The 144,179-nt window shown below is 36.3% G+C and overlaps 10 protein-coding genes and 1 long non-coding RNA gene across 11 annotated transcripts; 1 reads left to right on the top strand and 10 right to left on the bottom strand.

Annotated features, from left to right (window-relative positions):
* Positions 1–49,073: 49,073 nt before the first annotated feature.
* On the bottom strand, positions 49,074–72,020 carry mtx2 (metaxin 2). Its single transcript, XM_015358819.2, has 10 exons — positions 71,826–72,020; positions 63,998–64,045; positions 63,074–63,120; positions 56,309–56,381; positions 54,021–54,097; positions 53,232–53,324; positions 52,290–52,328; positions 51,343–51,468; positions 50,787–50,863; positions 49,074–49,467 (listed from the first exon to the last, which is right to left on the bottom strand). The coding sequence occupies exons 1-10, from the start codon at positions 71,863–71,865 to the stop codon at positions 49,257–49,259; spliced, it is 831 nt and encodes a 276-aa protein (XP_015214305.1). The 5' UTR covers positions 71,866–72,020; the 3' UTR covers positions 49,074–49,256.
* A 5,829-nt stretch (positions 72,021–77,849) lies between these two features.
* LOC102685063 (homeobox protein Hox-D1) lies at positions 77,850–80,335 on the bottom strand. Its single transcript, XM_006636575.3, has 2 exons — positions 79,348–80,335; positions 77,850–79,154 (listed from the first exon to the last, which is right to left on the bottom strand). The coding sequence occupies exons 1-2, from the start codon at positions 79,898–79,900 to the stop codon at positions 78,823–78,825; spliced, it is 885 nt and encodes a 294-aa protein (XP_006636638.1). The 5' UTR covers positions 79,901–80,335; the 3' UTR covers positions 77,850–78,822.
* LOC138242096 (uncharacterized) lies at positions 80,067–84,172 on the top strand. The gene is made up of 2 exons (XR_011191353.1): positions 80,067–80,180; positions 82,300–84,172. It is a non-coding gene; the product is annotated as an uncharacterized lncRNA (long non-coding RNA).
* LOC102685261 (homeobox protein Hox-A2-like) lies at positions 84,049–87,270 on the bottom strand. Its single transcript, XM_069197225.1, has 2 exons — positions 85,054–87,270; positions 84,049–84,746 (listed from the first exon to the last, which is right to left on the bottom strand). The coding sequence occupies exons 1-2, from the start codon at positions 85,397–85,399 to the stop codon at positions 84,100–84,102; spliced, it is 993 nt and encodes a 330-aa protein (XP_069053326.1). The 5' UTR covers positions 85,400–87,270; the 3' UTR covers positions 84,049–84,099.
* Positions 87,271–87,282: 12 nt separating this feature from the next.
* hoxd3a (homeobox D3a) lies at positions 87,283–114,879 on the bottom strand. The gene is made up of 4 exons (XM_006636490.3): positions 114,577–114,879; positions 94,958–95,026; positions 89,561–90,097; positions 87,283–88,186 (listed from the first exon to the last, which is right to left on the bottom strand). Exons 3-4 carry the CDS (start codon positions 89,994–89,996, stop codon positions 87,438–87,440), a joined length of 1,185 nt encoding a protein of 394 aa, XP_006636553.2. The 5' UTR covers positions 89,997–90,097; positions 94,958–95,026; positions 114,577–114,879; the 3' UTR covers positions 87,283–87,437.
* Positions 102,617–107,001, bottom strand: hoxd4a (homeobox D4a). Its single transcript, XM_006636491.3, has 2 exons — positions 105,409–107,001; positions 102,617–104,994 (listed from the first exon to the last, which is right to left on the bottom strand). Exons 1-2 carry the CDS (start codon positions 105,815–105,817, stop codon positions 104,693–104,695), a joined length of 711 nt encoding a protein of 236 aa, XP_006636554.1. The 5' UTR covers positions 105,818–107,001; the 3' UTR covers positions 102,617–104,692.
* Positions 114,880–116,760: 1,881 nt separating the features above from the next.
* Positions 116,761–118,431, bottom strand: LOC102686566 (homeobox protein Hox-D8). The gene is made up of 2 exons (XM_006636492.3): positions 117,791–118,431; positions 116,761–117,559 (listed from the first exon to the last, which is right to left on the bottom strand). The coding sequence occupies exons 1-2, from the start codon at positions 118,206–118,208 to the stop codon at positions 117,279–117,281; spliced, it is 699 nt and encodes a 232-aa protein (XP_006636555.1). The 5' UTR covers positions 118,209–118,431; the 3' UTR covers positions 116,761–117,278.
* Positions 118,432–122,575: 4,144 nt separating this feature from the next.
* On the bottom strand, positions 122,576–124,040 carry hoxd9a (homeobox D9a). Its single transcript, XM_006636577.3, has 2 exons — positions 123,404–124,040; positions 122,576–123,065 (listed from the first exon to the last, which is right to left on the bottom strand). The coding sequence occupies exons 1-2, from the start codon at positions 123,951–123,953 to the stop codon at positions 122,821–122,823; spliced, it is 795 nt and encodes a 264-aa protein (XP_006636640.1). The 5' UTR covers positions 123,954–124,040; the 3' UTR covers positions 122,576–122,820.
* A 2,998-nt stretch (positions 124,041–127,038) lies between these two features.
* Positions 127,039–129,858, bottom strand: hoxd10a (homeobox D10a). The gene is made up of 2 exons (XM_006636493.2): positions 128,953–129,858; positions 127,039–127,878 (listed from the first exon to the last, which is right to left on the bottom strand). Exons 1-2 carry the CDS (start codon positions 129,689–129,691, stop codon positions 127,604–127,606), a joined length of 1,014 nt encoding a protein of 337 aa, XP_006636556.1. The 5' UTR covers positions 129,692–129,858; the 3' UTR covers positions 127,039–127,603.
* Positions 129,859–134,865: 5,007 nt separating this feature from the next.
* Positions 134,866–136,983, bottom strand: hoxd11a (homeobox D11a). Its single transcript, XM_006636494.3, has 2 exons — positions 136,188–136,983; positions 134,866–135,607 (listed from the first exon to the last, which is right to left on the bottom strand). Exons 1-2 carry the CDS (start codon positions 136,801–136,803, stop codon positions 135,375–135,377), a joined length of 849 nt encoding a protein of 282 aa, XP_006636557.2. The 5' UTR covers positions 136,804–136,983; the 3' UTR covers positions 134,866–135,374.
* Positions 136,984–141,676: 4,693 nt separating this feature from the next.
* On the bottom strand, positions 141,677–143,351 carry hoxd12a (homeobox D12a). Its single transcript, XM_006636495.3, has 2 exons — positions 142,775–143,351; positions 141,677–142,484 (listed from the first exon to the last, which is right to left on the bottom strand). The coding sequence occupies exons 1-2, from the start codon at positions 143,340–143,342 to the stop codon at positions 142,246–142,248; spliced, it is 807 nt and encodes a 268-aa protein (XP_006636558.2). The 5' UTR covers positions 143,343–143,351; the 3' UTR covers positions 141,677–142,245.
* Positions 143,352–144,179: the final 828 nt, after the last annotated feature.

The following is a 144,179-nucleotide window of genomic DNA, read 5'->3' as shown; positions in this document are numbered from 1 at the left end:
ATAACTACGTTCGGAGGAATGAAGAATATAAACAACTTAGGAATAAAATATCAAATAGGCCGCTTTTAAACCAAACTCAACAATCATGATCTTGAGAAAATAAATATGAAGATGTGATTTGGTTTACCAATATTGTGGTAATTAGTCTCTGACCCATCATTTGTTTCACTCCCGCAAATAATGAAAAGGTTTCTTTAAAAAATGTGGAGAACATATGAGAACAATTTATACTTTAACACACAATTACTTATTCACTGTTGCACTGTAATCGGAAAAACTACAGTTTTGCACCATAATTCCCCATTATCCACCAAAAATAAATGAAAAATACTGACTATTTGCTGCAGATTTGTGCTCATGGAATTATTCCAGCGTTAACATGATATAAGCAGTGGGTCACAATACTTTAGACTGTAAAAGAACTGTAACAATAACAAAAACAATAATTACACTTTCCCTGGGAACCCCACTCAAAACACTTTACAGGTAATGGGGTCCCTCCTCCAATGTGTAGCACCACCTGGAAGATGCTACAGCAAAGGAGGCCATGATTGATAAAGGCCAGGGGAAACTTTGGCCATAATATTGGGTAACAACCCAACTCTTTTAGAGAAATGCCTTGGAATTTTTCATGGCCACGGAGAGTCAGGACCTTGGTTTTACATCTTATCGGAAGGATGGCGCCTTTTTGACAGGATAGTGACCCCTGTAAATCATTTATACCATTGTTAAGCCTGGTGAAGACAACTTAAACTGTTTGTCATGTCACCAAGGAGATAGATTTCTAAACACATTGGTTGGCCAGAACATTGGCTGCTTACAGTACCATCAGTGCTGTAATCTCCATAAATGTAAGAAACGATGAATGCCTTGAGCAGAATGTTATACATATGGAACACATCACTGGAACTTAGAGTCCTTACAGCCACTGCTTTTTCATTACTCATCTTTCACTTTTTCATTTGGTTCAATTGCAACAGAGGGTATGTAATTTCAGATACCTCTGCGTGAATATCCTCTGCCTGCTGCAAGCTCTCCTTTTTCTTTCTGCATTTATTGGTACAGTATGTGTCAAAGTCTTCCTTTCCAACACAAACAAACATTGAAAAAGAACTATGCCGTTGAAGCGAGACTGGGCTGCTATCCAGCCATCGTCATCTGAGAAGGAGACAGTTATAAAAAGCAGTTGCATGATATCACATCTGTTCATAAAGATTTGTACAGTAAGAGAGTTATTTTCTCTTGCTAACCTTACTTTTCCTCCTCCAGTATGGATGGAGGGTTTCCAAATGGACGTCCTCCATTTTTCTATGATTCAGACAACATGCTTTGGAAAACATTAGCTTTTATTGTGTGTATAAAATAATTTATCAGCATCTTGGTATGTAAGGTAGAGGATAGAACTGAGGAAATAAAGCAGAACACTTTTATCATAAAGGTGCAGGGAAATGTATAACTCCTCCAATTATGATAACTACCTTTAAAATGGGAACTGTAACACTATTTTTATATTTTGGGGTTAGAAAGAATCAGCATTGATGGTGCATTTCAAACCACAATAAAAGTAATGTACACAGTAACTTGTAAAATCTCCAATTTACATCACGAAATAGAAGTAATTTCAAGGTATGCACAGCACCATATTTTGCAAGTCAGAATGAGGCAACAAAACGTATTACATTGTAAACAAGCAGGCTTTCTATTTGAATTCAATAGAAATGTTGGTTTTGATTTTGAGATGGTTTTGCTGTCAAATACTTCTTACTTCTTAACTGTGTGTGCAGATCTCATTGGAACATTTCTGTGGTGAAATATCTGCTGCACATTTATTTGTTCATACATCACATTACATTAATCATAATAGTGACTAGTGAGCAGGAAGGGCTGCAACATGTCACACTGACAACATGGTGGCTTACAGTACTTTCACAATTTTGTGCTTAATTCAAAGTCTGTACATTTTTTTCTATACTGTTCTATACTGTTAATGAATTTATTTTGTTACCTTGCTTTAATAACCAGAGAAATTGGGTCTGCATTTCTCCTTTAATTGAGAGTCAATGAAGGGAAATCATTTTACAGTAGGTTATTACTTAATGAAGGTTTGTTGTGAAAAGTGCAACAAAAAATATATTAAGTGCAAAGTTACTATATACTGTGAGTCTAAAAGTCTGCATTTTTCTTTTATTTGCTACTCTGCCCGAGCTTTTAATGGAAATAGAAGGCATAGGTTTCTAGCTTTTATCATCATATCATCTTTGGTTTATGATCTTTGAACTTTCTTCCTGACAATACATTTGAAAACTCTGACAATATGAATCCTAAAACCAAAGGCATGTGTCTCAGCACCCTTAATGCTGTGCTCAGTGCCGTGTTGGGGTATCCTAGATAGAACAGATCGTGGGTGATTGCTTTTACTTCTCAATTGCATGAAAAGAAATCCCAACCACAGATTAAAAAGATTTGAAAAGTAAAGTTAAACTGAGCAGTGCTGCAGACACAGGCCTGTTTTTCTTAATGTTGCGTGGAGAGGGTGATTACTGACTCTCGTATGTTTTCCTCTTGTTTTAGGGTGCACAGCCTGTAATTCAACCAATTCATTTTTATGTGTGGTGTGCTTTGTGTTTATAGAGTTCCCCTCCAACCGTTTCCTATTTATTGTTCAAATGAACCTTTAAAATAAGAAATATGTTTGGTTTGATTCACATAAATTATGATTTATGCTTCATTTTCTTCTCTGAAAATAAAATGCAATTAAAAAACTACTATTGGCAGACTATTTTTTTATAAAATAAAACAAACAGAGTTGTATCCTTGAATTTTTTAATGTTGCAAGGCTGGACTAATGTGGTTTCTGAATAATAAGGAAACAGCGATCATAAAACTTTATGGAATGAAACAGCAGTACATGGGCTTTTGAACGCTAGGAGTGTAGCTGCAATATCAAGAACTTCACAAAATAGTTTGAAGGAGTTGTTGGCAAAATAGAAAAAGTACCACAGTTTAATAAAAAAAAACTAACTATTGTATTAAATGTGTAAGCACATTAAACATCATATTAAACAGATTAGCGTGTGTATCAATTTTCTTTTTATTCATTCTATTTCTATTTATGCTATATTTCTATTTATTCTGTTTAATATTATTTAATATTTTGACCTCTTTTGCAAAGATGGATGTTATGGATTTTGAAAGATGTATCACCACACTCAACAAAGCCAGATGTCCTAGACCTCAAATAGTATTGGAAAAGTCCAATACTATAATACATTCAAACATTTTTAACCTTTTTTGTTTACTTTTGTCCATTATAATACCATACTAAATGCTATAGAAAGTGTTACCTCTTGTACAATAAAATGAATTTAAATGTCACTGAAATAATCTGGTTTTATATTCACATTGAGTCCATCCTTCTTCGTATTTGTTTGTAGAGTTTTTAAATGCAAAATATTTCCAGGGTAAAAGAAACAGTGAACTACAACAATGTAAGCATTATCTGAAACCTCCTGGCACTTGTATTTAAACTAAAGTCTGTATAATCTGTCATATCCCATAATAAATAAGTATCAATAATTTTCATACAACAGAGATTTTGTTTGAGTGATCATATAGTCCATGATAATTTTTTAGTCCATCTAGGACTGTTTTGAAAATAATACATTGTGCTCATTAATAATCAATAATGTGCAGATGTGAGATTAGGCCTAAGCAGGATGAATTTGGGCAGCTGGGGAAAAATTCAAAATGTGTCTGTCACTGTGGTGTGCCTTTTTTTCTGTGCAGATATAATTGAATCCTTTTTTGCCGCTTGTCCTGACACCGGACTAAAGAAATTAAAACATAAAAAAATATTTTAAGTACATCAGAGGTTGTGCAGAAGGATCTAGCCCCTCGCTTTGTCTCCTGCTGAGCAATCTTACCTGCCTTAATGGCCTGCCCTCGACTACATTCCAGTCACCAAAGCTTTTTGTTGTTTTGACCAGGCCTTGCGATGTAGTAAAATATGTCATGTTCTCTACTGCTGAAACGTTCATCAAATCTTACTGCCCAGGCATGGTGCCAGCATTTTCTAATGTCAAAGGCTGCTTCTGGTTGAAAGATGGATGGGATTTTTAAAGTGAAATTTACCTATAGCTGGTTGATGATACATATATTACATCTCATTTTCTTTGGTCTGTGGAATTTTAAAGGCGAGAGCATTAGCACAGGTGATTTATCTCTGTCTTTTCCATCTCAAACAGAGGCTGAAATCCCACTTTAAAGATGAATCGTTTTAAGAGGTGTGCACACTTCAGCTGCTTATATAAAACAAATCTAACTTTGAAAGCAAATGAATGTGTCTTAATGATTTTATCATCTGTAAATTAAAAGCAATTAAGATGATAAAATATAGAACACAGAGGACTTCAGCATACAACATATGCTTGTGGTGGTTTTAAAATATGCATTGTAGCCAACTGGCTCTGAATGCACAAATCCACTCTGTGGTTTATTATATACACTATAATATACATTTTTTAAGTAAGTCATGTATCGATATTGGGCTTAGAAGCTTAACAATATGACCTGTGTATAGGCAGAATTTAATCATTTTTTATTACAGTATATCTCATATTCCCTGACTTCAATCTAAGGCTAAATTCCTTGAGGCCAAATGCAGTTAGAGGTTGAAAATTTTGCGTGCAAATCACATTTGTGTGACACATATGATTTGGTGCTTTACCTTAAGGCCACCTTTTTAAAAAATAAATTGTACGCTGGTAGGTTGGAGAAACGGTGCATAAACTACAGGAAAGAAGACAACTACAAATTTATAATGGCTTGGCCACACACAGCCTCTATGATTAACAGGACACCCCTAACTACGCTTTTTGAAATTGATTAGCTTCGTTTTGGAATTTGACTAAACTTCTCTTTTCATCATAATTATGTTCGTCACTGGGCCTTCTGAATGATGTTTTGAAAAACAACAGTGAACTGTACATGCATTTTTTATAGTATTGTATGTCACTAAAAAGACGTTTTGAGTTACTGTGAGGCGAGACTGCTAGTACATCACCAGGGTGGTTACTACACTTCAGTGATAGATAATGTGGATCCCCTAGTGTATGTCAAGAATTTGGGGTTCTTTGTGTATAAGAGTTAAGCACCAAAAAAATGTTAATTACATGCAGAATATGTTAATATATATGCAGTGTAATAAGATATAAAAACGCTATAAGACAAGATCATTTTATTAGCCATATACAATTTCTTGCATTAGGAATTTGTCTTTTCAGAAACCCCAGCTTGCTCTCCATGAGACACACAGATGGGGAGAGAGAAGCTTGGGGTCAGAGCACAGGGTCAGCCATTTATACAACACCCCTGGAGCAGCTGGGGTTAAGGGCCTTGCTCAGGGGCCCAACAGAGTAGGATTTCTCTGCCAGCCACACGATTTGAACCAGCAACCTTCCAGCCACAGGCACAGATCTTTAGCCACAGTGCCAGCACTCCACACAAGAAAGACACACTGCTCAGGTTCCACTGAGATTCCAGTGTAAGTAATATTGAAGTCTAAGTATATTTAACTCGGAGAATAAAACGATGGGCCTCTGGTTGGATTTTTTCATATGTTCCTGCAAAGCCTGAGCAACATCTGTCTTACACATACGCACTGAATGATGAATATCTGAATGTAGCCCATTGAACACAGCCTGATGATAAGCTTTGAATTCTTACAGTAAAGGTATATATGCTAAATTAATAACAAAATATAGTAAAAGTAGTCAATTCTAGTAGTTTAATAAATGAAACAAAAGTGTGATAAAACCATCTTTACTAAATAATGGTTTACTTAATCTTTACTAAATAAAAAAAGCTCAAATAACCAGATGTAAAAAAGAGATAAGAGAAATAGTTTAACAAAGTGTGATTAAAAAAACTTCCTCTTTAAAGACTATATCTGAGGAAACGCTGGGAAAATATCATGCCAATCAACTTCAGAAAGATGTGCAACAGGCGCTAGCAATCGTTCAGAATGAAGAGAAGGAAACTGCTTTATGCATTACTGACCATTTCTAGAGACTGGAATTTGTTCTGTTGTGTTGAATAAATTTGACAAGACAAGGTTTTTAATGATTTTGTGTTCAGATGGGCTCCTCCTTGCTCCTGGTACATGTGCGTTAAACTACACTGCATTCTGGGGGGGGGGGGGAGACAAAATTTGACTACATAAAGGCTGCCCGAGTAAACCACAGCTATCTTCAACACCATGTCTGCAGTCAGCATGTGAACTCGTTTTCTGAGGGTTGTATGCATTTGTATGCATTGTTCCGGGTGGTAATTTATGTTATATTTCCATGTATTTTATATTCCAAGCATTTTCATGTAATTCCTATTTACTTTGACTTTACTACTGTAACTGCTGAACTACAAAACGGGCTCAATGTTCAAACAGCTGCCACTCATTTGTAACATTTCCTATATTTTTGTGAGATGACTTTTGAAAAGATGAACAAATCCGATTATTTCAATTTATAGACTATTTAAAAAACAAAGAATATTTACTTATTTTGTTAATTGCTGTCATCCACGATGACTGCATTTGATAATGAAAAATATCCACCATGATTATTGATGTGTGTCTACCACCTGGGGGCGCTCAGCATTACAGCCATGCTCAAAAGCTTATTGATGGCACATACATGTCTGACTAACAGGCATCTAAAAATATAGCTGCCTTGTCACACAGAGTATTTTTAATTTCACAGTATTGGTTAATGTGTTTTCGGTCAATAAGCACATTTTCAAATATACTAAATTCTGTAAAAGTTGAAATCAGAATTAAAATTGAAACTCTGTCCACTATATTGTATTGTTACCTGCCAGAATGTAAACAGTATGTTTCTGAAATATTCAGGGTGAAGAGTTATATAATAAAATATAGTATATAGTGTATGTATAGTAGTAAAACTATGTAATAAAACAATAGTTTTGAGGTTCAGGATTATCATTTGCAGCACCTAAAGTATGTCTTATGTCAGTCTTATTTTCCATGCTCTCTGCGGAGATATGTATAAGAAATAAAAGTATAAAAATAAAAACATGGAAAGCAGAAATTAAATTATTAGTATACATCAAGTTTCCTCTGTGTTAATATGCTAAAATAAAAAAAGTTATGAAATCAGTGCTTTTCTTGTATAGCTTTAATCATTAGATTTTAATCATTCACTTAAATCACTCATTTGATTTGAAAAAGCATTTTTTTTATTAATTAGTTGTTAAATTTTCCTTACTTTAAAACTTCAAAATTACCAAAGTAAATTAAATCTTATTTGTTAGTAAGGGAACTCTGTATGAATCCTTTTCTAAATGTAATACATAATTGGTTGTCAGGAAATACATTTTTTGCCTCTTAAAACATATTCAAACACCTCTTAATCTCAAAAATAAAAAACTAAAAAAATCTCCTAATCCACCCCAGTTGATGTGAAAAGAAGAATTGTACTATTATTATAGTACAGAAAAATAAACTATGTGAGAAAACACAAGTAAATCAGCTTTGCCTGGTAGGCCTGCACAATGAGCTTTACTAAGATGCAATGTATGGTTTCATCTATCTATTCTTAGTTCACTAAAAAGACACTAATTCCATTTGTTGGTCAGTGTTGAAAATCCTTTTTTACAGTAGTTAGGAGTTGCAGGCAGTAGAAAAAATGCCTAAGAAACCTAATATGACACATGAAAGTAATATTTTGAGAACTGTGTAAAATAACATTAGAGACATCATTTTTCAGCTGTTGCTTTATTACTTATTTTCTCAGTCTGTTAGCGCAGCTGCTAAAAGGCCACAGGAGCCTGGAGTCGATTGGTGCCATGCAAACAGCTCTGTTGATTGGGAAAGTTTCGATGTTTGCCACAAGGTGGAGCTACAAGAAGCTATTTTGAAAGTGAGTGGCCTGAGTGATGAACTATTTTAAGCCCCTACTCCATCACATTATAATCAAATCTGCAAGCTTTCCATGCTTAAGTCAGGAAAGAAAAGGCACCATTAAAAACAACATATTTGATTAGGCACCCTCTGATCCCCCTGGTTACACCTACTAAATATTTGTCTTCAAGTGGTGAGTTTCTATTCCAAAGATGGTTTGGAATTCACTGTGTAATCTTTTGCATATTGATGCACCTTTCCCAGTTCCTTTTTACATGTGTAACTAAATACATAAGACAATAACAATGAGTGCTGTCTCTCACTGCATGTGCAGGCCTGTGCTGGCAAGGAACCCACAGGATCTGTGAAGAATCCATCTGCTCTAAGTGTTAAAATTAACAATACACCAGCACTTAACAATACACTTACAAGAGAGTCCCTCTCACCCTACCCCTCCTTTTCCTTCCTGCTATGTACTGTATTTTACTGTGCAGTTAATAATGGCTCATCCCTGAAAGCGAATGACAAGCTATGCTCAGACATTGGTCTGGATAAAATGTCACCCAAAAAACACCTTCCTTCTTTATTGAGAGCTATTGGTGCTTCTTGACTTCTTTGTGTTTCCTTGTGGTGAAAAACAAGAGAAAAATATCACCAACAGAGTACAAGAGAAGATTGTCTCCTGAAGGTATAATGTTGTTTTAGTGCTGCGCTTAAGCAAAGGTAAAAAAAAACTAATTTTCTCGTAGGCTTACAATGTCAGCTCTACAGCAGAGCCCAACCTGGCAGCATGCTTCCAGAAGTCATGTGCCATTGCTTTGTTTGATCAATAGAGCTAAACATTACCCATGGCTGCTGTCATTATGATCCAGGGGAGGGAAATCTGGGATTGTGGGCTCTCTGAGACTATCTGATACAGTCATGTGACAGCTAATTGTATGTTTTGTGTCTTACACCACCCGAACAGCTGGATCTACTGTTGCCTGTTACAATTTCATTTGATATTTGAAGGTGGCCCCTGGTGTGCGATTGACATTTGGTACAAAACTACTTGACCTTTCTGACAAGACCTGCCAGTCTTAACACTTCTTTATCCACTTCAGTATGGCTCTAGGTTCAGTGAGGCATTTGTGTTTTCTGGAGTCAGTGGCAAGAATAAATGTTAATTCCAAAGAACACTGCACTAAAAGAGCCCTTTATCTTTTCTAATAAGAGGTAAGATGGAAATCTTTTAATTAGGCAAAATGATACTTAAGCTGAGAATTTTTTTTTTCTCAACCTTAGATTCATTGGTTGCATAATATGATATGTAAGTGTTTAGTACTTCAAACACAATGCTACATGCTCATAGTCATTTTTAAAGATGTTCTCCTTGACTGAAATTAGTGGTTCAGTGTGGTTAGTTAGCGTTTTTTTATGAACATTTTTCTAAAAAAAAAAAGAACACTGTTAGCTGATGACAGAACAAGAGCTAGGCATTTACAACACTGGTAATGTGTCAGTTGTAAAAAAGCGTGGAAAATGGGAGACATTTATAGAGATCTTGCAGCTTAGTTTTTGAGTGATGTGTGCAATAATGTTTAATAACACAGTTAAAATTAGGAGATTTCAGGTGCAGTAAAAAGCAAACTAACCACATGCAGTCCATATATTTCAATAAATTGAGGAAACACCCATTTAACAAAGAAGATGACATTTATCCTGCCTGAATCGCTCTTTTAGGAAATCGGTCAACATGTGGTATTCTTATTAGGAAAGAAATTATATACTTTGGTTCCAGAAATGTGTGCTGTAAGGTATCTCTTTTTTCTCATTTCCAGCTTTAGTAATCTTTATTGCACTTGGGTGTCTATAAATATTTTATAAATATTAAAAATACATTTTTAATACACTACAATGAATCTGTTTTTAGAGCATTTATCCAGCAATAGAGAATATATAGTCTTTCACCACCCATGCTGTGACAGTTGGTTCATGAAAGTTTTGTGTACAGTATTACCAGTGATTAAAAGAGACTTCCTCGATTAGGCGAGTTTCAAACTTACAACTTCCTTCTTGTGGTGACAATCCTACTGAAGTATGTGTCATGTTGTTGAACAAGAGTGATGAAAATCTGTGGTATAGTCTAAGAAGCTACTGCACTTCGGGAAGTGTATGTTTTCACCAATGATTGTAAACGAGACTCTGCTCTGTCTTTAGAGAAAATGTTAATGGCCTACATCCAATCCAAAATAGTGAGTTTCTATGCTGGCTGTCAGCTGTTCTTCTGGGTTGACATTATCTGAGTCTTTATCTAGAAAGCACTTTCCGATACGTTAAAATTCTCACATTGTTTTTGAAAAAGGAAACCAAACTATCCACCCTCTTTAATTAACATCCTGAAAGAAGCTAATGTTGTTTTTTTACATATCTTGAAGACAAAAACAGGTGTAAAATTGGCAAGGCATTAGATATTTTATTAATATATTTCTCTTAACTGAGGCGTGTCGTTTGTAAAACTGTTATTTGGAATGCAAATAGGAAAGCAAATCTCTTAAATTTCCAATTTATGAAGACACTACAACACTAACAAAATATATTAATCAGTGTACTGTATTGTATTATATCTTCAGATTGGGATTGGAATTAAAAGTCTCCAGTTTGCTTTAGCTGTAAATCATTAATGCTGCAAAACTTACCATAACTCATATTTTATTAACCTCCTGTTTTAGTCTATACCAATGGCATAGTGACAACAGGAAACAGTACACAGAGCAATAATGTTATATTAATTTTTGATGCCGTATTTCTGTCAGTGTTCAGAGAGGACATATTAAGGATTGAAAAGGAAACAGCTGCATCACTCTAATAAACGCTACTATGTAACCATGAGATAAAAAACATGTTTGGCCATCTCCCCAGTTCTTACATAAGACAACAATGTAATCTTTTGATTATCCAAATAAACTATCCTTCTCTTTTATTTATGAGTAAGTTACAAGCAAGCAGTGCGCATCTCAAGGTTGTTACTTAATTATGGGCAAAAGCCTTTTTCTAGGCCATTCATAACAAGACAAGATGAATTAAGTAAAGGTTAAGAGACAGTAGTCAAAGCACAATGGTCTGTCCTACTCCATTAAACTGATGAGCTACAAGATTGGATACAGATTAGGACCAAACTTTTGTTTGTTTCTACATTTTGTTTTCAGTTTGACAACTGTTATTCCCATATCTGCAAAACATTTTCTGCAAGTCTCTGAAGTTTGCATAAGCATGACATGTCAAAGAAAACCCATGACCATTACATAATATAAGTGCCACCTATAACATGTTCCACATTATTTAGTAAATAACACCAACAAGATCTTTACTTTACTTTAACAAGATTAAGTATCCAGAATGTAATAGTTAGCATCTAGAGGCTTCATATTGTTTTGAAGATATTTTCTGAAGACATGTTCTGCACAAGATACAGTATCATGAAAAACACATACACACATGAGGGCTCTTGTTTACATCAAAGGCACTGATAACACATTCAATGCAATAAGGAATGAATGGTATACAAGAAAAAAAAAAGAAGAACACTGTACTGATGATACCAAAACAGGACAAATAACAGAAACAGGAGCAAGGGAGTAACAAGAATACCCAGACGAAATCATGGATTGGGCTGACTTGAATGAAATTCAACACTGGCCAGTGCAAAGTGGAGCGGACACTATACTACATTGCATGGGTGTTTCTGAGCTGCAGGAAGTTACACATGAAAGGGGTCTTGGTGTTTTTAGGTAGATTCTTCTATGTCCTCCTCAAGACAATGAGAGGAAGCAATAAAAAAGCTAACAGAAAGCTTGGGGACAGAGCAAAAATTGTGGAATGCAAATCCAGGAAAGTTAAGCTTAAGCTGAAGCACTAGCGAGACTTTTTTCTAGAATCCTTTTAATCACCACACTACAAAAATGATATTACAGACTTAAAAATAGTCCAAGATCTTTTCCTATGTTGTTACTCTGTTTTCTTATAACCTGCATTTTCTCTACATCTAGAATTACACATATGTAATTACTGTCAAAACCTTCTTATAATTATAATTACAAGACGGTTTTGACAATAATTCAGTTCTGATATAGCCACACTGTTTAAAAAAAACAACATTTAAACATTTAATAACCTACATCCCAAGTGACAACTACAGTAAAGTGGTGCTTGTTGTGATGTTTGTGTGACTATGTGCCACCCCAAGGAGTTGTTTCTTGTAAGAGAGACAGAAGAGTGATTGTTAGCCTTACATTCCAGAGCTGGTCAGAGAGTTCCAGAGGGTGGAGCTGGAATTGACAGCCACACTCTGTCCAGTCTGGCCCATCAAAATGTTAGACCTAGCAAATGGTCCTGGATACATCTAAAGATGTCAGGCAGGGTTAGGGAAAAGCACATAAACAACAGCAACCATGACAAAACAAACAGTCTGCTCTGATAAGAAGTAGTTAGTGAGGAAGCAGAACCTTTTGATTGTCTGAAGCAGACCCAGTACAAGTGACAGGCTCGACTACCTCCATAAAAATGTCCTCCTAACTTTAAGAGAATCCTTTCCTCTGCCAGACCCAGAGCCACTGATCCGTCTATTGTCTGTTCATTGATAAGAATGTTTATTAACAATCTGCAAAAGTAGCTTTGCAAAGATTGTCCTTTCAAGATGTTCACTTTATCTTAATCAGTGTAGATACAATGCTAAAGGCATAACACAGATGAAAGGGAGAAAGGTCTGTTACAAAGACACAAACATGACATAAATTAGAAGACAAAATAAGACAAATAAGAATTAGAAGACAAATGGTAAGCACACTGGAAGAAAAAAATCAGAGAGTGTAAATTGGAATGATTGATAATCATACATTTAATTATAAATGTGAATCTTAATCTTGTCCCAGCTTTGTGTTTCAGTCTTCTTTACTGAAGTGCATGCAAAATGTGTGTGAGGATTTTGTGAGAAATCATATTTATTCATGATTTCGTACATTACTGGACATGAGTAATTTACTGGAAGTATATTTCACTTGTGTCATATTAAAAAAAGATAAAGATAAATTGCCAGGTGTTTTGCTGCCTTGTAAACATTAAAATCTGCCACTAAAAGTTTATTAAGTGTTAAAAAGTCACATGAAGTCAAACAATGCAAACTCGCAAATTTTAACTGTCCTTCTCAAATGCTGAAAATCCTGTCCTCGGTAAAATTTAATTAGCATGTAATAGCCAGTAAAGCAATACATTGACTTATAAAGGGGGAATAATAAATTTTTACTAAGTGCGTAACAGCTGGACTTATTATACAGAAAACTGCTGTATGCCTGCTTATTTTTGAGAGAAGTAAGCTACAGAAAGGAAGCGGTGGTGTAGCTGTTAAGCTGCTCATTTTATTGCCAAAAGTAGTGAACCATTTCCCCGGTACGGTGGTTAGTGTAATTCGCTTTGCTTCCACTGGGTCGCGTTGTAAGACTAAAAATCTGTCTAGCAAAAAACGCAAACTGCCAAATTACTAAATTATTAAAAAGCTATTTGAAATGTTTTGGAGTAAACGAATAAAAGCATGGCTTCGATAGTTAGATTAAAAGGCGACTCTTCAAAATTCTTTTCAACCCATTAATAAATTATTCTAACCTTGCTGATAAAAAAAACCAACATTCTATGTAAACCTGAAGTGTTTTAAGAGATCAAGTATTGTGGAAGGTTGCTGAAGCAATGATTTCAGTATGTTGATTGTGCTTTGTCAGGCAATGCATATTATCTTATAGCCTGCACGACTCTCCCGATGGTTTTTGCATTGCAGTGAAGTGATATAATCAAGTGGTTACGTTTTGCACTATGTGCGTATGCACATTGTATCTAACAAACACATACGAAATGTCATTATAGGTTATAGAATTCTATTAGTCAATTACTCGTACTTTATTGTTTTTTATTACTCCGGGGGGAAACCACTGAAAAACATATTTTACCATCTGTCCAGAGGTTCATATAGAGAGTTGAAACTGAATCTTAGCAGGTCTTACCGTTAGGTTACAGTGTGTTTCTTTATTCTGGAACACTAAGGAGAAACAGGGAAAAATTAATTATCACACAGATAATAGAGGAACTCATACTATTTTTTTTATCTCTTTAGAGATAAAGTGCAATTCATCTCTCACTCTATGCTATGTACTGTACTAGTAATATCTTTATGTTTCGGTTTATAGAAATAGTAGTGTATTTTAAATATAATTTTATATATAATTGAAAGAATATTTTTTAAGAAAATATTTTATTTTATGTTAAAATGCTGTGTTTAATCATCATTATCATCAAATGATTAGTCTTACTAATACCTTAAAATCTATTTTAATAAGGTATTTAGAAAATTTAATAGAACTGTAATTAGCAGAAAGATTAAGCTAATTTTGAATCAATTTCCTACCTAGCCAATCATATGATTTCACATTCTAATATGGTCTGTAGCTTATTCATCATCTTTCTCAGATTAAAAAAAGCACATATCGTTCGAAAACCGGATTTACAGACCTATAAATAAGGTAACACATATCCTTCATGAACAGCATTGCTGCTCTGCTTAATTGTATTATGGGCTTCCTGTAAGAGTCAGATGTTGGCATTTGTCAATTGAATATCCCTCTGTAACCCCGCCAGCAGCTGACTAGGCTGTACTGAGCCAAGCTGCCTTTCAGATTCCAGTTCCTGGGAATCAACACCTGAAGCCACTGAGCCAACTGGGGTCAGAGGCAACAGCAAGAATCAAGTGACTTAATGAACAGTTGTAAATCAGGGCTGTTGTAGCCATTGAAAGTCATGGAGGAGAGCTTTGGTGCAACTAAAATCACAGCATAGGGATACTCGAAAGTGCTAAACAGAATATACAACTCATCTCAGCCTTATGGTTGAGCTGTAACATTACAAAGTGCTTGGGGATGCCAGGCTGGTTTAGCAGTTGAGTGACAGGTGACTGCCATATTGAAATCACACAGTGCAAACACATTGATTTCCTGATTTGAAAACAGTCTGGGACAAAAATGTGAGTTTTTTCTTTACTCTGTTCAACTGAATGTCGACAATTCAGATAAGGTTTTATACTTATGGCAGTAACAGCCTATGGTCTTTATTTCCTTTTTATTACAGTGTTCTGAATGTTATAGTTTCACAGAATAGACAATATTGTAAAAGTCTTGCCATTGTTTATTCCTGGCAATGCGTAATACAAAAGGCCTGTTAACAGCTACTGTACTACAGATTTTGTCAGACTATTAAAATACATGCAGCTTAATTTTAACTTTCACTTTGTTTTAACCTCTGTGAGAGCAATTACAATAGGTTTGTCTACCCACCAATAAGCCAGTCACACCTTTCCATGGGATATATAACCTATGCTTTTTTTTTTCGTTTTTGTATAGCTGCCCAATGGATAATTGCTGTTTCGGATTTAGTTAAAGGCTGAATTAATTCCTGTATACAAATAAAAATGATACAGCTTTATAGTAGCTTGCTTTAATAATACATAGTATACCTATGAAGGAACAAGTAATAGGTATATGCCATGCTGAAAGGAGAAGAAAGAAAACACAATGTTTCGGTAAGAGAAGTCAGTGATGAAATCCATGGAGATATGGGACCAGGGGCGTTTGGGGCTTGATATCAATTTTGGTGACCCAAGAGATAAAACATTCAGAGAGGAGTAGTCAAGGGGTTAGAAGGTGGATGATGTGGACACCTTTAATTCCTTGGACAATCCCTGGCGGAACTGGCGAATGAGAGATTCCCGATCCCAGGAGGTTTGGGGAGCCAAGGAGTGGAATTCAGCAACGTACTCCTGCTGGGGACAGTTTCCCTGTGTGAGAACGAAAAGGCGGTGAGCGGCGAGGTGGTGAGGGTAGAGCTGACCGAAGGCAGCTTGTAATGCGGCCTGGAAGCTGATAACATCTGCTGTCTCTGGGGCATTCCAGATGAGGATAGCAGTGGCCCAGTCCAGGGCTCGACAGGAGAGGTAAGAAACCATAAACCCAATCAGTCAAGGAAGCAGTCAGGGCGGAATTGGAAGGCCATCCGAAACTGGGTCAGGAAGCCCTGACACTTGGTGGAGTCCCCGTCAAACTTATCCGGAGCAGGGAGGGGTAGAGGACTGACCTGTGCCGCAGTAGGTTGAGGTTGTTCGGCGGCCGCAGTCGCCCGGGGAGCCGGGCGTTGGGTAACACAGGTGACTAGCTGTTGGACAGCCTCCGTTAAGTCCCCCAGTGTTTGGGAGTGTTGATGGAGAATGGAGTAAGGATCATCTTGACCCACAGGGTTCATGTTGCAGGCTTGGTATTCTGTGAGAACTATGTAATCTCCAGGCGAGGTCCGGTAGCTGAAGTATTCAGGCAGCTGACGAGGTAGAGTGGTCGGTAATTCCAGGCAGGGTCAAGTCCAGGTAGTACACAAGAAGGGAGGCAAACAAGGTGAGGCAAAAGCGAGAAATCCAAGAACCAAAACCAAAGAGTCGACATTTAGGAAGTCCAGACGAGGAAGAACAGGTACTAAGGAGGAAAGGGCAAGGTGAGCTCAGGAGGCGGAAGAGATCCTAATACCGAGGGATGTTACCGAGCGAACTGAGGGTTTAAATAGTGAAGGAAGGGGTGTGTAAGGGAAATTGGACAATGAGGGGTTAATTAAGACCAGCTGCAGCTGTAACAGTTTCGGCCATGGACCCTTAGCCTACGCATACTGACGCAGTTACCCACCTGAACTACGTGTACCTATAAAGCTGTGCAGGTGAACAACATATCAATATCTGAATTAACTTTGAGTTGGGCCATTATTTGTCCAGAAGTTCTCCCTCGCCTCACCGTTTGCCCCTATTGATGGTATTTGAAAACCAGCTCCAAAAGCAGACCTGTTCATTAAACACATTTTCTAGACGTGGAATGAGAGACCAATGGTTGCATGGGACATGATGACCAGTCCATCTGTCTATGCTATCCAGAGCAGGACTGTGGTTCCCAGTACTGCCTGTGGGTTTCTAAGGCTTGTTTAGTTTTGTAACAGACATGTGGTGGCAATGTAAATGTCTGTCCTCACAGACTGTCAGTCAAGCTTTCTGAATTCCCAGACCTATGTTGTTTTTTCTCCTGTTGTCAGCCCTAGCATGCTGTGACAGAACCAAACTGTTACAGAGGTTGTTTTTCCTTGCTATATCAGACCTGCATTCCCTCAAATTCACAAAGAAGAACTATGCTGCATTCAGGAGTTGATTAAAAATGAAAAGAAGCTGTATTTTTGTATTTCCTATACCAAAAGAGTAGTGTCCACCAGCGTCTTAAAGGTGGTATTATTTTATGCCCTGACATACAGTCTCATAAAATGATCTTCAGGACTGGATCCGTGATTCTGTCATTGTTCTCACAACTGAGTATGCTACACAAGATTTCAAATATAATACCAAGAAAATAAATATCAATTTTGAATGCTACACAAGTTGACATGATCAATATATTACCATCACATAAAGATGTTTTAATATTCTATCACAGTTAGTTACAAGTTGAATTAGCATTGTAGGGCTGGTATGATACACAAGGGATTACTAAAATATTACCAAAATAATTTATATCAATATTGCTTGTTTGCAGATTGTGAAATAAGCCCCCGGGGGTGTAATTTTCAAATGTAGATTTGGCACCAGCACAAATGGTTCAATGCCGAATAGTATTTAGAACACAAACAAGAAAGGAAAACTGGGGGACATTCTTTGAGAATGAAAGAAAGAAATACACGAAAGAATCAATCACTCATGGTGAAGAAACATAATGTGGTCTATCAACACTAGACCCACAATGGCAGCAGTTACCACTCTGTTGCCTGATCTTGTCTGATCTTGCCTTGTCAGAGGTTAAGCAAGGTTGGGACTGATCAGTACTGGGAGGGGAGACCTCCAAGAAAAATGTGGTTGTTACTGCACATGGTCTGGTTGGACCAACAGGTGGCGCTCTGCCTTCTGGACATGAATTTCCAATGTACCAATAGGGTGACTGGGGACACTGTACTGTTGGAGGTCATCCTTAAGATGAGATGTTCAAATGAGATCCTAACTATCTGAAACTTGTGGCCCTTTTTTTTGAAGAGGAGTCAGTGTCCTCGCTAAAATACATTCTGGACTTGCACAATCTGGATTCTCCAAAGTTTGCTCTTAATTTAATTAGTGAAACAATTTCTCATACACCCTGGAAAGGGTGCCTATCCATTTTAGAACACACACAGACACACACATTCACACCAGGGCCAATTTTCCTGGAAGCCAGTTCGCCTACCACTATGTGTTTGGACTGTGGGAGAAAATCAGAGTACCACTGGGAAACCTGTGATAGAACGTACAGACTCCATGCAGATACTGTAGAACCTCAGGAATTGAACTTGTAGCCCAGCACCACAAGACAGCAATACTAAACACTGCGCTGGTTGTGTTGTCATAAAGAACCTTATATATAAACAATATTTCTTTAGATAAAAATCAAAATTGTACAAAGTACTAGTAAGACCTAATTTAAAGTATTGTGGACAATTCTGGTTACCTGGTTATAAGAAATATATTTTTGCTCTGTAATCGTGCAGCACTTCTGAACTTAAAAGAATGTCTTACTATGACAGGCTAAAATAAATTTTGGTCTTGAATGGAGAGGACTACAAGGGATCCTGATTCCAGTACTCACAGTTCTCAAAGATATTGACAAAGTCAACCCAATAGGTGTCTTCAGAACAAACAGTGAAAAGCAAACTAGAGGACACAAAGACAAACTAAGGAAAAAAAAAACATTTAACAACAGGAGGCCTGTAACTGATATACTGAAGGAAAAAAAACTTGTATACCCAATTATTTATTTCACCTGCAATAAAAAATGCTTTGTGTGACTTTTAATTAAAGAGACCCAACATTTCAATGTGACCTGGAATAGCTGTACTCTTAATATAGTAAGACACACATTGCTGTACATGCTCGCACACTATGTGTATGTGAGTACTGTATATATATTCTCATGAAGATTAGTGTGCCACATTACTCTACATATAACTCCTGCTACTTTAGCTTTCAATGGACACATTCATATTCCTACACTGAAGCAAACCTTTTCTTCGTTGGCAGAGTTTCTTTCATGTAAACAAGGAAAATAGCGACAGAGAACAAAACAGGGCAAGGACAGTTAAATTGATCTCATTTTGAAACCCAAGTGGGCAGTAATATTGGAGCACCAGAGTACTACACAAATACTGCGGGAAACCTTCAACTGAAGATGTAGCCTCCAGCTTTTTATTGCCAGTTTTTAGAGAAAGTACATTTTAATTTCAGTTATGAACCTGAATCGTGCATGACTGTAATTCACATAGATAAATATTTACCATAATCCGGTTGGTTTTGTGTTAAACTGAAACCTGAATATTTTGGAATTTTGAAATATTATGAATGTTTTTTTTTCTGTCAAGAGAAAACACCAGTGCCTAATAAGTTTAACTTTGCTAAAAATGCAAAACAAACATTGCATAATCATGTGTAAAGAGATTTTAATTTATTGTTCAGTATTTTCTCCTCTGTAAAATCAAAACAATATGCATTAGAATGCATGTAATTAAATTAATTAGGAAAACAGATCATTAAACTCATGAATTTAACTTCAAAATGTGATAAACTCCTGACTTACCTGAGAAAACTAACCCTTTTAAAAAGATATATGAAATGGCCCTGTTACAAAAACAATATATCATTAAGCCTCGGTTTGTACTTTTGTTCCATCTGCTCCAGATTTTTATTTTAATTTATATTTTATTTATTTTAGCTTTGGTAGTAGCATTTATCTCCCCTAGCTAAAATATGTATAATTAAATTACGAACAGAATCAAATTTTAGAATATCTGCCATTTTGCAGTGTTTGCAATCCTATGATTTTGTTTTGGATTCACTATCAAACAAGGATTTTCACATCATTACAAGCAGCACTAATGACAGCACTGTTAATGATATTGACACTCCTACAAATGACAGGCTACTGTAATAAGTGGAAGTAAATAGCAGGTAGCTGACAATTGCACAGTATCTTACATGTCAGAACTAATGATCCTTTTCAGACACAGTAAAGATACTTTGTAAAAATGACAACATCTGATTTACTACACAAGGCTTATAAATTACTTTTATTTCTGTCTCATGCACTGCAATGTATTGCTTAGCTATGGACACAATCCTAGTTCCCCAACTCTAACCCATCCAAAAACACATATTTACTGTGACCAAAAACATTATACAAATGTTTCAGATGCATTTTGTTTATCAAAAAATAAAAAAGTGTTCTTAGTTACTATTCATACTCTAAATTTGTTAATTCTGTTCTTTAATTGTGTTAATTGTATTGGGACAATCTGTATTTTAATCGTAATATTAAGAAAAAATATACATGTGTTTTTTTAATTTACATAACAGAAATAATTTAAGGGAAATTACATGTACTGTACACTGAGTGTGACAGATTATACAAAGTGGAGAAAATAAGATTTAATATTAATATACAATGGTGGACTGTCATTTTTAACACCATTGCATTTCTACAATTTTGTACACAATTGCTTTATTATGTTTATTTGCTGGGTAAAAGATGTCATCCAACCAATATACACTGGAGTTTTTAAAGTATGAAGTTGGAAAATGAGTTTTAGAAGATTTATTAACACAGATTTGTGCACATAATCCTTCCCATGTTAAGATTTAGTGGGTTAATTAAATTTTAAAATCCAAAACCAGATTAAAAAATTGTAAAAAAAACAGATGTCAAAAGTATGTACAGTAAGTGTCTTTAAGACTAATGTCATAAAAGGAAAAACAAACAAAAAAACAGCCACAGTCTAGTACACTTAAACGGATGATGTATTTTGCAATCCGATATGTTTTTTCAGGCTCGTGCATGTGTGGTGCCAACAAGACCTGCCCCTGATTTACCTATTTATACCTCATCAAAGGGCTAACTGTTGAAGGCTTGTGCTGACCACATGCCAGTTACCAGAAAAGCCCTCTGCTATCATTTATTAATCATTTATTAATGGCAGTGCTCTCCCTCTCAGCACAAGTAGAGTAGCAAAAAGCAGTAGGCTCTACAGTGATGTATGATGAATGTCAGTCCATGAATTCTCCCTCTATTTTTACAAGGGGAGTTACAAGCCTTTCAGAGGATTGCAAACCACAGACGTGTGAACCTCTTGAAGCTAGACTTTCCCCCAACAGTTCTGCATTATTTGTTGCGCTCTCTTTGTTGCTTTGCAGGTTCTTACTACACTTTCTAATATTTGCTCACCACCTGTCCTTGTGTTGTATGGAAGTATGGGAGTTCTGTGTAGTTCTGTATAAAGTGCTCTTTGTCTTGGATTATCTAGAGTTGCAGTGATTGGATCTGGTGTCTTTAAAAAAAAAAAGTTTTGTAACTCCTTTTGTTTACTTGCTCCGCTGTTCTCATATCTTTAGGATATGCAGCTCTGCTATGACCTCCGCCTGAACTCAAAAATGAAAAATTCATTCACCTCAGGATCATTTCTGTGCTATATGAAGATTGATGTGCACACTAGAATACATGAGTAATGATGTCAACACACCTCTCACCAGTAAAAGCCTTTATTATCAACTCCACTTTAAAATGACACCTTAGTAAAACCAGATAGAAAACAAACAATTAAGGCACACAGGAGCAGTCACCAGTACCTCTTTATACCTGCACAACACACAGAGGTTATTTAAATTACCTTGGAAAAATATAATTTAATCCTGCACTCATAATGAATTTACAGACATGAATAATATCCCTATTCCAGCCTGCTGACAGACACATCAGGCTGCATAGGCCCTAGAATTTTCTGTGTGATTAACATTTAGAGCTGTCATCCTTAATCTAAATCAATACTGGAACTCAACAATTGATCGGGATTCTTTATCATAGACAAATATATATATATTAGTTTTAAATACTTGGTAACACTGTAAGATGGAAACCCCTAGATCTGGTTACAATGTTTAGGGCATAATTCATCATTCACTGCAGACTTGATTTCTAAAGGGTCTTGTTGTAGGTGTGATTTTCTCTTTTTTCCCCCTGAAAGCTGTGCCTGTATATATGAAACCCATGTGATATGAAGTAATGAGAAAATGAATGCAACACTGAGGGCTGGCGTTGCACGCAGATCAATACACCAGAGGCGGTGCAGAAAGCAGAGGAAGTCAGCGCAACTCTTTGACCCTTTCATGAACTTTCTGAGAGACGAGGAGACCATTTGAAATGGCAAAGGTCAACGTTCCTGCTGGTCACAAACAATAATCAGATTTACCCACACTAAAAAAGAACGGCAACTGCAGACTGCTCATTTGGAACCAAATATAATTACAGTTTCCACGAGGTTCCATCAATTCTAGTTAAGCAGAATTTGAATGGAATATTATCACATTAACACAACCTCTCCACAACATGTGAAAAACTCAAACAAATATTTCACTTGTCTTCCGGAAGGAAATGTCTTGAAGAACATGCTCATTGCAGGTTTTATTAAGATTCTCGACTCTCTGTCACTCTCTGTCTGTAATAAACTATCATCAATCTGGTGAATGAAGGCTTCAGTGAAAAGCACACTGCACTTCAAACTGTGCACACCGCACTAACATTATTCTTCATAAAAAAGGTGTCCCCGTTTTAAATTAGACTGATTAAAATAAAAAAAAGTAAAGGTGAAAGATTTTCAATTAAAATGACAGTCATTTTTGGACATCAATAAATTTCTTCTGTTCTTTCTTCTCTGTTCCTTAGAGGGGCAGAATTTTGTATTCATCTTGATTCATCTATAGTACAAAGGTGAAGGATGAAAAAATGCATTTTAGCTTTGCATCTAACTTATTTAAGAATCAAATATGTCTGTAAATAAAATATTTATATAATGCCCTGTGTTGCTCTTTTCACAAAAACATAAATGTCCCCTTTTTCTACATTTCAAATGAAGCTGCCGATTGGCTGTACCAACTCAAAGCTGTCAGACTATGCTCCAGTCTATATTAGTCAGTACAATTTTCAAGGAATGACTTAGTGGAGCATTTTTGAAATACACTTGTAGAAGTACAAGCACCTGTTCTAAAGTCAACACACCACTGCTTACAAATTGTGACTAGAGGAGACTAACATTCTTAGCTGTCAATGCATTTATTGTAATGCTGTGGACTGTTAACGATTAATATGCAGCAGGATGCCAAAGGTCTGTCTCGTTACAAAATGTTTCAAGTAACTAATTCAACCAAGCACAGCTTTGCTACACATTCCTTTCATTCGTCCAAAGTGCTGAACAGGACGAACTTATTATACCATAACAGGCAAGCTCAACTGTTTATATATTTGCAACATATGGCTTATATCAAACATAAAGAAATGAAACGTACCAGTAAGAAGGCTAAGCGGTTTATGGAATTCAGTAAATAGTTTTGTATGTCAAGTCATATAAAAGCACAAGAAAGTAATTGAATTGTATATAGCATTGAAGGTCTTGCTTTAGCTGAAATGGCCAGGGTATAACTTACATTTTTTTTTATTTCAATGCAAAGGCATGCTTTCCACAAGTTAGATGATTTCTTGCTAGTCTACTGGATTCTTACAGCTGGGCAGTTCTTACTGCATTCCTTTACGCCCTTGATAATTATCTGAAATGAAGACGCTTATCTTTTGTCTTGTCTGCCCTTCTTTGTGAAACAAACCACTGGAAAAAAAAAAAGTTTCCAGTTTGACAGTTCAGAGCTGTAGGCTACATTTTTTAAAAAACGAAACATAACTTAGCACATCATTACTACAATAAACCACCAGGGGGAAAAGGATCTCATGGAAGACGTCTCACAGGCCGGAAAGGACTGTACAGCATACTTGCAACCACATTTGTGGTGTCATACGTTTTGTAAGTCATCGTTTTTTTATCTTAAAAGAGTGGAATCCATATTGAATACAAGGGCAAGCAATGCTGATTTACATTCAGTAAATGGTCAATTTACATTCATGCCGTATGAGAAGCTCTATATTTTAATGTTCTGAAATGTTCTGAAAGGGTACATTGAAAAAAATCAGTTGTCTTTCTTTGTTTCTTTTTCACCACAGTCTGGCGATGTAAGAAATGCCAAGCAAAATTACACCTGCACATTTTTCCAAAAAATGGGCAATGTTGGCCCTTCCATTCTCTTTTAAGGAACTTCAATTCAACAGTTTCAGAAATCATTGGCACCTTTACTCTTCGCCCTGTCACTTAGCCCTTGGTCTTTGTCCTTCCCTACACTTGTGAAAAGTATCACTCACCATAGGACTTCAAAGACAACCCACTTTGAAGTCATATGTACTGCCACCAAACAACTCACGAAAATGATATACAAAATTAATTAGCAGATGCCTTACTTGACATTGTCTGCTTCTACTTCTGAATAGACTTGTAAGTTACCAGTTAACAAGGTATACTGCACAAAACATTGCTGTTGCAGGTGACCAAATATGTCTTTGGCTGCATTAAATGGCAGTTTCAATGAACATAAACAAACACTTTCCTACACGTCCAATTGCTGTCTATACCGGGAAAAAAACTATAATTTTATATTGCAAGGTTTATTGAAATTCAATAACAGCAGCAGTTTTGGCCTACCTTAACCTAAAAGTGAACTCTGTAGTTAATATGATGCAGTTATGATTTTACCATCAATCAAGGGCGAACAGGCCACGCTCTAACCTTACAGCACTGCCTCACAATCTAATTGTGCCAAAGCTTCATCAGTTTCCAGAACAATCAATTTCTTTTCTCCTGTCACAGGCTTTGGCCTACTGCACATCCTTTTATTATCAGCTTTATCTTACAAGCACTTTTAACAAGAAAGCAAGAAAGGTTGCTTTGCTGACTGGTGGGCTGTGCTACACTGTGTTCCATCATTCGTTGCTTGTGGTATCTTACTTGACAGGCAGGGCTCTGCCTAGCTTTGGGGAAAAAAAATAAAAAAAACACAGGACAAAATATGATGAGACCCCGAAGGAAATATCTGAACTTTTGGCCTGTCATTACACCAGTCACATCTACAGAGAAAATATTAATTGGGCTTTCTGAAAACTGTTAATAATGAGATAACCATTAACTTACAAGGATTAAATAACCATTTGGACTCATCTGGAATATCTTTCATTAAAGGTAATAAATACAATGTCTTATGTAATCAATATTGTTTATAACGTATGGTTTAAAAATAATATATAGCAAATTCCAATAAATATGGTGAGACTCTTACACAGCTTTTTGATGCTTAAATTATCCACCTTACTGTATATCTGACCTTCAGCAGGTCTCTCACAGACTCATTGTCATTGTTCCATTTAAACTAAATATCCTTCAGTGTTTAAAAATTATATTACGATTTTCTATACTTAGTGCAGTCATTATGGTCTCTGTGTGTTTTCATCAGAAGAGAAATTCTGATGTTGTGTAAGCATGCTTAATTCAGATTTTCTTTACATTTAATTTTCATTTTTAGGAAAGGTGAAGAAGCTTCTTAACATATTACTGCCTTTAAATTATCTTGACACTTCTTCACTGTTTACTTCATTCCAAACTTATTTGTGTAACTTATGTCATGCCAGAAATGAAGATTTATGGCTCTTTTATTGCTGCTAACAATACCAATCAATAATCATGAATGTCTCAGTATTGTCGTATTTCATAAATCAAACTGAATTGGTTGGGACTGACAGTGATCATCTTCAAAAGACAAGCAATGCAAATATGAAACTTCTATGGCCATACAGTATGTTGCTATCTTCCAAGATATATACCAAAGTAAATACCAAAACTACATTTATGTTTATGTTAAAACTTATAACGAAGCTCTAACAAAGGCAAATCACTGTTTCCTTTTTTTACTTAAAAAGCTTCTATGAGATGGATGGGGTGAAACGATTAAGGATCTATATATGCTGAGATAAACAAGTTAAACAAGATCTACAGTATGTTTATATGCTGATATAAACTGGCCAAAAATAAACAAAATGTTTGAAAAATTACTTTTATATTCCCAAAATCCATCCGAACACAGGTTCATAATACAGGACCTAAACCCATAGTGAGAATATTGTGTTTCTGACAAGAATTCTTGTGCCATCATCTCGTCCTGCTGACCAATACTAAGCCAGTATTTGTACATTAACTGAGTACCAAAATAGGAGAAAATGTACAATTGTGATTTGAGTAACCATTTTTTAGGAATTGATTTCCACGCTGCTTATTTACCAACGAAATTGGCTAATTTTACCCATTTCCATGAAATCTATATTAAGTCTGGTACAAAATGTAACCCAGGCTTTTCAAAACAGCACAGTCTATCTTAGCTTAGATGCCAAGAGGAAAAAAGAAAAAAGGCTGAACAGAAAGATTGGCAAGCTGGAGGAATTTTGTTAATTATATTGTTATGCAATCCATTATTATCCAGAATGGAGGAAATGTTAGCTGAACTGCAAACTGCCCCATGAGACCGACAGAAGGGGCTTTTACTGAGGGCTGTGTTTTCTTTCAAGGTTACACAGTGTGTGGTGACAGAGATTATGAGTCAAATAAACCCGACAAGAAAGCTCTTTACCCATAGGTAAGGAGCTGAAAATTGAAATAGCAATACAAGGGAGGGAATAAGCGTGCTATCGTACAAAAACAAATAACAGCATTATTTCCAGGATTAGATACTGTTTCAGTATGAAGGAAACAAAGTAAACAGAGACTCATGGGCATGCACAGAAGACAATTACTCATGTCTGACTACACCAAAATACTTCAAGTATGTGACAGTCAAGCCAGACAAGACATCCTAATTGCTCTGATGACATTTTTTAAATACGTGATGACAACATGATCTTGTCACTCTTTGGCATTAGCTACTAGCATATGTTAAAAAAAAAAGTTGAACTACACTGGAATAGAATCCATGACTGCATTGTAAGTGTGTATGACAGTCAGCAGATGATTAGTCTTGAGTTATAAATCTTACACCGTCTTAGACGTCTGCTCACTTTCTTTCTGCCGTGAGAGAATGGGGCAACACGATGGCAACATGCCATTTGGGGAAGCTTCCCGTTGGTTGTGCCATTCTCAAAGTCTCTTGACGCCTGACATCACCAGCGCTCTCCACCCTAACTGGGCGTGCCCAAATCAGAGCCTTGTTTCCGCTGAGAGATCCTGTGTTTATGTTAGCGACGTTGTTTACATTGGCGTCGTTGGTAATGAGAAATACTGTATCGGTCAAGAACCAGGGAAAACCATGCGCTTGGCAGGAAATTAATGCTATTGTAGAGTACATTTAAGGAAATCAAGCAATTGTGATACGCGACAACGAACAGCTGGGTGGATTTTCACAAATAGGCTAACCCACACTGAGGTAATCTGAATCAATTGAAAAAAAAGTGAAAGTGTTATTGTTATTGCAGAGGGCTACACATTTTAACGGATTTGTCTGCCATCATCAACAACATGATGAAAATGTCATCAAGGTTGTGCCTTGATTTGGGAAACAGAAGTATACAAGCACTACATATGGTGTACCATAACGTGGCTATAGGAAATAATAATAATAATAATTACTAATAATAATAACAGCCCTTGTCCACACCTTAAAAAAGTTATATAAAATACTTTTTTAAACCATAAGCTCCATAGCCTGTAGCCTTCTAAGTCTTTAAATTCCTCAACTTATCTTCATTGCCAATAACATTGGCAGCTTCCAAGAATCACTGCTTTGCATCAATGTTGTGGCATTAGATACATTCCAGGACTTTCAGTTGTTGAGAAAATCTGAATTTTATGATATTCACCTTTGGAATGCACCGTTGTCAAGAAAAAAGCAAACGTTTAAATCAAGATACTTTGTGCATGTACAGGAAAGCTAAAATGAACCAGAATGCGTTTGGACAGTCCCTGAATTTTTTAAGAAGCGCATACATAAAAATGTGATGTTGATAACAACATGACTTTTGCTCCAGCAGTCTCCTGCCTTTCAGGTTCAGACAACAGTGTGGAGTATTGGCTGGGGCTGTGGGCGCCAGACTGTTCATGAACTCCAGGCCACTGAGTTGAAATCCCAAGAGGGATAATGTTGTAGTAACTTTACACAGGGTACCTCATTCAAATGACTCCAGGAATGACACAGAATTTGATATTGAATTTCATTGGTCAATGGCGATTGTGTTTCATGAACCCAGAGACGACTAATCAGACTGATATGAGATATGATACGAGAAGGTATTGCCTCTGCAGATTTCCGGTTCTTTGCTGGTCACGGTGAGCAACCTCGAAGCTCTCACTTTCCTTCCTCATTCTCACGCAAGTTGTTTTCAAGGCCCTCGGCTCCTTCCACTGTAAATTCACTTTACGGTCACAGGGGTCACGGGAGAACTAGAGCCTATCTCGGCGATTGAGGGGTGCGAGGGGAGGAATACACACACATTCACATCAGGGCCAATTTTCCCAGAAGCCAATTAACCTACCAGCATGTCTGTGGACTGTGGGAGGAAGCTGGAGCACCCAGAGGAAACCCACACGAACACGGGAAAAACAAACTCCACACAGACAACACCCCAGGTCTGGAATTGAACCCAGCTCTCCAGCACTGCAAGGCAGCAGAACTAACCACTGTGTCATCGTACCACCCCAATAATTTACTTAATTCTTAATATAAGTATTCTTTAATTACCTTGTACTTTTTTTAATGAAAGACACTTATCTGAATATAGATTTTTAATAGAGACACTGAGTTAATCATTATTTTCATTGACACTTTTCAAGGGAACTAAACATAATTCACAGCAAGGTTGGTTGGCTATCTTGAAGCTCCCAAGTCACATGTAATGTTTAGCCAAACTAACTTACTGTCATTACCTACCCAGTGATTACTGGGTACCTGGAATCCCAAATTTTAAATACACTTAAATCTTCATTGCTAGTTGTAAGAATTTAACCATTTTTTCAGGCTCTTATTTAGAACACCAAAATAACATAAGAATTACCATTAGACAAGCTCATGTACTGTACTTTTAGATTTCCCTCTACAGCATTGCTACTACTTTGAACCTACAACATTTTCAGCTTGCTATGGAAATATTAAATCGTTTTTTATTATAGTTAAAGTTCTCATTGAAAACCAACAGAAACATCCATTTGAAATACTACTTGATGTTGAAATCTAAAATGGTTTTCGTATAATTGTGAATGTTATATTTTTATATCTAATATAAAAATGTATTCATTGAAGTTTAAAATTAAAAACGAATAATTTAAAAATCTTAATCGGAGTGTCATCAAATACTATATGCTGCACATACCGAAAGTTCAAAGACGTGCTGGACCTTATTTAAGTAACTGAAGTATAACAACTCAGTCATCGATATATGTTTTGAGCTCCGCTACAGTGGTTAAAAAACAGAAATCAACTACATACTGTAAGTACTCTATTCTGAGTAAATGCTTTTATGTGCAACTATCAGAAGGTCCGGTAGGGGGAGCTCGTTCTTAGCGAAGAATGTCACGACGAGAAAGGACTGAAGAACTGTAAAATGAGCTCAGCAATTTGGCAATTGTATACGATTGTTTAAACTCTTACAAAAGTGCAACCTTTTATTCGATACAAAATTCTCAGCCTTATGTTGCTAAAGTGTCAGGACGACAGAAAGAAAAAACACTTTTGGAGGTCTCTCTCATTCACTGAAGGATTTATTATCAGATTCCCAGGTGCGTTTTTATCTCTTCCTGGAGGTGGAGGACAAACATGTGTAAAAGCTAACACTTTAATTTTAGGTAAAAATGATAAACAGTGCTCGTAATGTAAATAAAACACTTACATTAAGAAATTTCGTGAACAGCGTTCTTGGTAAACAAATATTATTGAAAACTAAAACAACATCTTGGCGGCGTTACGGATAATTGCCACTTTTGTGTGAATACTCCTTTTTCGCCGTAAATAATCTCTTAAGTGTGCTTGAACTTTCTGAGAAGTGTGATAATTGCTTTCTTGTGGAAATATGAGGACCATTTGCACAAAATTAAAAGGTACCGTCTTAAATGAACACCCTGCATGATATCCCTGAAGCTGCCTGAGCATACACAAGAGAAATTTTTCATCTGAGAATGAATGATTTCCAGAAGCTAGGGAGATCTGTTCACCGGGCCAAGCTCTGTTTAAAATAGGGATATATTTCTGCGGTAATTAACTTCCACTTTTTGTCTGAAAAATTGGCCACAGTTAAGTATCTCTCCAATAGGAGATGGCAAATCTCACTTTATTACGCTCTCGCTGCAAGTACAGCTATTTAATGACCTTTACAAATCCTCTTGTACATTTGGGTTAAGCACTTAAGAACAGCTAACTCCTGAAGTCTAATGCTAAAGTGAAAGAGAATTAATCTTCAGGACCACTTCAACGAAAACATCCTCGCTTTCTGGCTCATTAATGATTTCTTCGCACATATGTCTTAACAGTGCTCAAGGAACCAGTTTATACACCTAGTCCTATCAAGATAATCATGATTGAAAATAACAAAATTAATGGGCAAAATGTATTTTTTCCTCTCCTTCCCACATGTGAAATAATAATTGATTTTTTTCATGTTATTATCCCTTGATTTTTTATTGCTGGAAGCCAAATGCAGATAGGTATTATGTAAGTGTTGCCTTTTTATTTTGTTACAAAAGGTATTCCATTGATTATGTAGTTGGTAGATTAATATATTATATTATTATGAAAATGGTCAGGGTTGTATAAAACTAGCAGTGCCATTAAAAGACAGCAAACCCAGCTGGTCCTGTATCTTATACAGGATAGGTTATTCCTTGACTGAAAACTGTTGGAGGAGTTTTGCTGTTTAGTAAACAGATTGAGCTGTCATCAAGGTTATAGTTATTAACATTGCTCTTCAAATGCCATTCTGAAAGGGCCATAGTATAAAAAAGTGTGAGTTAAGTGTACAATATTTTTTACTGAAGACATACAAATGTTAAACTGTTTTAACTGCAGGTTTAGTGATGGTATTAAGTGATCTGTAGAGAACATCATTCTTTTTATGTCATTTAATCACCAAAATAAAATGTGACACAAGGCAAAGAATCAGAATGACCTTGTTGCACAAATTGTATATATGCACAAAACAAGTAATTGTGGTTTATGTTCCACAACACATGTGCTTTGAAGTTTAGCCTATGTAAAAGAAGAGACTGCCTCATTTTATGTTGATTGTTGTGAAGTTATATTCTATAACATGCTCACCAGCCTTCCAACTGCATTTGTACATGTGTACATTCACACTACAGACATAGAAGTACAATGATATTTAATATGAATTAAACCATCAAATTCCCTGTCACACTTTTTTCCTCCAGTAGGCAACAGGAAAGAAATGAATATATTTTGCTGAGAATCTCAAAGTGTGATGATGTTAAAATATTTACGGGTGGGAAGAGAACTCTGATTCATGTTTTATAACCTGTTTATTTTATTGGAGGACTAGTCATGAACAGAGGTGGTTTTTAGTTTAATCGCCACACAGCAGTCAGGTCCTTTGAACTGCCCCAGAGATTTTATTAGCCAAACATTTGTTTTGTCATAATATGGCAAAGCAAATGAAGTAGCTTCAGCTTGCCAGTGAAAACTGAAAACAGATGTGCTATAAACCTTTTTTCTAGAACTCATTTTGTTGCTTTCTATAGATGTTTTTATGTACTCATATTTTACACTATTATTTAATTCCAGTTCTGTAGCAAAAGTAGGGAAAGTACTATACTCTAAAATGTCATAAGGATTTATAGAACAGAGGAAAAATCATTGAGTAGTAGTGTAGAAAAATATCATGGTAAATATAGCTTTCCAAATCCTTTTGTTTTTGAGGGAATATTTTGACAGTAAATGATTAGTGTTCTGGTCTTTCCTGCGTGGTGTTGAGAAGCACTGCTTAGGCTAATTCTTTTAAAAAGATGTATGAAATGTCTTGACACTGGTTAATGTATTTGTGTGGACTGTAAGCAATTTGTATTAGGTTTTTGAGCTTATCAATGTGAAAATAATTAACATGATCACGATATGAGATAAATGCCTAAATGATGTGTATTTCCTAAATATTGTATATTTTGTAGTACAGAATAAGAACTGCACATGGCCATGGACAGCTTTAGATTTTCTAAATGCAGCCTGCAGTGAGCCAAATGTTGTTGTTGTTTTTTAGCAGTACAGTTTATCTCTGATACATAAAGACTTCTTTGCTTAAAAATGGAAACTTTTTTTGTGGAAGCAACATTATGTGCACTGAATGGTTAAGATCATAAACATGTTAAAAATGAAAGGAGGGCATTTAGTCCATCTTGTTTGTTTTGTTGCTAGTTGCCAATTGAGCCAAGGGTCTCCTCTAGATGTTTCTTTGGAAGAAAACAGAGAATCAGCTTCAACAATGCTGTTGCAATTCCATATCATTTTCCCTTCTGTCCCTTGGTTGGTGTTACACTGTTGATTCTGAAGATATCCATTGGAAGTCCGAGACATTTTGTTTTCCATTAAAATATGATTCGATTAAAAAGGTAACTGCCTCTTTTCTGGTAAATTATTTGGGTAGTGTTCCCCATAGTCTGGAGTCCTGTAAACGGTTTCCTTTTTATAGTTCTGAATCTGAAGTTAATGGAGCCCCAGGTGGCAAATAATCATTATCCACACAGTATCCAGCTACAATGTTGTGGATGAGGTATGGTTTTCAGAAGTGTGTCATGTGACAAAAGCAGTTCATAAGAAAATACAACTTTTGAGGCGCTGGTAAGTGCTCAGAGACTTAGAAAAAGGAGCTTATGATTAGATACATTAGTAACGGGCCCAGCAACAGTACTGAGAATGTGCAAAGAGGGTAGTTTCTTGGCAGATCCCTTTCAGGGACAGCTGAGTACACATCATTAAATATTGTGCAATGACACACTTTAGCAAACAGTTTGCGTATCTACTGAATTCTTTTTTTTGGTGAGGATTAACAATGCCGTGACTTAAAATTTAAAAAACAATTGAGGAAACCAATGTAAATCAAATAGAAAATCTCTGGGGAATTTGGACATGATTAAAGCGCTTTGGAAAATGCCCAAAGTGCCAGTATTCAGATTGGAAAATATCTCCTCCTTGAAAAGATTTGGTATTGACTTCGGGCCTTTGGAAGAGTTCAGACCACAAAAGCAGACCACCACAGCAATTTTAGTGAATAAGAGCAATATACATATACATAACCTCTTAAGTGCTTCTTGACTGGTTGAACTGGTTAAACACCTCACCAGTGACGTCAGGACGATCCCAAATTAGCCAATTCTAAAATAAAAGCTCTGTTGTGTTGTTGCCTTATCTTTTTGGGGGGAAAAAGTTACAAGGATAGGGATAGGAAACCAAGGATAGGGGATAAGGATAGGGAAACCAATATTTTCAATAGATGTGGATAGTAAAAATAATCTTTTCAATAAACTCCTTCAAAGGTATATACCTAAAACTCCTGGACTGTGTTCCTCGAAACCCTGTCACAGCCTGTATAATATGGATATAGCTTGAAAGGCATCACATTTTTTCTCCAGTTGTTCACTACAGATGAGTTGCTCTTGTACTCCACCTGCATTCCGGTGGTTTATGAGGCAAACTTAAAATTTTGCTGGCAAGTGTATTTTTCAGCACTAACACTGGGACCTGGCTTTCAAATAGCCATGAACATTATCTATCAATTAATACATCTGTCTCAAATGCAGGGGTCCACTGCTCTGCCAGCAATCTGACCATTCGGTGAACTCTTGCATTCCTAAAAAACATGGCTATCTTCAGTCTGTAATTTGTCATGTTGGAGGTTGACAGTAAAAGGTCATTTACTCTCATTGCTAGAAGGAAGAAAAAGCACCCAGATGAAAATGCATGTTCAGACTGTGGGTATTAGTAAGTTTTATTTATTTGTCTTAGAATAAAATCCATTCATCTGTTTGTCTAGCTAGCTATTTACATAGTTTCCTCTTTATGTAGGCTGGATGTTCTGTATACATGTGTATATTAAATGCATGACCATCACTTTTTTAGGGCAATTGTTCTGGAAATATTCAAATCCTATTACAGTCACTTAAATTATAGCAAACGTGGAGCTTTGGGTCACTTTAGTCATTTCCAAACACAAGAAAAACTTTAGAAAACAGCGCACTTTTACCAAATTCTCAATTTATTGGTCTCTCAAGGATTCTCATAACTCTAACTCTTAATTCTTCTGCCAAAATGTAGGAGGAATAGGAGGAGGGGTGTCTCCTGTGTAAGGTACTGACTGATGCTGCAGGTACTGGTTTTTATTTTTATTCCACCTATTAATTTGATTTCCAAGTTCAAGTAGAAAACAAAACCAAGAACTAAAGCTGACAGTATTGTGAACAGGCCCAGTGGTAGGGCTGTAGTAATAGCTCATTTCCTGGCCATTAATTCAGACATCGTGTAATCATTCACAGGAATCCATTTTTGTTCGCCTGCTATTTTGGAGACTGCTGCTCCATTGTCACCAGTGCAGGGGACCCATGACTCAGTCAAACGAGCCCTCCTCTAATTTAGAACACCTCTGACATCCCGCAGACGGGATCAGTTTGCCAGTAGCAATCTATCATGCAGCTTGAGCACACTGGCATCAATTGATTTCCGACTATAGACAGAGCATCTTTGATATAAGGACAGCTGGAATGGGTAGCCTGCTCAAGGAAACAGAAGCTTACGTATCGTGGGCAAATGGTCAAGTTCCTGTCTGCTGCCTCCTCTCACAGACTGGCATGATTTAACTGGGTCCCAAGCTTCCTGCCATTATTTTGCTTCCGAACCACAACACAAGCAGAGACTGGTGCCGTGACACCACAAGGTCATCACTAATGATTCTTGCAGCTCATCCCTGCTTTATGAACAATTAACCCTTTGCCTTCACCCATCAAATTGTGCCTCATTAAAATAACATTTTGATACAGACAAATAGCCTGCAAATCGTGGAAAAAGGTTAAAAGGGGCCGGTTTTAATTCACAATATGCTGTGCTAAAACAGAGTACTGTACTTTTGTGCTCGAAAATGTGTGTAGTTAAGCACAATATATTTTGGTTAAAGCTCCTTTTACCTAACAATTCAAAACCAGTGGAAATGAACAAGCTAACAAATAAAGGCAGGATAGCATCATTAGCAAGTAATAAAGTCCTAATCACTTTACATTTTGAGAAATACTTATGTAGAGATATCTTGAGGAGATGTTTTTTTTTAAATAAAGCAAGATTTTTTTTCAGTTTAATAAAAAAAAAACACAGCTTGCTCAAATTGCTGACCTTGTCTTCTGTCTTAATGCCCTTGTTCCCTGTTCGTATGTTGAAAACCGGTACCTTATCTTTGTGTTGTGAGTGCTAATTCATTTTGAAAGAGTGAGATGTGTGACCACAGGGCACACTATCTAATGCCTCATTAGGAACTCTCTGGGATTAACTCCATCCAAGCTGGTGATTTTAGGTCTGTAGCTCCTCTGGGATTCGTGGTGAGAAAAAGGATCCATTTTGCTTTCATACAATGCACACAAATATATATATATATGCAGTTTACATTTCTGAGTTTCTGGAAACTGAGAGGCCACATTGTAATGTTTTGGCTGTTAACAGGTTTTTATTACAATGCTTAAATTTATGTAAGCATGAGCAGCTCAGCAAATCTCCTGCCTTTGTGTTTAACAATAATTTGGGCGTTTGTAAGTCTGTATTTGAACAAGTAAAAGGTACAGTAAGTAACAAAAGATGTTTCTCATTTTCATGTGCAAGAATGTTTTGACTAATGTATCAGCAAATAAAAAAGAAACCATTCTGAACAATTTTCAGACAGGATTTTATATTTTGTGTGTAATTCATTTAATTACTGGAATTACAGAAATGTTCATGTAAGAATGTCCTCATCAGGTATTTCAAATATACTCTTTAAAAACTGTATGTTGAAAATAGCCATTTGTAGTAAATAAGCAGTATCTTGTTGTCATTCAGGTCTTGTCTCCTACAAAGATACAAGCACACACACCCACATGCTATAAAACCCATGGTTATATGTACATCATTAATCGAAGCCAGGAGAATTGGTGTTTATGCTGGAGAAAATGGATGTAATAAAAAGCTGTTACTAACTGCCTGAACATTACTGTGTGACCTTCCATTATTCAGGCCAGGATACACGAATTCTGATGGCTCTTTGAACAGATACCAATGCTACAGCAAACCAAAGGGTTTTCAAATTCAATTTATATGTGCATGAATTATTCTTAGTGCAATTTTTTTTTTTACCTAAGTGCTCTGCGTTCTGCTGATATCAGTGCTTTATAAATTTATAAGGTTAAGGGACCATGTTGCAGTTCACTTATGGAAGTGATAATACTGGCGCCATTACAATTCCCCTTTGAAATTATGCTCTCTAATTAAGGTTACTGTGCCTTGGATTTTGACAACAATACATCTGCATTATAGTAGACAAGTGTTCCCCGCGTTCATGACCAGAGTCTTTATGGTTAACTTCTGTTAGGCTGAGTCTACATGGACCTAGGAATATTATTTTTTTATATGTGTAGTCTTAAGTTGTTGTGGTTTTAAAATTAATATATTTATTGTTGGTGATTTTGTGGACTCTTTTAGTATGAATTGAATCCATCTATTGAGCTCTGTATTATTTTACAGTAATTTCGACTTCAAGCATTAAACTGTAGTCCTACCTTTATTTACTAAATGCAAAACTGCAGTTACTGTCACATCATGTTTTTGGTAAACCATACTCCTTATAGCACTCAACCACCACATAAAAAGATCAAACAGAATGAATGCTATGCACTACATTGCCAGACATATGAAACAAGTTAGTATTTTTTCTCAGGCCAAGCCGTGATGCTTTAAGAGGCTATATCCTCTCTGCCTTTCAGTCTGCAAAGACCTCCAGAATAAGCACATTTCTGGGTAAATAAATACAGTGCAGCTACCATTGCTGAATTGTGCATTCTAATTCCAGTGGCTCTGGAATTAGTCTTTACCATAGCCACAAAGAAACTCGCATCCACTGTGTGAGATTTTTGGCTAGGTTTCATTCAGTCTTGCGTTTTAATTTTAAAACCCTGAGGTAGCCTTTCAGTCTCCCTGTTGGAATGCAGTAAATTACATTCATTAAACTGTTCATTTACTTACTTTTCATCTTAGAACTAGGTTTTGCACATTAAAAAGATGTATCTTATTCACAGTTTTTTTTACTAAACTCCTGAGATAATTCTTGTAAACAGCAGAATTGAAACATTCCAAGGTAGATTCCTAGGCGGAGATCCCAAAACTCTTCACAGACTTGAGTGCTTTCCTGTTTTTAGAATCTTCAGATTTATTTTCCTGCTGTGCTGAAATCAAGACATAAAATGTTAAGCAGTAAAATAAGTGAAATATCTCTTGCAATTCTGGCAGCTGTTTGGAAAATTAGCGGAGACAAGGTCCTGTGACAGTGAGCGCTGCTGCCTCACAGCTCATTGGTCATGGGTTGTACCACGAGTTGAAACCCTCTCTGTGTGTAGTTTTGAATGTTCGTGTTGGGATTTTCCCGAGTGTTCCTATTTCCTCCCACCTTCCAAAGCAATGGTGTCTAAGTTAATTGGTGCATCTGAGTTGTCTCTGAGTTTAATCCTGCCTTGCACCCTGTGTCTGCTGGTTTAGACCTCCGATTGTCATGACCCTCTTTTGGATGATGTGGCTATATGTACTGGATGGGAGGATTTTAGTCATAATTAATTGTCCTTTATTAGACCTATAAAATTATTGTCACACAAAATGTCTTGCCTTTTAAAAAATATTCCTATAAGTACGAGAAAGTCCTCTTTGCATATGATTTTACCTCAGACTTTGTCCAAGCCCAGTAGTGAAGGAATTCTGTGGAATTTAGATTAAATTTGCTTTAATGAATATCTCATTCAGATTTTTCCTGGTATCCTTTGCACTGTTAACTTTTTTTCTAAAAAAAAAAACAGGCAGTCGTCTTATTTTTTAGCAGCTCCGAGAGATCCGAAACAAAAGAGCTATAAAGTGCAGTAACTCTCCATAACCCCCACCTCTTTTTTTCTCAGAATCCACAATATCTCTTTTTGTTGTTCTCAGTCTCATGTTTGTTTAAGCTTTATTCAGCTCTTTCAGCCTTGCACATAGAGTTGCTGCTTATAAGCTCAACAAAGCCTCCTGGGCTCTTAAATACAGAATTCTATCTCGTTTCACCACTGTAAAGCAAAACCTGCTGTGGATAAAGAGCAGATCTCCTGGCCATTGAGGGAACAGAGCATATGATTCATGATTAAAACATTTCCTACAGCAGTACAATCTCCAACTAGCACAAAAAGGGTACCATTATTAAAGAGCTGGTATACAAACCCAAGGCTGATCTCCACCAAAGAGTCTACTGGGATCCAGGTCTGCAATAATGGGGTATGCTATATGACATTCGGTTTGATGGAGGACATCATTTCACTTGAGACCTCACATTACAGTGAGATGAAGGAAGGAATGTGGTCACTTAGGCCTGTGCTGGATTTAAAAAAATGTCTCAGAGGATTTTTAGGAAGCAAAGAGTACAACGCTGATACAATGTTGTTGTTTTTTTTTAAATAGGACCAATAAAGAAACGCACAATTGTCTTTATTTGACGTAAGGTTGTAGGTGACTCCTGTTCATAATACAAGCATATGCTAACTGTTATGAAAATGAAACATGAAGGTATTAAGATTATTTATCTTCATTAAAGATACTTCCCTTTTACTTTCCTAAGTGGAAATCTGTTTCTGGAGGTAATTTACTATTTTGTCTGTTTTTTTTTCCTAATAAGGTGGTTTAAATATAGCTTACAATCCTTCACTGATCCACATAGATTGGCAAAAGTTTAGTCTCACGCCGATTGGCTGCTGTTCAAGGGCACTCTTGGAAAAGTTCCCATTGGGCTCCTACTGAGTGATACATTGAAAGCTGACAAATGCAAACTGAGACATTTAGGAAGGCAATGTGAGTAACTTGTGTAGCTTATTCAGATATCTTGCTGCCAACCAAATTGCATTACATGATTCGAAACAATCCCATATTGAACACCTAATTATATTGCAGTTAGGAAAATGTTAAACCCTAAGCTGTGCTTTGTTGTTTATTCAGTTGTATTTGTGTTTATGAGTGTGATTATGTGTATTCTTTTTCAAGCAGCATTGAGTAAATATCTGTATAGTCTATTATCATTACATTTAGTTAATACAGATCAAGTAATATATAACAGAAGCTGTTCCTTTTTATTATTCCACAGATTTACTTTACAATAACCACAGGCATCATACCATTGTGCTTTTAGCTGGATGGTTTCGATCAAGCATGATGAAGCATGTATCAGTAAAAGAGCAGTCATTAATGGAATTTCCACACACACATATACAAATAAATTATGTGTACATATATAAAGAGAGAACAATTTAATTGAGTGTTTAATAATACATCAGAACAGCTTTAATCAAGGTGTTTGTTAAGAAATGTATCATCATAGGCATGCCATGAATAAGTCCATTAAAGGATAAAAGCAGCAGTGTGGCAATGCAATAATTAGATAATTGATATGTTTTTTTAGAAACCTGAGACAAAGGTGGAACCTTTATCTTTTCCATTTACTATATTTGAGAATGAAAATACACAAATTACTTTCAAGTTACATCAGATGAATTCCTCCCATCCTGAAATGTTTGTCTAAATAAATGTTCTGTAATCAATCTTAAGTCCTTCAGTAAGTTTGTTTTTACAATAGCAGGCTCCTCTTTGTCTGAGCGATAGGTATTCTAGGGAGCTGATTATCTTTGTAACTCCAGGGCACTTTGGCTTCACCTAAGTGAGCAGGTATGATGAAAACATTCTGCAACATGGAAACAAGGACAAAATATTTGAAATGCTGATTGTGTGAACAGTCCATGCAAAGATCTTTATCTTTCATCATCTGAGCTTGAATAGCTCTCTGGTTTTTATTAATTGTAATTTTTATAGAGACAGTATTTGTATAATTGATTACAAAGAGGTTAGAATACTTCAGGCCAAGGAAATGGTCAATATTCTTTAAAGGACATTTTGTCAAGATCATTTTTTTTGCAGCTAAAGTGTTAATGCTGTTAGGATGATCAAGTTACGTAATGAAGAAATTCATTTATATGTCCTGGACTTTCTCTTTGTTGGAAGGTTTATGACATTAAACTACAAACAAAAGAAAACAGACTCGTGTCACATTTCATGTGTTATAATGCTCACCACATCAGTTAAGTGTGAAATTAACATGTTAAACTTGTAAATCTCAGCCTCTAGATGACTAAAGATATCCAGGTCTAGTGTGAGGGGCTAGCACTTTATTTTCAGACTTAGGTACATAGAACTGATTGATTTCAGTCTTTCTCCCTCTTAGATCAGAAATGAAATATAGTATATCTGTCTGTACAGATGATTGTGATAAAACAGGTCAAATTTAGATAGCACTGGGCATACTTCAACTTGAACCTTTTCCATTCATTTCCTTTTTTTTGTTACATTTGTTTCCAGATATCTTTTACAGTGTGAGAATAAGAATTGCGCCTAACACTCTATACCAAGTTTGTTAAACAGTTAATTTCCTGTCACCTCTTGTATCTCCAACCATATATTGCAGTGGAAATGAACCTGCATTTATAGCGTAGTTATGATGGAGGTAGAAATCAGGGTGTTTCTGAAATCCAATAAGGAGGTCTTGGAGTCTAGTCGGGAGGCACACATTAATTATATTGCTCCAAGGAAGTACAGTTCTGAAGCTTCTGAATTACTGCCCTTCACTGGAGCTTTACTGTAGATTTGATGCAATAGAGCCTATTTTTTTAGATTATTCATGTTTGCAAAATCCAGTCACAGAGAAAGATGTGAGTTCAGTGGAAATTCTCTTCCAATTCCTGCAGTCACCTCTTGATTCAAATGTATGCTTACTGAAAAAATGCATGTCATTGGATTTTAATGGTTAGTGCACAACAAAGCTATACATGTTTCCAGTTTTGTGTTTACTTTCTTGTTTCTGTTGTTTCTGTAGTCAATAAGGGTTTTGTTCATGCATCAGTGAGTTGCTAGGGCACCATAACTGATCTTCCTACAGTATATAGGCATGCGGAGAGCATGAAAGGTTGTATAGCTTAGGAAGCTTAGGAAGTTCAGTTCCCAGAGGGAGAAATTAAAAAATATTGATGATATTTTTTTTACTAAATATCATTATTAAGAAGGGTGAGGCCACATGCTGAGTGATGCAGTGATTTATTACTAAAGGATAACAGGTAAATTGTAGCCGATGGAAATTGATAGCAGGGCAAACACATTAGCAAACAGCTCACATTGAAAAATCATGTTTTCCTTTGCAGTTTACAGTAAATGCAGCATGGCTGTATCTTGTAACATCTAGACAAAACAAATTCAAATGTGTCCATGAGAACCATTTTTAGCAAGGGTTGTTTGTTCAACTGTTTTCATTTTTATTGTCTTAAAATTGCTTCATAGAATGAGCAAGATGTTTTCTTTCTCTGTTACAAGTTCCGTGTTCTCAAAACAAGTATTTTCTTGTTCCATGTGGTATTTGGTAAAAGTCCCACTGATTGTGAATTTGCAGATGGATTCAGGGAGAACTTGAGGGTCATCAAGCACAATCACTCAATTTTGAATAGTTCTAAAATGCCAAACCAAATGGGCTTTATTCTTAGCACTGAATTCCAAAATGCAATTTCTTTTCAAGCATACTCATTACTCTTGTATATTCATCTGTTTTCACTAAGCACTTTATCCTTCTTGATCATGTCTTGATAAAACAAAATCTGACCTGGCAGACACAGGGAACGAGATTAGGACCACACCCTGGAAGGGAAATCAGTTCATCGCAGGCCAAACACACAAGTGCTGTATTAACACGGGGCCAAATTAAAAATGCCAGTGAACTTGGACACCATGTCTTTGGATTGCGAGAGGAATCTGAAATACCATGACTGTGGGAGGAACCATGTGAGCTCCACACAGACAACACCATAGTTCAGTATCAAAACCAGGATTTGAGAGCTGTGATTTAGGAATGATTACTCCACTGCCACTATGCCACTCACCATACCACCCCAATTACTGTGTACTGTAGTTTGGAGAGTCTGCAATTAGAAAGCTCTTAATTGATTGACATGAATTCACCAGACCGAAGCAAGTTAGAGGCATGTTGCATAACGTCCCATCTGTTGAGAGCTGAGCTTGATCACATCCAAAAGAAAAAAAAGGAGTCACTGTGTCAAAATCTGTATTTATTTAACACAGTCTGTACTGCTCCTTTAAACCTTTGATTCAGCAATATGCTGCCTCAGTGACTTCAGCAGCCACAACAAATATTATTAAAACCATCCAATTACAACACACTATTCATTATGCTAAGCGTTGCTAACCATGTAAGATATATTTTTCGAGTGACATGAACAGTCATCTTGCTCTGTGCTATCTCACAGCAGAAAACGGCATAATCGCAGCATCTGTTGCCAAGTGTTTTTTGTAATGAAAGTCTCAAGACTCCACAGAACACACAAGATAAATACAAAGATAATTTTCACCTTGAATCTTATACACAGTGACAAAGTAGAATATGTGTTTGCCAACATCGAGAAGGACCCCTTTCTCAAAATCAATGTTCTACAGCATTGTTTCTGATGTCACTATCCTTCACTATTGCACTCAAAACAATAAGGTTTTCCACATTTATTCAGATATCCATGAAATTCCGAATTAAGGTGTATGCAGTATTTATGTTTGTTTTAAAAACTGCTTTCACAAAAGAATCTCCTGGAATTAGTTTAAGAAAAGATTTTATACTTCTCCGTCATTCAAAATATATTTGCATGGTTATGACTAAACATTTTTTATTGTCATATTTCTTTTTGATCTCTTGTTTTACGTTGCAGGTATCAAAGCATCATTAAATTAAACTATTTGTAAACCAGTATGTCCTCTTCAGCGGGCTTAGGATATGAATATATATTTTAGACTGAAAACAAAAAGGACATGTTTAGGTTATACACAAGGTATAAATGTCATTTCAGACAAAAGCCCTCCTTCAGCTATTTAGAAAGAAATTAAAATATTTTTCTTTTCCATGGTTACAGCACATCAACTGTCCAAAATGTTGTGAATGCGTGAAGTTGCATAAATATAAAACCATAAAAGCTACCCTTTCCTAGTCATTTATTTCCATGGCAGTTCAGCCTACCCTAAACATATTTTTAGACTGCACCTGGGCACAGGGTTTTTATTTTAGTTTGCCTAATGTCTTTGTGGGGTTGTGTTTTTAAGATGCAGTGACGATGACAAGATGAAGAAGCCTCTTTAAAGTGTTAGCGCTAAGGTGGTGGAAGAACAAAGGTTTTCTAAGCATTCTAGACTGATGTGCACTCTAAATGTGCATTTTATGTGTTGCAGCTGGATAACTCCACAGAAGGGAAAAAAAAACACAAGGAAAATAAAAGATGAAACTACAAACACGGTATGAATTTTCAACATATTGGTCCCAGGTGCTACAAAATATATTAATCCTCTAATTTTCTAATTAACACACCAGGATTATTAAAGTCGTGCATATTGTCCTTTGTGGGTGGATGAAGAAATTACAACATTTGAATTACATTTCCTGAATATTTTAATGAAAAAAATAAATATAAAGTGTGATATTTATTACACTTGGGGGAATTCTAGGGTGATGTTTTTTTTTCATTATAACAGTATATATATATATCCAATGCTGATTACTTTTACTGCATCACAGAGTCAGCTAGCAGGCAACTATAATATATGTAGTAGTGGCTTTGACATATTCAACGCTGAGTTTAAGGTTTGATTAAGATACACAAGACACATAAATTTTTACATGTATATCCCTGACCATTTTTGTCTTCATTTAGAAATGTTTAAACGGTTACTGCAGGCAGCTGTGTTTTTTAGGGTTTGTCATCTCATACTGTTTTTCATCCATCATAGTTCTAAACAACAAAGGTACAGTGTTTCAGAACTAAGAAGGAAAGGGGGCTGAATTATAAGATCCTTTTTCATAAAGAATTACTCTTGCCTCCCTTCCCTTTGTTATTACCAGTTAAATTTTAATTAAATAAAGCTGATGATTTTAAAACACAATGAACAAAAAGATCAGCAATACAGTTATTGTGTCAGTGTAGGAAAAAAAGACACTGTGGGAAAGGCTTTTTAGAAAGACATAAAACAACAGTGGCACCATTTATATCTTAAACTGACAGACCAATGATGATTATTGCAAGGACAGTGCCCTGTATGTGTCAGACAATTTGCAAATAATTTATGTCATCTTTTCTACTATTATCTCCACCGAGGGCTTAAACTGTGTTGCCAATATTAAACCTCCAGCAAAGAAGGAGGAAATACCAGAGAGGAGTGGGAAAAAGAGGGGAAAAAGCGCCAAGCTCAGCTTTTTTCCTGACTGAGGACGCAGAGCCATCTGTACAGAGACAAACGTGCATATGGCCGTCATTTGTCCAACATCTTACATGATGTGAAGGCTTTTCACTTGGAATGCCAACCTATGTGGCAGATGATGTATGTGTTTCTTCAGTCCTGTGATTACTAGCACGAAGCTGCAGTGCAATGCTCTTCACCTCATCAGTTCCACACGCTGCACTCCAAGGTAGGTGAAGAATTTGCAGCAAGATGGCTTCTGACACGCAGCACAACCAAGGCGTACCAACGTGAACATTATACACTAGATTTTGTTTCAGCCATGGACTGCGACCAGACCTGTACCAACTGGGGTGGATGAAACAAATTAGAATTTTAATAGAGTGCCTAGCAGCAGTAATTAAAAAGAATGATTATATTTTTGCAAGATGTGCAAAGAAAAATAAAAAGATGGGGAGTGCGTTGGTGTTGGTCCCATTTACCCTTAGTTATTCTGATAGGAAGAAATCTGATCTTTAGATAAGTGAAGAGCAGCTGCTTTGAATAAAGCAATTGTAAAGAGTGGGGTGGTGGACTGTGACTCTGGCCTATCATCGCTCTTCAAGTTCCCTCTCTAAAGCGCCGAAGAACCCATAGAGCACATGCTATAGCATGTTACTGTTCGCTGACCAGAAGAAAAGTACCGTAAATTTCATGCTTCTGATATTCTCTATATAAAAAAATGATTAATGACCATGTGAACAATAACTTGTTTAATTGCCTACTCTATGTTGGGCAGAGTTAAGCTTTTTAAAAAAGAAATTGTGCTTAAATTTATCCCCCAAAAGACCGCTGCCATCTATTTTGGAGTTTATTATTGAAAGAAAACACAATAAGGAAGAGCTAAGGTGCTCAGTATTTTGAATGTTTTTTAATGGATTTAATTAAGCCTTGCACTCAAATAAATAAGGGTGGGACCGATCTAGCCTCTGAAGTCAAATGATTGTGAAGGCCATAGAAAAATACTTCTGAAATTACCCAAACAAAGTGTTTACCACCAATTTGAAGTACAACTCTATTGAATGTTCAGGCCAGAGGCTGTTCAGGCCAGAACAGAGTGTATTTCTCAAATTTCAGAACTTCCTAAAATCCAGACAGCATCATGCTCACCGGCTGAAAAACTCTGTTTTCTTGTTTGAGGGTGCAAATTCAATCGAAGTGCTATTGCTTGTTCTATTTGAATATTTCACACAAAACCTTGGTTAAAAATGTGTGACTATGGCCTATCATTGCACTCCAAGTATCCTCTCCAAATCACATGCTATAGCATGTAAACTACACATAAACATATATAGAGACCAATAAGAGAAATAATATTTCTAGGCATTGATAGAAAATGTTAACATCCTTTATACTATACTGCATCATGTTAATCACCTCAAGTAGACATAAGAAATATTATACGGGATTTAAAAGGACACTTACTGCCAATCACTACCAAAAAGAGGCAATTGGAAAACTGGTACACATGTACACACACACACACACACACACACACACACACACACACACACACACATGAAGCTCAAACTTTTCAGCAGCAAATCCCACTTTGGACATACAAGGCCAGATAATGAGCGGCACTTTTTCTTTGCAAGGAATCATTAATCAGAGAAATGATCCTTGCGAGTGTTTAGATGTTTTACTTAATTCGGTACCTCTGGCCCACTGCCCCACTAGTGCCAAAATTATTATTTCTCACCCAGCAGGTGATAAATAACAACCTCAGTAATGATTTATATGGTGGGTTTCTCAGACCGGGTAATGCATACACACACAACCAAAACAAAAACATCGCCAAAAAAAAAAAACCCTCCTGGAGAACAAGTGGGTGATAATTATTGTGGGAGCCATGGGAGCTATACTCTGCTTGTAAAGAAAAAGAATAGTGCAGGAAATGAAGCAGGCACTGGCTGCCCAGCTGATCCTAAGAGGCTTCATTAGGCACATCCCAACAGCACATTCCATTTGGACGTTTTATTACCCTTTTGGTGCAGTGAGCTTTAAATGTCTTCAGACAGTGGTCTTCGCAAAAAACAAAAGACAAAAAAACATTTGATAGTTACTACCGTACAAATAAAAAACAACCGCCCCCCCCACCCCCCACCCAACAACGACAAAAAAAATCTGATCTCATATATCTCATATTAGCTCTGCTTAGCGTAATCTCCCCGAGTCAAGCACTTCAAAGCACTCGTCATCTCTGTGGGATATAAGCACGCTATTTTTCAAAGCCTCTTTTAGCTTTTCGTGAGGCTGTTGTGCAGAAGAATAGAGCCGTGGGGTCTTGAAAACAACGCAGTCAGGCACGTTGTGTCGCCACTGATTGTTTAAGAAAATAAAATATAATGGCTTTCCAGCAAAAACAACATTAGAACATCATTTAGTTGATGCTTAATTTGCTGGCTAAATAAAGTAAAATATTATCACTTATTATTTAGAAGTATAGTTTATGCTGAATAGATTCGAGAGGCCTAGATCTTGTTCATTGTTGACATCCACTCTCCATTTTCTGTTATACCAAATACAGGGTCGCAGGTAGCATAGCCCGGCAAACAACAGGCATATTGTGTTTTTATATACACATGAACTCATAATTTTTCATATTTTTGCTTAAGAGACTTTACGATGCAACAAAAGTTAGGGGACTATTTCTGTTTCAAATAATTCCATGCCATCCCCTGCAAATGGGCATCATAAGACTGGAACCTAGATGTGATTTCACATTTTTAATTACTCCATCAGCATGGAATACGTGTGCAACTCATAAAATTGTGCTACTTATTCAATATGCACCCTAATACAAAAATCATTTGATGTCGATTCTGTATTTGGGGGTAGATTCTTGTATTATACTGCATTTAATAACACTGGTTCATAAAAGTATCTTTTGTCACGGAAAAATGCTACTTTAAGTAATATCCACTCACGGCTAAGGTGTTCCATTGCAGTAGTTCATTGTGAGGGCAACAGTATCTCTTACTCTAAGTGACCTAGGTCACAAATAGCTAACCGTCCAGGCTATGACCTTTACAAAGTTTTTGGAGCAGGGTGGAATCTCAGCTAATTGCTTCGCAGCTCATGGAAAAATATAGCTCTTCTCTAATCAGGCAGCATCTCAAGATTTCAGAGTGCCAGGAGCAGTTTGTGTTTAAAAAGATATGCATTGTGTTGATGCGACTGGGGTACTGAGGGCAATGTTGTGGCAAGACGACCTGGGAAACACCAGTGGGTCAATTGGTGTCAGGCTTCATGTGCGCTAGCTTGCCTGCAGGGAAAACCCTAAACAAAACTCATTGTTTCCTAAATAACCCAGGGAGATCAAGATTATCAAAGAGCTGACCAGGTCCAGGAGCAACCGAAAGATGACCTACCAAAAGCAAGCGGTTGAGTGATCTCTGACCAGACAGAATGGTGGGCCATCTTCACTCTGCGTTGACACCCTGTACACAACGCAGCAGAGGTTTGAGAGCCATTTTGATGCTAATGTGAAACAGGGGCTAATCACCTTGTAACCACAGAGTTTCTCTTTGAGAGAACCCTTGTTAAGGCTTGGGATGGAAGCAGCTTTACCAGTTTGGGGCTATATCAGCTAACATGATAATCCTCAAGAGTGTAATGTAAATTGCCTTCCCTTTTGATCCTCTCAGGCTAAAGTGGAGGGCGCCTTCTGGCATGAAGGACCTTCAGTGCAGAAGCAGTTATGTAGCAGATAAAAAGAAATGAATTCAAAATTTCATTTTCATATTCGGCATAATAGCACTGCATTCTAATTGAGAGGATTAAGGAAGCTTTTAAATTCCTATTATGTGACGAGAACCTTTAACCCTATAGCTTTTAGTACACAAAGTAATTTGCTTTGAGTTAAATATTTTAAAAATGTAAAGGGAAAACCAATTAGTCCCTTGCTCCACACAAAGCAGACCACAAATATACAGTAGGTGGAATAGATTACTTCATGTATCCTTATTTAGGGGTCTTCTTTATTAGTAACCTTTATATGATATTTCTTGATGTTATATAAGTCTTCCAGTTTTGTCCTGGTCCAATTATAGTAATCCTTTTTGCATATATCTCCTTTCATGACACACCATCTAAGGCAGATTTACCATTTAAAAACATTAGAGATAGGTGCACAGAAAGGAATGCAGTAAATTAAGTAAAAGCTAGAGTATAAAGGTGAGTTTTAAGAACAAATGTGAAAGTGTTGACTGTGTAGGACTGTGGTTTCTGTTTTGTTGCTCTAAGACCATGAAATGATCTTCCTGTCTCCTAGTTTTCTGGAGCCTGGTTTTGGAGCTGAAAGAAGGCCAAAGAGGGAAAACGAGGTGGAGTTAACGATTCACCAATGTAATCTGGAGCCAGACTGTTCAGGCCTTGAAGGTGAGCAGCAGTACTTTGAATTTCTTTGAATTCTGAAATCCACAGCAAAATGGCATAAGGAAGCCAAACCAGGTAACATAAGCTTAACATAACTGAATCCATGCTATACATGAATACAAAACAAATGGAAAGAGAGAAAAAAAAATCAGAAAAAAGGAAAAACAAATGTGACATTTTGAATCACGTCTTTATTTCTAAGTGCTCCCATTTCCATTTTACACTAGAAAACATCTCCACATACATCGGAAAAACATTTTTACATCAGACAAGACCACTGCCGCTATATCCTAATGTTCAGTCGAATCCTTATACACCTTAGAGGAAAGGAAGGCAGCGTCTTAGGGTTGGAGTTCAATTCAGCGAGGGACCTTTAGAAAACCGAGACGAAGAGCTTGCGAGGCTGTCTTTGTCATGGTCTTCAAAGTAGTTCTGCTCTATCCTCCTGCAGAACGACAACAGGTTGCTGTAGTTTTTCACCTTCTCTCCCAGTTGATCACTTGTGAGCTGGGTGGTGAGGATTGTGAACAGATGTCCAAAGACCAGAGCATCCAGTTCGGTTGGTCTGAAAGAAACAAAGACACAAACAATTGAGGTGATTCTCTCCTTCCCCCGTTCGGATTCTGATTACTGTGTCAGGTTAAGCTCGTGTCAGAAAATTAGCATTCTCAAGGTAGAGCCAAGAAGCCCAGTCAGCAGCTGACATTTTGTAACTAAATTAAACAAAACCTCCAAAGGTTTCACTGATGCATGCAATCTTAATTTTTATTACTGCAATTTATTATACATTCCCCAAGCTTATGACAAACCCGGCTGTCATTAACAGATTAATTATAATTTCCCCATGCACTGAAATTAAAGAAAATATGTGAGCACAGGACCGCTTAAAACAATGTAAGTAGGGTACAGTATTTTATCATCTTCCCGGCTACCCTTCACCCATCTGAAAAAAAAAAAAGGAACTGAAGGTCTGCTCCTGTAGTCTTCCCTGCAGCTACTGTGCATAACAAAACCCTCCTTTTAAAGGACGGCTGCACTTCAAACAGGAACATGCACTTCTGGGCCTTTCATCTGCCAAGTGGGCCTGACACTAGTGAAATGCAACCTACATGGAAGCAACAATTTGGTTCCATTTCTTTTGTGGTGAAACCTAAAGAAATGGAAATAAACATGACAGGAAAAATCAAAGGACAGGGCTCGCTTGAGACACGGCCCCTGCTTTACCTACACTGCGGACCCTCCTTCAATGGTTGACCTCTTGTGACTTGTTTCCTGCTGGGCTGGCCAATCCCAAATCCTCCTTCACATGCCACTACACCAGAGGAACTGACCACAAGTACGTGTACGGGACTGGGGACTGAAACCTGCCATTTTTGCAAGCTTCTAAAACGCCTGCAGTTTCAGCGTGGATGCAACAGAGAAGTCAGATCCAAAGCAAATTCAGCTCTTGCACAAGTGTCCAAACGGAGAGAGAAAGCTTCCTCACCCGGAAACAGGAGCTATAATTCCTCACCATTCAAATACGCTTCTGCTCAATCATCAACGCAGACCCCCGCACCATATGCTTCTGCATGGTATCTTAATATCTCTGAAGCAATGAAATCTGATTCAACATAAACCATCCTTGACTTATTTTGGCAACTTCGGATTTCGACATGATGTGCCACGAAAAATAAAACAGACTAGATTTCAAAACAAAAGAAAAATCCTGGCAAGCAAAGCGCAAAATAAATTAAGCATGGCTTTTTCCCCGTAATATAATGACAAATGAAATTCAAGTCAGTTCTCTAAAGCTCCCCAGCATAAACACTAGCCTCATTTATGAATCATGTACGTCTTGCGTTTTCAGAAGCCTATCTTACCAGCAGACTGTTTCACACTTACTGTTTATTGAAGAAATAAGGCTGTGTCCCCAGTCGTTGTGACAAAGCTTGGCAGCACTGACTCATATCTTCAAGCACCTAAGGAAGTGAGATGAACATTCGGTTCTGCAGTGTAATCATTATTATGGGACAGCTGTCAGATCATTAGTTTTATTGATGTGCTCCTTATACTGTATGTGAGTGTCTGCCAAGTAAAGGGTTAAAGAAGAGGTTTCATGGTAGAAGAATTTTACGTTTCATGGATGGCTGGAGAAGACAGGAGACATTGTTTTGAGCGAGAGCTGACAGCTTCGGATGGTCAGTCTCCCCTTGCTGTTGATTAATCTTGCTCTTTAAACATTTTATTCTACACCTCAAATTTCGTGCTCACGTTTTACAAGGGAGGCAATATTGAATCCTTTAAACCTGCGAAACAAGAAAAGCAAATTCATGCAAGTGGAATGTGAGAAATGTAACTGACCCTTGCATCCATCATGCATTTTACCAGAAATAAAAATAACACTCGTGAGAACATACTTTACGACAGATTGTGCACATTATGACAAATGCGTACCAACCTGTTCAAGTGTTTTTCCTGCCCAGCCAATGGCTTTCATCTTGCGCCTGACTTCCCATTGTTTCTGATAGGCCAGAATGTGATTCAGGGGCCAGGGGTAAGGACTGCTGTATCTTGGCCTTGTAATCTAAAACAGGAATAACTTGAGTAAGGTTTATTGAGCCTTTTGATGTAAAATATTTTCTGTGAACCAAAAAGAAAATCCATGAGTACTGGTACAGAGAATTTGTTTCCTTTCCTTGTCCATGCCCGTTATTTAGCCTCCAAACTTTACAAAGTAAATTGTGCTGCATTTGTAAAAACATGTGGGACCCTTTTGGCCTACTTAAAGAAAAACACAAACGCATGGAATATTCCACAGTTTGTTGTGTAAGTGATAACATTGGTGATAACATAGCAATCAATAAAAACTATAAAAGTGGGATATTTCACACTTGATATTAAACAATACATTTAAAAAAGATATGCACTTCATGAGGAATCGAACATAAAAATGAATAGCTAGAAATACTGCACCCTATATCTTTTTCTGTATTGCCTCTGTAATGTAAAAACACTCATTTTAAGAACTACCGCTCTAAAAACACTTTTTAAATTTAATCAATTGTGATAGATGCATCCATGTACATACACAAGGACAAATATTTATGGAGTGTATTATGTTCTCGCCAAGGTTTAAGATAATAGCCACAAAGCAAAATCAACATTATAAAATTTTAAATACACTATATCTTAACTCCGCATTATGTGCTCCTAAAACAATAAAAGTCGTAGCAAGCAAAAGTGACACACAGCTTTTCGAAAATATATGTGCGGGCCAAGTAAATGAACACTGTATTACTAATGCTGTAAAGTACCATGTATCATTTATGAGCTGGGAGCTACAATTGTAAAGAAAGCCCCTTTTCATTAAATTTTAATTAAGATAAATGCTGTGAAAGCGCTCACCTCCATCGCTGTGTTTTCATCACACCACTGTATATACAGCTGCAAAATACAAAGAGAATCTGAGCTCAGAGAGACAATCTATGAAAAACTTCCCGCTGTAAAAACTTAATCTTTACTCTTATCTAGACTTGATTTATGAAAGAACGGCTGGAATATTAAAAGGTTACACACATTTCATTAATGATATTCAGGAGTGCAGTGATTAATTATGGTCAAGATTGCAGAAGGGATACTTTAGTGAAAAATAAATATTTTTAAAATAACAGAAATAGTAGGTGAATCTAATTAAAATGCAGCGAAAAAAAATGTCAGGGTGACCCTTTTAATTTCACATTAATCCAGCTGTGCTGATTGCTCATTTACTTTCCTGATGGAGACAATCAGAGAGGATAATAGTGTGTTATCAATGCTAATTAATTGTCACCAATTCACTGTTATTAATAGAACATCGTGGGTACAGAATAATGGGAGCTTAAAATGTATTTATGTATATTATCTCACACATAATAAACTTTATTCTTGCTAAATGTAAACCTATATCTATTCCTCTGAGCAACAAATCAACAGAATACAATCTAGTTTTCTCCTATATTTGGAGACACAGGCATTCATTTTTTTCTGAAATCATTTCTTTATATACATACATAAAAAGTAAGTACTTGTATGGTGCCCAAGTTCCTTAAAATAAAAGTAGCTCACGCCATACTTCTCAAGAGTCTCCTGTAACAATGTGGCTGAATTTCCTGAGAGAAAATCTCCCCAAAGTCTAATCTACATGTTGTCCCCAGAAAAGTGTCCTGAAAATCATTACAAGTTCTTTAGCCTGTCAGGTTTATATAAAGTAGCACTGGTTGCTGGCAACATAAAGAAAAATGTGTCATGCATTCTTAGACATTCACTGTATAGAGCTAAAGCTACATAAGATTTGAAAAGTTACTGTACCTCAGCTGTCAGCAGCATATTATTCACAAGTTCCATGTAGGCTTTCATCTCTGCCTTCTGGACTTCATCCAGTCCATCACTAAGTGAATGGCCCTAAAGGGACAAAGAACAAGTATGTGTTACATACTTCCATTCAGTTTAGCTCCAGGATGGCTGCAGTTAAAAAGAGAAACGGCGACCTTATTGTCAATTAGCGTTTAATCAGATCAAAATCAAATCAATAATTTGAATCGGGGAACCTCATTTTTTGGATCAAATGATAAAGGGAATTTCTCAACAAAACACTCAGCTTCTTCTATATTTCAGATGAGGTTGTTTCAGATGTTTGTCTTTCATGAAACAGAAGATGGAAAACCTAGGCAAATAAAATGTACAGATATACCATAATCTAATGTGTGTATTAAATTATTTGCTTGCACCTATAAAAGCATCTCGGGTCAGGTTTGTTCGAGTTGGGCACGGTATATTTCCCCTCACATAATTTAACTGAAGCAAAAGTATATGCAAAGTCTGAGTCTTTGAAAGAAAAGTACAAAGATTTTAATTAAGCATTCCAGGCAGTGTTCGATGGATTTTCCCCCGTTTTGCTTACTAACACATACAAAAGATATCCTTCTCTTCCTTTATTTGACAAATCTGAAAGCTTAGCAGTGGTTGTGAGCATTCATAATATTTTTTATATAAATTGTCAAATCAATACGTATTCCAGAATGTGGCTCAGAATGATTGATGTAGTGGTCTCAAAGTTTCTGTGACTGAATGCATTCATATAGATGTGGTTTTTCTTACCTTCGCCTTGGTGAACTGGACTATGGGACCAAGTTCCGATACAACTTGATTACCAACGTGTATAAAGGGCACTTTACCTTGGGGCAACAGAAAAGAGAGAAAAAAAAAGTGGTGGCACAGTCTGCTTCCACTGATTCTCCGCAGTGAGAAGTGGAAAATAGCGTAAAGAAATCCATTGTAGTCAGAGCTGACAGAAATTAAATTGTGTCCAATGACTTTTCACATAAAGCAACAAAGTCCATGACAGTATTGCCAAAGGGCTTCTATAAAAGTCAGAAAGCATAAAACGTGGTTTGTCTAGGGCAGGAAGCTGAGCTTTAGATGATTGTATTTATTTTTAATCTGCAGCAACAAAATGTCACATTAAGACTGCATCACTTAAGTCTATGTAAAATATGTTTACTCAGAGACAACCATTTATTATTTCTCTAGTGTTTGTAATATTTAGATTATCATGGCATACAGTCTTAACTCGTTTGGTGTATTCAAGAGTTAAAACTTTTTATGCTACCGGTAATGCTCATATGAAAAGTGAACCCTGGCTTTACTTTCGGCTTCCAGTCAGAAAAATTTTCCACCTCCCCCATTAGGCCAGGTTTCTGCAGTTTCAGATTGCCCGAGTCAATCAGTTAACTAGATCTCTGAAGCCGCAAATCTATTTTCTGCTGAGCTGAAATTAATAACATTCTTTCAGGAACTATGAAAGATGGTCTATTATGTGTGAGGGCTGGAAAAAGTCTGTTAGCATCCAACAACATGCTCATATTACCTAAAAGGAAATTAAATCTAGTCAAAATAGAATTTTGAATGCAGAATTAAAAATGCAACATCAATGCCAGAATAAGGACATCCCACAGTAGCTACATGTGTCAGAACAGACCCTACAGTATATGCTTTATATGTATATATTTACTTATAAAGAGAACTGTGGGGTAAAATAGGCAGTTTAACTAACTGACAAGAGGTTGTACTTTATTTCCTTTTGTTTTTGAAAGATGATTTGCGGATTGAGATCTATAAAACTCCAAAGAAATCTCAGTTTTAGTCAGACAAGGCAGACAGACTGATAAAGTCAAACAAGACAGATACTATAGGCAGACAGGCAAAGAGATTAAAAGATTGAGAAATAGATGGATTGTAATGCAGGGTATGTTGATCGAGGTAAACTGTACTAAATATTGGCAAAAAGTGAAAAATGTGTGTATTTTTTGATGCATGGAACCTGCTGTTAGGCCTAGTTCACGCAGAGTTCACACTAACAGCAGGTTGTGCCATGGTCCTTTTCAAAAGATTCATTCTTCACTATCTCCCTGGCAGCCTTAGGGTAATGGATGAGGTGCAACACTCCAACAAAGGCCTCATCTGCATCCATACGATAAAGTGTATTACAAAGGAGATGCAGGTTACTTTGAACAGAGGTCTCACAGGGCTTCTCACATATGTTCCTCATGAACACCCAAAGTACTTACAGTATGTGATGCACACACATACCCTAGCAATCTCACAAAAGGAAGTGTAAGTAAAACATGTTTATTTTCTTTAATATTTTAGCTTTTAAAAAAAAACTGGTGCTTTTGGTGTTGCATTTTCGGCAAAACACAAATAAGACATACAATAAATATGACAAACATTAACATAGGTTTATTTTAGTAGTAAAGTAGGATTATTTTGTTACAAGTTTCTTTTGTTAATACAGACATAGCACAAGCCTTTCAGCATCAACACAAAGATAATCATTATAAATCAGATTATAAATCAAATTATATCACAATGTTAAATGTTCATACCTGCAACAACTGTGCATAATACAGGAATTTTGCTACCTGTATATGTGTTTCAAATGGCTTTACATCTATTAGAAATACAGTACTGCTAGAAATTAGAAATCTAATAGGGCATTCTGTACTGTTCCAGCAGTAACACTAAGGTCATCGGCTGACATTGCCCAGCTAATAACAAATCCTACTCCTTCAGTGAGGAATCTGAATGGTGCACTGTTCCTTGAGCAACTGTGCACACCACAAGCAGAAGCTGCATTTAAATATTAATTAGGTTCTGTATTTACTGCAGCTGTGTTTGCAATAAAAGCAAGACTAGTACTGCTGCGGGTTCATTATTCACATCGCGGTTTATGTTACATTCCTCCAAACCCAGAAAAAAAAAACCAGAAGAGAGCGGGGGCAATTAGAATTGCTGCATCCAATGGTGTTGCTGAAGGGCTGCAAATCGCGGTTGCCATGACACTGTAACTCCAGAGCCCAGATGCACACAGGGAACAACAGACTTACCAGATGGGGACATGTACTCAGCATTGGCTCTGCAGACCACCTGGACTGGCAGATTGCACATCCGCAGATAGGCCTGGAAAGCAAAATACAAATAAATAAACGGCAGGATAGTGCATTCAAATGCAATGAAGGGACACAAGACACATTCAGAGACGATGCATGTGGTTTTGGTACAGAATGCCCTATTAGATTTCATGTGTACCAAACGCCTGGTTTTCAGGAAAGCTGCAGAGTGCAGCTCTGTTGACCTCTCTAAAATGAGGTATTTCTACGTCTGTATATGATCAGACATTCGACGTGTGCGCAGACGCTCCCAGTCAGCACCAAAACTGCAGCTCTTCTGGAAAAAAAAAACCAAGCCGCTCATTTGCGGCTGTACTTCTCCAGTGAAAGCCGACAGAAGAAAACATGATGGAGTGATCACTGTGCGGACGTGTTACTACGGAGCCTCTCCCATTGGCGTGACTGCCGAAAATGGGGGAATGAGAGAAGAGGATGGGTTGTGAAACCACTCTCTTTCTACCGCTTGAGATTGAAAGGCATTTCTTGAGATTAAGCACATCTCCCAGGAAACAATGACGATGGGCTTCTTTACACTCTATAAAATCATAGTGCTGTCTCCCCTTACATAGCTGTCAAAAGGTGTCCAAAGTGCCGGCACATAACATTCACTTCTGCTAACCGCTACCTGTTTAAATACATCTAACATACTCTGTTAACCATGCTCTATGATCTCCTTACTATATTGACTTATCACTAAAGACAATCACAACAGCTAATATACGCTGACAAATTGAATGATCCGATGTTGTTCGGTGCCATTTCAGTGACTGCAAATCCCATTCTTCCTTCTCTTCAAGGGTCATGCTATCCTGCAGCCCAGAAGTACAGGGTTCAAGGCGGGATTTTTACCCTGAATGGGGCATCAGTACATTACAGGGCACACGCGCTGTATCCATGTGTTAAGGTAATCGATGTAATCGATTGTTGTAATCGATGTGTTAAGGCGGTGGGATGCACAGACAGAGAGTCATGCAAACTCCATACAGACGTTTTTCACGGTCAGAAATCAAAATCAGAAGCCAGAATGTGCGAGGAAGCAGTCCTGACTGTCGCACCACCATGCTGGTTAGAAATTCTGTAGAATTACCACCTGCACGGCCCCTTCTGTTGAAGTTTAGAAAACCAACGCAATTTGCACTAACAAACAAATTACAGACTACTTGAAAACAGTGAAAAATTCAGAAACCTGTTCATTTTTGCTCTGCTACCTTTAAGCTGCACGCATTTTCTTATGAAAAATGAGATGTTATAATTATTTGTATAGAATTATTTCCAGGAGTGGTGCAACAAAGAACCAATTATGGAAAAAGAAATACAATTTACAGGAACGTACAATAGCATACAATGCAATACAAGTAAATCATCCAATACAAATGTTCCATATTGAACATTCATAAAATATACTTATAATATGCAGGTACGTATGTACATATTATATGTAAGATGGACATAAAATAAAAATCTCTGTAGTGGAAATCGGCTCCAATGTGCAAAAGTAAAATGGAAACATGAAATGACTTGAAATGATGGGGAAAACGTGTTAAAAATAATCAAATATTCTCTTTACTGCTTCATATATTCATGCTGCAATAGGAAGAAGTTTTCACATTTACACAACATGAGTTCAAGGAAAGCTTAGTTGGAAGTAACATTATAAAACGGCAAGTTACAATCTTAAAACTGAAAATAAGAAATTTCTAATCTGCACCTTAGGAAGGAAAATGTTTTCAGAACAGACCAGGGAGCTAGGACACAGAGACGGAAAAAAAAACCCCATCTAAAATCTTCAAGTTTGATTTTCCTCTATTTATCATTATTTTGTTTGGCAAGCACAATGTCATTGGCTCCCAGAAGAATTATAGGACTGTACTGCAGAAGACAAACAATTTACTGGCACTTTGCCTCACTGAACAGCACTGCCAGCCTGCCACCAGCTATTAATTTTAAACCATACGTGTTTTAGTCATTCAGCCTGAACAAACATATTTGTTGGGGCATCAGCCCATTACGTTTAGAAAAGGCTGCCCATGAAGTGTTTAATTTGAAATTGCCACTTCCCTACCACTGCTAGAGAAGAAGTTATATTAATGCCATGATCACAAGCAGCTAATTTCATAGTTTAATAATAATAACCTTTATTTTATATACCGCCATTCACGGTACAGGTTTTTTTTTCTTATCCTCCAGAAAAAGAATCTGATCATCTGATTTACTTTTCAATGCTCTGAAAGTGAGAACCACAAATCTGACCATTCCTTAAGTCTTTTTCCTGCCTTTTACTTCCCCCCTTGACAGGAAAGCAAAGTTTAATTTTGGCCAGCCTTACCCATTAATTCCCTCTACAACAGGACTCTAAATTAACTTTAAGACTATGCTTCTAGCCTGAGGAGGAATGTTCAGCTGAGAGAGCTCCTCCGCGCACTTCAGGAGACACAGCTGAAATTATTCCAGAGCCGGAGCTGCAAGCACACTGCCTGACAGCTCGGGCCCTCAGCGCACACACTGAGGACAGGGTCCTGTTCCAGACAACTGCCACAGTATTCTCAGGACATTTACATTATTCAAAGATAAATGCATTGTCAATTCTGCGTCTCAAAACACTAGATATGTGTTGCTTTACTCCTCCAGCAGCCAAAGGTTGCTTCACCTCCCGGGCAGAAGAGAAACTACAAATTAAATGTATACAGTAACACACAGAAAAAAAAAATGTACAGTAGCTGTCCTTTAGGAAGAGGGATAAACAAACACTGCTGAGCAATAATATTTTCCTGCATTAATATTTGTTCCCATTGTGATTCATAGCCTTTTGTGCTTAGAATCAACCAAAATAGGAAAACTTTGTTTTATATATACAGTGTATTCGTATATAAATCTATTATATGTACATTCATATTATTTTCTGATATTTCGGTGTCAGAATTTCAGTTAAACAAGAACTTTATCACTTAATTAATTTGGTTCCATAGTGGATCATATAATAAATTACAGCGAGTAACATTGGATTTTTATCAATGGTCTTTTTTTATAGAGGATTCAGTGTACACAGGATTACTATTAGATTCTGACAAGCATATTAAGTGCAAATATGTCTTTTATTTTACTTTCAGGCTCTTTGACTCATTTGTTATTAGACCATTTGGCAGTACTGCTTTGTAAATCTGTGGAATGACATGTAAAGACATATAATGCTCTTTCATTAAACTAACCAAGTCCAGTGTTCAGACGACTACAGGTAGCTAGTCAAAACTCTGCCCAGGAAAACGCAGAACAATTTATTTTAGATACAGGCAACAGCCACTTTTTCCATTTTTTTTTCCTATTTAAAAAAAAATCCTACTGATGTGCTGTAAACAAAAGCATGTTTTCTGTCCTACAAAATCACTCAACCAACGCAATTTAACTGAAGGGGTTAAGCCACAGGCATAGTATGTCTACTAATGAAGGCAATCAGGGTCCACTCCTGGGAAACTGGTCAGAAACCAGGTCCAGGTTCGGACTTGTTTTAAGTGTATTTTTTTTTAGCCATTTCCGATGGTTTCAACCTAGATCCTAATGGATACAACCACCTAATCCATCACTAATTGCCATCTTATTCAGAATCCTCAGCAGGGAGAGAGTTCCACCCCCTGCAAAAAGGCAGCTATTCTACTGTATGAGCTAGGCTGCTAAGCTATGTTGGCTGGCAGAGAAAACGGAGTACTCTGTGGATATCGAATTCATACTTGGCCTTACAAGACATCCATTATCAACTCCCCAGAACTGTCATCTTGCACTTTAATGAGCACTGGACAACACTGAGGCCATGAAGAGAAACAAATCTGTCTAAAACAGAAAACAAGTATTTCTACTGTGAAATCACCACCTGCACCGATGGCCTCACTCTATGGAATGAAGCCATGTTTGTAAATTTGTCTAAATATAAAGAAGGACCATTTTCTGTTCACAATTATTAAACAATTTAATAAGAAAAACTGTGCAAATAAGTGAAAAACTAAGAATGAGGATAAATAAAGAAAAAAACAAGAAAACAGTGCAGGTCATGTAGCAATTATCTTTGCAATTCTGGTGGGTCTTTACTGTCTGATTAGGTTATCTGGGTCAAATGAAACCGATATTACTTTAGGTCAGATTTTGAAAAAACGAGCCCTTAAATGGTAGGTTTGCTCCTTTCATTCTCCTGTTTAGTAAAACATTTTAATAAGGTAAGGAAAGGTTTTAGACTACTGTATAATCTATTTCATTCTGCCTAATTCTTCAAAGACTGCTTAAAATGTTATGGGTCTAAATTTCTCATTCTTGCCCTGATGTTCTTCCTAATTTGGAAATTAAAAGCATCTTTGTCTTGTTACTGTTGGTTTACTTATACACTAACTTGAAATCATGAAAAGGTTTTATTTTACACCTCAGACAAGCTTTTAAAAGCACATTTAATTTAGAAATAGCCAGCTACTGTTTCCTACTGCATAGAGGGAAACAAATTATTGAGATCTATTTATTGGATAGTATAAGTCATAATAAGACAAAATATGGTCCATGTACTGTATGCATTTATGCAATGTGGTATTTTACCATTAGTTCTTTTTCACTCAAATGTTTTCATTGCACAGTTATGGTGTCTTAAAAGCTTGAACTGTGCTTAGAAGCAAACCTCCATTGATATTCTAAAGGTGTCTTGACCATATGATAAGTTGTTTAATTACCCATTTTTAACTTTTCCACTCCGTGGAAGGAATGTTAACTTTTAAAAGAGAAAATCATGAATAAAGCTGTCTGTATAATAATCCATTTTTCATATCTAATGGTTACAGACTATGTTACTGAAATAATGTGTCTGAGGTTACAAATGAAAACCACACTGTATCATTCTTTATCCGGGAGACAGATTAAATTCAAAACCCTGTTACTGTAATAGGCACACTTGTAGTTTAACATAAATTAGAACTCTAATTATATTAGGTACTATTTTAAACAAAATAACAGATTCCTTAGAAGCCATAGATGTAATTTATAGTGAAGCCAGGTTCATTTTCCAGAACAATCAATTTCACACTACAGCAGAAGACTAATATAATGATGTAACGCAATTTTTCTCTGGAATGCTGAAAGCCTGGATTCACAGTTATCACTGAGGGGTCTCGAAGATAAATGAAGATGCAATTTATCCAGCCATAATTTCATATTGAAAATGCTATAAAGGTTGCTCATATGGGTATCAGGAAAGTGAAAAGGGACTCTTAATATATTTTGGTCTAAAATATTATGGACAAGAAAGGGATTATTTATTACTCCCATCTTGCTTAATCAGTAAGTTGTCTTTTGGTTGGTGAGGAAATTATGAGCCTTTCAAGAAAAGCATTTAAATTTCAGGAGTCCAGGAGTAACCAGTTTATGATAAGCAAAGCTCGGCAATATAAAAACTTAGGAGTCCATGTCCTCAATCCAATAACAAAGGCATGATGAAGTGGGTTTTAAGCATATTATTTTTTAAATGACTTTTATGCATTGCTTTGACAGTCAAATAGGATGAAAAAACAAGGCATAAAGTCCATACACTTTGCTTCTCCAATATATACCACATAAAACTAGTATCATGACACACATACACACACTTTTAACACATGCACATGAGATTCATTGTTCTGTTAATATTTATAATGCAATAAAAAGGCAGTAATATTACAATTAATTGGAAAAACAGTCAAACAAGAATCTCTTTGTTTCTCGGTTGAATGCAAAGTTTCTGATCTCAACTAACAACAGTTCTTCATTTCAAGCCATAAAAATGAAGCATATGTATATATTAAAGGTTAAATCTATAAAAATAAAAATCTATATTTAGAGAATTCCAGAATTACTTGAAACTCCCTTTTTCACACATGCACATAAAATAGAAAGTCGATTCTGGACTCAAGGGATTTAATGCAAACTCAATTTTATCAGCATTTGATCTGAAGGCTGTATACATCCATGCAGGCTGTTAAATTCCTCAATAATGACACTAAAATAAACAATACATACTGTGGTTTGTTCCATTTCAACTTTATTTCGTAATTTTTTTCCTAGCCATTGAAGTGTAAAAGTGAAATTCTGTTCAAACTTTGGAATATAAAACTCAGCTCGTCAATCTCCATTTTTGCTTGGAGAGTTTGCATGCATGTTACAGTCTCTCTTCTCATGTGCATGAACTGTTTGCTTGCGTATATGGAGGAGTGAAACTTTTTGACCATGGACTGGTAGAGACAAAGCTCATAAAGCTAGTAAAATGAGTAGTTTTAACCCCAAATAAAACCAGATGAGCTGTCCTGCCATTTTCTCACCTCCATTGGAAAACCCCCAGCAAGTACCCTGACTTGCACTTAGAATCTACAGCCCAGTAAGGCTGGAGTTGTTCAGGTGACTGGTATAGGTCAAACAAAATCACCCAACAACATTTCTGAAACAGATGAAATGAGATTTGCCAGGCAAATACAGAAGTTCAATCAGTGATCATTTATATCTTTCAAGTTCTGGCCCACCTGAGATGCACCCCCACTGATTGAAGACAATTAGCTGAAAAGATCTGCTTTTGCAGATTTTCTGTCACCAAGCAGAATTCGATTCAGGCAAAACCAGAATTCCCCAGATTGACCGGTTTAGCTCTTAACACATCAATAGTCAGAGAATGATGCTTTCTGTACAATAATAATTATGTATTTATTTTACCTGTACAGCAAGTGATGAGGCATGATCTGACAGCAATATCTGGTCATCTGCAAAAAAAAGCACTTCTTTAAAAACACTGTCCTGACTCACAAAAAAGATGTATAGTGCCATGCACTTGATATCAAGTTGTGAAATACATATCATTTAGAGTTTGTATAACCCTTGAATAACACTACCATGATTTTATATATTAGCTAAGCTTTGAAATGACCCACACTAATATATATGTCCATACCTCTCTAAAGAGATATTTGAAAGTAACAGGCAGAGTGTAAAAACCTTCATAAATGAATGCCGTAAACCTCATCTCAGGCTGACACAGGAAAAGAAAGATGACAAGTTTGCCGCAATAAAAAATATCTGGTTAGAGGACTGGGGCTGGTAACTATTAGTCTTCATTACTTTGCAGTCTTCTGACAACTGTAGCATGCTGCTGAGCCCCAAATGGGGGCTATAATGTGATCTTATGATATATGAAGAGCTGCTAAAGCCAGGCTGAGTCTTCCTGGTGTGTTTTAACGGTATTTTTTCCCTTTTTTTTGACAAAAAAATGAAGAGCTGTGCTTCACCACAAAGCTTCAAAGATCTGCTGCCTCAGCTGTTGGTGCAGTAAATCTACCAGGCCCTCCCTCCTACTGCATCATTTAATTCTGCCCACAGCAGCTAACAGAACAGGTCAATAACATACCAAAGTACCCCCTCAGGCATGCTACAGATTTTAACAAAAGAGGGGGTGGGTGGGGGATATGTATTTATCCAGCACATTTCTATTTGGAAAAAGAAATCTACATAAATATGCTCGTCTTGTTCGTTGTGCATTCCTCTTCACAGCAATTCGATAGATTGTGACACTACATAGAAAAACCTTGTTTTTTTGTTGTAGCCCAAATCCCTGCACTGTTAATTGCAAAATGAATTACTTACCCTTCAGAGGCTGATACAGTTTTGCATTTTCAGGCCAAGGCTCTGCAGCTGTATGAAACAAACGGCATACATAATTAACTAGGCACTGCACAGTGAAGCCGCATGGCACCGAATATACATGGCACAGTGCTTCTCCTTGTTTAGCCCATATTACTCTGCTTGTGCTTCCATTTTGCCTCTTTTCACATTAACGGGGGTTGATTTGAAACCTGAAAAATGTCTTCACATTTTTTGTAAAACAAGTATGTTTACTTGGAAAATGCAGAGTTTATCGTTGAACGGGTCAATGTCATATTACATTTATTTATACCTGAAACAGACATGAGATACTCAGTGCTTTATACTGGGTGCCCAGGGTTTGCACTGGGGGTGGTGTTTGCCTTGCAAAAACAGTGCAGCTAAGCCTCCCCATGTTTTATTATTTCTTTATTTTGCTAGGTAAGCCAACAGCGAACAAATCCTCGAATACAATTTGGAGACCCAAGGTGGCAGAAGATTTCCTGCAGCAATTCTGTGGAAGGTACCTTGCACCCAACCCAACACAGGAACCCATGACTCCCCGATCCTGACCCCAAAGCCCCAACTATGCTGCTAGTAACAAAAGTGTCCTGATCACAAATGGATGTTCCCTTCTTGAAACGTCTACAACTGCCCTGTTCCCCTAAGATTTCTGATGACTTCATGCCCTTCCTCCCCCCAGTCGAACCCCTTGGGGATTTCACACACACCAATCACACACCCCACAACACCCCACTATGACCACCTTGAATCCACAATGGGTTCACACACCCAAACAAACACACAATAAGTTCCCCCACCCCCTATCTTGGACCAGCATGGACGCATACACAAAGACCCCATCCCTGGACCGGAGTCACATTAATCATTTTTTAATCATAAAATATTCTTATACTTATGATTCTCAACTTCTTTTAAAACCTATTTAGCAGATTAGTCAACCTTACTGTGGATATATAAAACAACTAACATTCTTCTAAAATTCCTGGATTAAGAAACATGGTTTAAAGCATAGGCTACCAGTATCCTCAGTCCCAGGAAAAACTATCAAAACACATTTGTATATTTCACTGTGAAACATCTTTTTACTGTATTTGATGTTCAATTTAAACAGAAGGCAAGTTTCTCAATCCCTTCTTCCTTCGGTCATTGAAAAATGACGCTGTGGTAGTTAAGAAGTTAAAATGATTTCAGATGTACAGTAGCACCACCATGTCATCCCCACCCACAAAGTGCCTTTACAAAAATGCAAAAATCAGAAAGGTTTACATTAAGTACATTCAGATGTACATTATGAAAATTATATTATACCCAATTTCTTCTGATTTTAAGACAAATTCAGTCTCTTAATTATGAAATCATGTTATTTTTCAGCTCTATAATCCCATCAGGTGGAATTTTATATTATCCAATCTAAAATAAATGGGGATCATTCTTTCAAGAAATTCATAAAAAAAATAAGAAAGGATCCATTGCTTCTGGTCTCAAAAATGGGAAAACTCTGGAAATTCAACACCCTTGTCATTCATAATTCTTATACTGTAACCTTTTGTTTCTTATCTTTGTATATACTACAAAGAGAAATACTTCAGAGAAATACAAACATTTTGTAGTATGCTGCATCTCTTTCATACAACAGTCACTGGCCCAAGCATACTGCTATTGCCATGTGAAACATGGGAGTTCTTGATTAACTGCTCTCAGATGTTCTTCATTTTTGTTGTTTATGTACATCATGCTTAAAAAAATACATTGCACCACAAATATATACCCCACACAACCAGCCTTTGGTCTCGTGCACGGACACCCGATGTGCAACACTAGTTACTCCACAAAACTAACATATAGAACACTGTTTAATACATTCATTTTGTCAGACTCGTATGTGACCTTTCCATTACTCTGAGGCACACCCTGAAGTCCCACCACTGTGCAGTACAAACTCTGCTATGACCTACTAGAAGTTTTCGTTACTCTGACCTGTTTGAGCACCTTATCAGAGGAGGTGAGATACATGTAAGAAATGCTGGCGATATTAAGTATTTGTTTTTGCACTCCCTGTGCAAGAAAATGACAAAAAGTCTGACAACTCGTATGGCGGGCAATGTGTGCTTCCGTGTTTGCACAAAACAATTAATAATTTCTTGAATTTATACAGCATTTTTTATCCCGAAGGATCCCAAAGCACTTTGCATCTAGGCAGTGACCCACTTCATCCACCACTGAATTGCAGCCCCCATTTGGGTGATTCATAGCAGCCATTTATACCAGCAGCCCCACTACACAGCAGATCAGATAGAACGTGAGAAATGACTTTACCACTTTAATTAAGGGGGAACTTCAGGTGGACCTGAGTAAATTAGGCCAGGGTGGAGTTAAGCCAGGGCACCTGGGTTAACACCTCTACTCTACACCTCTACTCTACTCTACACCTTAGTACCTGTCTGAACTATTATCGCCCTACTCCCCACCTCGCAACCTTCGCTCTTCTAATTTTGCTCTCCTTACTGTCCCCCAAGCCCGTCTACATTGCGTGGGTGACGGGGCCTTCTTCTGTTATGCCCCGAAGCTCTGGAACTTTCTCCCCAAGGATATCAGAGAGTCACCTCCTCTAAACTCCTTCAAATCCAGACTCAAAATCCTCTTCTTCAGAAAAGCCTTTACCTAACTGGTTCCATTCTTCACCCCTCTGCTTTTCCTTGTACTACCATCCATGGTCTCCTCTATATATTGTAATTGTGTTTTATCTTGTGTATTCTTCTTATTTATTGTTGTTGTCATCCTGTAAAGTGCTTTGAGAAGCCACCTTTAAAAGTGCTATATAAAATAAAGTTTATTATTATTATTATTATTATTATTATTATTATTATTATTATTATTATTATTATTATAGTGACTAATCACCATTGACTATCGACTATCACCATACTAGGGCATTGGTTTGGAAATAGCACCACTGGCTTCTGTAGCCTGGTCTTCCTTGGGAAACTCCAAACCCAGAACTGAAAAGGCCCAGCCTTTGCTTTGCTTCCTAGACACAACACGATCACACTGTAAGGTGGCAGCACAGTATTAAAGATGAAACACAAACACTGGCAGGCTTTAATGAAACTTCAATGACTCAGTCGAACACAGAGGAAATGCACTCAGGGAATGTGGATGGCAGCAATGTGAGACCTCTAGGGCATTCATGGTCTATCTATCCAGCAAAATCCTCAAAGGCCCTTGACAAAGTCAACCCAGTGGACTTCTTTAGAATTTCAGAATAAAACGTGATACGCAAAACATAAAACAGTTCAATAAACTGATGGGAAACATGCATTATCAGACTGCTCCCTGTCAACCACTGTAATACATCAAAGCCAGGATCATAATACCCAGACAGAGCACTAGATGGATTGCTTATACAAATCAACAACTACAGTTACAGTCACCAGGTGCCCCAGTAATGGTAACATCACAACACATCATTAGACTGCACTACTGCAATTTCTGCATCAACATGGATGACACTTTACTGGATAGGACAGAGTCTGGCTGTTGTGGAGACAGCACGAGTTGACAGGAGACGGCAGTCTGCTGTGGTCTCTGTAAGGCCTGGTCCTGCAGATCCACATACCAGCTGGGTTTTCTTCTACTTCAGGACTCGGGTACATAATGCTTTTTCATAAGAAGCTTCTTTAATTTCTGCATTTTCCATCTGATGTTTATATCTTATGTTTCTGCTATCTTCATGCAACTCTCTGCACTTGCCTACATTAAATGTCATGTGCTGGGTGTTTGCCCACCTTAGAAAGTTCTCTTTTCTTCAGCTTCTACAGAGTTTGCTAATCTTCTTATTGTCATGCCCTCTGCAGCCAGAGGGCGCTCCTTCTCTGTCATGTCCCTATTTCCGGTCTGCTGTCCTTCCTGTCCCTCTCTTTCCCTTGGGCTATATATTTCCGGGTCTTGCACTCTGTCCGGGCTCAGCATTGACGTTCGGATGTCCTGAGACCCGCCTAGCACCAGGGCGCCCCACGTCCGCTCCCTGAGGGTATAGGTTTCTATACGGCATTCCTGAACTCTTTGCACTAATGAGCCCGGGCCTTTTTCCCGTCTCGCCGCTACGCATATGGGTCTTTTTCTGCTCTCCTGCTCCCCACGGTTAGTCCCTTTGGACGTCCGTGACACTTATTGTTGTGTCAATTGTGAATTTGAGTATTTTATTAACTGAACCGTAACCTAGATTACTAATATAAATTAGGAAGAGGAGTGGCCCAAACACACAATTACTTACACTTAGTTTAAGCATTTATTTCTAATATGTAGTTTGTTTTTCATCCATTATCCGGTTCTCAATCCAAATTTCCTTACTCTAGTTTTCTGCTACTGACATCCCAAAGTATGAGAGAAAAATGAAAATCAACCCACAATAACCCCCTCTTCCTGCGTACAGTACATCCAACATTTTATTATATACAAATATGAAATACACCTTACACTATGCCCTTTGAATATTTTATAAGTCCAATTCATATAGATTTTGAGAACTTTGATTAAATTGGATTAGCTGTATGTGTCTGAATCCTATATGTTCAAGTAGTGGACAAAAAAATGAAAACACATGGTTAAACGAGGGACACCAGGTGTGCTGAAAACAAGGGCTTCCACACAGGTGTGGCTTATGTGTTAATTCAGCAACATCCTAGTACACTGAGGGTCATGTATAAAAATGCTGGACAGGCCTGGTTGGCTATATTTACGGCTGTCATCGTTGAAAGAGGAGACACTGGTGACTTTAAAAGAGAGGTGACTTTTGGAGTGGGTTTAGCTTTAGTGACCAAGATAGCTCAGTTTGCTGATGTTTCAAGACCAACAGTGTGGCAGGATTGTGATATCTGCGCGTTATCACAAATGCAATGCAAATCAGGCCAGCAACTGACTGCAAATTACAACCTGGTGCACGAGGAGCCGGTTTCACCAAAAACTGTCCATTGAGAACTCCAAGGAGCAGGATACCATAGTCAGGTTGCAGCACAAAGAAAACGCTTATCACAGCTGACAATGCACATTTGCGAGTCCAGTGGTGCAGAGAGCAAAGGCAGATGAATCCACCTTCACCATCTTCTCAACAGACAGGCAAGTGCTTTTCAAATTTGTCTCTTGGGTTCTCCTTCTCACTCTACTCACTGTGTATCTCCTTTGCAGAGTTCCTATGGTTCCTCTCACCTTCTATTCTAGTAAAAACGTTCGTCGAATCCCTCTATAGAGTCTTGCCCCAGGCCCTCATGGCCCCATCTCATTCAGATGGAATCCACATTGTCTGCACAGATGGGCTGTGCTACATCAAGGATTCTGATAGCTGAAAATGCTGAAGTCTTCTTCAACACACCATGTCCTCTAGCGTTTCTTTTTGTTCACTTTCATACGGTCAGGCAGTGTCTTTGAGAAAAGCACTAATTTAGTCCTAGCCTTCAGTTTGTTTCCCAAGTCTCCCAAGAATTTCTTTCTTAAGGAAAGAGGGCTGCTTATGTCGCTTTTTATTACATCAACATTAACTGGGTTTATTCCTGGGAGCCTGAACACCTTGGATGATGTCAGCCACCACGGCCACAGTACATGCAGACAACACTGTTGTTGACTTGGTATCCTTGATGCATACCTCACTATCTGCATTTGGGAAAGTAAAGTCTTTTTCTGTTTAGTCCTGGCAGTAATTAAAGGGGAACTGCAGTCCCAATTTTTTCAGACCGGTCATTAAATCTCAGTAACAAAATAAATTCACCAACGGTATAGAAGAAATTGACGAATTTCGAACTAAGCACAAAACGGGGACCTTTGTGGTGAAAGTACCGTAGCTCACCATGTTGTCGCAATTCCTGGTCCCGCCTTGGGCAAGAGCACGGGTTTGTGCGTGCTGTGATGTGAAACAGCCCTTCCTGCTCACTAGTCACTGCCAAGACTACTGGAATGTGATGTGGGTGCAAATAAGTAAAGGTTGTGCAACAGACATTTCACCACAGAAATGCTCCAATGTGATCTGCATGCAGAGTTAACAAGTAAGTAGTATTTGTCGGCAGAAGTCAAGAGCAATATTTCTATTAGGTTAAAAGAGTTGGATTCACAAACCTGCTTCTTTACAATGTCATAGGGCCACTTCACATTACCAGTTGCCTCACTCTGAATCGCAGACTATGGTGCTGTGCATACCTGGAACCTTCATCTGTTTTGTGATGTAAATTAGAGCTACTGTGTACATCTTACTTTTTTTGTGCTTTGAAATGCACGCATCAATGCTGATTCCTTCTAACCCTGAAACAGAAAACTAGCATTGCAGTTCTGCTTTAAAGTTGATATGGCTGGAGTTTGGACTTCAGTGCCTGTAACGGTGGTATTCTGGATGCTGTTGACTTGAAATTCCAAGTCTGGACTGTCTGCTTCCAGGTCATGGAATAAAGCAAACATATTTGGAGATATGTCACGCGGGATGTCATGATAGGCTGCTGATTTTTTTTTTTTACATCCTGGGAACAGCTCTTCTCTGCCAGCTTCCCTGCAATGTTTTTTTTTTTAACTTTATTCCTTCATAAATGTGACTTTCGAGAGTTCCTTGATCTCATGGTACGCTTTAATTGCAGTAGAGTTTCAGTTTCTTTTTATTTTTACAAAAAGGAACTGGCTTTTGTGGCAGTTTTCACAGAGGTACTGTAGTCTGGCTTCCAGGATACAACTCAAAGGTTTAAGCACCATTCGAAGGTGGATATTTTGTAGGATTTTTCTGTTTAAAAATGTATGGTAAAATGGTGGTGGGGGTATGGGTACTACACAGAACGTTACATCACACTTGCACACCATTCCTATATGTCTGAAATTTGTTTTTTTTAAAGAAATGCCTGACAATATTTCACAGTCTATGAATGTATCTGCTAAAACAGAAAGCAGAAACTATAAAATAATTTCCTAAACCATTAAATACATTATAATATGTCAACATGCTACTGATTTCATCATCTTTGGAACAGCCTTGATAATTAAATCTCTGAGCGCATACAAAATAGAGACAGTAAATGGGTATTTTAAAGACAAGAGTTTTTATACTCAAGTTTAAAGGACACTTTTTTTCCCACAAACATCCTCTCTTCCATAATTAACCAAAGATTTAATCCAATAGTGTTATAACCTTCAAGTCACTTTTTGTATGCGGCTACACCAAAAACAAACCGTATTAAACTCTATTCCCCATCTCTTTTGTAGAATTCCTACTGTTTAGTGTTACACACCTAGTGATACTATGTAATATGAATGACACACTAATTGATAATACCTCAGTCTCCATTAAATTTAACATTTGTTTTAAACAATAACAACCATCCTGTTATACTTTTAAACATGACACATGTTCATCACACCCCAGTTAACTTAATTCTAAGCCAAAGTAATAAAAAATCACCCCCTTATTGTTAGGAACAAACTATTTTGTTCTGCGACCTTATATATGAGGGCTAGGTGTTTGACGCTGAAATACGATATTAAACTACTCTATAACCTTTCGACGTGAATGTTATTGCACATTTTATAATGATATATCATGATAATTGCATTTTGTTTAATATAGACTATACTAAAAGATAATCAAGTTCTATATACTCAATGGGATTGCTCGACAGTCAGGCAACAATTAAATCGTTGAGATACTACATTCTTAGGTCATACATGAGCAGGAATTTATTTTGTGGGAAAATCGTTCTCATATTTAAAACATATGTAATTGGTACGTAAAAGTATATGAGCAACACATAGTTATCACTTACGGTAATATAAGCGTTATTACCTGCTATTTGGGATACAAACGCCTCTGCAGCAAGAGACATGATGACAGATGAACTCGAAAATTTTAATTTACACTTTTTGATTAAAAATACAATGTCTCAGACAAGGAAAAACTGTACTGCACTATTCACCGCAGCGGACAACGATAAGGGCACAGCAGCCTTCAGGATGTGAACCCTGTGAAAGACGAGCATAAACACGCATTCGATCAACTGCTTCCTGGTGCACTGCAATCATTCTTCTTCCGGATTATTGTGTACAGAGATTACTGGATATTTGTTCTTGAGGAGCTTTCTTTATTATCCTCGACAGCGTTAATACTTGTTTTTATCAATCCTTGGAAATACAGTTCCGAGACTGTATATCTTGACTGTCTTTTCAAATGTAAAAACACGAAAACTCGAATCCGCGAGTAGCGGCTGATACTGTCTATTGAGTTGCAAAAGCAGATGAAAAGACGTACGGCGCATTAGGGAGATTGATAAACTATTTTCTTTAGGTGTTTTTGATTGTCCACTTATAACAAATGTTTTGTGCTTGTCTCATTATATATTCGTGGGTTTATTGATTGTTTTATGTAATATTAGCATTTTTTCAATACCAGTAACGCATTAATCAACACAATAAACACGACTGATATCTAGTTTTCTTTTCTGAAATTAATTTTAACTGCAAGTATTTTTCCCTCAGCATAAATTATCTGGGTGACTGTATCACGGAGAGAGGTCCAGGAAGATATTTCTCATTCTTCAGTCAGTTTCCTGGCGTCCCTGAATGTATAATCCAGTATTGCTGTATTTAAATTAGATTATTTGTAAATGTGTGGATAAAGATTTAACCTTACGATGACGATAGTTAACCCAACCCCTTTAAATTTTTCAAGGATAGCTCTGACTTGAAAGCATGCATATTTGTCTCTCATCTGATTTATTTCTTCAGCTACCCTACTTCCAGATTAGATTTGTTTCCTTGAACAAATAACATTTAATATACCTAAAACTGAGATTGGGTGGTTGAATGCAAACTTTTATTGTCAACACCGTTTAAGGAAATCCCATTTTCAGTAATGTTTCCATGTTTTGAGCATAAAGCCTTCATTTGGTGAGCACAAACAAAGCCTGACCCGGAACACATTCTCTTACACAGTTTGTGAATCTGTATTTTATAATGAGATTCATATTGTATAGCAATCTTTTTCATTTCAGATGTCCTTTTTGCAGATATTTACTGATGAAACAGAAAATGTTTAGCCTTCTGTGTAATTTTAATTGAATTTAGCAGTCTGTGCATACTTTACAGTTTGATGCTGTATCTACTTGTTCTTGGCCTGTTGAAGGACCAGTAACTGGTATAATCTGTAGTGGACCAAAATAATATGCAAAGGAATCATTTGCTTCCCTGTGTGTAACAGGACTGCTCTTGATATTGCTTCTTACCATTGTTGATAGTAAATAGTCAATTTTCTGTAAGCATGGAAAACTGCGTATTATGTATCCAGTTAAATAGCTCTTGATTTTGGATCACAGTCTTTATCACCTGCTGTTTCTGCAAGGTATCCAATTTTGACCACTTTCTATAAGGCTAGTGCTCAGCTGAAGTTTGGTGCAGCATCAATTTTTTGCCACCTCAACAAAGAAATATATCAATCTGAGCCAAATTCTAAAAAGGAATTGTGTGTAGTTACAACAATAATTCATGTTGGCAATTTTGTAAAGATTTATTGCATGTGAATAAATGTGTACACTTTATGAGACATATATTTAACATTGCATATTATACTGCACTTTATTTATTTTACTTGTTTTGTTTATCTTTATTTCACTATGTTCAAGAGCACATTTAAAGCAATATGAGTAATAATGTATGTCATTAAAATATATAGTTAGAAAATACTACACTTCGATGCACAAATGTGCTGTCCCCAGTACTGGGATTTATTTTAAAATGTGTTTTCCTTCCATTAAAATATTTCTCTAATTCTAAAACAGACCTACAATAATCTTCAATATCATTTTCAGGAGCAGAGGATCTGAAGGGTACATATATCTGACAAGACACTGATTCCATTTAAACTTGACAGTCTCAAAGTATGTGACATTCAGTGGTGATTCAGACCATTTATATACTGACAGGCATTAAAATGAAACAAGTGAAGTTGGTTCCCATACCAATTTATGGTTTCAATGAGTTCTAGTAAACGTTAGCAACAGTGATGAATGCAAGTTCACTAAGGAGGTTCTCTACTGGTGGTTACGATACTAATACAAGAATACTTCAGTGTAACATTTAAAATGTTAGCAATCCAGAGTTTTCTTCAGTATTGAATACACTATTACTGCTTTTATAGTCAATTTGATTACTTTAAACAGTTAAAGCATTTCAGCTTGGATTTGATGTCATCCTTACATTGGAATAGCAATAAAACTGTTGTGGTAGAGTGTGTTTTGTGGTCTTCATAGCCTTAATGTATTAGATTTTAAGCCAGAATTTTATTGTTATGGGTGCTTAAAGAGAGGTGTGGTTGCTACAGAAATTTGTATTTTAAAGTGATTTAATGAAAAACGATTGGTAACTTTGAAGTTGTGCTTTGCTTCAAGAGTCGTAGGGAAATGGAACAAGCTATTCAGCCATGTTGTTGAAGGTCTGGCTTCTTTCAAGAAATGGTTGAGATCCATGAATTAATCAGCTAATGAAAACTAAACAGACTTCGTGGGCCAAATGACTCGTCTCAGTGCTATATGTTATTATATTACAAATCCCTTTTTAATCATTTTTAATCATTTACATTGTGTAACTGCTAACACCAGGTAGATCCTCATGACTTGGTCCTCATGAAAATATCGGTATGCTCTGGGAGAAATAATTCCCTCATCTGTGAGATTTTCAGGAATGTAAGCAGGTTCTCCATAGCCTTCATTCCCTGACCCCCTTTACTCATCCAGCTTCGTTCTTTTTCCTCCATGTGTACATGTTTCCTTTATTTTTAATATGAGGCAATCAATAAGAACAACTGAAACTTGTAGGTCAATGTATTCTTTTGGTCTACCTTACTCTGTGGACGATTGTGCTCATTTACTTAAAATGGTCGGGCTACAGCAGGTTACCTGACTTTTCTGAGGCTATATCCACTATGAACACAGAAGGAAAAACACAGTAGTAGGCTTGTGAAGACGTTTTCTGCATGAAGCTGTGTTTAAAGGCACAGCACCCGAATGTAAACTTTTTAATTACGGATGTATTGTTATGAAGAATCATATTTAGGCAAGCCTTTTAACTGTAACCAAGCAGACAATGAACCTGATATAAGGTTAAAAACTGATGTAACTTTTTGGTGGAAATACGTTACAATTCTGCTAATATATTATATAATATTTTAAGAATTATATAATGCTTCTTCTGTTCAAACAATAGAATTCCTTTAAAAAATTGTGAGAATGATTCTAACCCACTATAGTGACATTAAGAACTGAAGACCAATTATACATTACATTTTAAGTATAATAGTAATGTAAGTGTATTTAAGCTTGAAAGGACATTTTGGAAAAGGAGGTTTGCACTCTTGTAAGTCTGGACGCCCTACCTAAATTCAATGGCATTTTCAATGATTAAAAAGCGTATATAGTCTCTGCTGTATAGCACATGAAATTGTTACTACATGCTTAAAGTTTTCTATTACGACCTTTCGTTCTTTCAATTGTGTAATCAGTAATTATAATTAAGATAATTGTCATATTGAAGTGCTATTACACTCTTAATTTTTGATTGACGTGTTCTTTGTTTTCCTCTTTTTTTGTATATTTGTATAATTTCTTTAAAAATGATTTTACAAAAAAAAACTAAATTTGTCGAGTGTTCTTTAATAAAATAATGTAGAAATGCTTCTCCGGCACATAGATATTTTATAGTAAAAGAACTAATTAAGGAAATCAAACTCGCTTTAACCTGACTTAAAAAAGCAAAAAGATTTATCTCTTTAAATCGTTTTACCTAAGTCCCAATTCATCAAAAAGAATAGCGTATGGAAGCGTTTTGCAATAATAATTAACATTACATTTTAAAATCCTTATACCTATTTGTCTTTTCTTTTTCGAGAATTAAATTAGATTACAAAAATTAAATTAGCTATATATTTCCATTTCTCACTTAAAATGTATAACCTGTAAAAATAAAAATCGCTTCTGCGGCAGGGGAAATGATATAGCCTACCTGAAGAAAAGAATTTTAGTACTTTTAAAAGGCTGTACATGTAGGTCTAGCCTACTTTTCTACCAGTTTGCCTAGGAACAACATTTTGCTTCTGTCGTACATATACCTTTACCTTGTACTTAAGCCTACTTAATTTTATAGTTTGTATATATTACAATAATAATAAACAAAAATCTGGTAATTATATTTTTTTTCTCTTCATTCATATATCTGATCCGTCCCAAGATTTGCAAGTCTTATTTCTTTCACAAAGCATTCAAAGGATCGCTATACTCCTAGAAGACGTAAATCTTTGAAAAGAACTTCACGTCGTTCTAGAACAGAAAAAGAAAGTCGATAGATGAGCACACTATATCTTTTCGGATCAATTAAATTAGTATTCTGTTTTTCACTTTTAGGAAATAAAATTTGATTCATAAGTAAAGATCTTCAAACTGCCTGCCTTAATTAGTAATCGGTGTGTAAACTTGCACGTCTACTAACCTTTTGGTTAGTTAGGCTGTGAACTTTTGATGACCCGGTACCCCCCGGAGAAAAGAAGGGCACTGTATCTCAAACATTTACAAGATGCCCGTGGTTCTTCCGCTCCTCTGAAGTAAAACCTGGATATCAAACAAGTGCAACAACGCAACTGTGGGTTTCACAATGCCTTCAGATCTCCGAACAGTTTTACCTATTGTTTGTATGGTAATCTTAAACATATCTCTGATCATCAAAGGCTTAAAGACGTACTACAGACAAGGATCAGAGACTGACAATGTAAAAGGAGGAAAACAGTGGGGGTGATATCAAGGGCCCACACAATAGGCTTTTCTAAGGAGAAATACCTTTACCTTTACAAGCATATGGATTAGGCTGTGTAGGTGAATGCGCGCCATATATAATATTTCAGCACGAACTAAGATCCATTATCTGCAGATAGAAACCCATACGTAATACATATTAAACGTTACACCCTTGTAATAATGTTTGCTAATAATTCTGGTATCAGAGAACCATGGGGAGAATCCCGAAGAGAGCCTTTGAGACCACTGGGCCTTTGAAATACCGCCCTCAGCATGGAGTTTCTGTTTTGTTTTAGTACAATTCATTAACACAAAAAGTGCCGAAGAATGCTGACCAGTGAGCTTTTCAGAGGGACGCAGTGAAATGTCCTGTTTGACACAATGCCATAGGAGCCGGTCTCCACACTTTATCATACAAAAGTAACACACTCCCTAAATTTAAATGTCTCATTCATAACAACTACATATTTAGCAATAATAAAGATCAATTAGCTTCAGTAAGAGAAAAATCCCAAACTATGTTGAATAATTTTTAATCGAGTCACTACGACATAATCGTTGAGAACCGACTGTAAACACAGACCAGCTAACATACTTTTATACGACCTGTACAAAATGACTTGAAAGGTCCAAGACAACAAATAACATATTTTATTAGCTCATGGCCAAAGGAGCTCGAAATATGCGAGTCTAGCACTACATTTCTAGATAAATAAAGGTAGCGTGACCTCTGCCGAAATCCAGCTCTGTAATTTGCGACAGAAGAATCAAATTACAATCAACATTTTTTGTGCTAGTATTTAAATACCAGTTTGCAAAGCAACAACTGTGGATATGTGGTGTCGTTATTCTCATATTATTCCCGTATCTCTTTAAAATAGAACAGAAATTTAAACAGAATTTTCATCATATGTTCAACACTTTTAGTACAACCTGCATTAAAACATTTTTTTTCTTCCTTTTCCATCAGGATTCACGCAAGCTACTTATCACCACTGATTAAAACAACAACAACAAAGTTGTTAAAATAAACACCCGTTTATTTTAAAAAGCGTGGTTTACATATTCAAGTAAAATTACATGTAATTACCTATTAAATAAAACTTATGGTTTTAAAGCTGATGTTAAACTCTTTGAACTAGTCGTGTATCACAACGGAATACACATTTTTGTTTGTTTTTTAAGTCAGTGTCCCAAGTATTAAAAAAAGAATCGACATTGAACCTACAACAATAGACCACTTGTAGCAGCAAGTTAACCTTTGAACCTGAGGCTTCTATAGTGCAAACTTCATATCATATGAAGGTGTTCCTGAGGATAACCTGATTTGGTCCAACAAATGTAATCGTTTTTAAAACAGAATTCTTAAATCTTTGGTTCGTTATAGAGTGTTAAACACTTCTCACCGTGAAAATGGAAGTCGTTTTAATATGTGAAATTAAGTTCCTGTAAATTGCAACACCTCCCACTCTTAAATACCAGGAATGATGCACACTTATTAAAGCCACGTAGTAGAATCTGGTAAGGCAATATCTGGTTTAGGCATAATACATTCTTAAATCCAACACAGTCAACACGTTGTCTTTGACAACTTAAAATTTAAAATACAAAACAGACCATATTTACAAACACAGATATAAATTAACATTTAAAAAAAGATCAGTGCAAGGGATAATTACTGTATTTACTGTGTACATCATTTGTGCTTTTAATACGATGAAGCGACAAATAAAGGAAACCAACGACCTGAAAGACAAGTTGTAAACGATTACAATTACATTAGAATGAGGAGCGGGCCATGTTTGGCAGGACGTTGCGAAATCCTTATTTCTAGAAATAAGTCAAAGCCGTAACCATAAGGTGAGCTATTCTGTTAATAAAAAAAACAAGCAATCATAATGGAGTATGCTGTCAGTGAAAACCTTGGATGTTACCAGCGTGGACGGCAATGTTGGGACCCGGATAAATCACAGAGAGCGGCTTGTGCCCCTCCTGGGAAATGCACAGTTAACACACAGATGTTTGGGGAGAACACGATGGGGAAGAAGATGGAGAATTGTTTTCGGAGGAAGAAGTGTCCGAGTTCTTCGAAACGTGAGGCGGAAGGACAGTCGCCAGGCCTTCTCTCTCTCTCTTTTTCTGCTTCATTCTTCTGTTCTGAAACCAGATTTTCACCTGGGTCTCATTAAGATGCAGGGTGGTGGCTATCTCGACCCTCCGAGACCGGGTTAGATATTTATTAAAATGAAATTCCTTTTCGAGTTCAGTGAGCTGTTTGGTAGTGAAATTTGTTCGAGCTGTCGCGGCGGCACTCGGTAACCCATAATCGACCGTTTTACCTGAAAACAAAAATGAGAAAGGGAAAGATAAGTCTTAATATCCTCGTATGTTTAAAGGCAGACAAGGGAGGAAGATCAATTGCTGTCTCCGGACATCGCGCACAGGTGGTCATGCAATCTGAAGCCTGGTTTGAAAAAGTTGGCGTATTGCCTTAGCTACGTAATTAAGTTTTTACTCATTTGAAGTACTTACTGGTTTTAGGGTGATTTCTCTTGATTTTCATCCACTCGAAGGTGTTTGCAGCAACTTGTGTCTCTTCAGGTTTTGAGTAACTTACTTGAGGAGACGAAAGGCTTTGATAGCTCCCCGTGCAAAAGCCCTGTAATGTTTTAGAATGGTGCTTGTATTGGTCTTGCTCGACATTACCGCTGTACGAGGTCTCTCCGTGATTTAGTGGGAACGATCCATTTCCTGAGTATACAGAATTCAGGTACTGGACATGTGCCCCGCTGTCCTCGAGTTCGTTGTGACATCCATAGGTTACATCGTAGCCTATTCCCTGACCAAAATAGTTGATCTCGGCGCCACTTGCAGTATTTTCATAAGGGATTTCAAATCTGCTCGGAGGCAGCATTCCTGATGACACCGAAGGATGATCCAAGGCATTTATACTTATTGGCAATCTCCCCACAGTCTCCCCAGTTAATGAATTCTGTAGCGGGACAGACCTGTGCTCACCGTGACAACATTTTGCAGACAAACCTAACACGTCTCCACTGGAAAAGTAGTCAAAGTACGTATTCATTATTTTTCCCCTCAATGATCCTCCACAAAGGTGAATGATTGCGTGCTATTCCTGATTACTTACTGTACTTTCCAAGCTCAAGATGTAAATATTGCCCGCTATGGAGCGGGCGTGGTCATGTGCTTTCATGATCCAATCACAGAGCACGATTGGAGTCGTTCGCGTTCATGCTTTCAGGATTTCCCAACAGTAGTTGGTGAAACTTTATCAGCAGGAGACAGATAAGCACTGAATACATTGCTATTCCCAGGGCAGTTTTAAATGTAAACGGAAGGTTCAGGTAAGACTATTTTCATGAAACACACTGCGTGATGTGGTAATTAGAAATGAACATATTGCATGCCGTATTTATTCTGTAATACGTCTTAATTACCTCGTGCGTTTCACTTCTGTAATTTTAAATCAGTTAAAGATTAATGCCTTTTAACGCTTAAATAAAAAAAAAAACATCTGAAGAGCCAGAATTCCTCACCTGGCTCAAAGAAGCTCAACTATCTTCTCAATCACTGATAAAGTTACATGTGTTCATTCATGTAACTAGTTCTCAGTTCCAGTGACGAAGTCGGTGCAAAAGGACACGTGCATTATTAACCCCTAAGGGTTCGGTTCGCAATAGAACGCACCTGAAAAATACAGAAAAAATGATCTCAAGAAACATTAAATAGAATTTTATAATAACGTTATTTCTAGAGTCAATGTTATGTTATCGTTTTCATTTAAATAAAAACAAGTTTTTTTAACCTTCATATATTTACAAGGCATGCCTACATAGTATAACAATTTATACTCTTGAGTAGGTTATCAATACAAAATGCTAGATAAAGCAAAACATGCTTTTCATTGTTTTTTAAAGAGTATGTATCTGTGGGGTATTGCATTCCACATTGCTGTGATTTTCTACAGTTGCTTTAAGCTTGCAATGTTTTCAGTTTTCTCTTCATAAAATGTTCACCGTAATGTGAAATGTTCCCAGGGAAGTGTAAAACGACTAGCATAAAAGCGGTGTAAATCCTACCCTCTCAATTCCTCTAACACCCCATCACTACATCCTTAATCACTTCCTCCCTCTCCTCTCATCATTAGTTGTCAAACACACTCAAAAACCATAGTGCTCAAACATTCAAACTGTTACATAAAACAATTACATTGTTTTAATTGGGACACTTTAGGACACTTAAAAAACATTTCCCCTTTTCTTTGAAGTAAATGATAGAGTGCCGACATTTACCATCAAACAGTTTGTCTAAACAGAACACGTCAACACGGCTCTCAAAGGTATTCTCCACAGCAATCTTCATATAAACAACAATTCTCTAACATTTCATTCTTGGGTCCTACCAACGACTGACTCGATAAGAATAAATAAGAATACATTTTTCTTATCCCTTCCCCTGCCTGTTTCCGACGCCAAGGCCCTGACTCCTGAAAAAATGTGATTATGAAAAACAATGTTGTCCATCACTGTTGTTGTCTCTGACAATTCTTATCCCTGAAATGTGCCACACGAGTCCCTTTTAAGTAGCTGGATGTCAAGCTTGGAAATTGAAAACGGATATATCATTTAAATAATTTTGAGTGCATGCAGCGTTCCCAAGCTATTTCAAACATATAGGAGTTCGACTGGGGTGATAAGGATGGTAGATCCATACATATGCTGTAAGGCATGGAGCAAAATATATCTAATTGTATGTGCAATGTGTTAAAATGTAATTTCAAAAGGGCATCTCACAAACGACTTTGTGTGTGGATATTGTTTCTTTTGTATTAAGGTATTTTGTTTATTAACCTCACATTACACACAGAATACATCTGTGGTCACTTTAAACAAACCAAGGAATTCTAAAGTTTTTTTTTACAAACATTGCTTTATGCTTCCCAATTTCCAGCTCTCATCCACTGTGTTCATCTTTGGCGCCTGTATTTCTTATTCGTATCATTTTCAAGGAGTTGGCTTACTCACCTGACAACATGCTCTTACACGGAGGCTGGTGTGTTGCAGATCCAAGTTGGTTAGTTTCTCTGGAGGTGTGTTTATTGTTAGTTTAAAACAAAAGTCGTTGTACACTTTAGTCGTGTTGGTGGTCTGTATGTCCTTAAAATCCACGTTCTTATCCCTGATTCAGTTCATAGAAGTAATAAAATGTAGAATAAGTTTCTGCTATATTGCTTGGACAAATTAATGACCGAATTTTAAAGTAACCCCAATTAGTCTTTTATAGCTCGAACATTTAACTTCTACACCGAGTGTTGGTTTAAAGAACTGTTTCTTCCTTAGTCGGTTGTGAAAAACGGAGGGAATTGTTTGTATTACTGTTGATATTATCATCGTCGTCGTCATCATCACCGGACATTTTGAACACCATTACATGACTATTAAATGCGTGATTTGTACGTTTCAGAAATACTGTCTTTGGCGGTGAAGTCTGGACGCATCCCATCTGCCCCAGTCCTGCTCGGAAGAGGTGGGACTGCTGTCGAGCAGAAAGTGCACACTCGGTGATTGATGAACTCTTAATAACACCCCACTGACAAGAGAGCTCTCTGGAAGGCCACTTGCGTACTAGTTCATTCCCAAAGCATGTTTGTTGGAGCCGTTCCCTTATACAGATCACTCTATGTGTACAAGGAATATTATCTGTATTTTCTTGCGGTAAGAAAACTGAACATTCACATTGATACATTTTATCAGTACGAACTATTAAGTTCACTATTCGTGGGATATACGTCACGTGATTCAGTGAGCTGCTGTGGTTGAACACCTCAAAACAAAGAATTGTGTAGGCTGGCCTTTTGTGTGTCTTGTACTATAGCGCAAGAATGATCTATAGCTTTAGGCTACTTGGAAGGCAAGTGAAATGTCTGTGGAAAAAAAAAACTAGCCTGCTCCATTAAATAATTTAATGAAAAAAAGGCAACTGAGGTGCTTTTTACAACACAGTTAACACTAAGACAAACAAGTGCCATAGCTGCTTTTTCTGAATGCAGGTATACATACTTCACTTGTTCTTTAAGTCAAGTCAGAGAAATTAGCCCAGAAAACGTCACATTGTCTTTGTTTAATGCATTAAAATATTTATTTAGTAAAGTGTAGCATTAATACGTTATCAGCACAAAATACATATACGACCAATTAATAAAATATATTGCCCTACACGATAAAGTGCAAACACACCAAGGTTTGTCTTGAAATAGTCAATTTGCTAAGAAAGATGGTAAATACTGCTGACCTTTCTTTCCATAAAATGAAATTCGTGTGTTTCAAATATTTATTCCCTTACTATCCCTAAATTTATATGTACGTTTTAGCTCTTCACATTTTCAAATAGGCACTGTGGAAGTAGCTCACAACTAAAGACAGATACTAGATACAAGTTTGTGGTATTTTACTGTATACGTGATCATTTCGTTTCAATTTTCGATTTGCTAATGTCATTATATTATTTTATCATAATGTATATAAAAAGACTAATGTAATTCATACGATTTTAGAAAGTTAACGCATTACATATGTACAGTGATCAATTGCATATCAGTAAGATAAACAGATTCAAAGTAATTAACAATATTTGAATAGTATTAATTTTCGTTACCCAATAACAAATATTATGATGTAGGCCTAAGGCAAACGTATAATTCCCATCCTCTGCCTTTAAAACTTGAATCTTCGTTTACACGTTAAACATAAAATGTTCTCCAAAAGCAAAATGTAGTTATTAATGTTTCACAGAGGATGCTGAAATAAAACAAAAGTATAATTTCCATTACTTGTAACAGAACTACGTGCAATGATAGGTTTCAAGAGTATTTTCTTCGTATTTTATTACTGCTAGATTACAAACCTACAAATGCATCTTTATATTATAAAATAATGGGTGCAGAGCATTAATTTTCCTTTACTTTGGGCATGCTAATATCTACGGTACCTCAGTAAATAAATCTACTAAATGAAGAGCTCATTTTAGGTTGAAGTTTTTTGTTGTCCTAAACGAGGATGTAATGAAATAGTTTAAACAACTAATTATTTTAGGTTAAATAATCTTAAAAAGTGGTCAGACTAGTGTTGTAGTATAAATATATATTTATTTATCTCGAATATATTAATTAAAACAAAAAATAAAATGATAAAGAATGATAGAGGAGGCGCGTAGGGGTGTTCATTCAAATTTATTTTGGCATTCGTTTTGTACATACAATATAGTTCAAAACTGCAGCTGCTGGAAATCTGTTGTACAAATATTTTCAATCAAGAAATTAAACGTGTCCGCAACACTGTTCGTTGCGTCATTGTCAGTTACTCCAAGTTTAGGGAGCTCTGCTGTAAATGAGTCAATTGAAATGGTATCTAAATCCTCCAACGAAAGGGTATTTAAACATTCGAACGAGTTTCCCGTTTCGTACCCCGTTTCGTCTGAAATGAAGAAATTGTCGTCGTTTTGGATTCCAGGCAAAGAAGACGCTTCTCTCAATAACGTATGGTCGTTCGATGCATCTTCAAATTTGAGCTGTTTCGAAGGATCCGGATTCAGTCCTGTCTCTGAAAGTCCTCTAGGAAAGCCATTGTTGTTATCACCGTTACTTAATATGCCTTTGGATTCATTTATTTTCCCTTGCTTGAAGCGAGATTGTCTTTTATGCTTCATTCGCCTGTTTTGGAACCAGACTTTAACTTGTCTTTCAGTTAAATCTAAAAGAGTTGCGATTTCAATTCTCCTTGGTCTGCAAAGGTACCTGTTATAATGAAATTCCTTCTCTAATTCCAAAAGCTGGGTATTCGTGTAGGTTGTGCGCAGTCGTCTCGAGTTGTCAAAGGGACTTGCGGCGTAGTTATCCTGAAAGTCTTCGTTGTCTAAAATAAAGGATGTAACAGATTAGACATATAATAATGACAAGGATTAAAATGGCCGCCCTTCTTGGAGCGCCAGACAAAATGGCATTGTTTGTAATAATAAAAGGACTATGCATTCATTTCAAGACATTTCCATAGGCCAACAGCAACACTACCAGCAGCAGTGGATGAGTAGAAATATATCGAATATATAAAATATATTGAATGTAGTTGACCCGCCACATTGAAAATTCTTTGATATTGTTTTTTTTTCCTGTTTCATTATCCTCGCATTTAATTATTATGATCCTATCAAAAATGCACCGACCTTCAGTTGAAGATCCAGAGGAAGATGCCCCTGGTAGCGAAGCCTGTTTTCCTTTATGTGTTTTCTTCTCTCGCATCCATGGGTATTCCAAAGGTTTAATGCCTAAGGCTGCGCTGTCAACATCTTGTGAAGTTGGGCTTCTCTCATTTTGAAATGTGTTTCCAGAGTTCAGAATGCTAAATCCTTGCTCGCAAGGAGGAGGAATCAGTGTCGAATCTGAGAGCGACGAGTTTTTGATTGATGAACTTTGAAATGTCTCGCCAAGAGGAGGAAGGGATGTGAAGCACTCCGCTAAGGACGGTTCACTGTTAATAAATCCAACCTCTCTCTCAAACACTTTGCTCATCTCGGCTTTTCAGGCGTTTTAAGAACTCGGTCCCAAAATCTTACACAGTGCACATTTCAATTTACAAACAAAATACAATTATCGCGATTTTGGGAGCTAGCATTTATTAAAGAATGCCAATTCAATTCACAAGGATAAGGTTAAGATGGGGGGGGAGTGAATTGACTGTCACATGATCTAGTGGACCAATGACAAGGGTGACGATAAAATATTTTTTAAAATCTTTTGACTTCGACTGAATCGAATTGGATTTTCAGCCCTGTGTTGCTTTTTGTGTATAAACAAATACACAGGTAAAAATGTTCGGTTTTTGTTTAACTGTCGTCACAATAGTGTCTACACAGCTTATTTCATATATATTTGCCTGATAAGCGGAGAAAGAAAAAAATGATTCCACCTCTGTCACACGTGTAGTAAATGTCAGCCTGCAGAATGATGGGTTCAAGCTCTGGCCTTAGCTAACGCTGGTGGAGGTATTCGCCATAGTCTTAACCGCGTCCTTGCAACCAGTATCAATAGGATACCAAGGAATGATAGTTAAGCTTAGACGTCGCTCTGAAACAAATTGAAAAATGCGTTTTACATTCAGTTGGTAAAAACTATACTCGTAACGTAGGGAGTAGGCTACCAATTTTCCCACGTCGACGGTTATCAATAGCCTCCCCTCTGCTGTGGAAAGGATGTCATTGTCTGCAAACGTGTGGGAGAGCTGACGTAGCTGCATTGTTGTGTGAATAACGATCAAATCCATTATCTGCTGCCGCTTGAAAAAACGTTCGTGGGATTTCAAGATAATTTGAAAAATCTAGCATTTTATATGTACGGTTTAAACTAACATTTAAAAATGGGTTACCGGTTATAAAATATAATGAATGAAATATGACGTTTTGTTCTCATGTGAGTCTTTAAGCATATAACGTACGGCAAAAGAAAACATACAGAATGGCTTTAATTTGTTAGAAGCGTAGTTTACTACTTGAATATATTTTAAGCTAATTGAAACCACACTGCTGGTAAATAAAGGATTCTCTTATCCAATATCCTTTAAGTTAAACACTTTATTTACAAAAATGCTTAACACACTAAAATATAACATTTCATAAATTATCATTAGTGTTTAGTCAATTTATGCATTAACGGTATAACCCAGAACGAAATAATTTGAGGTAATATGAACAAATACATGAAAACAATAAATGACATGCTGGTGTGCTGCTCACATAAAACAAAGATCGACAAGTTCAAATAAATTATTTTAATTCTAAATATTTTCCCAAATAGTATCTGAAGTTTTAAATTAAAACATTTTTTCAGAAATATGTATCATCTATAGTGTAATGTAACATTTTAGATTAACTTGAATGCTTACAATTTGCTGTCAGAATTAACCCTTACAAAAACTACAAACACCAGCCACTTTTACAACTGCTTAAAACTATTCTCTCACCTATTTCGAACCAATTCACTAAAGAAGGAATAAAATGGCAAAGGACAACAATTAATCTGCCCAAGGTATGTTGCATAAATTCTACAAATGTCCACATAAATACATTAAGACAAGGATAAATAATAAATGATACAAACTTCTTTCTCTTTAAATAATAAATACCTATAATCGAGTTAAAAGTCTTTCTTACATTCTTGAAAAAATACATAAATTAAGCTGTCTGAACTGAGACCAAATGCGGACAAAAACATCACTGATTTTTTTTTTCTTCTTTTGTACGAAACCACCCTATTGTTGTGGTTTGCTAAAACTGAAATCTCTACAGGACTTACCTTCAAGTAAAACGTTTTTTTTTTTTTCAGTCCTTAACTGTGTTGCGCATTGCACTTCAAAAAGTGAAACAGCTGACAAAAATATCCTTTGGCTGATCACCGTCAGCCAGGAAAAGGAACACAACTGTTTTAAAATAATAATAATAATAATAATACAGGCTAATACAGATAACTCTCGTGGAGCGTAATTATATAAAGTACTTCAGACTAGTGAGGTAATAAAAAAGCGAAGAGCTCGCTTCGGCACAACGACAGTCCACTACAGATGCGTCAGTTTAGGTGCCTCCTGAATCCTTCCCTGAGATGAGTGGTGAGATGTTAGATCTGTGTATGTAGGATGGGGGTCACAAGGTCCATGGTGGTGGTTGCCCGGAATCTGAGCCGCGCAGCTGTAGTCCACGCTGGCCGAAGAAGGATGAGGAAGATGGCCGAGGTTGAACATGGGACCCGAGGCTGGCATGGAATCAACAAAATTCCCTCCAACATACACGGGGCTGCCTTGTAAATTAGCATTGGCAAAGCCACCGTTGCCTTGCATGCTGTGGTGTTCATATTCAGATCCCGGGTACCTTTTCTGCTGTGGTATACAGCCACCTAATGGTGCTGTGTAAGCAGCCAAGCCGTACATATTTTGCTGCGGCTTAGCAAATGATGTTGGCGAGGGAGCATCGTAGCTCAGGCTGTTCACATTAGGTAGCTGACTGGAATATCCAATGTGGTTCGGGCCACTTAATGGTGGACTTCTGTCTGGGGAATGTCCAACTGGAGAGTGCATTATCCCCTTTGCTTTTTGATCCTTTTTGTACTTCATCCTCCTGTTTTGAAACCAGATCTTTATTTGGCGCTCCGTGAGATTCAATAAATTGGCCATTTCCACTCTGCGGGGACGACAGAGATACCGGTTGAAATGGAATTCCTTTTCGAGTTCTACAAGTTGGGCGCTGGTGTAAGCAGTACGGACTCTTTTCGAGGCTGGTCCTGGAGGACTTTTGTCATCACACGTGTCACCTGAAATAACAGTTTGAGGAAATCAGTTACAAATGTGAGCACTGTTTACTAGCGAAGTCGCACTGTCATCAACTGCGTGAATATGTTTGATTTTTATATGCACTGCATCTTAAATGTTCAGTGTAGTGTAGCCTACTGTTGTGGCTGAAGCTGTTTTTTTACAAGTACACCAACGTTTCATGAATCCCATTTAGCAGAATAAACCAGATCATTCACTTAAAAAGAGTTGCAATAAAAGCTTAACGCCTACAATGGCACCACAATTACATTATACAGTAATTCAATAACTGTCTTTTGTCAGACATTATTAGCGTCTTGGAAATAATCCTGATTTTGTATAGGCTGCACTCTGACTGAGCATGAGCTGTGGAGTTTTAATACACCTTTTTTTCCACGGAGCACAAAATCTAATCGTGTTTCATGCTTCCCCGGAAAGTAGTAAATATGTTAAGCTTTTTAAGAAATGTGCTTTTGTTAACATAAAACATATATTTGTTATTCCAGACCCACAATGATCATTGGATTTGTGCGTTTTATTTGCAGTTTCATCAAGAATAAATAAGTGAACTGACCAAAAATACGTTTTAACTATCTCTAATCCTATACCATCGTGATGGTTTAAGAACCTTCTATAAAATACGATTTCTTAATTATACCGGACTTCACGGTATAAAACACACAGAACCACCCTAAAGACAAGTATTAGTCTACAATGTTTTTAATGACCACAGCAGCAAAAGGCCCCTTTCACTTTAAAGACGTGAACCCTAATGTCAATAATCAAAATACTGTGAATATTCTATATGTAGACTACATGACCGTTTTCATTAATATACAATTAGAAACACACAAACAGCCAGCTTTCAGATATGTTATCAATCGGAGGAATGACATTAATACTTTGGGAAAAGTATTTCCCTGTTTACACTTGAAATGTTAAACGAATCATATTTTTAATTAATGAATATAGCCGTTGGTAGTGAACATTTACTGATTTCCCTCTGAAATGTAAAATGGTAAACTGACCTTTGCGTGTAATATTGAGGCTGGTTGTGATAGCATGTGACAATCGTTAGAACCCTGAGGACAAAGCGTCTTGAACACTTAAATTCGGCCCAAGAAATTAAGACGACGTATCAATGGTTTACAATGAAGTGTAATAGGTGCGTGAGTATTACCTATACAAAACAAAGAAAGAAATAACCTATAAAACTTAAAAAAAAGTTAAGTATCGGTGATCTCCGTAAGCCCTTTTGAGTTCAACACGACTAAGTCAGGTGCCTTTTTGCGACGTAGAAAGCAATTAAGCAATTAAATCGTTAAGCACCTGTGCCTACTCTCTGTACCGCAGCCTCTATGTAAAAATCTGTATACCTGGAGTTGTGCAGTTGTTTTTCTGTTTTGAGTTCTGTCGCGATTCCTTCATCCATGGGAATATTTGCTTTGTAATAATAGGGGTGGTAGAACTGGTAGAATTAGAAGCTGTCTTTTTTTTCTGGGAGGAAGTGCTGCCGGAGTTTGGTGAAGAGGCTGGCAAAGGAGGTGCTTGCTGTTGCTCATTGATGGCTGTCGGCTGGCTGCTGCTCTGATTGTTAGTCGTTCGCATGCAGCTGCCATTTATCTCACTAGGTTTATGACTGGGGGGTCTGATTGTTGGGGTTTGAATGGTACACACTGGACCCTGAAAGTCGTTCTCAATATTAGATGACGGGTAAGGCTGATGAGTGGAACTGTAACTATACGAGTCAGATTTGGAGTACGAATACCCCCCGAACAGTCCAGAATTGTCATAGTACGCAGCTTTCTGCATTGTGGTGTTTCAAAGTGACGAGGCCTGGATGCTCTTATCCAATGGCATGGGTTTGTTGTGTCACGTGAAGGGTATCTTCCAATCTCGGCTGGTTTTCCGACCTGCAACATAAAACAAGAAGGAAGCTGAAAGAGATTATAAGGCTAAAACCTTTGCCCACGCAGGGATGAGTGGGAATTTCGTTTATTTTCCTGTTTGTAACTAAAATAAAATACACAATACTTTCTCATGCTAAAATAATGACTTTAAAAGGAGAGGTGTCTGTGATAGTGGATGTAGCCTACTCTATTTTAAGATAAGGAATTATAAACAATATGCATCAGGCAAGACATGTAGCAGTAGAGTAGTATACTACTATTGTATAGTAACCCTAAAATGTGTGTCTTTTTTATTTATGAGTTTTCTATGATTTTCACTACACAGGTTATCTGGCTCTCGTGAGTCACAGAAATTGACCTAAGCGAGCAAGCAAAATTATTCTAGGGGAGCCCAAAATGATGCCTACCCGTGCAGCAAATGGAGTGAACCATCAGAGTTTAAATCTAATAAAGAAGACCATTTGCACTGAGCAGGCTTTTCCTTTGATTCGAGCAATTTGTGGGATAGCGGAGAGAAAATGTAGGTTGTCGAGGTCAACTCAAACACGACTGTGCTGAATCATTGCTTTCCACAGTGACAAGTAATGTGAAATGTTTAAGGAAAACTATTTTGGGAGCACTTTATATTTTAATTTATCGTCTCTTTTACACATTTCTTATTGTGTTACACTTGAAGTGTTTTTTACAGAACCTTTTAGATTGCACAGATATATCCTATATATTGTATATCAACTTGCACTGAAGTTGTTTCAACTTCGTTAACCTTCAGATCACCCAGGAGCCAAGCAATCATGCGCTTTGACAAAACAAACATTAATAAAATCTTTATGTTCAAGTTAATTTCTAAACAACGTAAGTCTGCGGTTGTTTAAACGCATTTGTATTAGTTTGGGTGCTATGGTGTTTTCCTTGTGTAGCACACGTAATACAAAGTCCAAAGAAAATATGAAAACGACGAGTTACAGTACATTTGGTACAATAATATTAAAAGCATATACTTACTAAGCACACTTATTATCTATTCAAACTATAAAATCTGAAGTATTTGGTGTTCCATGTTTAAAAACACAGGTTTCCTTTATCAGTATAGTACAACATGGCTAGTTTTATACATCACTTCATATGGCAATAATTCAGGAGCGATATACGAAGATGGTGGTGTATTAACCGTTTCGGAATTTATTGAGGTACATCTAAATGCCCGTACATACAATATTTTTCAAAGGGAAAATTAGGTGTTTCATTTCCGCTTTTCATCACCACGATGAAAGTAAAATGTCGGTGAAGAGGTACCATTCAAGTGTAGCCTATCACCCGAGATTCTAGATTTGGCCTGGTCTTTCTTAGTGTGTTAACGCTCTAGTCTAGCCAACTCACGATATCAAAACACTTAATGAGTGAAATGAACTGTTGTCAGATTGACAGATAACATCGCCTTTGTGATATGGACTGTTTTCCAGATTGCCAGAATACTCTTGTATCATACTCACAATCATCACATCCAGCCAAACATTTGCATCAAATGGAACGGTCTTAATCCGATGTCAACACTTCAATGGTGCGGACAAAACTCGAACTATAAATCTTGATTCTCATGTCTCCTAATCCAGTTATGCGTTCACAGTGGCTTTAACGTATGCGAGTAGAACTTTCCATTTATCTTGCAACATACAGTAGCCCCTATCTATAGCATAGCAACATTTTTACAAGTGCCTGATAACAGGGCAAAACATACATAGTGAGTCAACACGCAAAGATTCAGGTTTTTAATCGCTAAACTCTCGAAGAAAACCCACCTACAATTATCTCTAATGACCACGTTTTACAATTTCAACCATGATTAAACTGATCACATTGTCAAAGATAATTCATTTTTAAAATTCGTACTCTCAAACTACAAATTTTGCAGCTCCGTATAGTTCAAATTTTCAATTAGGCTACATTTTAGTGAACAGAGACAATAATAAAGAATAATGAATAATTGGTAACCATAAAACGTTCCCTTCCCTTCACGCTATTACCACAAAATGTTACCAATTCCATACATTTGCGTAAAGTAACAAGGTATGGTCGATTTAGTGAGCCAAACTGAATTAGATCTTGTGTTCCTTTTTGTTAGTCGCAATTGTACGAGAGTGCATGGTAGAAAAGTCTCCGAGGATAAATAACACCGAAACAAAAAATGAAATCACTTGTTAAAAGTTCTCGAATGATAAAAAGATAAATGGTACAATATTCTGATTTTGGTATAGACCGAAAGTAACTGGGACGGCTTTGGCCTCTGATGCTTGACTATCCACACTCTTTCAAACTATCATCTTCTGTGTGTAGCTCAGTTACAGAGCATTTTCATATGCCTGTTAAATATTTATGAGGAAAATGTGTGTTGTTTTATGGTTACGACGCGAAATTTAACTTGCAACAGTACGTGCATAGACAATACAGTCGTTTTTCTAGCTACCGTTTTTTCCTCGGTAAAAAGGACCACTCACATTTGGGTGCTTACTGATTACGGTGTGCAGAAAAACGTTATCATAGCTCTTCTTACATTTCTCTTACAAGTCATGATGCAACATCTGAATAACTACACAAGTGTTGCTGCGATGTGATCATATATTTGCCAGATTGTAACAGGTCCAGCCTTAAATGGTCTAACAACTCTCAATAGAAACTCTCCATCATATCTGACAGAACCTTTTTTACAAACTATGCTTGATTTTGTTCTTTCTTCAGCGTCGAAGGCTGTCCGTAAAGCCTTTCTCTCGTATTCCTTCAGGCAACAATGAAGGAAGATAGTTAAAGTATAACTTAAGCCTTTAAACTCGCCTTTGTGTCAAACCAATCACACAAAAATGCCAGATCAGCGGTAAACCCCACAGATCTTTCCTTTCACTTATACCGCTCAATGCTATACATTGTGTGGAGATAGACCAAGTAGCTCCGAACATGATGTGAAGATCGTCACTCTGTTGTATGTACACTTATGCACGTAACTACCTTAAGAGTAAATGGTAAATGGTACATATGTGTTTAAATGGAAACAAAACACGAGTTGACTACCACGTGTGCACTTTTACCAAAATACTTTTTCCTGATTTAATCTGTTAAAAACCCGAGAAGACTGCAAAGCTTGGATAAATGTAGTCTGATTCATACTCTTTATTGAATCGCTTAAAAAAATCATGGTATGATTATATTAATCTATCTGCCTTGGATACATGCAAATTTATCAGGATGTTATTAAGTAATACTTAACCAGAAAGCATAAATTCTTTCTTTCTCAATGAATAGAGATAATCAGCATCTCTTCTATTTTCTTATTTCCTAAACTAATTATAGGCCTACTAGTAAAATCTAAAACACAGTCATGTGCTGCACGTTGTTTGCAAATCGTGAACAGTATGTAGGTTAACAATATTTACAAAATGCGAAGTGTTTTCAGTTCGCTTTCAATCATAAATCTGATTTCTTCGGAGATGAACTAAAACACGCCAGTTAATTTTGTGGGAGAAATATGGATTAAACCTTGGAAGCACTTATTGTCTAGTACATTGCAATGTCTAAAAAGAAAGGACGGGGGAAACAGCCACCTTTTTCCGTTTAAATGTTACATCTGCTTGTGAACTTTGGTTGAACCGAACACGGGTTATAAATCACTTGGACAATGGTCAACTGTTTCTGAATCTAAGATTTCCAACCCCTTTTTCACATTATTTATTTACTTAAGAAAAAAAGAAATGGTAGTATTTATGCCACTCTAAGCTTTGTTTCACTGTCAGTGCGTACAATCATATAAAACCGCATTGTATTATAGCGCTATAAAATATTGTATATTTTAAATATAGTTTAGTCTTTAGCTTTACACACTGTTTGGCTGTATATCCTTAGCTAGCATAATGTAGTTCCGTCTGCTCATCTTTTGCACAATAAGTAGGCTATATAGTCCAGGAGATGGGAGGGTCGTTCCAATATGCTAATTGTAACCTAAATGCTCACATATAATGCCTAGAGTGGTGAGAAGAAAATGGCGACTCAAATGTTACAAACAAAAGAAAAATGATAATTTCTTAGCTCTTGTATTGTTCCCATTTATATCCAACACACATATTTGTGTTTTAAAATCAATATGTAATGTAATATACAAGAATGAATGAGAGTCTGGCGACTGGACAGCCCGATACAGTAGTTATTAAGAAGCCGAAAGTCCTCGTAGTGCATATCAATGCACCTGTCATTGTGGGCCGCCGCAAAATTTATGACTGCTAGTGCTATGGTCGTAAACGCTTCACTAAGGAATGAAAAGAAAACACTTCCCAAGACTTGCTATACCTTCAGAAGTGTAAAACAGGCTGCGCGTAGGAGGAAGGCCAGCTGAAGAATGTCCTACTCCGCAAGTTCTTCTCTAGCAGAATGGAAGGGCCGTTTATATAAGCGCGACTAACATCTTCCACAGACCATTTCTGAAACGGCTCCTGCAAGCTATTTTTTCCAGAAGCCTCTTCTGCTGTACCGGGAATTGGGATGCAAAGAAACCTCCAGATCCAAGGATTATCGGTTTTGTGGCACAATGGGAACAATATTCTGTGATAGTATACTCGAATGATACGCGGGACAGCGAAACCAATCCATTTTCTACCCAAAGCTATACTATGATTTATGTTATCGTGGATTACAGTCCCTGGCTATTAAAGAGTGTTTCCATAATATAAAATCTTATTTCATTTCGTATTTTATTTCACAGATGGTGTGTTTGTAATTAAGGACTTATAGCCATATCATGAACGCACTGTATGAAACTAATTCAATGCATGTGTCCTGACTTTTTTATCACTTTGTAATTATGTACAGGGAAAGTAAACTTACCAATGACGTCTTTATTTCTGCTTTGATTTGTTACTTCTTTATCGCTCTCTTCATTATCGACTTCCCAACCTAGAAAATGAAAAACAGTTCGCTTGTCATTTGAAGTCTTGTGGGTTTAATGCGCGCGCGTTGAATCAGCGCGTCGAATTGTCCTGAACTATACCTTTGCAATTTAAATACCCTTGTTCGGAGTGCAACTCTTGTGCCCGGTTGGGGACTTTGAGATGGATTAATTCATTTCTTTAAAGTTTCCTTGAACACATAGATTTCATTTACGTTGAACTAAGGTCTTGAAGCTATGAACTAGCGAGAGAATGCGCACATCGCCAAATACAATGGCCTGCAGTTACACTATTTGAACCGTTATAAGGAAAAATATTTTTATCCGATTCCTTGAATCAAACAATGTAGACAACATATAACAATGTATTTTTTTAAGGACATGGTACCAAATTAAATAGTAAGATGCAGCAAGTGGCTGGTATTCCAATCATGCATTATATTCTCATACAATGAAATACATTTAATTTTGATAAACATTCCAGTTCCCCACACAACAAAATTAAAATAGCAGTATATCTTCACAAAAAGGTTACGTTACTCAAGGATTCTGAATAACGTAGTTTAAATGGCCTAAAAACTAATTCTATTCACTTTAATGTCTATACTTTCCAAATATTTGAACATAAAATGCAAAATGACCCTAATTCTACTCTTGTCATTTTGGCTACTGTTAGACAGCAAAGAATACGGATGTTATTCAGGAAATATCTGAAATGATTGGGACACAATATAGCCATGCGTCTAACCTCGGCTATAAATTTTGTAGTGTGAAAAAAACGAATGAAGTAAATCTACACAAAGAGCTAGCCAAAAATATTTAGCAGTCATAAGCCTTTTGTGTGACCTTTGGCTTGTTCTGCAATAACTCACAGATTAATGAACAACGAACGGAAGCGCTTCAAATAAGTCACAATGCAACCCATCTCGCAAGTTTTCACCACAGCCTTTTATACGCTTAACCAGGCCCTGAAGGTACGACACTTTAAAAACCACTATTCGCAAGATACTCGTACTACATTTGAGAAAGAACAAGTAGATTTTACGATTTTAGGTTTGCGGTCTTAGGCCTGATTTATTTTTACGATTTTTAGTGCATTCACTTGGACGTAAATCAGTGTCCGAGCTTTTGTTATTGTTAATTATGGTAGAAGAAAACAAGTTAAAAGTCTTAAAACTGAATCAACGTCGGACAAGAGGAATGAGTGCATCCTGTTCAATATATATCTAATGATGGACTTAATTACTTTGATTTCTATTATTTGGTGTGGTTCGCTTTTCTTAGGCGACAATGTTTCTCGCCCACGCGTTGTTACGGTAAGTTGTTATATATAATAACACAATAGGCAGCTACTAATGTAGCTACAATGAGTCGTTATCTTAAGCTATCGTTTCGTTTTCCTTTAGCAAATATTTTCTTCAATACCGTTCCAATATACGTTCCAGGTGGAAATATTTATCTTTTCCAAAGTGTAAATCGGTATGTTATTCCTTCAAGGCACTGATATCGAAGAATTATCTTCTTTTTTTTCCTTCTGCTATTTTTCAGTACGCGGTGGGTCCTGACCAAATACCTGCTTGGTTAGAAAAGCTTCAGACGCAAAGTTTCTCTTTCGTGGATTTCATTTAAGGATGGAACCCGTAAAGGTGTTGCAGAAATTTTAGGTGAAGTTATAAGTAAGTGTATCTATCCAGCCAAATGAAGTGCTGTTCTCCGTAATTGGATTCAGTTTACTAAATTGGCAGGCCCGTAGCTTGAAGGCATGTTGCTATGAAAAACGTCTGAACAATCCGATGTTGTGTACTTAAACAAAGCCCATACCTTTTCTCTAATAAAACTTTTTTTCATGTTTTATATGTATATATAGCTATTTATTTTTATTGAGTGAATTGATACGGAGAGGATTAATAAAGAAAAAAGATCTTAATCCCGGAGAAAGGTAACCAAAAAGAGTGATACACGTACTGAAATAGAGAAAACATAAGTATAAAAATACATTAAAAATAACTTCTTCGATCGCCATTGTTAAAATGTATATTTGCAAACGCAAAAGTTATTTTTTATTCATTTATTGGATTTATCTGCTTAAAGAACACAAATCATATTACACTTCAAGAAAATAAAAACATTGTAAAAAGCATGCAATCATCAAAGATTGTATACCACAGAGCTGAATTCCACTTTTACTTAGACACGACAAAAACCTTGTTTTAGAGAAAAAAAGTCAACTTAAACTGAAACGTAATTTTCAATCAAATGTAAAAATGGCAAAAAGGAATATTCACAAATATTACTTTTGAGTTATCAAAATAATATAATTCCGATATCTCATCATTTATGACGAAAGTGCATCTTGTAAGACCAGATTGTGTTTTTTTCACAAAACAAATAAAAACATGCAAAATACAGCAGTTATTCTGTTACAAACTAGAAACAGGAACAGATCGCACTACCAGTTTTTATTCTAACGAATGCAACGAAAATGACGAAAGCAATTAAAATATATATTGTTACGTTATAGGTTTACATAGCAATATACTTTAAATCACATAAATCAAGTCCAACTATACCCTGACGATAAGACAACAAATTAATGTGATTTATGATCTAACTTTCTATATGACAACATGAAAAGTTCTTGTGCCTCTTTCCCCTTTTATTTCCTTCTCCTTTTTTCACAAAACCGCAAAATCAGCTGAAAACCGACGTCAAAATGTATGTGCAGGACATGTGTCCGGTCTAACCTTTCGAAAGTGCCCATGGTTGCTAAAAACTGTAAACTCGTCTTATAAATTACATATTTTTGTTTCTAAAACGTGCTTGCTTGGTTATGCTGGCAAAAGCGACATTAATAAAGATCACCCCTTTAAATGGAATAAATCATATTTATACCCTCGCATTATGTAAACCCATGGTTAAAGGTTGCATTTTGCCATGCAATTGCTTACCTGTGAATCAATTTATCATAAACCTGGGCTTCTCAGTCTCAATTTCTTCGCCTGCAGTCTCTAGAATATATCCTTCACCCTTTGTCTGCAGACAATACTGTCCTAAACCTGATCTTGCGGTTTTACAGACATTTCCATATACCAATGCAGACAGTATTCCCGATAGAATGGAAACACACTCACACTCAACTACCAATAAAAAGCGAATACAGTTTTGTACCCCTGTTCTAAAATATTGCTCGTAATCAACCACCCAGGGATAAAAAGAGTTTACACCACCAGGTATAATTTTTAAAGTCACAAATTATGATTTTGGTAGTGTAACGGAAACCTTTTATAATGACAAATAAAGGCGCTGCCTTAAAATACAAGCATATTTGTTCACGTGATCTGGATACCAGATTGTTCTGATTGAGGCTGGAACTTCAACAAAGCCCTACCTCACAAATCCATTTTTATAAGGGAGCGCGCTTAGGATAGCTCTGGTGATACATGCTTATATAAACGTGAAGGTAAATATTAACACTTGACGAATATTGATCAATTCAATGTATTTCGTTTCCAAAAGAAAAGGGCATCAGCTGATATTACAATATGGCGAATTGAATTCAACCTATACATTATTTGAAAACAACAAATTTAGATTTCGTACAGATTTGAAATCCGGTATACAAAAAGGCAGACCTGGATGTTCCAAGTTATTTTTTCGGAACATATATATTTTTTTTAATGATTTAAGGAGCGCATTGTTTTGAAAACAGTAATCGATCTGCAGTTTTAAACATACTTGTGTCTGTGATTTCACAAAACTAAGTATATTCTGCATTTCTATAACAAGAACTAAATGGACTGGAGGTGGTTTTAATATGTTTGGTTTGTGTATCATCTGCCGCATTTTTGGGGGTTTATTTAGCTTTTCTTTTCCCATGAATGAGACAATGTAGGGGAATTCATCAGAAGGATTTGCATCGGTGAGTTTAGGAAAACGTTGCTCCTTTTTTTCGTTTTGTTCTGCTGGATAATTTAGCAAACCGTGTAGCTGTGAAATCCAATTTTGTAAGGCTTGTTAATGTACAGGATTCTAGTAACATTTTACTTAATGACCTTTGTTTATGTGCATTAGAAGAACACAAATCTGAAAAAAACACTCATCCTTCTTTCTTAAAGGATGCTTTTACAAAGAATATAGCACGCGTTTCCATTCGCTTATCGTTAACTTCAACCGTTTACATTTCGCGTCAATAGCATTCTGTTAACATCTAGTGAGATGTATAGATGTTTATAGAACTCTTCATATTGTTATGCTGCTGTCATGCAAGTGCGAAAAATGTTAGATTGATTCCTAATGAAGAAATTAAGAATCAAAATAATAATGATAATGAACAGCCTCTCTCTGTTTCCCTTACTCCAAAATGTGTGATATGTAGTGCGAAATGTGTGATACGTGTGCTTGCATACGGAGATGCTATTGAAAAATGGAAAAAGTTGTAAATATGTAAACATGATATTTCTATATTGTCACAGCAAATAAATTCCTGAAAACACTACGTTCTGTCCTACTGGTGTTTTTGTTGTGCATTTAAGCAATGTGTTCAAAGGACAATTCGTTCCCCGAGAAAGCTAGCACACTGAAGGCAGGACATAGGAAGCCGAGCAAGACGATGATCATCTTCGCCGATGGAGGGAACCTAGCTAAGCGGGAGCTTGTCCTGAGAATAGTATGCAAGACTTCTACCATCACAGCATATGTTCATAGAGCAATAAAACTGAAAGATTTACAGTCTGCGCCCGGCCCCCAGCAGACTCACACCCTTTCAGGAATTACTTGGAATGATTTACAACAATGAAAGCAACTGCCAATCTGCTAAAATACCTCCTACTCATTTCTTAAATAAAATCCCTATTACTGTGTACCGTTAATGCTTTGAGATTATTCCAAATATGACTGACGTTCTTTCAGTCCTCCTCTTAAGTTTGGACCTTTCTGACATTTTCTGAAAGGAGAGGATCATGGCAGTGAATAATCCCCGATTCCCTTCCACGGTCCACACCTTTGCTAGAGCTGGGTTTGTAATTCTTTAATGGGACTCGATGACAAACACGAAGCCTTGGTTTTAAAACCAGGAGAAGGAACAACTCCGAGTAAATAATCACATCCAACAGAATCATTACATGCTTTGCTGCCAGATTTTTACACCTACAGTCACACGAAACATGCATTCAGCCTATCATAAAACCCAGAGATAAATTAATGCAAACTATGAAGATTGTTTAAAATGCATTCACCTCTTATATACAGTAGAATACATTAATTAATCAAATACCTTGTTTATTACACCAATCTTAATGTATGTCAAGCCCGTATTTTGTGGCCCTTACGTGCAGCCAGAAAGAGGCAATAGCTCTATACACCATTGCATTGTTCTACAATATTCGAAAAGCGCCATAGCTTTTGAAATAAGACGTTTAAACGAAACTATTGCCCCTTTATTTTAAATGAACGTGAAACATATTTTCCTTTAATTTTTATACAATTTCACACGATATTAAAAGGAGGGATTCAGCAAAATAAGGTCAGTATAACAGCCCATTACAACTTCAGGCTGTCTGATGGGAGCACAGTGCACGTATCAAAGGGCACTATTTATCAAATATGTGACAGTTAAGTTCATTTACCGTCTTACTCAAAATGAAACTTAAATGTTTACCTACCTAGCTTCCATTTGTTGAGATGCTATACAAAAGTGCTGGCTAAAGTAGCGTAGGAAACCGGCCCGTTTGTATATTATTTTCTTGGGATCTCTTCAGTTTTCAAGTCTGATAGAGTCCTTTGCTTGGGCGATTAATGACGACGCCGTGTTTCTAGGGGACGTACTGCATTAATTATTTAGCAAATCACGTGGTCAAATCAAGTTTTTTTTTAAAAAAGAAGAAAGCTTCTTATATTCTCCTAGTTAAATCTTCAGATGGCGACTGCAGTTTGCTATATCTTAAACAGCCGTCTGGCACGACTAGGACAGTTCTGCGAACAGCTGGAAATCAAACATGGCCGTTTGTGAGCCATTGTGGGTCTGCCTCTGGTGTGTTCAATGCCGTGTCATTGCTAGTGGCACAGCCTATACATCCGTTTATTTCATTCCCACCAGCAGTAAAGTCAGTAGTGAAAATACATTCAAAAAATAGCTCACAAAAAATCAATTTCTCATCTTAACATTTACAATACGCAACAGCTAGATTTTGAACCATAGGAAACAAAATGGCACACTGTGAATAATAAGGAATAATAAAACACACCTGATAGTTCAGTGCTTGTCTTGCACAATATTTTACAGATGAAAAAGTAAAGTGGAATATATCCATTCATACAATGTTTTTTTTATAATCGGTACCTGTAAAAAGTTACTTAAATACCTTCATTGCAATGCAAAAAAACGATGGATGAAAGATTGCGTCAGGCATGAATTAATACTATGCATTAAGAAGTCAGTATTAAATTCATGTTCATTCATGAACATTTCAACAAGATTTTTAGGTGGTTGACAGTCTTTGAAAGTCTAGTGACCAGCAGGCCTACACATACATATTTGTGTATGTCTCTTTGTTTTCTTTCTCACACTGTACACAAGAAGAGCTGAGGTAAAGGTGTTTCTCGTAAGGTTTTTAAGTCGAATTGTAAAATCTTCACCTTTGTCTTGGTGTGTAATGTTGACCTGACATATGGTAGCGTCAGCTGAGGAGAACGAAATGTTTATTTGAATCTTATTTTTACTTTGTAGAAGCGTATTGCACGCTTAAAGACTCACGTGCCCACGAAAGCATTCACACACATTCACACGGCTTTCACAGGCGCGCTGACACACAGGCGTATATACACTTACACATGCAGTTATGCATATTGTATTTCTCAATTATACCAGAACAAACAAAGAAATCCTTAAAATACGAAATCTTTTTATGCAGTGTTTCTCTGGCAAATACCTCCGGCAAATATACATTTCTGTTTGATTGTAATTAGGTCTATATGGAAATTCGACTCCTGGTTATCCAACCTCAATTTCTTTTGGAACCTATATTACGAGTTTTAAATGTGTATATGCTATCGATTGAGACACCTTTAAAGATGGCGAGAAATGCGAAAGTGCTCTTTTGTATTTTTATCAACATCTTTAATAATGCCGCAATAATAATAATAATAATAATAATAATAATAATAATAATAATAATAATAATAATAATAATAATAATAATTTGGAAGTGATTTACCATCGACGCAAAACTTTTAATATTTATATTCAGCATTCATGTATACTGTTCTTTTTCTGAATGCAGACTTGGAAAGAACATTAATAAATGTAAGTGTGTTTTGTATGCAATTGCTCCGAGTTTTTTGGGGGGGGCCGGGGGTGGCTTTAATACTGTGTCCATTAATTATATAAACTATTTCACAAAATATTTTTTATCTATTTTCGTTTTGTGCACATACATGTCAATACTTCGTGATACTGTTCGGAATTTCAAGGTATTATTTGAAATTGAATGTGGAGCATGTTTGAGTTATAATACTTGCTTACTAACTTAGCGAAGTCTGTTTTTATTAATAATATAATTGAATGTTTTGTTACCATGTAATAAACGTAGTACAAAATCCGAATTGCAATGTAACAACACATGGACATATTGTTTGCAGTTTGGAAACTAGACTCGCCTTTTTGTGCAATCAAACGTGGTTTACTAATATGATACAATGCGCATAATATCACCGACACATACAAGAACACTTTATAACACTATGTAATGATTCTACATCTATTTTCTTTAATAGTAAGCGTTAAATATTTGTTTCAATCCGGTGGAGCTGTAATTTTCATGACATGAAAACTATGAAAATGCTCGTGATATTCCTTTAACCGTAATATGTTAATTACAGTATTAACCGTGCAATCCATATGCCAAAAGAAACTCATTTACTAAAACCTGAATGTGAATCCTGTCTGCAGTAGAAAAGGCTATGGGTCCAACAGGTCAAGGGTTTAGAGGTCAGTCCTCCCGGCTGAAATACGGCTAATCGAATAGAAAATTTGTCCCCTGGATGAACCGGGCTTCTGCTGCTTTGCCGAACTTCAGTAAAATACCTTTTCAGCTTCTCAACGTGAAGGCGTCAGAAAGAAGATATCTTTGCTATGCGTGAGCTCTCTGCTTTTTGCCATAGAAACAAAGATGTAAAGAATACAAGAATATCCATTCTTGTATCTATATATTATAATGTTTTTTTTTTAATTGCTACTCTCAGGAAACAACATCGACAATAAAACGATCGGTATGACAGCTGAGAAATTTCTAAACACGAATTTTCAATCGTTGTTTGCTTTCTAGAAATCTGATGTGCACAATAGCAATACAATTCAAGAAAATACTTCCGAGTTGCTCTATTGGATCTTTGTGAAATTAATGATAAAGGTTCAGTATTTTAATTTATTTAAAAACATTTATTCTTTGAAGAGTTTGGGGCGATTTATTATGACATACGTGCTTTTACAATAAACTTTCTTTATTCATTTTGGATGATAGTTAAAATAGCTTAGAAAGTACCTGTATATATCTACATATACACACGGAAACACAAGTATAACAAAAACAGGTCAAACGTGATAGAAATGTGAGACATCGTTTCTTCAGTCACACACCAAACACATTCGGATTCAGCAAGCATAAATCCACAAAGCAGACACATAGCCTCTTTAAATGTAGGCTGTTTCCAAACTTGTCAGCAAACGATTTACAGTTTCAGTAATGCAAGTCAGAGTCGTTGCAAAACACAGTGGAGTGTCTTATGGTGCTGCTTCCAAAATATTTTTTCCCCATAAAATCATACAAAGCATGTTAAACGCTGGTATACTTCTCAAAACAGTTTCATGTTTGATATTTTAAAATTATATAAGTATATAGCCTCTATAGCATAGATATATATTATGTATGTAATATATATATGAACAAGGCGTTAGATTGTAGAACCGAATAAATCCACAATATAAGAGACAAATATTGATTTACACCTTTTCAAACTAAAATAATACTTAATTTTGTGCTTAATATACATTTATAAATGAAACTACAGGCAACTGAGTTTTTTTCATATGTAATATCTAATTTTATTATTTAAAATTATGTGCATCAATTTTGGTATCTTTTTAAGGAAAAAAAATGCAAAATTGGATCACATACCACTAGCAACTTCATAAGCACAATAAGCTTCACATATACTTCTTTCCTTTTCTCAATTAAATAAAAACATTAAACCACAGGCCAATTTCTCGTACCTGCTGAAATGCACGTGAGGAAGACTTGACCCAAAAGTACACGTAGAATATCAGAGTAAACAATATTACCACAAGAAAGCACCGGACATTCATTATAAAATTAAAGGATAGCAATATTGTCCAATATTGTATGTTTTCGTTTCTAGTGAACTACTGTACCTCGTTGAAGCAAGTGAAGGTTCATCTTCTGCACCACCTAAAAAGTTACTATGGTCGGCGTGATGGTAAATCAGTACAAAGTCCTCATATTGCAGCTCCAGATGACGACATTTTTGTTATGTTTGCTTTCGTTTTACATTAATGGGAACAACCAAAAAAGTCAGGTTTCTGGATCATGCAAATTCTGATGAACAGTGTCTATTATATACAGTTCTTTGCGGAAGAGTGGAGAAAATGCAATGTCCATCTCTTACAAAGTTGTGATATCAGTTTGGTTGTCCTTCTGCACAGTCTGTAAATGCTGGCTAGGCGCAGACGAAGATCTGCCTTTTGTGTTTGGAAGTTTGTGGTCTTTTTTCCATTTCATTCTTCTGTTCTGAAACCAGATTTTGATCTGTCGCTCAGAAAGACACAGGGTATGCGCGATTTCAATACGACGCCGCCTCGTAAGATACCTGTTAAAATGAAATTCTTTCTCCAGTTCTAAAACCTGCTGTCTTGTATAAGCTGTCCGTGATCGTTTAGGTTCCCCTCCTGAATAATCTGGATTCACTGGAAGAATAAAGAAAATACCGAAGTTAGCATTAGTGTCATAGTCTTTCTCAACACTGTGTACTTCACAAAGATTATATTTCTAATATCCTGGAAATAGTGTAAGGGATAGCTTATGCAGGATCGATATGCAATAGGAAGGTTGTTACTGGATTATTTTTTAAAGTTTAAGAATAGAAAAGACAACCTCAAAATCATACCAGCAGTCCACTGGAGTTTTCAATTGTTTTGAAAGCCGACCACATGGCTAGCGGCCTATTTCCTAAGCAATAAAAATTTATGACTGGTGTAATTGGCGGCCCCTTCAAAAGAACCCATAAATATTTCAAGGAACGATTCTTCAGAGGAAAAAAAATAGTACAACACAACTGGCCCAAAAGGGGCTGGAGTGAGAAACAGGAAAGTCAGTCTTACCCGTGGTAACATGGACTTTCTTCATCCAGGGATAAACTATTGCTGGCTGTTTGGCTTGTATCCCGTTTTGGTTCTTGGTGCTTTGCTGCTGGTTGCAAGACCGTGTCCCAGATATTTGGACCGGCGGGCACTGCTCACTTTGAGCCGTGAAAGGACTCTGTTGGCTGGGCTGCTCCTGCACATGACCCCGCGGCTGCACTGTAGATCCCTGATCAGTGTTACAGCTAAAGGATTGCTCGGTGTAGTTTGACCGTGAATAGATTCCTGGATGCTGGAAATCTGTGCCCTGCGATGGACTGTAATACCCTGTACTCTGGTCAGGTATATAGCTATTCTGCGAATATTCCTCACAAGGAGGAAATTTTGGATCCACATACTTGGAGTTCACCATATACGAACTCATGGCCATTAATTTCTGAAGGTAGAAAATACTAATTTTTCTCGAGTTGTCTTTTTTTCTCCTTCCATAAAGCCCTCCTACTTGCTGTCAACTGAATAAAGTTGGGCACCCATGTGACTGGATTAGCCAATGGAGCTAAAGGGAGTCTATTAACGGTTAAGCATACACCTAGCAGCAATTTTCACAAAGTTTGCTAAATATTCAGATTGTTTGGAATAAAATGGTACATTTCAGTAATGCAACAGTGATTAAATATGCGCAGATGCTATAAACAGCAGATAACAAGCATCCTATCCGTGATCATTATAATAACTGGATTTTAACCCCTGCCGGTCTTCTTAATTAAACAACGGGTTTAGGAATAGAATCAAGATTTTGTGTGTGTGTGTGTGTTTTTTTGCTGTTAAGTTGTTTTAATTTTTATTTACGTTGTATTGCGTTACATTGAACTATAGCTGATGAGCTACAATAGAGAAACAAAGATACAAAAGTCCAGTTTCACAGAAAAGAGTAGAATAAAGCCCGAGGACAATTGATTGGGACTGTCTTTGTCAAACTGGGGTCATCCAAAAGTTACAAGAATCTCATCATTTCATCCCTGTTCTATCCCTTTGAAGGCAAACCAAAGACCTTGGTGATAAATAGAAGAGAGTGACCACAGACATTAACACACGACATATGATATTATTATTTTTTAAAAAAATATCTGGTCTCATTAAATAATTATAAAGTTTTCAATTGCACTGATTCCATATAGCATCAGGGATACCGAGGAATAACAAAGAAATTTTAATGAAAACTAAAATTACCGATGTGAAATGTATATCTAATGCAAGGTTCTTTCTCCTTCGACAGATTGATACATGCAGTAATTAAATATTTCACAAAATGCGAAAATACGAGTATATTTTCATTAACCAAACCCACCTGACCGCTATTTGTGAAATAATACACTGAAGCACGTCATTGTAGGATAATTGAAATATGCTTCATTCACTCGTGGCTTAAACAAACAAATATTAATATTTGCGGCAGTTCATCCATATCTATAATTTACCGTCTCCATTTTTTTTAAAGAGGAACATGGACACTTAGGCACTGAAAAATTTGCGAAGCAATTGCGATGGTTATCATAATATGATTTTAAGATTCATGAAGAAAAAGAAACTGAGTAACGTTGTAAAATTCGAAGTTTTTGCATCGACCATATACTCCCCTAGAATCGAATCTGTGACTGTGTTTATATCACACAAATTCGGTTCTACAGGGTATATATAGACGACGGAATATAAGTCTCTACAACGGGGGTATACTCAATATTTTTTTATCCTCACCTGTGACTCATATATAATATCCATGTTATGAAATAGATTGTGTCTGTGTCCAATTGTTCCTGAAAATCCTTTCGAATAGAGCTTTCCAAATTTCGATGTAAAAAAACATGCGATGAAGGATACTGGCGAGGGTCTTCCATTTTACAATTTTATTTTTTAATAATACACATCTCGATTCTTCTACGCCCTGACCAGATCAAACGAATTATGCTACTATGGTATTGTTATTTTTTAAAACAAAACTGACAGGTCCACATGTACCAATTGAAGTGACTATCTATTGCTGCAACTGCACGATAATTAAAATAATACTGAATACTTACGTTTGGATGTTTCTCTGAATATAAGTTTAACCAGCATTGTCTCTATCAAATGTTCCCAGATTTGCTATAGACTGGTCGCATATAAGGCAGAGGGTAAAGGGCACGAGGTCAAACTAAATCATTTACAAACATATCACAAAGTTTCATTATTTTTTCGTAGGCGACAGCCGAGCACGAGGCGTACAAAAGTTCATGAATTCTGCATGACCCAACTGATACCCAAGTTCCCTGGTCAAAGCCTGCTGACCAGACAGAAGTTTGTTTCCAAGAAAGGAATATTGCAGAGTCGCCCAAAGGTAAACGAAATCAGCGTAAGTTTCATTTTAGAAAGAAAAATACAGTATTGTATATATATATGCTCAAAAATATTCGTTTGCGCGTTTCGTTCTACATATTTCTAATCTTCATTTCCGACTAACATATGGAGACATGTACCTCGTTTTGAAATAATTCAAATATTACAAAAAAGTAAATTTCTATGTTTTGCGTACATACAAGCAGGAAGAATGCAGAATACAACACAAGGAGCTTCTTAATGATAACATTCTAATTTACATGTAATACATATGTAAAATTATATGTGAGCAAAAAAATTATATCGAATTTGTGAGTTTCGTATAGCAATAGGATGATAATGAATTAGTATTACTACATATAAATAACCTGTAAGTGTATAATAGTATCTCAGTTGGGTAGTTCGCATTTTCATATTTGTTAGACACTGTGACCTGTGTTTCACCTTATTCCGCGACTTGTTCAGACGGGTCAAAGCCAGAGTAACTGATGAACAAAAGATTTTAAAAATCACTCATTCTTTTCATCTTTTATATCTTAGAAATTATCCAGATTTGTTTTGTTTTTCGTTTCTCTTCCTTTCCTTCTTTAAATGTATCTAATTTTATTCTAAAACATTATCATTTGAGGAAAATAATATATGTATATTTGTTCATTTTTGGTGCAGCTCATTTGGATGGATTAATAGAAACCTTGTTTGGTTGTATCATTCACAATCGAAGAAGCCATAAAGCCTAACGAGAACGTTGAACATTTTAATATTTTTTGTTCAATAAGGATAGTTGCGTTTGCTATTAGAAAAAAAAATCCTAACATTAAAGACAAATAAAACGTTTTTTTTTGCAGTGCGAGTCTTCTCAGGCAAAATCATCGGAAGTAAAGAAAACAATAATAGCTAATTTCTGTATTTTCATTTTTTGTTGTTGAACTAAACAGTCAATAAAAAAAACAGGCGTCTAATGTGCAAGTTTTTTTCAGTTCAGATTATACCTTTTATCTGTAAATGATTACATTTTATCAAAGGAATCTTAAATACGTGATTTAAATCATTTACAAGTGTATATCTAGCCTATCCTGTTCCACAGATTTCCACAGATTACAAAAAATGATCAAGAGTGAGAATGTATGATTTCCTTTTGTAGGTTATAATTTTCTGTCAGTGAAAATGAATATCGAAAATGTACATTTGCTGTTTAGTTGGTCTTTTTCTCTCTCTGTATTGACTTTAAAAATGGTTCAGACAGTAAGAACATTCTATGTGAAGATCATGCAGTAAACCTTTTGTTTGAACACCTTGCTATACGCTTGGGGGCGCTGCAGCAGATCGAGGTTTTTAAAGGAGACAATCAAAGGCCTCTACATTCATGGGTAGATAAAGAAAAAGATCGGATAGGCAAATTAATCGATATCGACACGGAATAAGACTGATCTCAGTTAAAACAAAATCCCGTAATATAATTAAAAGGTCTACCTGTGCTGCTTTTTACTAACCTACACAATAAAAAGTAAGAATAAAATAAGACTTATAATTATAAAAAAAATTAAATGAGATTTACGCTTCACGTGGCTTCAAACAATCATCCACCTGGGTGAAACACCTTGTAAAAAGGTTTAGCTCCGTTTGCAGGATGCAAATTAGTAACGAATTCGAAATAATAACTATCTTGTTGTAGCTTTTCAGATATCTTATTTAAAACTTGTAATTTTAACAGCATTTGAAAGAAACCAATAAACTACAAGACTTTACAGTCTATTTTTATCTTAATACTGTAATAAACGTTAACATAATACTTAAATTACACAAAGTGTTTCAAGAAAGAATAAAACGGGTTTTCAGTAAAGGTATGTACACACTTCAAACGAGTTCCTGCTGTACACAGAAGTATAAGATATCAGCTCTTGATGTTAAGGTAAAGCTGTAAATCAACACAATATAATATAATTGTATCAATGTTTTCTTCTTCCACAAAATAGTTCTTAAAATGTCTAGTCTGCTTTCATAAAAAAAACATGCGCCCTACAGATCAGGTGCATCAAAATACTCACTTCCCTGAAAGTTCTGCAATAGAAACATTTATAGAGAGAAAGCTTACTTCGAGGAACACTGTTGTGAAGAAGGTGGTAGCAGAGATACACTGTCATGATGCTAGCAACCAGAGGTTAATCCTTGCTTTCAGTTATTCAAAGATCGCTGAGAAATGCTAAACCATCAGCACTTCTGTGCTAATACACAATGTGAATTAAATTTTGGCTTGTCAACTCCCTAGCCATAAAACAAAGTTTAATGGAATCACGTGCTTCTCCATAGCCATTCATGACACCGCTCCTAAGTACCATAAATAATCTTGGAAGTTGAAAACTTATTCAATAATGGCGGTTACATTGATGTCACCACAGAATTTAGGCAACACTTTTCTGCTTTTTAGCAGCCTACGCGCTAATCTAAACATAGCAAGAAAAGCTAAGACTGCAAAGGGTTATGTGCAGGTTAGTTTTGGTTTTAATAATATCTAAGTACACTATTTATTTGAATACGTTCCTGGTCTGATACAGAATCAATATGTATTTGTTTTGCTCTCCCTAGTATAAGATTAAAATTCTGTTAACAGTATTTACGATGTTATATGCGATGTTTCCTTTCTATATCGATTTTTTAGCGCCCTTATAACTATTTTGCTAGTTTCCATATTGAAATAGATTTAGAAATATAGTCACAGTCGTGATGTGGGAGAACTCAGGCGTGATATTCAGAATAAGTTTCTATTTGAAAGGAAGGAAAACATTTTATGACCCTTCATGTGTGAGACGCTTTAAACATCTTGGCGGGTGTTCTTGGATGCCTACACCTTGGATGTTTAAGGTAATAAAACAATAAAATCCGGATGTGAGAAAACACTTTATTCGTTTGTTTGAAATAACGAAGTATCTTACTTTGCACTAATGGTTTCCAATTTTAGTCTTATTTATGTTAAATGCCGAGACTTACTCCTAATCAATTTTAAATTTAATTAATTAATTTAATCTTAATGTGGACAAGCTAACACAAACAGGGTAGTGAATAATAATAATAATAATAATAATAATAATAATAATAATAATAATAATAATAATAATAATAATAATAATAATAATAATAATTCATTAAAATGCTCTCACGTAAGGATTTCTATTAATGCAATTTACAATCCCCTTGCACTGATGATGTAATGTTTAATTGTAATTTGGCTCCACAAAAGGAGACATATAACTTGTAAATGACATTTATTTTCCTCCTAGCTACAAAAAAAAGAACTTTGTCTGTGGTGTTGTGTTTTTTACTGCAATTGTTCAAGGTCGAATCTATTTTTCTCTCATAGAGTAAAACCAAACTTCAAAACGTGTAAAAACGCCTTAACTCTACAATACGTATTTACAATACGTAAATATTAAATGCACTAAAAGAAAATCTGAACCAGACACTGAAATGTTGACAAGACATTTTCAGCAAAACACTCGCTGTTTCGTTAATTCTTAGACAATATTTAGTCGTCGATTAATTAATTGAATCGTAGTTCAATAGATGCTGTTGAAATAAAAAGTTATAAATGAGCCATTTTGTGTATACATTACTGCACCCTCTAATTATGCTTTGATTATAGCGTTTCCATAGGAGTATACATTTTCCAAAGCACACAAATTAGGGTCTTTAGTAAGTTGAGTACTGTACACAACAGGCACGCACAGTGTAATGTTGATTTCTGAAATGCCGAAAGAATGGAGATGTCAATAATTCTTAGTGTTGTAATTATTATTAACAATAAATACTGGGAGGATGATTTTCTTACAACCTGTAATGTACCCATCGTAATAATTGACAGCATCTTGTGACTTATTTTTCTGCTTTTACCTTGAATCCATTATACGTTTGCACACAGGCAATTGTTCAACATAATGCTCAAATAAGCAAACTGGCAAGCAGCGAAAGATCCGAAGTCACGTGTCTGGACATCAATATTAACTCTCCTTTGAATGACCTTTGGAGTAAAGGATGCGGAAGGAAGACAAGGATTGAGTACGAACGTTGTACAACAGCGCCTTCTCCTGGAACAAATACGCACAGCAGTAAACACACACGCAATATTTTATATCGATGCATTATATGATATATTATATATTGGGCCTATGTTAATAAAAGTCTGAAAACACCGTTTCTATACTTGGGATAAATACGTGGAATTCAGTAAAGGAAAAAAAACCAAACATTATTTGAAAAGACTGTTATTTTGTATTTCAGCATTGATCATTTTAATCTATTTTTATTATGTCAGTTTGTTGTTCCACCTCACCTTATACAAACGTTTCTTACTGAATTCCGTATAGCCGAGTTATTGAACATAACCTGAACATACAGTTATGTTCTTCTCGGGGAAAATACATCAACATTTCTATTTTCATAAAACAGAACTTTTTTTTCTGATTAAATCATCTATCTGGCATTGTGTTTGTTATTGTCATTAAATCGAACACTGTTTTTTTTATATTTACTTAGCTCTTTTACTTATTTCTTATTTCATTAAAATTTTATTTCATTAAAAATAATTCCCTTCCCCCTACTCAGTTTACAGTTGTATATTCATATCTAAATACTGTTGTGTGGGTACGAGAATGGGCTGATTTGTTCCTTGTTAGCTGTAATGCAAAAACACTTATAGTTGTTATTCTTAATAAAGCGAACGTTGTTAATAAATTTTGTTCCACAGTTTTTTCATTGCTTTCACGTGATTATATAACGGGGGCCACCGAGCACGTGACCTGTGACGTATCCGTTATCATTCGAAAAGATTGTTGTCCACTTTTTGCAGCTGCAAAAGCATTTGTAACCATTTTGTGTAATTATCCATTCGTTTATTTAGCAAACAGTTTAGGTACGTTTCTTCATGTTCACATGTACACTACATGACGTGTGAGATTAATGAACTATGACTAACCCCATTGGTAGGTTATACAGCACATAAAAGCATTTACAAAAAAAGATATTGCATATACTCAAAACACGATTTGGTTTTGATATGTTCCCGTCGTATTCGTTATGATTCAATTTCTTCCTTGTTTACAAGCAGAGGTTTTATTATTTTATTCGATAGATGAACCTTCTGATATTTCATTTAGTCTTTAACGTGTTTGCCTCATTGCAATCTCTCAGGCTACAATCCCTTGCCGCATTGCAGTAAGGCCGTAAATACTTTAGCAGCTGCCTGCCAGCCAGTAGTGAAATACTGTCTTTGTTCTGAAACGCGCATTTTCAAGCGGCTGTAAACTAGTCTCTCAAGCAGATCCTTCAGCAAACACTCCAAAATATCTTATTAGCCTATTGGAAAAGTGCAAGGAAAGTTAATTTTTTTTAATTAAATGCGAGACTATCTGTCACTGCTCAATCACTTTGTCATTCAAAATGTACAAAAATAAAAACAGGTGCAATCTTTTTTTTCAAGGTGCAGAAGAGATGCCATTAATTAAAAAATAATTGAAACACACAACAGAAATCTGAGAAAATCCAGTTCCATTGAGATCAGAAAACGCAAAAGTACCAGTCCCTATCCAAATCTCTCATTCTTCACAAAGGGTTTACATTAAATCCCAGGTCTAATCTATGCAAACAAGGGATCATGCGAGAACCCGCCTTTTACACCCATGAACTAATTAATAGGTTTTGCACACATACAAATATATTTTTATATATTTTGCATACAGAAAACACAGAGAAACAACAATTGAACTATTATATTGTGCAAATACATGTGTGGTCCTTAGGGAAATGCTGATAAAGTATTGCATTTTTAATATTGCATTTCACTACATTTGACAGGACTACATCCTTCTTATTATAAGTGCTATTGTTTAAGGAGGTGGGTTTGTGGCGAAATCTTACAATCTGTAATTACACAGTATTGAAACCATTACAAAGATGGTGGTGGTGATACAGTTCGGCTCTCCAATAAATTTGGAACTGCCACTAGTTATATAAACGATTTTATTACTTTATAAAAATATGTTCTTTGGAGTCAAGAAATCTCTCATATTTGTCTACACAACTGCATAACTGAATTACATTTTCTCTTTTGAAAACGCATTGGACAAAGTTTAAGAAGGTATTGTAGCAAGCGTTTTTCTATTGTTCACTACTTCATATTCTTACTGGTGTAAGATGCATCTTACACCAGTGTTATATGGTGTTACTTTCCTGTCACATTTGAAGAAGACAATGATATTTTTGAAAACTGAACACTGCAATATGACAAATCATTAAAAAAGAAAGTCTATCGGTCAGTTTTAGCTTAGACATTTTAAAATCGAAGAATACCCAACTTATACTTTCAGACTCGTTTCACTTTGTCATTTCTTTTAACCACAGTGTGAGTGCTAAGTGAGATAGGGGTATCTCCTATTTCATATTGTTAAAAACACTTCAACATTTCATAGTGTTAAAAACACTTCAACACTTCATGTTCTAACAAATGGGCATCTAAAATTAAACAAATTAAAGGAGACAAAATAATCTGTCATACTGCGATTAAAGACATCATAAACACCTGTATACTGAGAAATAAAAAATACACAACATGTTATTGATAATAGCGTAAAAAAACAAGATATAAAAAGACAAAGTTGATTCGAACTATGCCGCCCTGCAGTACGAACTTTAGAAGAATTTCACTTACAGCTCAACGTTATCAAGCTATAGTTCTGACAACAAGCACCACAACCCTATAATTGGCACTATGTAAAGCAGGGAAAAGTACATGCTCAGGTGATATTCATCAGGTAAAAGTACACTTACCCTTGATGACTAGCTCCGGTCTGTATGTGAGTTGATTCGAATAATCCATTTTCTTCAATATTTTGGCACTTTAACATAAAGTCGAATTTAAACACAAATGTGAGTACCTAATAAGGGAACTGCAAATGTTTAGTTCACTACCACGTTTAACTCCGTTTTACTCTCCATCATACCGCCAGAGTTATCTAACACTATCAAGGAAACAACATCAAAGCTTAGAATCCCTGGAATGGATTACTATCTTAACACTTCCATGCCTCCTATATTAAAACGAGAGGAGACAGAAAGGACGAGTTGAGGCGCTTTAACAGCGGAATGCAGTGAAAAAATCGCTAGGGAAATCAGGAAAAGGGCCATGAAAACGTTAGCCTCATGCACATGACCAGTGCCATCCAATGACAGACGATACTTGCTCATAAAAAGGTCTATTACCAAGTTGTAAATTGTCTTCTAACAAAAAGGAATTTACTGCAATTCCTTTCGGGTTTTGCGCATAATGGTTGCAAAAGCCATTTGCTTCTCCAGTTGAAAGCCCATTGAGCTTTATAATACGAAAAGCGAACTGAAAAGAACCAAGATTGTGCAGTTTTATTAAGACTGCAGCTAGAATCCGTTTTAATAAAAAAAAAATACTGTGTTAAATATCATGCCATAACCTATATAAGAAATGCTTCAACCTTTGAATGTCCTTGACAAAGAAATCTGTAATGAAATGTGTTCTCAATGTCAGAGCTTTTACCACATAACCTACGTCTTGAAAAGAAGTGTTTGCTTTTGGGAGGGGGGGAATTCTAAAAGTCTTTGGAGCGTATTTACTTTCTTCTTTATAATGCGTTTAAAATATTCATATATGTAACCAGATGTGTTCCTTAACATTATACACGTTTGTATATTATGTGCGGTTGAACTTGTAAATGAGTTGTGTGATAACTGGAATTAACCTTTGTATTCTTTTCGTCGGAAAGAAAGGACAAGCACACATACAGGTATACAGACTCTATTCTTAATTTGCCCAACACAATTAAGACCCAGGGGGATATACCACTAAATATAGGGAAATGAAGAAAAAATGTTGAAGAATTAGAGGAAACGCTGTCAACCAGGATTGGCACTGACACAGCATTAACATCGGAGTACCACAACGAAAACTGCGGTGCTTATCAATAATAGGCAACTAACACCACCAGTTGTTCTGAAGGCCTGTGATTTAAAAATACTTTCGGTTACATCCGTGCAACAGCATTCTTTTCGGTTAGGGAACAAACCATTTTCACTTGTGAATATTTCAGCAATGACTTTCAGAACGATTAGCGTCACGCGGATATAAATAATAAGAATTGTGAGGTGTGATTAACATAGTTTGAATGTTTTTTATATACAGATCATGAGTTATCTGGCAAGTCGCCTGTAGTAGATTGCATATTTTTCCAACCTTTTCATGTGATTTCAGATCGTGGTTTATATAGAAGAAAAGACGGCATTTTGTTTCCATTTTAAATAGTTCTCTTTAATGTTTAAGGACTACGGTTATTCCTACAGGCCGAAGTGTTACAAAGATCATTTGGGTTGGCATTTTAATATTGGTAAGATATAAACAGGACATATCGCAACTTATGACATATTATTTTTTTTAAAAAACTCTTTGTTTCACATATTTTGAGATCTGTTCAATTTTTACATTAATTGTTTTCTCCTAAGAAAATAATTATTCAATAATTTTCTCCTAAGAAAATAATAATGACTTACATTGTAACAACAAATTATTTAAAATAAAATGAACGTATATGAACTTCTAATATTAAAATTTAATTACTATCACATCTATCCTATGTTTTTAAAATGTATTTTAAAAGAATTATCTTTGAAATAAACGACGAAATTCTAATATTTAAGTTTTGAATACCAGTAAAATATAAACATTATGAATGGTTCGAATCATCCGGTTGAACAGCGTTTTAAAGGTTTTTACAAAGTTACATTTCCCCATTTCCCAGTTATCAAATATTAAAAATGTATAATGTCCCAAATTAAAGGAGTAAATAGATAAAAAAATCTATTTTCTAGTTAATTTATTAATTTTATTTAGCGATTTATCTGACTAAGGTAAATCCTACAGCATTCATATTTTTCTTATAAATATGATGATTGAGAATAAAACAACTTGAAACAAAAAAGAAATAAGATTAAACATTTGATATTTATTTCTCTTACAAATCGTGGACATCGTTATTTTTAATACAAAATACATCGAATCATTAAAACAAATCATTTAATAGTTACAGGACAAAAACTTTACCTGTCTAATTGTGTAATATATCATTTTAATTTCACGCAAAAAAAGATCGAGAAGACGTTTCAAGTGTAGTCTGCTTTCGATTCGTGGCTTCATTTTGTTCGGTCTGCGTGTACTGTACACGTACTTTTCTTTTATTGTCAAGATCTTAAAATCAGTAGAATCCGCAAATGTGAAATAATTCTTCTAACTTACATGGTTCATAGAAGGCCTGCGATGTTTTCAGAAACTAAATAGACTACGTGCTCACACAACAATTGAGATAAAAGCCGTTAAGAAATCATAAATCAGCGAAAAATAACCTATATATTTACATGTATTCGATTACAAGGGAAACGTGGTAAAACTAAAGCCCACTACTTTCGATTTTGCAAATATTTCGGCAAGACAGGTTGCTTATAGTCTACAGTCAATCAGATTCTTCCTTTTCATGTTCAAAGCTATCGCCTTCCATTTTTATTTCTGCTTCGTCTGGACGTGACGCTGGAAATTTATCCTTGTTGTTTTCTTTTTTCCATTTCATTCTTCTGTTCTGGAACCAGATTTTAACCTGCCTCTCCGTCAAAGCCAGTGCGTGGGACACCTCGATTCTTCGCTTTCTTGTCAGATAGGGGTTAAAAAGAAATTCTTTCTCGAGTTCCAAAGTTTGAAATCGACTGTAAGTCTGTCTGCCTCTTCTTCTGCCAGGAGCTAAGGAGAAAGAAAACAGCGAGTTATTAGAATGTAGCGCTTCTAGTTACTGTCAGCTTTCACAAAGGCACGCAGCTTGCAATGAAAACGAAGCTTCAGCAAACAGAATACGAGTTTTTGTGAAAGGTAAAACTAGACAAGAGACCGTTTTCATGGTGTCTGCAAAAGTCACTATTTAAGTAGCCTACACATCTATACGTGATTTGGAAGCAAATTTTTATTACATCCAACCTTGAGGTCTCATCCAGGGAAACATCTGAGACGGAGAAGGGTTCTGATTTAAGTGTTCTGGTTCCTCGCCAGTATTACTACCGGACGATTTACAGTCAGGGTATTGTAGCAGCTCAGCTTCTTGCTGCGTCGTAAAGAGCTGCTGTCTCTGTAAGTTATCGTATCCGTAAAATTTAGAGGGGTCGCTGTGACACGTAATTCCACAAGGATTCGGTTGATAACTTGCGTTCGGTATTGCGGCGGTCCCGTGATGATAAAATTCTTGCACTTGTGCTGGGTGCTGGAAACCTGCAGTGTTTCCGTACATTGCGTGTCTACTGTTAACATCTTGTGAAAAAGGAGAGTCGAAGTACGCTGGAACTATTGCTTCACCAGGCTTGTACTTTGGGTAGAAGGGATTTACAAAATATGAGCTCATTTGTGCTTTCAAATTGTTAATCAGGTGACTCAAAATAACAAATAAAAAATTGATTGAAGAGGTCTGTCATCCAGTAGTCTACTTAGTACTCATAGTGGTTATTCCAATCCAGTGGTCACTGAGGACTTGTGTAGAATATAATCTCTACCTCTAGGCTTTTGTTGTTTCCTTTTAATCACAGAGCCGAGTGAAAGCTCTGCCTGTTTGGAAAATCTTTTGCTTCGTTTTACATTTACTGATCCTGAGGCAAACAAACACCCCCCTCTGTGTTCTGAATATAATTTTGTTTCGAAAACCTCTGACCATAGAGATTGGGTTAAGATAATTGGCAGACTAATAATATATCCAACCAGCACAGTCACTGCAGTACAACTAGTTGGAAGTGCTCTTAAAATGCCTACGCATTTGGAGGCATTTCTATGACAGAAACAAGACTAAAACTAAAACTATACCCTCAATAGGGTATCAAGGTCACAGTTTTGAAAAGGGAAAGAAAAAATGATATTTCTCTAACCTATCGCTTCCATTGACAATTATTGTTGTTTCCGTTCTAAATTTGTCAGTTTCTGTTGTAAATGAATGTGAAAAATATGTTTTGTGTCTGTACGATATGCGCTACAATATGTAGTTAACGTTAAACATACACATGTACTGGTTAGTGTACAACTATGTCATAGGCTAATGGAAACTGGTTGTGTAGCGTATGTATTAGACAGTACTTGCTTATTGTAATTTGATGTGGTGTTGCCTACGTATATGTATAACCTAACTGTATAAATCCCAATATATAGCCTACATATGTAGTGTGCAACAGCACACAACAAATATCATTTAACATGAGCAACGTAGCACTATTGTTAGATTGTTAGATGAAACTACATAATAGAGGTGTCCCTAATCGTATTGTATTCAACACACTTTTATAAAAGGATACTCAAAGAAATATTATCCTCTCTATAAAACATCCCGAAATTAAAACTGTTGTGCGAAAAAAAGTGAGCAAAACGTTTACCCTTGACCAGGTGAAAACAAATAAGTCACGAATCTGTAAGGTTAATTACTGCCTAATGAAAATCATGGCTATGAATAAGTTTCCTATTATTTCACCCTTCAGAAACGTCACTACTGAACCGAAGATCTTGCATATTCAGGAGAGCATGACGCTTGACATTACTCCGGAATTCTGACCAAAGAACAAAGAGAAATTGTTTAGCAGTGGATAGAAAACGGTTAATAGACCTACAGTACGTTTGATATTTTAACATTGCAACATTTTAAAAGCCAAATACTTGAAAACTATTTTATATAACCGACCTACTCCGTCTTGGTGATGTTTTTCCGCTTCTCTCACAACATAGCCTTATGATTATACCACCGACTACAATAATAATATCCTGTATTTTCCGTTTGTTATTTGTTGTTGAAAGATTTTAAATGCTGCTAATATTTCTCTGCTTTGTGTTCGTGTGCGTACTGTAGAACCTTTGCTGTTTAGAAATGCGTCTGCTTTGTTTTTGAAAAGATACTGAAAAGGCCTTTCTTCTTACTCCTGTAAATCGTTTACAGGGTTGGTTACCAGCTGTAATCGAAACGGAAAGGGAAATGCAGGTATTTAACACGGTGTTGTATTGTAGACATAATTGTTCTGCAAATGACTGTTTCTACGAGCCTACGTGTATATAGCGTATATTCAACAATAACAACGCGGCAACATCACGGTTTCGAGAAAAGAAAGGTTGAATTGCCTTTGCAAAAGCCAGAACACAGCCACCACTGCCAAAGTATTTATTTTTAATAAATACACACCACCTAGTGTTTAAATGGCCTATTTATTGTTCTTTTATTACAGTTTTATGCGTTTATGTGCCGGCTCTAACCATCTTTACACCCTTAGAAGCTCATATAGAATCAGGCTTTCCACTTAAATCTCGGGATTTCTTATAGCCCCTTCAGATTTGACTTCCTGCTCTTACCTAAACAAACGATACACTTTTTTTTCTTTACTACGTTTGAACAACATATTGCTAATATTTCTGGCTTCACCGAGATAAATCAGACAGCTATGAATCTAGTTTCTGTGGGTGTGTGAGTGTGGGGCTGGTGGGAGAGGAGTGAGGAGCTGAAGCTATTTACGTCTGCACTAACATTTTAATATTTCGTTAATTAAAAGGACCCACTGAAAAGATCGTTTATTAACGTAAAAATAAACATAATATGCTATGATACGATGATTCATATTGTGCAGGGTGGAGGTACTCTGAAATGTTCTGTTAATTAAACCTCCCTTTCCCTTGTCGCCTGTCTTTGCCTCCTGTATTATATGAAACAACAGCGCCATCAAGTGACCAGAAATGTTATAACTTTTCACCTAAACAGATAATCGAATTTCCATAAATCTGTCTTACATTCAAATAAAAATTTTATATATTCTTTATTGAAATGGAAATCGGCTGATTTATTTATATAGTTAAAGTATTCGATAGTTACGTTGCAAATAATGGACCGTTAGATATCCGGTTCAATTTTTGCAAATTGTTGTTGCAATTCATAATATAACAACTATATTGAGAAGCTAATATTAATGTTCAGAAATGTATATATATATAAAATGATCGAATTGGATATGTTATTCTCCTTGTAAAAACGTCTACGTTTAGTTTCTAATACAGGTGCAAAATCAACTTGCTAAATCCAAAGTATTCTTTTAAACAGCCCTTTATTTTACAACATCACAAATTGCAAAATACTGTTCAGTCTGATGGATTTCTAAGAACAAACGCCGACCTCGAATAAACGTGACTTTCCCTGTAGTCGGGGAACTTTTTCGTTTCCCTTTCGATCTTTCGGACACATAATTTATCGACCAGACACCCTTGTAGTAACGTGTCTGCATTTTTGTTTGTCAGCAACAGACACAAACACCTAAATAAGGAGGTTTGAAAGAAGGGTACAATTACAACCATCGCCCATAAACTCATTAAGACCAGACGTCTAGTCAACTCTATAGCTTTATTGTACCGCGTTTCTTCCTGCTTTAAACTCATTATAGGTAAAGGTTACACAATAAATTCAGATCCGTGCAACACCTTTTCCAATCGTAAACACTTTATTAGTGGGAAATCCTACAACAATGGCTCCAAATTTAACTTCAGCAGATCTCAAAGGTCCATGCCATTACGCATTAAGACTGCGGTTTTTCAAAGATAAAATACTAATGTTAAAACTGAGGTTTAAAGGTATTAAACGCAGCTTGTCAATTTTCGAACTTTATTCATATGTGAACTGAACTCACTGCGGTTAAATACCAGCAACTGTTTACTGTTTCAGTCGCTGTTGTTGAATATGTATTTTGAAACTAAATTGAACAAGGACAATGAAATCAGTGGAATTCACGAATAACCTATATTAAAATGTTTAAACTATTATTATTCCATTTCTGGGTAGGCATATAGAAATCGCTTTCGGTCAGAGAGGAATTCCATAAATAAGATGCAACTTCAGCCTGGTCATTTTTTTTCCTGTATTGAACAGATCACGAAATCAACTTCGAGCGCCATAACACAAGTGCGAAGCTAATTCTTCGGTATGCTCTGTATATGTTTCACACTTGTTCCAAACTGATATGTACATTTACGAAAAGTAACTCACATTAAATGTTTTCTAATAGCCCACAATCAGTGTATGGCTTGTGCTTTCTTTCTTGAGTAAACGTTCGCACGTACATATGTTTTTCATTCTCTTAATAAATTGCAGACCAACCAGTTCAAGGCAAAATGATAGTTCGCTATACATTTCTTGTTATTCAGACGCTATGTGAACACACTTTAAACACATATATTACAGCGCATGCAATCGTTAATAGTTTCCTGACAACTTAAAAATAAGTTACATTTTATATTACCTGAATAAAATTATTTTTCTTCCAATAATAATAAAATGAAAGCTTTTCATATTTTACGAAACAGGTCCTGCTGTGAGCCGGTATGTTTTTAATACAAAAAAAATAATTACATAGAACATTTAACTATTTAAGTTAATCATTAGCATATCTGCAATCGAACAGACCTTCATACTACAATTTCTGGCCACATACTCACATATCAGAGAATATTTGTATTGTCTAAAAATCGTCCTATAGCATTTTTTGGAATCTTTTTAAAACAATAAGTCTTGTTTTCTTTTCTCGGGAAAAATCAATAGCGAGCAATAATAATAAAAAGAATTAGCTACTGTAAATCCTGAAATACATTCGCCTACTGAAAAAAATAATTATTCAACGGCATCATTGCTGATACACTAATGGATACCTTCATACCTGTATCTTACCGTTTCTTGGATCTTTATGTCGAATATATGTTGTGGTCCAATTAAGACTCGTTAAACATTTATTTTGTGTTTTAGGAAGAACAGATACAAACAAAATGTCACTTTTATCCTTCCACAAAACCAATTCTTTGGGGCACAGGGTTTTTTTTAACAAAGACAATGGAACAGACATATTTAATACACAGGCTCCTATTAAAGTTTATTCTAGCACATGGCGTGACCACATTTACATCAAAGATGAAGCACTACATAGTCCAGTGCACTGCAGTTTTCATTCCCGGGTTAGTCAGTGTTGCTCCTTAGTGCCCTTTTCTCTGTTCATCTTTTTCATTTTCATTCTTCTGTTTTGGAACCAGATTTTTACCTGCCTTTCGGTTAAATTCAAAATTCTAGCAACTTCGTATCGACGGTCTCTTGTGAGGTACATGTTATAAAGAAATTCTTTTTCCAGTTCTAATGTCTGATATTTTGTATAAGGACACCGCTTCTTCCTTGTGGAACGTGCATGGATCCAATTTGCCGCAGGGTTGCCTGAAACAGAGCAAGAATATAACTAAATAAAATACTTCTTACAAAAATCGGTACTTTGGTGTAACTATGAAACATTTGCTATTGAAAAACGTTAAATGTAAGTTTTACTTTTGCATTGAAACAAAGATAGTCTGCGCCAAGGGCTGAGAACTGTGAACTGTGGTCAGAATGATTTTAAAGATTTTGTACACAATTTACCATTTATAGCCGTGTGTAGGTTTTTTTTGGACTATGGTAAACGTCTGGACAGTTTTATAGGTTTGTAAAACCTTCAGCTTTACACACCCCGCTCGTACAGTTTCTGGGCTGTAAATCACAGAGCAATTTCTTTTACTTACTTGGGTCAAGTTGCTGCGTCTTGTCCTCTTTGGGCTCGCTGTGATTCGAAATGTCGCTGCCAGTGGCTTCTTTGGTGCCTTTAACCTTGCTTTCTGAAAATGCCCCGCTCGTGAAGTCGGGAAGAGTTGGAGTTTGTGCCTCAAAAGAAGAACACTCTGTCCTTTTAGAAGGCAGACTTTCTGGCTTTGTCCCGTAATGCCGAGGGTTTGGATGAAAGCCGGAAAAAGAAACCGAGTTGGAGAGGGGCTCTATCCAGGACCGTACGTATCTGCCGTCCGTGGCAGCAAGGTGAGACTGGTGCACGTAGGGATGATAAATCCCTGATACTGCGGCTGTCGACTGAGGGTGAACCGACGACCAAGACGTGGGAAAGACGGCGGACTTGGGGGCAAAGCTGCAGGACGAAAAATCAGCATTATCTGCTACACCTGATGGCCTTGAGGTCGTGCTGTGTGCTCCTTGGACAAAGCGAGCCCCATACACGTCCTCTGCTTCGTGCCCTATTATAGAGTCCACATAATAGTTACTAAGTGTACCAGTGGTCGACATTTTTGGAGCCCTTCGTAGTCATATAAAAGGTTACACTGTTATAGATACCTTCCTTCTGAACAATCATAGTATTTTTGCTGGCTTCATCTCCAGTGATTGGTTGCATGAATCACGTGATCATATTTACCAATACAGTGAGTAAATCAATCCGCAGATTGCGATAAGCTTAATTTCCGCATTTTGAGCAACTATCATCAACAGTATAGTATTAGGAAAGGAAGAAAACGTTAAAATGTAAGCCGTTTGGAGGATCTGGATGGTTTTAACCTTTACTGCAGCAGGGGAGAGTCGGGACTATTTCTTTACGTGCGCAAATTAATACACCCATTTAGGGTATTTCATAACCTGCAGTCATGCACTGGTGCTATGAGCAAATATTTTAAAAAACGTGTGTAAAATCTAAGCAGAAATCGTCATAAGGTATGTCGCACACTCTACGCTTGTAAAATATGTTTTATAGACTACTGTAATTGTAACTCCTCGTAAACATAAAACATGCAATAAAATCAAGAATACCGTTGCTATGAGAATTTTTAAGATTTGAATTTCTTGTAGTGCTGCACGACGTGCAACAGTATATATTTGTTTCGGTGTTGTTGTATATTTGGAATAGAAAATAATTGTTGTGTACTGTTCTATTTATTAAGAAGACCGCCATAATGTTTTTATGTCTATCAATAAAATTTTTATGAGGTGCATTTGATTATACATTAATGTGCCCTTAATAAAACGGATTCTTGGCGTAACAAAGTGAATCTGCCCTGAAATGATGTATGGTTAGTCTTCTTCGGGGAAGAGTGAATCTTGTACGATCTTTCTGAATATTTGTAAGATTTCAAGAGTCGAATTGCAGCTACCCTCTCCTTTACGTACAAGTAAAATTGAATTAGACATGTAAATTAGTTTACGTTCTCCATATTCCCTTTTGTTATACTAATGGTTTTATGGATAAACGTGGGGGAAATGTATTTCTTAATACCAGCCTTAATGTAGTTGTGTTTTAAATTGTCTGCTTCTGAGCAAGCCTTTTATAGGTTGTTTTTTATTGATTTTTAACGATGCGTCCATTCTTTTGTGTACATAGAGCTATAAATTTAAGTCATAAGACCTGGCAAAATAGAAATGCATTTCCCTCCTCATATTACAAAGATTATTTAATGTGTATGGCTTCACACTGCCAGCACCAGTGGTTTTTATTATTATTACTCTGTATTCTGCTTCTTTCTTTGGTCTCCTCCTTCTGCTCCAGATAGTCCGGTGGAAATGATTAAACTCGAAATCAGAGGATTGAAATGGAAACTAAACATTTTAAGTGACAATAAAGTCCACAACACATGTTCTACAGGCTTCTTAAACGGGACAATGGTCGCAAATGAAGCTTACGGTCAAAGATCAAAAAGATCACTGATCAACTTGTGCTTGACTTTGCAAAAGGCGCTCCACTGTCAACCGAGTTTTGTGTAATTGCTGTTTTAACTCCTGTATTTGGAAGCGGTTTGGTCTCACTTGCCTAGTGGTTTCACCTTGACAAACGCATTCATGAATAAAAAAGCCCACTGGGATTAGTTTTTATTTACATGTTATAGACTAAACTCTTTCTGGAATACAGATGTGCTTACAAACATGGTCCAACAAGATTATTTTTCTGCCGCAGTACTGGTTTCCATTTAAATTTTAACATGTTGGGTTGGCTACTCGTTTCCAATGAGCGGAGGAAGGTTTATTTTTTCGAAACCCTTTAGCGGACTAATTTAAGCAGCATTCTATGTCCCCGTTGGACAGTTATTTCGAATTTGGTTTCGTGCGTGAAATATTTTGGGACTCGACTACTATATTCTTACTGAGAGCTTTCGTCTTTATGTGACCTTACTGGAGAACATGTAACTGTTGATAAATTTAAAAGTCTGAAGATTGTCGGCGACCATAAGCTTTCTTTTAGATTTAAATATATCGGTAAAGAACGAATCACCTTTTAAAGAAAATACAAACATTTAGGTTACTTCAAGCTTATTTTCCTTCTAGCAATTTTCTTGAACCTGAAAGCATACCGCTTTCTGTACGTATAAATTCAGTAATATGCCGTATGTTCAAATTCTTTCTTTAAGGAATCTGTGAAACCTAAAATATGTGAAAATAAAACTCGAATTAAGCTTTTGAATTACACCGCAAACATTCAGAATTTAAGTTTAGAAAATAACTTACAATGCTAGTAATCTAAAACTTTAATCGTCGTTTGCTTAGTAGTATGTTTACAAAACCGATGTGTTAAATTAACGTTAGTCAAATGTTGCGGTAGTATAACGGCGGTTTCTACAATCCAGGAGTCCGATTCGAAATTTTAATCTAAGAATTCAATTTCATAACAACGATCTCATAAAAATGTATTCTTGCAAACAGTCTAAATTACTTTATTTTAAAGTTTTTATACCTTTATATTATTTTGTACGTATTGTTCTGAAAATGATCTTATTATTTTAATTATTGTTGTGGTCCTTTTCCCAAAAAAAACAGATTCTTCGAGAAGAGCACAAATGTTTCAGACATTAGTGATCGTGTACCAAGTCCTTATAGGATGGATTATTTTACAATTAGGCATAATATTAAAATATGCCCCCTCCCCCATCTCATATCTGTTGTCGGGACTTCAACAGAGAATTCTAGAATTCAAAATGAAATTTCACTCATTCTAAATTTCGAAATTTCTGACATATTAAACGCAGTATCTTTAAACTGGCTGTTGAGTTAGTTTAATCTCAGCTGACCCTAGAGAGAAATGTAGAAATAAAATTAGATTTAAAAAAATTACAGGGATATTTTTGGATGCACTCGACCGAAAATGTATTATTAACACAAGACGTTTACATGTAAAAGGTTCAGAATCAAAAGGCAATACAATTGGTGTTGTTGTTTTTTTTTCAGTAGGAAGAAACACACTGTTTCATAAATATATTTCTTAGTAAATGACTTTAGTTGTCTGTGGTGTTTAGGCTGTTGCAGATGGTTGGGTGAAAAAATAACACGTTTACACTGGTTGCTTCCTAAAATGAAACAATGAATAGGCATTATATTTTGGACATCAAAAACATCATTTTTGTACATATATAATTTATTGCAGTGTACATGCCACAAAACATGCATCAGATTTACACCCATATGATGACAGTACTTACCACATTTACTATACAGGAACATTTCTAACTCTTCAAGATTTACTTAAATGGGACTATTCTACTCTAAGGTGGATGCTCTTATATGTTTTTTTTCTAATTACTAACAATAGATGTGCTTTCATGTTCAAAGTCATGGTCTAATAAGAATTTAAAACTGTGTATTTCGTGTACGGTTACAGATTTTTTTTTTCAACTCAGCGAAAAAACAATCTTCCCACAATGGTGTCTGCAACATTTTAATAATTTAAGACCCGAGACAAAACCAGTCCGTATTATACCCTGTGATAACACATATTTAAATTACAGAATGCGGCACTTTTAGAAAACCAGAAATGAAACACAACCAAGAGCTCAAACAAAAGTAGCAGGTACACGTCACAGTTTCCAAATATGAAAAAAAAAACCAAGATGTCCAAGTCCCCAGTGCATCTTACATCTGACAAAGAACGAAAAAGAACGATTGTACATTCATGTCCTCCCTCACGAGAAGGTGAGATTGGAGGTAAGTTCCCGGATTCGGTTCTCCCTGCTCATCTTCTTTAACTTCATTCTGCGGTTTTGAAACCAGATCTTGACCTGCCTGTCGGTGAGGTTGACACTTTTGCTGATCTCTAGACGGCGCTCTCGAGTAAGGTACATGTTGAATAAAAACTCCTTTTCTAATTCCAGCGTCTGGTGCTTTGTGTAAGGGCATCTTTTCTTCCTTCCACTTTTTGCAGTTAACCAGTTGCTTGTTGGTGCTTCAGCTTTGCATTCTGCAAGAACAAGGTACGAAGAAACGCAATGAACAAAACAAGCCAAAGTAGCAATTATTATTTTCACATGTTGTAATACCTTGATCTTTACTTTGGAAAACCCTTATATTTGAACAGACGAGCTTCGAAAAAAAAACAAACAAGCATATGGCAATGATCAGACTGCAGACGAATTTCATCACATGATAAGGCATCTCTCTATCTAATATTTCTTTAGGAAAGTGCGGGTTATTGACTGCGACAATGCGACAATAAGACCATCTAGATATGTATGATTAACTGTTTATGTACTGTGTATGTATATATATATTGGGGTTTTGAATCAATAAAAACATTTGAATCATAAACAAGAAAACGCACTTAACATCTGCTAAAATATTATTATTGTAACCAGCAGCTGTAGTTAGAATTTTATTATTATCAAACTTAAAACACATTTTATGCAATATACTGTATGTTATGTGAATTATTACACCTTTACTCTGCAAATCGGAAGCACCTTTAAGAATGAAAAAAATATCAAATAGGCGTTTAGTTTGTTGTTTGTTCGTTTCTCTTTCTAAGCATATAAATAACAATTTTTACATTTTTCTTTTGTGAAATTTGGCTAGCAATTAACCCAGCGACCTGAAAAAAATAAAAATAAAGAAGTTCAAATAAAGTCAGCTTAAGGTCAGCGACTGTAGCATTATGTTTAAGTATCCTGTTAAACGGGTAACACTGAAGCAAACGATTTTTTCATACGTATCTTAATTTGGATGTGCGTTTAAAATATAAAAGAAATCATACCACAATACGGTAACCTTATGTTCAAATCCAGAAGAAAACGGAAAAAGGTGCAGATAATATAATGTTGTCTAGCTGAAAGTAGGCATACCAACAGATACATTTATATACACACGGATGCAAGGGAGAAGACTATTTAAATACTCTGTTAACACGTTTTACTGCAACTTGAGTAAGGCTCTCATTAAACATTACGACTTTAGGGTTGTTTGTGTTTTATATTGGGTTTTATGATGCTGGCGCGTTCGTATCACACCACGACACGATTAATCCTTTTATTATGCCTACCTTTAGCGTCCTTGTCTGGTACTTCTGGGCTGGAGGCAGACGCTTCAGTAGAACAGTTCTTCTCCTCTTGCGAGCTCGACTTTGGTTCTGGGCTCTGTACAGGAGTTGGCGTCTTGGCGGTATCTCGGTTATTCGGAATTTCAGTTATTTTCTTTTGCACCTCAGCAAGAGTAGACAGTTGCGATTTGGGATTAACTCTGCTCAGTTGCAGGATTGTGTTTGAACTCGTTTCAGAGGCATTGCTGTATTCTTGATTTTTCCCAGATGCGTAAGTTTGGCTCAGTCTGAAATATCCCGGCACAGGGATTTCGGGACTATCAACTGAGCATGATTCGGGAATCAGGCTCGGATAAGCGGGAATTTCTGAAGAGTTGACCTTTGCTCTCTTGTCGGAATACATGCAGCAATTACTTTCTTCTTTTATATTTGGTGGAAAAGTGCAAGTGGGCATTTGTTGGGTGGTAGGTTGCTCTATTCTGCACGATCTGCTCGGATCTGCCCAGTTATCTATCTGAGGTATGTAGGAATGGACATTCATGCCCATATTTTGGTGGCTAACTTCCCCCCTTTTGCCGAGAGAAGGCAGAAGTCCACAGGTTTGCATTCCATAACTTCCCATTTCTGTGCTGGATGACATGTACATATTGCTGCTGGAATAAAAACTATCAGTTCGGCAAGCACCGATCAAGGAGTCTACTAGAAACGTACTAGCAGCAGGAGAGCTGTTGGGAAAGGACATTTTGGAGAGGTTTTAAAGAAGAGAGAGATGTCCTTTGTAGGCTGACATATCTAGCAAAACAATCCCCGTGTAACTCGGGATGCCTCTCCGCTACCACATGACAACCAAACCAATGAAATTTGAAAATGGCCTTGAGACGCAGCCTCCTTTAACGTCACGTGGGCGCAGTGGAACTTGATGAGGATCTCAAGTGTGGTCAACAGCGACACCTAGAACGCGGACTTGAAATTGATTTTAAAGACGGACAAAAGACTGTTCCAGCACTGAACACTTTTCACTTGACGAAAGAAATAAAAATATATCATGTTTTTACGCGTGGAGGGCACGGTGAAATGTATTCATGAAAACGTTCAGGAAATATGCTTGAGACAGACCCTCAGCTGTTCATTTTAAAATCCTCAAGTTCAATCTGAAAATGTTCCTTATACCATTTCGGTGTTAATGCAAGATACATTTACTTGGAATATCCAAAAGATTGGTGTTTTTTTTGTTAGTATTAAGTATTATATGGGGAAAAGGCACAGAACATTTTATATGTTATCTGTATTACGGAATATACACGGGAAGAAAAAATAAAATAAACAAATCTGTTCTTTTGGAATGGGATAGTTTGGAATGCAAGTGCGTTTATTATAGTTCTGTGAACTCCGCCATTTCTGTTATAATTCTGAAGTGAATATACATTTGCTTTTATAGACTAAGTAAAAGCATTTGTGCCAGACACTTCCGGAGTATCAAAGGTTGCTGAATTTATTAAAACATATTAAGGAGAATCAGGCCGATCAATATATTTCTCATCTGCATTCCAGAGCTTCCATGTAATTTTCTGCACTTGAAGCTTTCATAGAATTATACCCCTAGTTAAAGCACACGTTCAGCTTATTTTATGAAGAAATCAATTGTGACTTTGTAAAAGATAAGATTAATAGCTTAAAATTCACAAAATGGTGTTCACCTTATGGATTATTGAAATATATCATATTGATTTCTCTGAAGAGATGGCTTGACTGTTTTAAGGAAACAAAAAGCTAAGTCTAGTAAGATACAATTTTGCATTCGGACGTGAAAAGCCCGATTTTCTATATTCGTAGCGCAATTTAAATTAGATTGAACGCCACACCTAAAGCAGCAAATTATTTCAATCAATATTTTAAAAGATTGTGAGTGCTTTTGCAGAGAATGATATCAATGGTACTTCTGCATTACGTGTATCTTAATATATGCATATCCCCAAATAGGCAATATATTGTAAACTATACTTGTTGCAGTTCTTTATAAACTATCATATTATTATTCTTAAATTCTTTGATGCATTGCGGACGTATAGCAAAAATGTACGCTCTGCGTGCAAAGCATTACCTTCACGTTTCTGAAAAGGTGTCACGTAAGAAAAAGAAATTTAAATTAGCATTACAACAACCCAAAATTAGACACTGGCACAAATACTGGGTTGAGTTTTCACCACGTGCTTTGTGGTTAAAATCGCACAACACCCAGTTAAATTTCCTCCTAGTTTTTCTTTTCTTAGTGTTCCTCGGAGTGCGAACATAAAAAAAAAACATTCTTTAAGTGGACGAGGGTTTTCTCTTTTTAATCGGCAAACTGGGCAGAGCAAAAGTACAGAGATAATAAATAATATACAAAGTCCAGATGAAACCACTGTTTAGTTTCAACTTAAAAAAATAAATTGCCCCAGTGTCCCAGTGCAGAACGCTATGATGTGCTGAGGTTTTAAAATACTTCTGAACTGATGCCAAGATTGAATTCTTTATTACTCAACGCCTACCCATATCATAAACTACAGAAGGATACACGACCAACAATTTAATAACCATGGCTTAAAGTTAACCTCAGATAACAATACTAATGACAGAGGAAACACTTTTAAAACAAATGTAGGAGAGTGTAGGTCGTGCCAAAGGTTTAAAAAAATCAGACACATGTGAAACTACTAGAAGTTCATTACAGTGTCGAAATTCCCTTTCAAATCGAAAATGAAGGGTCACTACGGGAAAAAAAACGTTAGAAAAAAATAACAAAGTCAGCTTCTCGTTGTTGAATACATTTTAGTTTGATTTCCCACATTAATATTGTTAACGCAACGAATACGTAACGCTCTTCGTGTGAGAATTCAACATTTTCCTTCCAATGAAATAAAATGCTTTTCTCGAAAATTAAAAGTACCTTATGCGTCTTGCTGACCAAAACAACAACAACAACAACAGTAACTTTTATTTTCAATATAAATAATTCCTAAACAGTGTGTATACAATGTGCATTGTCTGCACATTCGGGATTACCCATCCAAATATCATCGAAAAAAATCACATCTACAATTAGATTCTTAAATAGAAAATAATAGGATGTATATATAGGAAACAGGATACATTTTTATTGAATGTTAGAACAGTATAATTTCTTGTTTTTTGCATTTCGTTTCAGATATTGTACTCATTTAAATTATTTAAACGAAAATCATATGCATAAATATTTAAAAAAATAATCGATTTTGAATAGACGTGCATTATCGTTTAGGACTTCGTTGACGGGCAAATATTGGCTAATGCCTCCGTGTGCTTGCTTTTAATTTCTTGTTGGATTAATTTTTCCTTATTCTAAAAATTGACGCCGGTGGGGCTGACGTCTTGGTGCTTTTAAGAGAATATAGATTTGTTTTAAATGTAATCCTTTTAAAAATAACTTGTTATTGAAAATAATATTAATGCCGAAATAAATATATTACCTTAGGCGTACGATAAACAGCATTTAGTATCAATTAACGTAATGAAATTAAATAATTTTCGGAATTAAAAAAGGTTATTTTAAATAAGTTATAATTCAAAAAGGCCTTTAAACAGCGGCGCCTAATGTCCTTCAAATACACCGGTATGTACTTTGTAGCTCGCCTCAAAACATTCCCTAATAATATTTAGTCTTGAGAAATAAACTTAAGGTATATTACCTGTATATTAAAGTGTTTATACGGGTTAATGTATTAGAATTTTGCAACTTATAATTTTATGTTTTAGTTTCGTGTTAACGGGGAAAACGCTGAGGTGTCTTTCATGCTTTTAATGTCACCAAGCTTAGACACTGCTCAAAAATGGCTCAATACAGATGGAAACGATACAGGATAACCCTGTTTTAAAAGAAGCTAAAAACAGCCGGGGTTCTTCAGGCAGAAATGAAAATACCGGTTGCAATATAGCACAAAATACAGCACAAAGAACCTCATCCGTGTTATGGTAGAATACTTCCTATTAGACAAATCACCAAACACCAAACATAATAATAATAATAATAATAATAATAATAATAATAATAATAATAGAAAGGGGGTTCTTTTATTTCAGATTATTAATTTCGCTGGAAGCACGCCCTCGTGTGGATAAAATAAATATTGACTTCTATATATAGCAGCAGTTTACGAGAGCCTGCTGCAAAAAGACGTGGGTAAAATACTATTTAAAGCAAAAACAAAAACCCTGTTAAATATCAAAGCTCTATTGACTCAATATGCTGTAAAAATAAACTTGGTACGTCTTAGTCAAGGCTGCACATTGCAAAGCTTACTTAGGCCTATTTTGTAGTAGTTTCCTACTTCTATTTAGCACACACTGGGACATAAATTCGGATCACCTATTTTTCTTTCTAATTTTTCTGTCCACTTTTTTGTTTGTGTGCGTCTCTTCGTGTGTAGCCAGGATCTCTACCTTCACGACCATAGCTACTTACAAGGGATACGTGTATTTTACAAACATTTCCTGTACGCTGACAATCATTTGTTCCGTTTCCAAACCTGCCACATTTCTCTGAAACCATTCAAATCATTTATTTACATCCATTACTCCATTATTTTGCACCAAAATATGTAGGATTGGGAAAAAAAACCTCTGGTTAAAATATAAGTGTTTTACGTGCTACAAAACATTAAATACATGAAAACAAATGATTTTTTCGAAATTAAGATGGCTCACATCTGCAAAAACCTATCAACAGAAATACACGTAAAAGCACACGCTCCCACAAATATTCTTCGTTTGTCACGTGTTGGTTTTGTGCAATGCCGTGCATAATATGAAAAAGAAAATAAACTTTTAAAATTTGTATTGTGAATTGACAACACTCATGTTCCATTTGTGTGCGGGTTGGAAATGACGGTTTTTCATACTGACAGTCAGTAGTATGAAATAATGGCAGAGTTCGTTGTCCAAAACGTGCTTTTATCCTTAACTGAAGGTAACCATATGAAATCAGACTTCTCTTGGCAAGACTGTATTACTGTTGTAAAGATTGTGCACCTTAATCCGTCGGGACACGCCGTTATCACGCAATTCGGACGCCCTTAGCTGCAGTGCAGATATTGTTCGGAGGGAGTCGTCTAACTACGAGAACAGCCAAAAGGCGCCTACTTTTCAGAAGGGTTAAAGGTGACGACCTTGACGTTACGGAAGTTCAAAGACAAATTCTAAAAAATGTTGCCAACTTATAAGTTCTGAAAAATGTCCCTCGTTATGAAACCTAATATTCGAATCCGCCTTTGTTCTTAGACGTGCCTATCGACGTTACGGGGATTTTTCATTTGTATGCAATTACTGTCTGGAGACCGGAGACTTCGATCCCCCGTTTCACGTGATTCGATGCATATATCCAGACGTTGTGTCTAAATTTCCGTTAACGTTTCGCAATGTGAGCCTGCTTTTCTTCATCCCCTCGGGTTCTTAGAGTGAGCCGAATACGGAAGGTCTTTTTGGAGTGACCAGAAGGTGCAATAACCCCCAATTTAGCCATTTACAACTAGGGTCTTTATTGTATTGTCTAGACGGTTCAAGGTTTTGTAAATAGCTTCACTGCCACAACAATATAAAGAGGGGAAAGACTTCTGCCATTAATGTAGGCCAACTAACTTCCACAGATCGGGAATATTCACCTACGTGCTGTTTTGTTCCTCTTTTTTACTCATAATATTGAACTTCAAACACGTTTGTTACACCCTTGTTTCTTCCGTACGTTAAAGCTACTGACGTTTTGCCACACAGCCTAGTGCTGTCTTGCATTACGCGTGAAGTAAATGAACCGTTTCAAAAAGTTGCTTTGAAAAAGTGTGTGTAGTGGAGTGAGCGTCGTTGCAGCCAGTGCTTCGGCTGATTCACACATCTTAAATAATCCTCCTTTAAACTTTATTTTAATAATTTTGTACAAGTCACATGCGTCAATGAAATAAATGTTTACATACCATAATAAAAGTACACACTGGGCATTGCCATGAACATAAATGTCTCTTGTTGCAAGATGGTCAATGAAATAAATCGATAAAATAAATAGAAAACAGAATACACAACAATAATACAAAGACCGGCGTTCACCAGCTTTTTATCAAAGACATAACACGTGGATTGTCATTACTTAATTGTTTGCTTGAGAGAAATTCAGAATCAATTAAATTAAAATCTGGGTAATGAATCCGCTTCCGTCTCGAGGTAAAAGTGTTAACCTGCTCGTACCACACGCTCTGAGGTTTGCATAGGAAATAGAATTAAGTCAGGTTTTAATTTTCAAAGTACTTAGCTGAGTTAAAAGGTCGTGTTCTTAAAATCCTGTATTTAGGATACCGCAACAAATAAAACCAATCCCATTTTTGGAGGTGCAGGCAGTATGTGCGCTTTCATCAGGGTTCAAATTGTCAGAATAAAGGGTTTCCAGTGAAATACTGTAACCGATCCCTGTTGAGCTTTTTTTCTTTCATTCTTCGGTTCTGGAACCAGATTTTCACTTGTCGATCTGTTAGGTTTAACATTCTGGACAGCTGCAGGCGCTTTTCTTTGTTAATGTACACGTTGAAAAAGAACTCTCGTTCAAGTTCTCGAATCTGGTATTTGGAATATGGACATCGTTTCTTTCTCGACTTCAAAGAACCTAAGAAAGAAAGTGTATCAAAATCAATGGTCGCCATAGAAAATGCAATTATTTTAAAAGTAAAATGAAATGAATTAATCAGTATAAAAAGGCTCATTACGTCTCATAACCCAACACAATTTATGTCTTTGTATGCATGTATCTGTCTATCCATAACATATATATATATAACCTCTGTATGTCTGTATAGAGACAATACAATATTCAATACACATTATTAAAAGTGAGGAGGAAATCATATCGTTAAAGAAAATGTGGCTCGAATTTCTACAGAATACATTTCTACAGAGAAATATATATTATTAGGTGTTAAGGCTTATTTCCTTAATGTAAAAATTCGCACATGTCTTGCCACATATTTTGAAACGCCCATTAGATAGTGTTTTGAGAAGCAATATGTATTAGTAATATCGGTGAAGCCCACCTAAATTGTTTTCCCATCGTAAATATTTTTACAACAGTAAAGCAAATCTTATAGGGTATATAAAAACCTTTGCATGCTTATAAAGTTGCACGTAAAATCAGCCCGACAAAGTACTAGACATGTCCTCTATAACCCTGATTCAATTCTTATACTTACTTGAGGCGATGTTTTTCTCCTCCGCGCAGTTAGATGAAGAGGAATCGTCCTCGATGTTTTCAGCTGGATCCTGTTTCTTCTGCTGTGAACTATCCGAAGTCAGTCTGTTGCTCCCAGCATCTCCGGGGAAACTGGGCTCTGTTTTTTGTTTGAAGTGGTCGGAGTTGGACTTCTCGGGATGAGTATTTCCAGTCTCGAAAAACTGATCAAACCCTTGAGGAAGAATTCCATTTCTGCCAACACTGGTGAACAAATTACCTGAAGGATTTGAGCTGCCGTGATGGCTGTAGACGGAGTCATTTTTGAATATCATTTCCGTCCTGCTCGGCGACTGCAGTAGATCTCTATGCATTATCTCGTCCGCTGAATAGTAGGAAGCGAAACTGCTAGTGTAAGGCCATTTAGTTGGATGATCCAGAGCATAGTCTCTGAAAGGAACTTCTCGAACAGGTTGCACTTGTGTGATATTAGAAGAATAAGGAAAATTGATTTGACATGATGTAGTCTGAGGTAAAAACGAAGAGACAGACGAAAAATCGGGCGCTGATACATAATAGGTGCAACTCGGCAAATACATATTTGACGCACAGTTGCTGCGATCATCATACTCCGTCATTTCTTCTTCTCGCTTTGTGAGTAGCAGTGTTGAGTGTGTTAAACTTTGTCCATCTATTGCACTATAGGCGTGTGGACAGGACCCGAGAGGGGAAAAAAGTCGGAAACGTAAGCTGACGTGCAATTCATCTTGATCGATTCTTGAGGTAATTGTGTCATGTGATCCAGTAAAGAAATTACCATATATCAATATCAGTCATTAAGAAGTATCTTAAGCAACCCGTATGCGAGCGTACCAGTGAGTTCATTGGTTGCCTGATCTTGCAGAAAATCCAATCTAAGTCTTACATTTTTTTCCACGAATTAAGATGGTGTAAACAATCCCAGAAATAAAAAGAGATGAGGATTTTTAGCAAAACTTTGCCCATTTCTCCTGTCCAAAGGCTACACCCTTGCTAAATATTTTGTAAATTTCTGTTTAGGTAAAACAGTATATGAGATAAAAACTTTATAAAAATATTAGTCATATGTTTTGAAATACTTTTGTCCAGCATACTACTTAATAAAACGTCGTCAGTCTTGTATTATATATAGGATTGCTTATCAAAATGGGAAGACATTTCAGTTTTAAGTATAAAGCAAAATTCAAATAATACCTTCCTTTCTGAATTATTTAAAAACAACTACAGACACGTGAAAGGTATGTGCGAGTCTTTAGGACATTTGCAATTCATTTCAACAGATAGCATGAGCATACTTCAAGAATGGCATAATTTCTACTGCAGCTGTACTATTAAGAATTCCACATGAAAATATATCCCAACATTTTTGTATTTCATAAGGATCTTACTAAACCCACAAATATTTTCAGATACCCAATGTTGCAAAACGATTTGTTAACAAGCAAAAAATAAAATGCATTACTTTTGTGTTATGGTAACATAAACTCTATTATATTTTACATATAGTGAAATAAATTGGTGAAATTAATTTCTACAGAACGGAAATATTCGTAAATAGCAAAACAGATGAAGCTTGTGTTCCCTGAAAGACATACATTCTGAGTTTCGCCCCCTTTTTTCTGACAGAATATATAAGTCATTGTCATATAAAATACTATTGTTTACGATATATCACGGTATTGTTTACGGTATTTATACAGTATGTATTAATATCGTACACAACACTTAAACATATATTTATAAAATTAGAATGCAACTCTCACTCATCAAAAACAAGAGCATGTACAAAGATAAAGTGGAAACTTGATTTATATTATATCGGTTACCATAGTAAACGCACGTTAATATATCAATATAAACAACTTTGTTGTTTTAAGCATTCTAGGTAGGCAATTTCTGTTTCCAGTCATACAAAACAGGAAAATGTACTTTACCCCCAATGTACTTTAACCTTCGTTAAATGCTGGAGTTATATAATCTTGATAAAATTGGGTTAGTTTTCCCAGAATTCCGAAATCAACGCAGCAATTACCCGCCGGGAGTTCAGTATCAGAATAGCTGGAAATGGAGTCGCACTGCCAAGTACAAAACAAGTCTCCTGGCTTTGAACGTCTTTGGTCTGAGACGATGCGCAACCCACAATCAACAATAACCGTCAGCCCTCAAACGAGTTTATTGCTCAGACAAAAGGAAGCGTTCTAGTTTAAGTGCATGACAAGAAAGGATATTTTGAGTTGAAGTTGGAGGAAAACAGCTTCTTAAGGAGGTGGAAACCAATGAACCAAAATAATTATTTAAACTATGCGTAACAGATAAAACGAAACCCTGACTGAAACCCTCTAGATTTTAGCAAGCAGAATAGTGATTTTGTCTTGATTGGAGACAACTGATTGGAGCGAAATCGAATAAAAAATGTAGATGCGTATACGCGCACATTTTTAATAAATTGTACCTTATACATAAATACCTTCAAAAGCGGCAAAAGTCGTTTTTTTATTTTTTGCTGTTTTATTTTATCTATTTGTTATTATTTCGTATATTATATGTGTTATTTCGGAGCCTTTTTGCAATTGCTCAAAATTGTAAAACACATAACTACACCCCTGGCCCTGAAACACGTTGGAAAAACACTTAGACTGTAGAAACTGCGGTTGTTTATTTGCTTAACTGATACCCACAGTCACTATTATATACTTAAACTATTTAATAGTTGTTTAATTACTTTGATTAATGCTTTCAGAAATAATTGTGCCTGGAAATCCCGCGACGTGCTCGTTAGTAACCGAAAGGCAACAGGGCTGTTAGAAGTGGAAGATTTCCGAACCGGGCTTCATTTTTGTTCAAAACCACTAAATTAAATCCAACGCAATCGAAATACAATTTAGGCAGATTAAAGTAACCCGTTCACAAGAAGCACATCAACTATTTGTGATAGCCGCGGAATGCGGTTCTGTATTTTCCCATAGAAACAACGAATGTATTCATAATTAATAGGTTGGAAATTGGTTGTGAGAACGTGAGGAGAATGAAGATGGGAGCAATAACTGGAAATGTAGTTAAAGCAATTGTAAAAACTACCCATACTGATTGGTGCGCGCGCGTGTCCATTGCTCTCCGGGATACTCGTGGTTAGTTTTCAACATTAATGTATTCATCTACTTATAAAATCTGAACTGGAACTGTAAGAGGCACAGTTGATTTTCATCCTTATTTTTTTTTACAAAAGTAACAAGATGCAATCAAGTTATTTCTAATTATCTACTCGCCAGAACCAGGACATTAAACGTGTGCAATTACCTATTTCAAGTAGTCAGGTCACCTACATATACACATTTACCAAAGCAATCCTTGTAACCACAGTGATCTGTATTATTTTAAATAAAGTACAAGAAGCACAAAAGATACTGGATACTTGTTGTGTTTTCATTTGAGAAATTATTTAATAATTTTGAATGAATTATACCAAATAATAATAATTAACCATATTATTAATAAATAATAATAAATACTTTTCTACAGGAGGATTAGAATTGGATCTACACCTGGGGCACTGAGTCAGATTTTCATGACACACGAGGCAGGTTTAAAAACTGGGTTGTCAGTAAAAACAAGGCAAGGTGTACTCGCCTTTTTTTCACTACAGGATAAGACACTAACTTGACCTTAACTTTGTTATGGCGCCCCCAGTATCTGCAGAACATGAACAGACACCGTCTGGCAGTTCACATTAAGAGACCCCATGATAGAAAATCTGTCTCCATTTTTTTTCATTTCACAATTATGCAGCTAAAATTACGCTTTTCCATGACAGAGGTGCAGGACAACTACGTCATGTCCCGTCTTTTATAACTTGCACATTGTTTAATGATGTTATATATTTGTTTGTGGTTGCTTTGTCTGTTAGAATATGGCCTTCGTTTGTATCTCAATGTGCACTCATAGCTATAAATGTTATCTTTGCTCTTTTGTTTTTTAAACGGAATAGGATTTTTTTATGATAACCGTTTACATGCTATTTACATGTATGGAAATATGTAGGCGTTCGTCCCATCTAGAAATGTTCATACACACATAGATACGAAGATGTTGTTTGATTGAAAAAAAAATCAAAGACACCCAATAAGAAAAATAATACGTTACAACACTTGTGCTTAGAATTTGTTTCGTTTAAAAATATATTTAATTTGATTATCTTTAAAATAATTGTATGCATTACTAAAACACACTTGCATTTGTGTATCCACAAGGCACTCAAAGGGTAGAAACAGTTAAAAACAATAATTTAATACTAAGATTTAACTCCCAGCTACAGTCGGACATAATACTGGAAAGCAGGAATAATACACAATAACCGAATCGATTAAAATAATGTTTAGTATGCATTTTTCGTGTAGATACAAGATCTGTGATACATTTTTTTCCTTTCTAAGTCTAAAAAAAACCCCTAGAAAGTAACTAATATTTAATTGTATCTATTTAAGTAAGAATATGAGTCTCATCAAGTTAAAATGCTGCAAAATGCTGTTAGATGATGTGATCAACGGATCTTTTGCTATTTCTGTTACTACATAAACAGATTATTCGCTCTTTGGATCTGAATTTTAAATATATGAATCTAAAAAGGAAGGTAAAATTAATCAAATTCCTTTGATTTTGCCAGAATGTGCAAGGGTAATATGTAAATAAAATACTAATATGTAAGAATTGACCGAAAGGGTTGTATTAATGATACCTGGTGTGTTAGAATATATCAGTTCTAAGGTCATGTTTGCTGTGAGTTTCAGTCTAACAACAGATATTGATGTTATATTTAATTGTTAATGTTTTCGTGATCAAATTTCTATAACAGCCATAAAAAATATTTTAAGACGAATATTAAGATTAAAGAAAAATGATACATGAATCAAAACCTCGAACGTAACGCGAACACAGTGATAGATGACACCACGCACACGTACGTGAACCTGTATCGATTAAAAGAGATTTATTTTAAACATGAGATCTCTAAAATGAAACTGGCCTTAGAAAAAGAATCTCATTTTAGTCAAAATAAACACACTGGAAAACCACTAACCGGCACTGACCGGAAATTAATTGTACATATTGCACTAAGCACGGGATATTTGGAGATGGCGGAAAATTAATTTCATTTCCAATGTCTTAACGATTTATGCACCTGACATTGACGCCATCCATGAACCTAAAAACATATTGCATTAAACAAATTATCTTCATACCAGAATCATAATTGTTTAGTTTAACACATCATTTAGACAAGAGACCCTTCAATTTCCATAATACTAAATAAATTGATGGTCAGACGTTTTCCTTTTAATCTGAGGTGGATCAAATAATGGTAAAATAGGAATTACTGACAGACAAAAGCTTACTATAAAACATTCAAACATATATGTCATGTACTTTTCAAAATAATAAACATGATTAGAAGTAATGAATTTTAAAGAGTTTCTTGGTCTGCGTTTCTCTCATACTTCTTATTGTCTTTATTTTTTCCAAAAAAAAGTGTTTAAAATACAAAGACAGCGAATATAACGATAGCTTGCAAATGTAGATACAGGTAACAGACGTGCAATCAGCACATTCAGTTTAAATTACAATTAAATATTTCGTAATATTTTGCAAACAGTTTTGCAAAGTAAAAGAAAGTGTAAAAAATGTGTTATATAGTTAAATACAGATTGCATGCCTGACTAAAAATATTTTTTAACTTAAATTCGCATAATATAAACATAGATTCCTACTTCATTCCTACATCAGAATAATAAAAAAAACAACAGAATGGCACAATTATAATTAAATGACAGGTACCCATTTCCCAGCTTTTAAGATACAGCAGCACCTGTGAGGTGTAAAACTCTTCTGATTAATTGTTACTTTTATGATTCTAGTATTTTTACACGTTATGAAGAGTTTCAGACAAAATATTTTACCAAATATATTTGTCTGTGGTACATACATCTGGCTCTCGAAAATATTTCCTGTACTGGAAATGAGTCTCTTGCAGTGTGGTCATTTATGATTTAGTATATCGAGAGTGCATGCTCTCGCGTGACAAGTCTTTTCTTTTTCATCCTCCGATTCTGAAACCAGATTTTGACTTGTTGATCGCTTAAATTCAGCCTGTCCGAAAGCTCCTTCCTTTTCTGCCTATTGATAAATTCGTTCAGCAGGAATTCACTCTCAAGTTCAGCAATCTGTTGTTTTGTATAAGGTTTCCGTTTCTTTCTCGTCCTCATTTGCGAAGGACACCAAGGCGGACCTGTAAACATGAAAACAATTTCGTGAAAATAGGTCAATAATTGCGTTCTGCTTCTCACTCTTTCACTCCACGTGTCTATATAGTTGCAGGAAAATGCCACAAAGATATTCAATTCAGCTCCACTTGCATATTCAGATACAGTCAAATGTACAAACAGCCTTCGTAAGCAGTCGTCTTACTGTATTTCAAACAGTTTCATCCTACATACACAAACATACCCACACAAAAGGAGCTGTGTGTTCTTTAAGGTTGACATCAAGTTTAGAAAATGTTGATGAAGAAGTTCGTACCATCGGCAACGGTTGCTCTTGCACATGAATGACCTGAAGATGACTGCATTGTCATATCTAAGTTGAAAGCCGGCTTGATGCCATCTGTAATTGGTTGGCCACTGATGCTCAGGTCAGCATGGACTGCTGATCTCTGCATTTGTCTATCCAAGTTAGAAAATTCGGATTTAGTGGAGATGGAAGAGCTGATAACTCCTTGTTCACCGGCAAAAGATGGCGCTTGTCTACATCGCTCCTCTGCTTTGAGGTCTGCATCCTGGAAGTAGTATTTACTCGATTCTTCCAGTGGTCCCTTGTTGTGGTGGTTAGGATTGGTACTTAGAGGTAATGAATTGGTCAGAAAGGACTGACAATAGCCGCTGTAGGCGCGGCTCTGTGGCGGAGATGCGCACGAACTTGGGGAAGTCCACGGGAGCGAGCACACCTCTCTCCGGGTGTAGGATATCGGGGGAAGACCAGCAAGCTGCGCTCCATTCCCCCGCAAACTTGGGAAATAAAAGGAGTCCGGAGAGGGGAAATTCAACAGAGACCCAACATAGCCAGAATTGAGAAGATTGCGCTCACACATTTCCGAGGAGCTGCACAAAGCCTTCTCATGGCCCTTTTTAGCTGCTCCTCAAGAATTAAAGAAGGTAATTGATGATTTGCTAAACGTGCGTCACGTGCTCTGCAAACGTTGCTTTTCAGCTCCGCCTTAACCCCCTCTTCCAGCTTCATGCTCGTGGCTTTACTGTTGTCTGTGGTGTAAAGAAACTCATCCGATATCATCTCTTTCACTTTTGTTCAACAAACAAATAAAACAACGATAAAAAATATACTTTTATAAAAATGAAAGTGATTATTAAAAGCTCACGGCATTGTTTACTCTAATTGCTGCAAAACATGCCACTTAAATTGTTCTGAGGCCTCTAAGGATTGGAGAATACGGTTCATTTTTTAGTACTTTTTACCGAAGAAAATGTCTCAAAATGCATTGGGGTAGGACAAGCTCCAAAAGCAAGCATGCACTAGTTTTCTATCAGTCACTCTAAAGTCAAAGTACAATTCCTTGCTAAGCTATTTAACTTTTAATTTACCAAATTTAACTTCGTACATAATGTTTGCGTTTTTCCTCTTCCGCAACAATTGATCCAAATGGTTTATTTTTTAGGTTCAAAAAGCCTTCAAGTATTTTTTTCTTACAAAATCTTTTCCAAATGCTAACCCGATTTTAAGTTATTATAAGAAATGTATCGCACACCTGATGTGTTTTCTTTGTAGCTTTCAGTCTGGACTTAACCACTGCTTGCTCGCATACGTAATATATTAACCTACTGATATCTAACCAATATTTAGGGTGAATTTATATGGGTTAAAATGCATTAACTATAAACTGACAAAACGACAGCAAAATAATCAATATTAT

Source organism: Lepisosteus oculatus, chromosome 12, assembly GCF_040954835.1.
Source record: "Lepisosteus oculatus isolate fLepOcu1 chromosome 12, fLepOcu1.hap2, whole genome shotgun sequence".
Classification (NCBI taxonomy): Eukaryota; Metazoa; Chordata; class Actinopteri; order Semionotiformes; family Lepisosteidae; genus Lepisosteus; species Lepisosteus oculatus.
Note: the sequence above shows the minus strand (reverse complement) of the source record. Positions and strands in the feature narration are given on the sequence as shown.

What these genes read in the sequence shown, in the direction of transcription:
- hoxd11a (XM_006636494.3), bottom strand. Translation starts at nt 136,803, where the DNA reads ATGACGGAGTATGATGATCGCAGCAACTGTGCGTCAAATATGTATTTG. An exon ending in GGAGAAAAACATCGCCTCAA is followed by an intron (nt 135,608 to 136,187) that starts GTAAGTATAAGA and finishes TTTCTTTCTTAG; the next exon opens with GTTCTTTGAAGTCGAGAAAG.
- mtx2 (XM_015358819.2), bottom strand. Translation starts at nt 71,865, where the DNA reads ATGTCTCTTGCTGCAGAGGCGTTTGTATCCCAAATAGCAG. An exon ending in GTTTGTATCCCAAATAGCAG is followed by an intron (nt 64,046 to 71,825) that starts GTAATAACGCTT and finishes TGTTTCATACAG; the next exon opens with CTGCAGAGCCTTGGCCTGAA. An exon ending in ACTGTATCAGCCTCTGAAGG is followed by an intron (nt 63,121 to 63,997) that starts GTAAGTAATTCA and finishes TTTTTTTTGCAG; the next exon opens with ATGACCAGATATTGCTGTCA.
- hoxd10a (XM_006636493.2), bottom strand. Translation starts at nt 129,691, where the DNA reads ATGTCCTTTCCCAACAGCTCTCCTGCTGCTAGTACGTTTCTAGTAGAC. An exon ending in ACCAGACAAGGACGCTAAAG is followed by an intron (nt 127,879 to 128,952) that starts GTAGGCATAATA and finishes TTGTTCTTGCAG; the next exon opens with AATGCAAAGCTGAAGCACCA.
- hoxd3a (XM_006636490.3), bottom strand. Translation starts at nt 89,996, where the DNA reads ATGCAGAAAGCTGCGTACTATGACAATTCTGGACTGTTCGGGGGGTAT. An exon ending in AAACAACTGCACAACTCCAG is followed by an intron (nt 88,187 to 89,560) that starts GTATACAGATTT and finishes CTGTTATTTCAG; the next exon opens with GTGACACGTGTGATGACAAA.
- LOC102685063 (XM_006636575.3), bottom strand. Translation starts at nt 79,900, where the DNA reads ATGAATACGTACTTTGACTACTTTTCCAGTGGAGACGTGTTAGGTTTG. An exon ending in GAGAAATCACCCTAAAACCA is followed by an intron (nt 79,155 to 79,347) that starts GTAAGTACTTCA and finishes TTTTGTTTTCAG; the next exon opens with GTAAAACGGTCGATTATGGG.
- LOC102686566 (XM_006636492.3), bottom strand. Translation starts at nt 118,208, where the DNA reads ATGAGCTCATATTTTGTAAATCCCTTCTACCCAAAGTACAAGCCTGGT. An exon ending in TCCCTGGATGAGACCTCAAG is followed by an intron (nt 117,560 to 117,790) that starts GTTGGATGTAAT and finishes CTTTCTCCTTAG; the next exon opens with CTCCTGGCAGAAGAAGAGGC.
- hoxd12a (XM_006636495.3), bottom strand. Translation starts at nt 143,342, where the DNA reads ATGTGTGAGCGCAATCTTCTCAATTCTGGCTATGTTGGGTCTCTGTTG. An exon ending in AAGAGCAACCGTTGCCGATG is followed by an intron (nt 142,485 to 142,774) that starts GTACGAACTTCT and finishes TCATGTTTACAG; the next exon opens with GTCCGCCTTGGTGTCCTTCG.
- LOC102685261 (XM_069197225.1), bottom strand. Translation starts at nt 85,399, where the DNA reads ATGAGCAAAGTGTTTGAGAGAGAGGTTGGATTTATTAACAGTGAACCG. An exon ending in CTCTGGATCTTCAACTGAAG is followed by an intron (nt 84,747 to 85,053) that starts GTCGGTGCATTT and finishes CCTTTATTTTAG; the next exon opens with ACAACGAAGACTTTCAGGAT.
- hoxd4a (XM_006636491.3), bottom strand. Translation starts at nt 105,817, where the DNA reads ATGGCCATGAGTTCGTATATGGTGAACTCCAAGTATGTGGATCCAAAA. An exon ending in GAAAGTCCATGTTACCACGG is followed by an intron (nt 104,995 to 105,408) that starts GTAAGACTGACT and finishes TTATTCTTCCAG; the next exon opens with TGAATCCAGATTATTCAGGA.
- hoxd9a (XM_006636577.3), bottom strand. Translation starts at nt 123,953, where the DNA reads ATGTCGACCACTGGTACACTTAGTAACTATTATGTGGACTCTATAATA. An exon ending in GACGCAGCAACTTGACCCAA is followed by an intron (nt 123,066 to 123,403) that starts GTAAGTAAAAGA and finishes GCTCTGTTTCAG; the next exon opens with GCAACCCTGCGGCAAATTGG.